This window comes from Acanthochromis polyacanthus, chromosome 5, assembly GCF_021347895.1.
Source record: "Acanthochromis polyacanthus isolate Apoly-LR-REF ecotype Palm Island chromosome 5, KAUST_Apoly_ChrSc, whole genome shotgun sequence".
Classification (NCBI taxonomy): domain Eukaryota; kingdom Metazoa; phylum Chordata; class Actinopteri; family Pomacentridae; genus Acanthochromis; species Acanthochromis polyacanthus.
The window spans coordinates 22,343,353-22,487,531 of NC_067117.1; the positions used below are offsets into that span (position 1 = coordinate 22,343,353).

Sequence of the window (144,179 nt, forward strand, 5' to 3'; positions counted from 1 at the left end):
TAGGTGGAAAGAGCAAAGCTGGCTTGTAATGGATAATATGGTGATTGCAGAGCTCTGATGAGGTGCTCTGCCTTCTATTAAAAGTGCTGCGCTTGGAGCATTTCACTTTCACCCCTGAAATGCTGGAGGGCAATGACTAAAAAAGAGGCACGCACTCTCTCCAACTCATTCAGTGGGCTCCACATGGATAGAGACACATTGAAAGTCAGCTGAGGTGCTACACTCGCATGTCTCCTGCCGTTGTGGATGGGAGGTTGGGATGTAAAGAGGAGGTGGGTTAATAAAGCGTGCTTCATTTGCTGATGAAGTCTTGATGCAGAAGTGGGTAGTCTTGCTTTAAGACATGTGATCTGACTCTCTCCCAGCTCTCTCTCTCTCTCTCTCTCCATTTCCAGCTGGGCTACATTGTAATACACACACACATGCACGCTCACTCACACTCGCTCTGCCTGTCTGACACAGACTCTCTACTTAGAGCGCTGGAGAGAGGACTGAGGCTCACACTATCAGCACAGCTTCTCAATGGGGGGATGCAGCCAAGAGCAGACAGAGCAGTCATTCCACTGGAGCCTTCCGCTGCACGCGTGAGAAGGAGACGACAAGTGAGGAGGGTAAATTAGCTCCCTGTCATCACAGTAAAGGAGTTTCACTGACGGAGAAGAGACACTGAAGGAAGGAGGGGAGATCCGCACAAATGTGGCTGATACAGCAATGACATGGTCAGCTGTCCATCACTTCAAACCTTTGGTCAGTTTGTCACACAGACCCCTGGGTGTTTTTGTTTTTTGGTGACTGTTTGAAGGACTTCAAGAGGACCTGAGCAGCAGCAGCAGCAGGAGGTCCAGAGAAGGGAATATTGAAGAGGTGGAGGGAAAGAAAAACAAAACACAGAACAGCAACAGCACCTTTTTGTGTCTGGTGGTAGTGGAATTTCAGGCGGAAATCCCTGGCTTCCAAGTATGGATGGATTTAAGACAGAGGAGTGAGTCTGCTGGGCGGGCGGGCAGACAGTGATTCTGACTGAACTCCTTTCCTCCTGAACACACCGCTCAGGTAAGACTTTTGAGGAATGCCTCTGTTGTTTTGGAGATAGGATGGGTGAGGCAGGGGCTACTTACAACCATGTGAAAAAAAATACTGCACATTTAAAAGTGTGTCTGAGTTGAGCAAAGACGACATTACATATTGTAAAAACGGCTTCTTCTAAAATAATCCTGCATTTTACAAAATGATATGTTGTCTAAGTTTAAACATGTCTATAAATGGAGCAAGTCTAACAGTGGACATGTTGAAAGTATGCTAAAAGATGCATGCAGCTATGAGACAGGAGTGATTTCCTCCTGTTGTGTAACAATCAGACAGGTACGTTTGTGGGACTCGTGGCTGGAGTTGTTTGACAGCAGAACGACGTGCAGTCTGAGTTGAGCCAAAACGCGTCTTATTTAGTTTAATCAGCGTTGCGCGCAGGTGCATCAGTAGTTCATGCGCCTGCAGGTGTTCCTGCTGTGCTACTATCTCGCACTGGACTCACCAGTTACGCACACACGAGCTGTCGTGTCTCGTAGCGGTTCCAAAAAACTGAATATGTCTTTGTTTCTCTCGTGGGAAAAAAATAAAACAAAGCAAAAAATAATAAAACATAAACAAGATGGATATATAGGAATGAAAATCAGCGCCTGGAGTTGGGCTGGTTTCTTTTCCTCTCAAGTCATGATCGCTTGCTCGCTTTATTTAAAGTCTTCCGTGCGCTCTCGCTTCTGGTTAAAAAGAAAAGGAAAAAAAAGCGCTGCTGGTTACCATTTTCCGTGAGAATGCTCTCTTATTTCCGGGAGAAGCTCCGAGTCTCTGTGCAAAACGCAGTTAACCGTGCAAGCGCAACGGCTCTTTAGGATATATAAATCCAGCGTGGCGAGGGGAGCATCATATGTGGCTATGGGGGGAAAAATAAATTTTAAAAAAAGAAGAAAGAAAACAAACCCATGGGACCAGTTCACATTTCCTTAAAACCCGCGGATTATGTTGGATTTAGCGCAGGGGTGGGGATTTACAAAGTGCTATCAATAATTACGCTTAATTTTCGCCGAATATTGAGCAGCCTCAGTGTCAGTGAGGGTAGAGAACACCCGGGTAACACTTAGGAGTCTAATGGCTTTAATCTCATATGCACATGAAAACACAAAGTGCTTCACTTTGAGCAAGCAAGCAGTGGCTTTGGATGCCCTCTGGGGAAAAAAAAAACTTATTGCATCATAACTGCACTTTTAAAAAAACTAAAACATTTGAAACATTTATGGCATCACAGACTCAGTTTTCAAGCAATACATTTCTGATATTTGAAGTTTATATTGAACAGACTCCTCATTGTATAACGATACTATAGAATCAAACATTTAAGGTGAAATAAATTCACATTAAAGCTTTGGATTCACTCAGAAAGTCACCACCTCAATGTATTTGTGATATGAGGTTTATTATATTTGCCCAACAGCCAGAAAAATCCTCCCTGATTAGGATGTAGGATGCAGTGCTATAAGTCTGAGGCAGGGAGCCACAACACACCCAAGCTACAGTTTGTTTAGAGGAGGTGGAGTGATGCTTTATAAACTTCCCACTGCTTGAATGGAGAGAAGTGCTAATAACACCTGGAAAGGAGGAGAGTGTCATTATTCAATAAGGGCCAAGGCGTGTCTCCATATGCTGGCCCTCACCAGCCATTAGGCAGTCGCTCTGCAAATCTGCAAAAAAAAAAAGTTTGATGATGCTTAGAAATGCAGCCTTTTGTGAAATTTTCGAATATGCGGCGCTGAAATCTCGCTGCTGCTTGTTAATTATGGTAGTTTTCTCAAAAAGAGATGACAGTGCTCATTATAAAATTCTTCCAGTCTGACAAAGAGATTGCTGCAGGTTATTTCCTTTCTTCTGTATTTCATCTCTCTGTTTTTAAAAGACTGCAGCAGGTTTGGACAAGACAGATATTGAGGAGATTAAGTTTGTGTTTGATCATTTTGCTCGAGTCTTTTGTCTAAAGGGATTTTCCTTCCTTTACCCTATGTCCTCTTTTTCTTTTCATTCGCTGTGTTATTGAAGAGTATCCGTCCACTAAATCACAGCAGTAGACATCTTGGTGAAAAATATATATCGCTCACATCAGGGTTGTTTTAGTTTAGTACGTCAAATAAACACAATGTGTGCTGTAAATAACTATGGAGACATGCTGTAATACAACTCTGTCCCCCTGTTGTTTCCCCCCTGCTGTGTGCCGTCCTGCAGACTCGGCCTTACCATGTCCTGGTTGTTGGCCATGTGGATTAGCCTCGGCTTCCTGCTGCTGTGCCAGGCCACACTCTACCAGACCATCCAGCAGCACCATGTGGCCCGGCCCGGTCGCACTGACATCCTCACCCTGGGTACGTGTGCCTCTTTTGTCAGATTTCGGCTTCACAGCTCAGTCTTACAGTGCGACATGTTGTCCTCTCCACAGGGCAGCAGTTGTCAGTTGTGGCTGTTTAGAAGCACTGCTGCAGTACGTCAGAGTGAGTTGTACTGTACTGTAACGTGATGATTCACCGCGCTCACAGTCATACAGGATAAACGAAGGGGAAAGCTGCTAATTGTGCTTGTAATTGCATGTTGCAAACTTGTGACTTGTGCTATTAGTCGAACAAACGTGGTTGTTAAAGTTTGGTTGTCTGGCTGAGCTGCATGGTTCTGTTTAGATCCCTACATGGAAGGCCTGTTAGAACAGTTTCTAACGTTGTGAGTTAGCTAGCAGGGAGATGATTCATACGTGTGGCGAGGAATTCTTGACTACTGCACCCTGAATCTTGCTGGCAGACTGTTACGAATAGGACAAGCTGTAGGCAAAAATCCCTATTACTGTGCTGGTAGCCAGAGGAGCTTTGATCACTGTGGCTTAGATAGAAATGACAATTATGCTTCCCTCTTTTGCGCTGGAAACGTTTGGCAATTAAGCCCAACGCCTTTTGCACCGTAGGGGCAAAAGGGGAGGGTAGACGCAGAGGCGGATCTAATTCTCTTATTATGGAAAAGCTTACCAGAATTGCTTATGGTGTATGTGGGGGTGTTACAGGGAAGGCAAAGGTTTTTTAGAGCAAAGCAAATGCTTTCCTTAAGCTTCTAACAATGAGTGTGACTTCCATGCTGAACCCTTGTTCAGAGTGGGGCTTTCTCCGGATGCCAGGCGGCTGTTAAACATTGATGTTATCTTCTGCTTGGTTCCCTTTGTGTGTGTGTGTTGCATTGCCAAGCAAAAAGACAGTAATTGAAGCACAGCAAGAGGAGAAAAGATCCGGCGTTGAATTCTCTATGCTCGTGTTGAACATTGGTGACTTTAAGCAGCGTGTCAGAGAACTGGCTTACTTTTTGCTGGGAAACAGCTGACACATGAAAATCCCAGCTATGATAGCTAGAAAGTTCTCAAAGTACCCTGGCCCCGTTAATTGGAGCAAGAGGGTAAGGGATGAGCTGAGAATGAATTTTTAAAGGCTGACTTCCAGTTTCCTTTTTTTCCCCCCTTCTTCTTTTTTTGGTTTAACTGGTTGGCAAGTCAAGCTTGGTGCCAAAGATATACAAGGAAGTGCAAGACTCAGTAAGTGTCTTTTTTGAATAATGCAGCGGTCCCAAGGGGGAAGAATGGAAGAAAATAGTTGTTGCCCCCAGCCCAACCCCACCCCCTCCTGTTGTATGTCTAGAAGAGTCATCCGACCAAAAGACGGTGACGGGTGAGAGTTCTGGAGGGCTCCCTGTCAGACAAATCAACTCACACTCTTACTGCACATGAGGCTACAGACATGTACACGCTTGCACATTTACACGCCATTTTCTCACCGAGGCCACTATGGCGTGGCATTTTCATGGGTCCTCCGGGGATACTGGAGAGCGTCAGGTCTGAGAGGATGCAAGCTTACACTGCACAGACGGATGACAAACACTCTCTCTGTTGATTTGATCTGTTCAAGTCTCAGATTTCTCAAGCCGAGCCACTCAATTTTGAATAATGTCACCAGGAGGTAATGAAAAGAGGGATGTTTTACAGCACACACAGCGAGAACGATCGAGTGCTGTGTGGAAAACTTTTAAAGTTAACGAACGGTGATGGAGGGCAACGATAATTGCTGCTGACAATCATAATCTAAAGCTATGTTATGATGTTTTACTGCTCTAATCGGCAGGCTTCGGGGTAATGGTCTATCACAACTGGACACTCGGATAGAAAGAACATATTTCTTTTTCTTTCCTTTTTTTGCTTCTGCTGCTCTGCAACTGTACAATTTACTGTATATCATGTTTTTTTAAGAGGATTAAACTGACATCAATCTTACTCAACCGTGAAGTGGCGTTAACCGATCTAACCAGAACTGCTCTCTCAGAATTGAAATGCTATGATGAATATTTGAATTAGAATTGATTTTATAATTTGAGAAGCTCTCTGGTTTCATTGAGGCCAGAACCCTCAGATATAAATAGATATGGCTATGTAGGACGTGGCAAAAAAAAGAGATGTCTTGCCTCGGAAAAAAAGAAATCCGTTGACTTTCATGCTTTGCTGTTTTCTGTAATCAAATAATCCTTCTGCGTTCCTAAAGAATGATGTGATCAGCTGCATGCCGTACTGTAAATTAAGTTGTAGAATAGATTTGTTAATGAAGCATGTGAAATGCAGAATTTGAAGCATATTTTGTGCTGACAAAATGATTAATAGAAATACTGCTTCATCTCAGATTCACACGTGCCATGCATTCGTTGAATTTGTTAATTCATTTTCTTTCAAATTCATTGATGACAAAATAGTAGGATGATGTAGTAGGACTGTGTCATGCTGTGTGTTGTTTTCTGGACAGTCATGAATGAAGTCAGAGGTGAATTCGAGGGTTGGCATCTTGTAAGAAATCATGCCCTGAAATAATTTTTTGTGCATCTTGGATTGCAGCCCGACAGGTTGTCTGAGAGACCGAGTGGTACAAAGACTAACATCCATCCAGCGTAGACAAAAATACACAAGGAATGGGATGTGTGGGCGTCTGAGGCAGGGAAGTGAAGGTCATGTTATCCTCCAGCCTGTTGAAGCATCTAAAAATGTTTGGGAAATCTGCTTATCTGCCTCCTGCAACAGTAAGCTGACAGTGCATGCTCAAGGAAAGGAAAAAAAGTGACTATAGAGGTGAAGTTTCAAGATTGCATTTATTTTTTATTTTTTGAATGTTTCCATGACAAATCGGCATAGTCACCACTGAGGCGGAGATTGAGTAACGAGTTGCCTGACTGCTTCGTCACCTGCCCAGGAAGCGGCGCCGCACTGTTTCCCATGAGCCTCTGCTTCGCATAGTCTACCCCTGCGTCCTGCTCGTGCGGCTGAAGATTGATGGCGCCCTGATTCTGGGCAGCCAATTCTGGTCTCTCAAGAAATAATCCACTACATTGACAGATGAGCTGAATGTGACATGACACACACAAGCCTGGCTATGCACTCTCCCCACCTGCCAACACAGTGAGCACAAGCGCTCGCTGCCAAGACTGCCGCTGCACAAACCAGGCCACTGTTGACAGCACATAGCACTGGACTCAATCACAAGTAACTGAAAGTATAACCAGTTCACACTGTCAGTGCATCACTGGCAGAAGTTAATTTAGATCTGGTGCCTTTGAATGAAAATTACTGTGTTGAGCATTTTGTCATTAAATTACACTTAGCAGGTACCGTATTTATTTACCCTTGTTCCTCTGAAGCATGCATACAGTTCATAATATATCAATACCCAGAGGGCCAGTCTGAATATAACAACACTTTACCTGCTGCTTTGTTGTATTATGACACTGACAGGGCAGTTTAAGAGAGTCTCAGATCTAACAAAACAGGTGCAGATGTAAAACTAACTCCAGCCTGTTATGCTTTGATTGCAGTCTGTTGCTGACGTTTTGTTCGACCATTTTTTTTTTGTCAGCCCCGATGACAAGACAGCTCAGTGTATATGTGCATTATTACTGAACCGCACTTCACGTATTATTAAACCCCCTTATTATGTAAGTTGCCAGCTGTTCGTCTGAAAGAATATCCTAATCAAAGGCTGAAATGAAATGTGATTGAACTGGGAGTGGCAGTCGCAGACGTGCTGATTTTGCATGAAAACATGTCTGACATGGCAACATGAAAAAGGGTTATGATATAGCTGAAAAGGCTGATAACTAATGCAGTGGTGCTGCTCGTATGCTTTCATCCATTGATTCGAAATGGCTTGTAAAGTCTAATCTCACATGATTGTTGTGCACTTTAATGAGCTCATTGTTCAATGTGCCATGATGCTCCATCGGTGTAGCAAAGTCTTTGAGATGGAAGAAAACATGTAATTACTTTGATTAGCCAAGATGCATCATATGGTCGAATAAGGGCAGCAGTGTGATCATGAGCAAGGATGTATTTGGTAAATTAAGAGATGTGTCTTCAGCTTTACGAATACATCTTGTCAAATTACCAGAGCGCTGAACTTTATGTGTCTATTGAAGCTCCAGTGAGAAGTAAGGATGGAGGGTTCCTTGGAAGAGAAAAATCTGACAGGAAGCAGGGTGTTGAACCTAAACCCCAAATTTGATTTAAGGTGGTTGTCTTTTTTTTTTGGTAAATGAGGATAAGGGAGAAGTCTGAAAGCTATACATAAACACAATATGAATCGATTTTTCTTTCTTTCTTTCTTTCCATTGCCAGCACTTGGATGGTTCAGAAGATTTATGATTTTTCTGGCAGTGTTTGGGAATGCTAAGAAATTATCTTCACTGACTCACGAACCAAATGCACACAGTTTTCGACTCATTTTCATAGTTGTCAAACTCCTCATTACAGTAGCTCAGTGTTCGCAGCCATAACATCGTAGTGAACACGTACTTTCTCTTCACAGCCGTCTTCAAAGTGGTAATCTTCCCGCTTGCTGCTTCTGTGGAGGTGTGAAGAGACTCTATCCATAGTACCAGCAGGAGCGTTTTTCCACGTAGGCTCTCAAAGTGTTTTTGTTTTGCCATTAAATCAGCTTTATTTACATCCTCATTAAACTGTGGGGACTAATTAGTGTGGGAATTGATGGTGAAAGAAAATTCAATTAAATTACAGTCACTTGAATGGATGACGCCTTAATCGTATTTTTGTAAAGTGGATGAAAAGAAATTGTTTGATCTGGTTGGCAGCATTGGCTCATGTGGAAATACAGCAGTGTACAGTATAAAACACATGCACATGTTTACACGCATTCAAATCATTACTGTCCAAGGTTGTGGAATAACCTTCTGTGAGAGTGGAGTGTTTTTATCCATGCTATTTTATTTGAATGAATATTCACTGGAGCATGTATCATGTAAAACCACCTATTTAATAGCTAAATTAAACTACCCGGGGATCGAGAGCCTAAATTATATATGACGCAAATTTAATTAGAAACATTCATTCTGTGAACATGACATCTACAAATCCTGCCTCTTGCCAACGGAGGAGCGGAAATCCTATAATCTACCTCCACATGGGATTATAATTGCTTTGAAAACTGTGGGCTTAGGTAGAGAGCTCATCAGCGCTATGTGATCTCTCACTCTTTATCACACAGCATGCCCTTCAAGGTAATGAAAGCAACCTTTCTAAAACCTAGGCGATAACTGCCTGATCATTCAGGTGCCGAGCAGCGCACTCTCTCCTCACCAGGCCTGTTCCCCCCCAACTCTTCATCCTCTTGCCCCCCCTCCATCCAACCCACCTTCATCTCCTCGTCTCTATCGGCCCCTCAGACGATTTGTCATGGATCAGATGAGACAATTTGTCATGGATTAGTGCACTTAAATGTCTGTGTGATAGTGGAAGCAGTCACTGGAAAAGCTTAGGAATCCTATTACACTGCGTTTTATGGCCGGCAAGAGGGGAGAAAGGACTGGGGGTTGAATTGGCACTTTCTATGGCCCTGTGTACCATTTCTTGACTTTTTTGCCTCCACACATAATCAGATATTCACTTAAAGGTGAGCGCCAGTGATGTGTCTAGACTGGAAAATAATTTTAGTGTCCCTTCTTGAGACACTACTTCTTCAATATGTTGCCATTTACAGTGACTGTGTGTTATGTTGCCTGTCAAGCCTTTATATAACTGCTGTACCTACTCATTATCCACTGATACATCTGTAACCAGCTGTGCTGTCTTTCAAATACCACTTACACCTATAAATAAGCCCATCAACTGTTCACTCTCTCATATTCTGCCGTGCTAAACAGATTCTGATTCTACCATGACAATATTGTTGTCATTAGTATTTATTTACGCAGCGGTCTTTCTCGTCTTAAGCCTTAAACTGCAGGTGCTCTGGTGCATTCTCTCCCTCCTTGAGCCTTGAGTGATTAGATGGTAGATTAGATCCTGTTCTTCTCTCATGTCAGACAACTGCATCAGAGTGTACAGGTGCTATTGAACACAAGTGACGTATTCCTCCAATTATTCTTAATATTGCGACGAGGATTAAAACAGACAAACACGGTGCAAAGTGTGTTCAAGCGGCGACGTGTGTCTTCTGTAGTCCTCGATGTGTACTTTTGCTGTCAGATTGTATTTATTCCAACCACATGCAGCACATCTATTCTATTTATACTAAATGAAAAGTTACTGTATCATACATCATTGCCATCCTTAGTCATACAACATTTTATGCAGCTTCTCTCTCACCTCCAGACTCCCTGAGCCCTTCAGTGGAATCTCTGTGAAGTGAAATAGCTTGCTTATGTTAATGGAGCAAAGAGCCACACTGCCAGGTAATTGTGATGCAAAAGAGCTACTCCGTGGCATCATTTAAAACCACTGCGGGGGACAAATGTTACTCACTCGATATTTTGTTTGCAGAGGACTCACTTTGGCCGAACAACTCATTTACCCAGTGGCAGTCAAATTAGGTTGCCTTAACCATACCACTAAATTACTTTCTGTATGGCACTTTAGTGGGAGATATAAAACATACATTGTTTTGAGTATGGATTTTTAGTCACAGTTAAGGAAATGTGAAGAGACAGCCAGAAGAATGCAAAGAAAACATTTGGATCCTGCTACAGCTTAAAACCTCAACAGCAGCTGGTTATTTCTTTAGGTTTATCTCTGATGTGTTGTAACGGACACAGATGGGGAATAAAAGGAAGAAAAAAAAATTGCAGCTTTTGTCCGTGGTCTGAATTGATCAGTTTTTTTGTTCATTGACATCTTAGCCTCTTAAATATTTATAGGCAAAATCTGTATTTCTGCTTTAAAGCAAACCATGAAAGGGTGTTTTTCTCCGACTCTGCAGTATCCCTCTGTTTAACAGAGCTTTGTACTGTCATTCAGACTATTTTTCCTGGTTTTCCAGATTGCAGCTTTACTGTTTCGGTTCAGTCTGAGGTTTAATATTGTGCTGTTTCAGTGGCGGCAGTCGGCAGGCTACTCACTGTACGCTATTGAGTTCAATTCACTTCAGTTCAATTTTATTTGTACAGCAGAAATTCACAACAAAAGTAATTTTGGGGCACTTATTATGGTAAGATCAAGGCCCTACAATGTATCTGCCCAGCACCTGAAAGCAAAGAAACAGTATTTACTACCAGCTAGTGAACATAGTGGTAGAGCTGACAGCTAAAGAAATAAATATTTCCGTCAGGAATCGAAGGAAACCTAAATGGATATGCAAAGATGATGATAATGAATTTGATAATGATTGCTGGATTTTTTTTCTCTTGTTTTTCACTGTGAAGCACTTTGGTCACCCTTTGGGCTGTTGTAAAGGGCTATAGAAATAAACTTTGATCGATTGGACGTGCATTTTTCCTGTTAACACAATCAGGACTCTAAATAGAAGCTATTACACCAGACCTCTCTCTCTCTCTATATATATATATATACATATACATATATATATAAATTATATACACTCGCAGACTGGTGAAAAAATATTTCACATTTACACCTGCTGTGTGTTAAAACAGGTTTCACACTCCCTAATAACATGAAATTTCAGATGCATGTATTCAATTGGTTGCCAAGGTGACTCAGTTCAGTCCAGTGAATCACTCATTTGGGCACTGACAGGAGACAAAAATGGATTATGGGGTTTGGAATTGTGGAAACAGAAATCCTCTTGCTTGAATATGTCCCTACTTGTCAAACGAATGATTGAAAGTCTGTCTAAATTTTCCACCCGGGGTGCTCCGTCAGCATTAGCTGAGGTCTATTTGTCTTGTCTGATGTGTCTGGATGAATCTATGCAGCTGCTGTGCCGAGGCAGCACCGTATTGTCTTATCACGGCTTTATCTGACAGCAGACGCTCTAATAATGGAAGTTAGGTTGAGATGTCACAGCTAACTGTTTATCACAGCTGCACAGAATACGACACATGAGATGGGCACAACCAAATGCCCGAATAAACTGACAGGGAATCTTATTATAATCTGCTTCGGTCACCATGTTGAGGAGTTTTCTCTCTATTGTGTGTTTTGTATTAAATATGCCAGTCACTAACACTGTACCCAGCGAGAATGGTGACAGTCTGTTGAAAATGTGGGAGGACAATTAGTATCCTCATGCCCTGCAGTGTGTCTTCATTTGCCACAGTATCTCCAGCACATGTCAGGTTCAGTGAACATGGCTCAATGCCCTGGTGCCTGTTGGCCAGAAGAGTGAGAGGATGAAGGATGAGGTGGCACCTGCATGTGTCTCTCTGTAGCCTAATGACCCAGAGGAGCTTCGCCTCTCACACAGTATCTCCTTCCTCTCTTTTATGCTCTTTGTCTTTGTCGTTCTCCGGACATCCCGTTTGTCTGTTAGCTGTGCAGGTCGTCTGCCTTTAGGTTTCATCCCAATTGTATTCTCCTAATGCAGTCGTTTCTTTTGTAGCATTGCCAAAAAGTACAATTTGCAGTCTGTGTTTTCAAGGAAACATAATTTAGAATCTCATGCAGCCAGGCAGGCTATGTAGGATTTTCTCTCCCTCATCTCACATCCCAGAGGTTTAAGTGGTATGAGGTACTGAGCTTTTCCAACATGAAGACCTTTTGACCTCCTTTTTGTAAAATTTGTGTGTGGAGTTTAAATGAGGATTAATCTCTGCTCTAAGAAACTTTTTATACCCTTTCCCCAAAGGCATCAACAAATGTGTGAGGATGCCATCGGTGTGTACGGAATAAGAGCGCTGGTGGAACTGAGCTGATGGAGCTGAATACCTTTCTGCATGCCGTCTTTGATCATAACATCTTTTACCCATCCTTGTGGATTTCAGCCCTCTCGAAGGCATAAACTGCGAGGCACACATGCATGCTAAATAAAGAGTGACGGAACTGTACTGATGCATAACCGCATCCCTCACCTCATCTTTTATCATAATATTTTATTTTTCTCCACGTCCTTGTGGAGATCACATCAAGGCCGGTGAGCTTCAGTACTTTTGTGAAAGACAAACAAAAACATCACTTCTTTTTATGTTGCAGCCACCTTTTTTGCATTTGTAGGATATTCAAGCTAAGTCAGAGTGCAAAGTTCTTTTATCGCTCGCATCCACATAAGAGGAGCACGCTGAGCATCTGTGGCCCAAAGCAAACTGTGCAGGTCACCGTTTCATTGCACAGGGAATGTTGAAGTTATATCATTGTACATTTGGGTTTAATCTTCAGATGCTGTTTAATATTTAAACAGTTTCATGCTGTAAAAAATGATTCCCTTAGACAAAAAAAACTAAATGCGGCTTTAGTTTTTACAAGCCATTTTGTATTTCTCCCCCCATTGATGGCCTACATTCATGTGCTTGACTTGGCGCAAGCGTGTAATGAAAAGTCTACTCGCTGAGCCAATGTGCTCTGCTCTCGTTGGGAACAAGGGTTTTAGTTACACTCTCAGCAGATCCAAAGAAGCACAGTAACAGTGTGATGTTTCGCTGAAGAGAGAAGTCGAACCTCTGGCTCACTTACTGTATATTAGCTTTTAGTATTACATTCCACCTCTTCCCCTGTTTTTGCTGAGTACAAGGCTTGCATAGAGCTGTGCTCACATCTCTAAACAACTCCCCCTCTTCTCCTGGGTGCAATCAAAGCATCAGCCTTTGATTTAACTATGAATAAAATACAGAAATGTTTTGTGATACATTCAGGAGAGTGAGCTGCACTTCTGTCTGGCTTGACGCTACATTTTGCTCTTCTTCTACTTTTTCTCTTTTTTTTTTTGCACAATGCATGTCAGGCAGAGAGCTGGCAGAAAAGGATGAAGTTGGCTCTGTCTCAGTGCTCATATTAGTCACAGTCACCAGTATTATTCAATCACTATCTTAGCTACTTATACCACTCTTCTGCACATTTATCTACTGCCTGGTTGCATCTTGGACATGCTCATATGCTGTTACCATGACATTCCTTCATACATGACGGAGAATCACCTTAACAGAAAACATAGCTTTAGCAGAAGTTGCCGTTTCTCACAGTTTGTTGGGGTGTTGAGAAGCTGTGCTCATGCTGTCAGGGCAGTCACACCACACCGGGTTTCTGTGCAGCAGCATGTTGCTGTAGTGATGTTATTACAATTTTGGATGATTCACATGAGAGGGCAGACATCTTTTTTTTTTCTTTTTCTCTCAGCTCTTCAGCAAATGAGAAATGTCACCCACAGCTGCAGATGGGGCAGGCTTGAGGGGGTACAAATTCAAAGAGCTATGACTATTTGTTCCACTGGTGTAATGTGGTTGGCGGTGGCGGGAAGAGGAATGAATGCTAAGAAGGGTGCTGGTAAAGGAATTTTTAACTAGTAAAAGACAGTAAGGGAGGGGCAGAGCAGCAAAGAAGAGGGAAGCCCCTGAACAGAGCTCATTAGGGGATTGAAAGTTGCTTTCTGCTTTGACATTGTGGCATCCACCCTGCCAACATTTACACAGCTGTAGCTGCTTGTGTACCACCACACTATTACTTGGGTTGAGGTGTGCCAACAGAAAAGGTTTCATTTCCGCTGGAGTGCCCACTGAGGTCCAACAGTGTTATCACATTTTCGACCTTGAACCTGCTGTTCGGTGTTGCTTTAGCCTTTTGATTGCTTGGTGTTTGTGTGATACAGCTTCCGGTTCTACCAAATACTGTGGGACATGCTCCACCTCGTCCACCTTACTTGTAGAAAAATGGCATTGTTATGCACCATTTACTTCGATTTGTGTGTGATTATACAGTGCTGTGTCATTATTTAAACTTGCATATGGTACTGCTGCTTTAAAGGATGAATTTTACAATGGCAAGTCAATCTTGAAGTTAATTGCTGCTCTGGCTCACACAGATGCCTTCAAAAAGATAAAGATATGTGGCGATTCTGTTTATGGCAGCATGATGAGAAGCGTTATTGAAAGATGCACTGATATGAAATTTCAGAGCCAATAAATTAGTTGTTGTAGCCAAAACATAGACAAGAATTAATAATATTAAAATTACAGATGTAAAAATGAGAAGAAATATAAATATGCATGTAATTTAGATTGATGAGTTTATTTTTCTAACTATGTATTAACCAGAGTAATGAGGCTAAGGAGTCGTATTTAGTATAACTGTTTTTATTCTAAGTTTGAACTGGAATTGTTTAATGCTGATGCAGTTTTATGTTTGGTCATGAAATAAAATTAGAAGAGACAACATTTCATATATTTAATTTAATATACAAAATGTTATATTTTAAATCTATGCGACAACATTTGTATTTTGGAATAAAATGCAATACAATGTAAAGCATTATCTGTTGTATTTTCAGTATGAACTGCATTTTATATTTTTTGTTTAAAAAAACTAAATTACAAAACAACTATACAGTATAAACTTTTACATTTTGTAATAAAATACAAGCATGTGTATTTTATATTTCATTAGTAAGAAATGATAAGCTTTAGAATTGACTAATGGTATGTGTTCTGTTGCTTGCCGGATCAAAAAATCTACAGTTTATTTGATAATTGTTTCACCTACTGCTGCCAGAGTAGGTAGAATCCACCAGGAATTACCTTGAGCACCACTTCAGCACTGAATCAATGAGGAGAGATTTTGTGCAGCTGGAGGAGATGAAAGCCCTACAGTTGTGCCTAACAGATGTTATCCAACGGCAGCCCTGGAGAGGAGGGGACCACTTTCTCGCTCTCTAGTCAGAGGTGTGCTGTGCTAATGTTAGTACTATTGGCAATATTGGCAGGTGAATACGAGCTCCTTGTAAGGTCTTACAGGCTCTCGTGAACACACCATCTCATCCTGAGGAGAATTGGAAAAGGGACGAGTACAGATCTCGTAAGTCCCGTCTAGAAGCCACAGCTCCAAGTGCAAGGACGCTCGTAATAGATGTCTTACACATGGGACAGTGGCGATAAAACAGCCTCGTATTCTTTTTCATGAGCAAGAGGGGATTATGTAATGTTAAAGTAGCAATGTAGCTCTGAGAAGGATACAAAACAACGCTAGAGAAATAAATTGCAGGTTCAACATTGATAATAATGTAAAACATATAAGAACCACAAGGTAATGAGTTTTTGTTTGCCAGGCAGAATGCTTGTGCCTGTGCTTTGAGGCTGAATACAAGAGTGACAGCTAAATTCCTGTTTTCTGTAGATGTGTGGATCTTGTTCCAGCCTCTCTGCCAGTTGGAGGAGGCAGCAATGTGTTTGAACAGTGAGAAAATTTGGCCGATCAATCTCATGTCCCTGGCCAATGACTCGACTACCATCGATCATCATTTAGCCGTTACATCTCATTCACAGCAAGATCCTAGTTGCCATCTCGAAACGTTTTCCTGCGGCCATTTGCATGTCTGGCTGGATTCACCTGTTTGTGTCTGTGTGTGTGTGTTTGTGAGACAGAAAGAGTGGGATAAGAGAATGAGCTTATGTGTATGCAAAAGAACAAGATAGGATGTGTCTGGCTGAGCCAGCCAACCAGCTTGCTGTGGTGCTGTTGCTGAATCCCAGCCAGACAGATGGCATCCATTTGATCAGGGAGATGCTGTAATGGTGGGCCAGGAGCAGCTAAGAGAGGCTGTTATTGGGTCTTCATGAGCAGCCCATACTCTCGGCCTAGCAGACTGTGAAGACTTTAACCTTTTAAAAGCTTACTGTCTCTTTCTATATTGTTTCATGGATGTGTTGCCTGAGGTGCCAGATCGTTTTCTCAGAGCTCCAAGTGTGTATTCATCATTGTTTCATATGGACACGCCTGTATGTCTGTCGACACTGAAAGGCTGATTCCAGTGTTCATTTTTATTATTTTTGCACAAAAACCTCTGTTCCACCTAACACTGCATTTAAACTGACATTTGTCCATATAGCTACAGTTTACATTGATTAATCTATTTTACAATTAAATTTTCTGTCAAAAGAAGAATAAAAAGATGCAGATGTTGGGTAACTGCACAAAACAAGCTGGTTTTCAGTATTTCACAGCACTAGCCCACCACACTTCACCGCACACACTTTCAGGGAAACATCTCTATTAATAAACAATATGCTCTTTAAAACATGCACTTTTCTTTGCAGCACCTATAGTTGTTACTTTGTTCTCTGTTATGCTGTGATGAGATGAAAGGCGACATCTTAAGCACAGTGTGTTTAATTCTACTATAAAGCCTGTGCTTGTCTTCCCGTATTTTTTTTTTCTCTCTGTTACTTGTCACAGAGCGGAAGTATTTTCAGGATCCCATTCGGCCCCTTATCTTGTCACACTTGCAAATCCATTTTTAAAAAGGATAGACATTAATAGCAAGAAGCCCCTCTTTTCTTCTCCTCCCCCTTTCTCCCTCCCACCTCTCAGATATGAGATTACACATTTCACCCCGAGCAACAGACAGAAACTAATCCGCGGTCCATGTGAGATATTAGTCGTATGCCCACCGCGTGGCTGACAGCTCAGCGGGGCTAACTTTTGATATTGGCCTTTTAACAGGCCACTGCAAAAATTCCAGCTTTGGTTAGGCGCTAAACCACGCACAGATGTATTCACCCACGCACTTGCTTCTGCACTTTCCCTGCGCTGAAGTCAAGACAAATAAACACCAATGCGCGAACATGTGCTTAAATCCCCTCCTCGCACACACAGACACACAGACCCAAAGCAGATGTTTCAGTCTGATGCCGATGAAAAACTCTACAGAGTGATTTCAAGTAGCAAACGTTAAATAGCAAGATAAGCACTACGCCTATCAGAGTAAGTGTGATAAGTATCCCATTAAGTGCCCTATGGTTTCCACACTCTCCCTGAATCAGTAGATCCTAAGTGGAGAAATTAATATTTGATACCTCTGGCGGAGTGCTACTGACACTTCCTGGGTGATTGCATCAAACTTGCAGGAGGTTTGGCAGTCTCTCACCAACTCTTTTGACTATTCTTTATGCAAGAATCGGCTTTTCTGCAACTTCAAATACATTTATATTCAAAATTCCTTGAGTACCTTTCCCGTTTCATCTTTATTTTGCAGTTTCTTTTCACACCCATGAATGCAAATACAGTATTTACTTATAGAGCATATAGTATTCACACTTGCTGATCTGCAGTTTAAAAGGAGAGGCACTGTGCTAATTGGCTGGTTGCAAAATTAGACAGTCATGAAACCACCACTTGTGGGCCTGCGTTTAATCGAACTTCCATATTCACAGTTTGAAATGTGATTACTTAAAGAAGGGATGTGCCGAGAGGAAATGTTCCCAGTGAACCAGAGAATAAACATATGTGAAAGCTGCTTTAAAACAGACTTCCTTTTAGTTGTTTGAAATTACTAGTTTTCGATTAGTAGGAAACCACATGGACACTACTGGCAGTTTTCCACCAGCAGCTTTTTAAAAAAAATGTATTTACAACCCAATAATTGCAGCTTTACCAAACACATCCTCGGTATTTAAACATGTGCATCTACCGTTCAGTCTTTTTAAAATGAAACGCAGACAGGACTGCACTTTTCAGAGCCAGGAGGGAATTCACTTAGCACTTAGCATTCATCACGCGCGTCTTATTCATTAGCATCTAGCACTTTATAAGTGGATCATAATTCAATTTTAGATCTGAATTTTAGCATCAAGAACGTAGCCTTATTATTAAATTGCCCCCGTATGATCTGGCATAGTCTGAACTAAAATGTCCAGTTGAATATATCAGCTCCTGATTTTTAAACTTGACGTGTGTTTGTTAGCTCAGGGCGTGAACGTTTCTCATGAGACTGTACGTGGATATGTGGTTTAATTATTTTGTTGATTTTCATTTTTTCCCTCACACTTTTCACTCCCTTGCTATGTTAAAGCTCAGAGCAGCACTGATGTATCAAAAGCATGAAAATGTCAAGCTGTTCCTCGTTCCTGATTTTAGATTAAAAGCTGTTCGCTGGATGCACGACATCATATTAACGACACACCTTGAGTTTTGTCGTGCGTGCTTCTTTGAGACCTTGTCATTCAGTAGCATGCTGATAGGATTAAAGTGTGTTTTGTCTCTTTAACAAACAGAATTTTCCCTACACAAGTCTTTTTGCAATGTAGACTCGATGTCACTCAATACGCAGCCAAGTTTCCATTGTGCGTCTGCTGTGAATGCAGCCGTGAGCTTGAGACTGTGGCACTGTATGTGTGTTTGAGTCGGGAGCCAACACTGAGCCAACATTATTCACAGAGCTGCACAAACGGGTGGGGAGTCGGGGCTGTCAGACTGTGTGTTTAGACCGTACATTCACACCAGTTTGCTGGTCTAAATCCAATTCATCAGCCCTTAATGGACTGCACAAATTGTCTCTCTAGGATCTTAACTCAAGGAGTGGATGGACTAAGCAGGAATAGAGTGGAAACATATGGTGCATGGAATGAAAAGGCCAAGACTGCAGCGTTGATCATTAACATGTAAGAACATCAAAGGTTTGTATTCAATTCAAGAATTGTGATTTCTTTATCTCAGAAAAGAAAGCCACTTCAGCCAGTTCTGAAAAATTATTGGCTTGGAAATCAAACATTCTCTCTGCAGAAAGTCTTGAATTCAAATGTGAACAACAAAGTTAAATCTAACAAGTGGCGGCAATCACATTAACAGTGTGATATTTTTCTTCAAGCCTGAGATGCTCGGGAAAGGTGTGTCGGCACTGCCCTCCAAATTTGAACCTGTGCAATTTAACCTTTTAAAAGCTTACTGTCTCTTTCTATATTGTTTCATGGATGTGTTGCCTGAAGTGCCAGATCGTTTTCTCAGAGCTCCAAGTGTGTATTCATCATTGTTTCATATGGGACACGCCTGTATGTCTGTCAACACTGAAAGCCTGATTCCAGTCTTCATTTTTATTATTTTTTGCACTAAAACCTCTGTGCCATCTAAATCAACATTCCATTTAAACTGACATTTGTCCATATAGCTATAGACAATTGTCACACTTTGCATTATAATCACAGCTCCGTAAGCTGCACAGATGTGTTTGTATGTGCATCAGTGGCTGTTGAGCTGAACGCTGCTGCGCATGTAGTCAGTGTACATGCAGCTGCAGCTAAAATTACAGAGGCACGATTCAATAGCAATGAGCGTCTGTCATAGAGCAGTGGCCAGTGGCTTCAGCTGTGAGTGTTGTGGTGGAGATCTGAGAGGCATCCTTTCTCCTAAAATCCATTTGCTCCCTCCATTTCCCTGCATTTCAACATCACAAAGCTCACGGGGCTCAACAGCAGCAACAACAACAACCCCGGTAAATTGTCACTCATTTACTCAGGGGCAGCAACACTTAGTGGGCACTCTGTCAACTCCATCAGGCCTTTGATCCCATTTGTGAATGGTGTGTGTTTATGTATGTGCGTATGGGCATGATACACGGCCACAAATAAATTGTATTTCTCACAAAGACACTGGCATTCTTTTGAAAAGTGCATAACATCAGAGCTTTTAAACTGGAGAATTTACTGTAGACATTTCCTGGCAAGCACACCTTTAACTCTTTTGCCCCCGCAGTGTCTCTTTTTTGTTTCACAGCTTGGTTTGTGTGCTCTCTCCCCAGCTGTCAAATTACCACCCCTTCGCTCCAGCTGATTACTTAGTACAATTTGGGAAGAAGGGTAACACAGGTGGCAGACAGTCTCACTTTGTCTCTTTTGCTTCCCTGTGTGCATTTTAAATGGAAAGGAGAGTGGGAGTGAATGAACCCATCTGCACCAAAATGACTCATCAGTCCTTTTCTAACAATCGGAGACCACAAACAGCCCCTCAGCTACTACTGCTACAATATCACCGTTTATCAGACAACATGCAACAAAATCCAGACTGGAGTTCCTGTCACAAACAAGCACAACACTGTTGTTTTTTTTCTCCAGAAGAAAACATCTCCTCCAGTATTTGAGAATGTTAATCTGGACTCTTAGATATGATCGTAATGTCAGCCTGTTAGTAAAACTAATCCCAATTTTTAATCACTATATTTTTTCCCAGCAACTGTCTTGAGAATCAAATGGGATCGGTGAGCTCTGATCTGAAAGAATGGAATGAGGGACTCCTCTCCTCACCTCTCCTTTTTACTGCACTCTTGCACGCGGCTCTCCTGACCTTACTTCATGCTCCGTTTGGCAGAAACACTTAAAGTCTTCTCCCCATCCATCGGCATACTCACTCTCTCCCCTCTCTCACACCTTCGCTTTCTGCAGTCCTGACATAACCGAGGAGAACGAGTCTTCATGATTTTTAATATCTACCACATCTTGGGACTCCGTGGCCGAGGTGAAGAGTGTTTTGTGTGATCAATGTTTTCAGGCTCTACATCACGTTTTAATCGGAATATCATCTCCCCACTTGGGGTTGCTCAGACAGGTGTGGCTTCTTCTTTCCACCTTCCTTCTATCACCTTCTGGCTTGCACTTTTCCCTTTTGCTTGAAGTGCGAGAATGTTATGCCTGTGAGAGATATCCGCAGGTCAAAAGGTGGAGAAAGGGCACGTGTGAGAGAAAAAAGAGAACTTTGATTAAGAGCTCGGATACGGGATGCAGAATGGAGTGTAAGACCAGGGCAATGTGCATTAACCGAGCATTCGTGAACACGTCCTTTATGGAAATATAAATCATTACAATATAAATTACACCTTTTTTACCCCTGTGGATGTATTTGTCATTCCACTATTTCCCTCCTGGAGACTTTGACACCCGTGAACAAAGGCATATGACTCAAAGTGCTAAAGTACAGACACAAGTGTAATATTTTGGTTTATGTTCACGCAATGCCACAAAATCTTATCTAGATGTGTAGGGCTGTCATTATTAGCTCCTCGCCAACAATTCAGAAGTGCAACAAAAACAAACAAATTTTGCTCCAACTCAAACAACAAAGATATTATAAGGCAGTTTGAGCTGAAACTCCTAGGTACACTCTTTCGTTTCCTTTTTTCTGAAGTAGTTACTGAGATTTTAGCTTTTCCGTAGGTCTACTTTGAGGTAAACACTGTCATTTTGGGGGATCAGAGTAGCAAATTCCATACAGTATAGCCTATCAGAGGCTTTTTTATTTCTCTAGGTCTCTCAGCGCTCCAGTGTGGGTTGGATCAAAAGCGATCATCAGATCAGAAGGATGCCAGAGTCAGGCCTGAACCCACACTGCAAAGGTCACGGATCATTCCATTATTCATCAGGCTCCCATGCTAAACCTAGGGAGTGTCAAGAAAGAAAAGAGAAGGAGAGAGCGAGATTGTGAGATTGACTTAGAAAGGCACCCCTCTTTCTATGCATGTGCTCCCACAGAGACCCCTGCCAAAAGTCCTCCTTCACTACTCCAAAAGCCCCGGCTCTCCTGTGGATAAGGAACAAAGGATGGAGGCAAAATGAATGAAGGAGATGCAGAAAAAGAAGGCAAGAGCACATCCTTCTTGTGTGGTTTGACCCACTGGCTCAAAAACCCCTTCTGGCTTATCCATTCCTCATGTGAGGCCGCCAAAACAGAAAGACGCCCTTCATCTCCCCCAAATATGACACTTAAATAAAAAAACACCTTGATGTCTCCCAGCACCAGTTCACATCAAGACCCTCAACCACTGGTCAAGAGAAGAGAGTTGTCAGAATTAAAGAGAATATTTAATTGATCCATACTCCCCTGCAATGCTCATTCCTTCCCCCATCTCTTGCAGCAGCTTTGCCAGTCATCAGGTCATCTCACCCTTTTTAGTAAAGCATGTATCCGTTTTACACTGCAAAAGAAATAAAAAGGTGGAAAGCTATTTTTCCCCCATCCCCAAAGCCGGAGTTGAGGGGAAAAAAAGAACAAATTCACACTTTCCCTGTGAAATCTATGTACGTCTGGGGCCCTTGTTGTACATTCTGTTCAGCATTCTGTATTGTATTCCCTGCGGAGCATATATGCTGTAGCTGTTCCCGCTTGTTTTATTTTATTTTTTCCCGTGTTGGCATGGGCTCAGCAATGGCCAGCAGAAAAGCTCTCAGTGAACAGTGGCCTGCGCTATCCTCCAGCCTCTCTAGAAAATCCTGACGTCCCTCGCTACCCAAGGGAATGTTTCAGGAAAGGAGTATGAGAGGTGAGATCTATAACTGAACACATTTCACTTTCTCCTCCCCAGACGGCCCTGCTATATCTCCTATCCCATCAACACGGACTCATATACACACCATCTCCACAGAACAATGAGAAATTTCTGTGATCCCCATTGTACAAAAAAAAAAGCTCACTCCCCCACTCAACTTTTTTTTTTTTTTAATAGCAGCATACAGTATCAGCAGAATTACTGCAGCTCGGATTCAACACTGCAGCAGCCTTGCTAGAGTGTGTCAAGCCCAGAGGGGTTTATGGCTTTGATCTAATGTACAATACCCAGCGTGAGGGGGGAAATCATGCATACACGCACATACACCCGTAGACAAATGAGTGCATGGCTCACCCTAAAATGCTCATACAAACACATATACCTCTAGACCCACAAAAGTGAACACACACACACACACACACACACACACTCAGACACACACAAATCCCCTTTGATATAGTTCCAGGCTTTTAGTGGATGATTAGGAGAGGCGACCTAGCTAAGGTCTAGAGTGATAGGAGGAAGCAGGAGGCTGCTGCTCTTTAGTTAGAGGAAACCAATACTCTGTCTGTAGATAGAGGAGTAATTATGCTCAAGGGTTGAGGAGGGAGAGAGGAGTGAGTGTTTTGGAGTAGAAGCCAGTGAGAGGTGGAAGGAGGAGGGTGAGGAAGACTTTGCTGGGGGGTTGATTTCAGATACCTCACCACATCACCCCCCGCAGACAGCAATTAAAAATTCTCCAGCGGGTTCTTGCCTGTGTTTATTGTATATGTGTGAATGCAAGTGTGTGTGAAGCTAAGCATATGTGTGCTTACTTTATGGTGCAGGGTGCGGTTGTTGCACGGTTTCATCCAGTGCTGCATAAATGCAGCCGAGCACATTGCTGCGGTGCGTGCACATGTGTGTGTGAGGGAGCATACGCCTGTTTACTGAATCCATTCCAACACTTGTTGGAGGTCCATGAAATATTAATGTGCCCCTTCTCTTAATGATTCATAAATTGTATTCCGATACTTGCACTCTGCCTCTCCTCTTGGCTTGGTTAAGGAAAAAAAAAAGATTGAACGAGAGACAAGTGTGGAGTGGAGTGTGGAGCATAAGATGAAAATCAAGTTTTCCTCCTTCGTCACACATTTCAGCTTGCAGCATGCAAGTGCTGAGGGATCGTAATGTCAGTAAATAGTATTCATGAACAAATGCCCTCACAGGGAATGTGTTTTTTAGCATTCTCACCAAGACTGAAATGCGCTGTGTGGTTTTGCCAGAAACACTGCTGTAGACTCCCGGTGACACCTTACAAAGCATCGGCTTTAGCAGACGGGAATCAAGAGATTGCATTATTTACTGTAATAAACTCTCTATTATCAGGAGAAAAGTCCAAAGATTTTTTCTTTCTCTCTCTTCTCACGATGTGATATGGCAAAACCTCATTCTAATGTGTGCTAATCTAAGAGAAGCAGATTCACATTATGTTTGTTTTATTTATTTATCACCCGGCATCGATCGGTGCCGCGAAATCACCACTTGGGACTAAATGAAAAGAAAATGAGCTTCTCATTCTATGGCTTCTTTATCTGCTGCTTTCTAAATCCCCCCACAGACACCTTGGCCTCTTTTCATTCAGGAGCACTATATAAGATGGGAACGTTAATATTAGGATGGGGTGAAAATTTACAGCGGGAAGAAATTGGCTGCATTAGATGTTCTATCTCACCACCTTACTCTGCCTTTAACTCTCTCCTTCACATAAGCGCCTCATCTGCAGCACCAGCTGGATGTCTGTTTGCAATAATAAGTGAAGTAATAAAGCAACGAGCTCTATTTATTTGCCTGTCTTAGTGTAACTCACAGAGCTGATTGGCTGTAGTATGGTACCATGTCTGCACACAGTGAGAGCATACATTTGTGCTCTAGATGAGCTTTGTCATAATCTCCCTCATTACACACACACATGTAATGAGGGATAAGCTGCTAAGGCTTTTGTAGCAGGTGGGTTGCCATTGCAGAAGTAGAGGAATCAAACAAACATAAATTCAGCAGAAGAAAATGGATGGATTTGCAAAACTGAGCAGCTCTATGTAGATAAGATGCAAGGATATATGCACTGTATAAAGTCGTACACGTGTATGTTCAGTCACGCTCACAATTCATCAGGAATTATCAGTAAAGCTGGAATTCCATCTTACATTGCTCATGAATAGAGAATATACTGAATATTACATCAATCACTCACACGCTAGACTGCAGCTTGAACTTCTGTGTCCTGAATATACAGAAGATTCTGTAAAATTCAGCACCTGATTGTGATTTCTGAAAAAAGAGAGCAAGAGAACAATCAGCCCATAGATTTACCAAGAATCACCCAATAAGCTAGGGCCAAGTGTCTCCTCGATCACCCCCGCAAACCTTACTGACAGCAGCAAAGGTCAGTTCCTTTGAGAATCTATCGAAACCACCGGCCCTAGATATCTTTGCCAGTGACAGGAGCCTCTTTTTTTTCCTCTGCCTGAACCCACTCTGACCAGTGACTAATGAAGATTGATATAGTATATCATGGGCATAACAACTTCCAGGAGCTAATAAATCCTGCCAGTGGTGTTGTACAGACAGACAGAGACAAAGGGACCAAGAGTTGGACAGAAAGTATTTAAAAAATGGGTGAAAGTAGATGAAAAGAGCTGCCTTCTTCAAGATGCAGATTGTATTTTCATGGAAAAGCATGAAAATACAAGGGTCAGTGGGGAGCATGACTAGAGTTCTGTGTGAGGCGAAATTATAATGGCAGTTGCTTCAGGGCTTGATCAGCAAAATTTCACAAAGAAAAGATTGGAAGGAAGTATTGACATAGGGTGGTTTGTGGATGTAGCACACACACACACACACAGTCGCTATGACGAGCATGTCACCAGTCATCACACTACACATGTCAGTGCAGGCCGGAAGAGCCTCCTCACCCGCACATAAGTGAGGCAAGTTAACAGCACTGCCATGGACGGAAACCAGTAGTAAAGAGAACTATTGGGTGTGTAACATTCAATTACTTTCTTGGTGCATTTAGCACAGCTGAATAAGGAAAGTTAAGATTCTCTCCAGGGCTTTGGACATGCATGAGGCTGGACGCAGTAAGCCATTCCCTGTAGTTGTATAGTATTGGCTTTTTGAATTTATTTCATTTTAATTATTTTAATGAGGCTCAAACAGAATTTGGGAAAGAAAGAGAAGAGATAGCTTGCAGGGACAAAGCTTTGTTTCTTTTTTTATCAGTGGGACAAAAGTGATGGTTGGCCGGCTACCAGAATGATGCAACATGGTGACATTTTTATCAACTGTCCTTATACAAGCCATTCCTGAATACAAAAGGTACAGTTCTATCTAATATTGAGATAAACTCTCACCAAACTTTTCTTTTAAACAAGTCATTCTTTTTTTTTAACTTCCATGCAAAGTTACACGAGATCATGTTCTCTCAAGCGTACAACTGGAGCCATAAACGGCCCACGCATTTTCCATCTTTATCTCTTGTAATCAGCCACAACACTTCAGAGGAAAAACTATCTCCCATCTTTTTTCCGTTGAGTCTGAGGGTATGATGCAGATGTGCGATGGAGGCCCATGGGCTCTTGCCACATCTGGAGCCTGCCACTACCACTCTGTTCCAGCCGGATTGTGCACTGCAGTGATGACCACCACAGGCCACCCCTCGTCCCATGTCGCTGTCGCTGCCATCTCCCTCCAGGTGGGTGCCAATACATCTCTGCCAGCTGATGTGGATCATGTTTATGCATGCGCTGACACCAAGCGTTCACTTCGCTTGCGTGCCGGGGTAGACGAAGGTAGACCACCATAATGCGACTTGTCTGCTTGCACTCTGACTCTGCCTGTCTGCAACACTTCTGTACTGCCAACGCAGGCATTGACTGAGCATTGTCTGAGCATTGTCTGTTTATTCACTCGCCTCGGGGTGTTCCAGCACAAGCTGCTGCATAGACTGTGAACTCCTTCCCTACCACTCCTGTCGCTGCCTCCCACCTCCAACCATGTCTGCATGTCATATTTAAAGTATGCCCTGCACAGCATAACAGCAAGTGCTAGGTTTGCGATTAGGTTGATGTCTCGGGGTAATGCACTTTGATGCTATGTATAGAAACAGTCTCCGAAGACGTCCTTCACCACCAAACACTTAGTCTGGCCTGATGTTTTGCCTCATGTTTAAGGTAGCAGAGAAGAGGAAGGGAGAGGAGAGGAGAGTGAGAATGAGAGGCAAGGAGCAGAGAGGAGTTTAAACCTAATAGTGAGGAATAGTTCCGTGACGTGGCCCTACAGAGAGAGAGAGACAGCCCTCCATCTCACTTATCTCCTGTTTGCTCAATTTCCTCTGTGTACGACAGTGCACCTGAGGTCTGGTTGCAGCCTCCCGAAGCTCCTCGGCAGCAGCCCCTGCGAGATAATAGCCAATCCAACTCTCCCCACTCTCGAATCAGACAGGGCTAAAAGACCTTGTGCTTTGTTTAAGATTTCCAATGAAGAAACCCATGTCCCTGTGGCGACAAGTCATTACAAAACCAGACAGACTTATATCAGACTCCTTTTTGCTCGGCTAATAGCATGAAGAAGAAAAAGAATGTCTTCGGTCTCAGAGGTCATGTCAGCTAAACAGGGCTATTTGGCTATTATGTGCTACAGGATGATAACTCTGTGAATGATTTTTTAAAAAAGAAAAAGTATTCCACTGCGATCACTTTGAAGTCAATAATCCACACCTCAAATCAGAGCATTACTTAGAGCGTGATTGTCGCTAATGGGCGTGGTTTTTGTGAGTGACACAACACTTTAATAACAGCAATAGCACAGCACTCTGTATACAAAGTTGCAGAGCTGCCACTAATGCTTTGATGTCCTCTGCTATTATCCTCCCACTCGACACCATGTCTTCTTTGTGTTTGTTGAAGGAGTCAGATGCAATTATCAGACGCCTCTTGCTGCTGTGTCAATCAGTCTCCCGTCTCCCAGAAACCTAATTCCTCTTTCAACTTAGACGTCATACCTGCCTTTATTAAAACACAACAGATGCCTTTTATGAAAGGTAGTCACGCTTCTCAGTTCGGGCCGCTAAAATTCATGTGACTGCTGAAGACCTCTAAGTTTGCAAAGGGATAAAAAATAGAAGGTAATTGGATATTTTTTCGCTGCATTTATATCCAGAACAGTTGTGAACAACAGAAGTGATTGGCATGAATTCAGAATTAGTTTCCTTTCTTGACACGTTCAGCTGCCACTTTTGCAACACGGATCTTTTTCATTGTGTGATATAAAATGGCAATGATACCCTGTAGGACACTGGGCTGATGCTTTGTGTAGACGGATCAGTTTTTCACAGTGTCCAGGAGTGTCTGGACCTCACTGCAGCAGAGATAGGCCAAACAGAAAGACCAATATAGCATACAGTAACATCCCAAGGGTACACTCTTTCTGGTCAAAGAGGAAAAGAACCGCAGGTGAATCGTTAGGAAATCCAAACCCTTAAAAACCAAGGCACAAATCAATGAGCGGAGCTGCCTGTAAGGAGCACCCAACCAAACAGCCTTTGACTTCCCGATTGCTGCACTATCAACATTTCATGTTGATGTGATGGGATCAGCAGCACGCTGGGAAAACCGCTTGGACTCCGTCCGTCATGGCGAAGACACACGAGCTGTTAAGGCCCCTCAGAGATGAAAGCAAAGGTATTACTGACACGCAGTCGGCCGCATACACGTATGCAAGCTGCACACTGTCACCCGAGCACACATTCACATATGCAGTCACGCTTGTTCACCCATATTATGAGCAGCAGAGCTATCGGAGCTTGTAAGCTGCAAATCCATTTGATATGAGAAATCTGAACAGAACAACAAGATAATCAGCAACACCCTGATACGCAGCTCCTCTTCCACGGCTCGACAGTACTTCCACATTTTCTTCCCTGCTCCTTTGGTCGTTCACTGTAAGCCTCACTCTAAAGGAATCTAATCTTAATATGTAGCATACTAGTGATGGCTTTTAATGTCTCCTGTTTCTGCACTCTAAAATGCCAAATCATTGCTAACCTATTTAACCCGGCACCTCCGGAAGAGGGTGAGAGATTGCAGCAGACTTTTATCCCGGCCAGTAAAAAAAAACACACACACTTGGCAGAAAGAAAATCGGACAGGGTATCTGTGGGGTTTTTTTTCTTCTTCTTTTTCTTCTTCATGGGTCCTCCTCTAACTAATACTCTTAAATGATAGATTAAACAAGAAGGGTCTTGGTGGAAAAACGGGGTGGTGGGAAGATCCGAGACGTGTGAGTGAAATCATAATCAGAGACAGATAATGTGTGTGTTATTGAGAGAGAGAGAGAGAGAGAGTATGAATGTCAACATAATTCATTCAATACAGAAACTGTAAATAATGCAGGTTTAGACACACAAATGTGCCCTAATGTTAACTAAGATGCTTCAGCATATGTGGTCTTTATGTTAATCAGTTACAGCATAAAAGTCATGAACCTACAAGCCAGGTTGGGTATAATGGGAGACAGTTTAAGCTTTTATAGTGCAGTGGATGTGTTTGTTTAAAAGTAAGGCCTCAGTTTCAGAACTGCCTCTGGAGGGCTGCCATTAAGAATCAAGCAAAAGGAGATAGTAACTTCGACACAATCAAATCAGGGATCATAAAGACACAGATGGTGCTAGGCTGCCTGTTTACACTACTAGCCTTAACTGCTGGTACATTAAACACGCCCACACTGATGTACTCACAATCACTCACATTAGCATGACTCAGACAGGAGAACTGGGCAATGTCAAGAGAAAGTCAAGAATGCTTGTTAGCATTAATGGAATGTCTGGCGCCATTGTGAAATGCACATATCGTTTAATTTTTTCTTTTGTCCCTTCCGTTGCTCTCTCTCAGCTTAGTGATGCTGCAGTCGCTCACATTTTACAGCAGGCAGGAGGTGTAAGTTAAGTTTGTCTGTTGAAGAAAGACACTTAACACTGATGCAGACATGCTGAGTTATTTTCTGGTTCATTTACTTGCAAGTGGACTTGCTGCGTCGTCTCGTGTGATGCTGCGTGTCTGTCGGAATGTGGGTGCGCCTCTGCACATATGCATATTCATGTTAAACATTTTTGCATGCTGGTGCACAGCCTTAGTAACTGAAACACATATGTGGAGCTTCTCCCCAACCTCCAGAAACCTGTTCTCATTCAGTCCGTGATACTCTGTCAGTCTGCGCCTCCCAGCTCATTAAACGTGACGCTGTCTTTGCCTCACAAGTACCGTTATCTAAGAGCTGAGCAAACGCACAAATAATGACTCATGCACATGTAATTATACCAGATTATTGTCACATTACCGTCGTTGTATTTGAGCCTCATCCTCCTCGTTATCATTCGAAATATAGGCAAACCCCGATAACTGTCTTCCTGCCTGTACTTGTAGAAGCCACGTGCCTTGACATAATGTTACATACAGTTTGTCATAATTGGTGATGTTTCATAGAGACTTTCTCCTCTCAAGGGCAGCCTGATGAGTACTTATTGAGATACATATCTGGTAAGACACCCAGCCACTGTGCCTGAATGTCACAATGTATTAGTCAGTCTGGTAGTCACACTGACAATCCTCCCACTCAAAAATGCACAAATAACTCTTTTATTACCCACAGAGGATACTATGAATTTTCTGATTCCATTATGCCAAAGATGAGTCCTGTTGGAGACAAGGAAGCTCGAGTGTAATGTGGTTTTTGAATGAGTGGAGCAAATTATAAGAGTGAATTATTATTGGATATCAGGGTAAAACAGAAAATTGCTAAAAGAGAGAAAGGCCGGGGGAAAATGAAGGGTGCAGATTCAAGAGCATGAGGTCTATAAATTTTCTGAACAACTGTTACTGATATTGACAAAATGTTCCCTTGCCTGAGTCACATGAAAGTTAGCGCTGGATCTGAATTTAAACGTTAATCCCTCTGCAACGTGCTTTTGATCCTTTGTGCATTCCACATTAACGTTATAAAATGTCAGCATCTAAACTTTACTTGTACGCTGGGTTAAGTAATGACAATATGTCACCTTTTGTGCTTCTCTGACATTACTTTGCTTGTGTAATCATGGGATCAGTTAAAAATAATACTTTGGCAAACAAACGTGCTATTAATCCCAGCTATGGTTTTGAAAAGGACATCTGTGCCTCAGAGGGCAAACTGCAACTTTTGTGATAGTTAAAAACTAAAATCTACCAGACAGCCAGGCCTTGGAAGTGTAATTAAGCAGCTACCTGGCAACATTCCCTCTGATGCCAAAGTTTTCAAAGCCCACCCTGCTTCAAAGCAAAGGACCCCTGAAGAAAGGAATCAATTAATTCATTATTTATTATTTACCGACTATACACCAGGATAAACACAATCTTTTTTAAGCACCTAATGCAACCTCTAAGCTAGGCTCCTCAGAGAGTAAACAATGGCTGGTTTTAGCCCTCCATTTCTGCATCCAGTCTCTGCTTTTCCTTCCCATTGTGTTTGCTGTTCGCTGCTCTTTAAGCCAGAAATGTTAAAAAACATACGTGCGGCAAAGCAAAGAACATTCTCTGCTGCTTGCAATATTCATAAGAATGTGAGCGGAAGAAGCCAGATGGAAGGCATAAAAAATGGAGGGGAAAAAAAGGTAAACATGTGAGTCTTGGCACCATCGTGACAAATGACAGCTTTCACTCCAAAACACCTATGGGTGAGAGATGATGGACACAGGGTGATGCTAATGTTGTGGGACATAAGAGCCCATCAGCTATTGGGAGCTAAACAGGGCTTTCCCTTCGCCCAACTGAAAAACAAAAAGATCCTTTCAATTATTTTTATGATTTCATAAAGAAGGCATTCTCATTTCAGTGCCACATGCACTGTAGCACATCAAACATTAGTAATGAATATGGTTTAATATTTTTAAGCCTGTCCTAGCAGAAATATTGGAGTTATTGTTGCAAACCTTTCAGTGAGCAAATAATGAGTCTTTTTTAATGTGATTATCAGGATGTCAACATGATGAATGTGTTTTTAGAAATTTTGAAATATTAGATGTTCCATTGGCCATCTGAAGTGAGTTAAGACAATTAGATTTTTGTATTGCACAGTGGAATATAACAAAATGAGGCATATGATGAAAAATAGTAAGAAAAACTCCAAAATTAAACAGCAGCAGAGCACTGAGCCAAACAGTGTCTTTTGAGGTGAAGCAAACTTTGCTTTCTGACTTTGCAATCAGTAAAGTCAAGTGAAGCCTTTTAACTCAATCAACGCTCTCTCAGCACATATTTCCAAGTCTGTTTGAAGATTCAGCTGAATTAAGTCGTATGCAACAAGCGGTGAGTCAGACAGTGTGAAAAACACACACACACACACACAATACTCATTCACCGCCGAGCCCATCACTTTCAGACTAGACGAGGGCACACACGAGGGATTTGCACATATGATTATCTGTGGGGGACTCCTTTCATGTCACACAATAATTTAATGATTCACTGCACGTGTTGAGGAGAGTTATGAACATGCCTTTATAAATGTATGTTCTGAAGCCAGCAGGTTTTTTCGTGATCACTGTCAGCTGTCACTGTAGAGGACCTGCAGCTACCGACACAGAGGAGCAAATCACTCTGTGTGGATGATTCACACGATAGGTCGAGTATTTAGCATTTCATGGAGAGTGCTGTAAATAATGATCATATCAACCTCTTGCATTATATGCATAGCCTGTTCTTTTTAAACACTACTGTGAGGGCGGTGTTGTTATTTAACGCTTTGCAAGAAGTAAAGCTTCATCTGACAGCTCTGCCCTTATAGCCCAACAATTAATTAACTGCAATCTTTTATCTCCTGTCTGATTTCAGCAGCTCTTGAGCAGTAAACATTTACAGAGGAGCATCATCCGCACCAGAAGGGGTCTTCACCTCTTTATTTGCCAAACTGGAGACAGAGCGAGGTCCTGTGACACACAAGGAGAATGGGAGAATGTGAAAATGAGTCCCTATTGTCAGAGGAAGTGTGTTATAATTGTTGCCCTTTGATACCGAGAAGCTTGCAATGCTATGCAGTGCTGCGGATTCTATGCACAAGAGTTGAGGGGTTGCCATGGAGACAGATGTCTGGACTACCTAAGCTATGATTTATTAGAACACCCTCAGGTATGTAGCCTAGATACTTGAGGCTCTCAGAGGAAGCAAACTCCTCCGCTACACAAAACAGTCTGGACAGTCAGGAATGGATTGTGAATCTGTCACATGAATAACAGCAGTTTATAAGTTGGTCTTATGAGATATTTTTGGTATCAAAGAATTGAAATGAAAGTGATATCATGCCAGCACTGAACCAGATGTTCAACCAACTAACCTGGCATAGTTATGTCAATGCTTTAGAGATAGTGGTAGGAGAAAAATCTGTCACAGCTTCTGGATTGTGAGTCAGCTCAGAGGGTGTAACCCAAGTGAACTGGAATCATTACGACCTCTTGGACCCAGCTCTACAGAAATAAAGCTCTGTGCTCCGAGCTGAGGAAAAGGAGGTCAGGGGCCAAATGGTGGCTGGGGAATGGGTCAGTGATTACAGTAAGAGGCCCGGTCACTCATCGATTCTAAAACTCAGCCTCGTGCGGGAGAACGACTGGAGCTCTCACAGACACTCTGTGGCAAAAATGCAGCTGATGCAAGGAAACGGGAAGAGATGGGGGCCAAGGAGAGGCCAGGGACACTGAGGAGTGGAGGCACGCACTATGAAGTCTGTCCAAATGAGAGCAGGAATGGCCGTGTCAGCGAGTGTTGTGTAGAGACAAAACGAAATGTGTGAAGTGAACCTGAACTGAGCACCTCTGGAGAAATGCTGTGTTCTTGGTCTAGTGGTAAAATAAAAAAAATAATAATAAGAAGAATTCACTGTACTCGATTCGCCTCTTGGATTTTTTAATTTATTTTTTTTTGTGCATATAGGTGCATACTCCAAAGATATATGCTGCAACCTGGCATGCAAAATACTTCTGGCAGAACCAAAACTTTAATTACTTTAAAACATGGCCATGATTATCTAGCTTGCAACCATTTCTTCCCAAGAATCACACCCTAATGTAGTCCAGTAATCACAGTGAGAAGGGTTTATTGAAAAGCTAATTGGCTATTAAGTTCAACTTATTGCCTTGGATTTTCCTTGCATGGTTTTGCGGCTGAGGACCAAAGGGCTTGAGAAAAATATGAGGCGATGTTTTCAAACTTCAGAGAGAAGTTGTCAAGCTGTAATGGAAAATGCCAAGTTCTGCAATGATGGTTTCACACAGCCGGAGCAACAGAAAATATTTATAAAGTTCGAATCACTCCATCATGATCTGCCTCTGAGAGAACACTGTAATGGAACAAATGTACAAGTTAAAAAAAAGAGAAAACATTACCATTATCTGCTAAAATGCACTTGAATTGTTTTCCAAATGCATTAGAAAAATTAGCAAAGTGAAACAAGCTCCAGGTTAGGGAGAATTACTTGCATTTAAATTATTTTTTACTTTAATTTTTCATTTTAGTTTGTTCTTTTTGCTAGACAAATGATTAATCCCATTTATTCACACATCAGAAGAGTGCAGTTGCACATACAGGGGGGACAATCTTATCAAAATGTCCACCCACTCCCCCAGTCAGCCCCACTTCTTCTCTGGACTATTATTTTCCTTTCCGAGCCCTCTTCATCCCAGTCCCCATGCAGCCCTCACATTCATTTTACCCCCACTGAGTTAATCAGAGGTGGAGGCTACAGCAGTATGCCTGTAGAGTATACACTATAATCTGTCTAAACACACACTCACACACACACAGCACCAGCACTTGTATAGGTTATAATCAGGCTGCTTGGCTCTCTCCTAGGGTGAGTAGAAGAGAGGGCTGGTCCAGGCAACAAATTGCACTGATGATGGCCTGAGTGGTAATCCTGAGGGGCCTACTTAAGGCTCAGCTCCTGGGACCCTAAACTCCAGTGCTGGACATATTTTGCATCCCCCAGCCACATCCATCATGAAAATGAAAATTGATGTATTACGTGCTTCATGCTCCTCCTCTATTCATTTTACACCCTGAGATATCTGTGGCGTTTGATTCAGTGTCACCTCAGGACAAGGAAACGATTCTTGGAAATGTAGATTACCATGCCTGTCAAATGGTGGTGTTTAAAAACAGCCACTACCAGTGTTTCATGCCAGTGCACACAGAAAGCAACACGAGTTTGAGCCAGAGCCACCCCCAACCGAATGCTCATGGGGACGCTAAATATAGAAACCATTTTCCATATTTCTTTTCATCAACACCAGGGCCGGTGCCCAGCATATCATTTTCTCATCATGCAAATTGGCAGAAACTTGTACCATTTGCGTTGTTCATCTCTTTGGCAGACACAGCCTGCTCAACTGATGGGACAACTTCACAAAGCTAACTGGAGGTTTCTGCTTGTTTATTCGACTACAGGATAATGCGTTGTAGTGGAAACTGAAATATATGAAAGTGAGAGACGAGACAGACGGAAGTTTGAGAGAGTGTTTTGATTTGACGATGCATATTTATGAAGTTAATAGTGCAATGGTATGTGAAAAGTCAAAGAGAATACAACTTGAGTCTAAATTAAAATGGTAATAATACCTCCTGCTGGGTAAAAACTGTCTTTGTGATGAGAATATGAACAAAAGTACAAATGATCCAGCTTGAATGGTTATTATAAAGTCTGCTGGCCCTCGTTGTTTATGGGTGGAGGATGCTTACTTAAGTCATCAGTGTGTAAATAATTCATGCTGCAGTTTCGACAAAAACTCCAAATACTTATACTGTACAGCCAATTCACTTCAGGGAAGGAAGACAATCTTCAGCCAAACTGCCTGAGGTAGTGAAAAGTGTTTGCATAGTCTGGATACTGTGAGGAAATGATAAATATATAATGCAATAAATATAAATAAAGAAGTAGCTTGAGAATAGTGTGATGTTGAAAGAATACAATAAGAGGAGTGTCTGTCTGCTATTGGCAGGACTTGGCAGGGTGAAAGAGGACAGAAGAATGGAGTTAGCTTGCCGATAGAGAGATAGAGGAGTCAGTAGCTTTTTAATGGATCAGATCTGCTTCCACTAACTGCACCTGTGCTGTCGCCATCACTTCTTTTTATACCTCTAAAGAGGGAATATGTAGCCAAGAAATCTGGCTGATGGGGTCTAACATAAATGGAAACCACTACAGAATCTCTGCTTTGTTGTTCAATAATAGCCTTGAGCCAATGTGCTTTGGGCTCTCTTTAAGTAGCATTTTAACTGTAAACCAAAGTGTGTTAAATGCAAAGAGATGAGGCAAAGGTGTAATAAACCATGACTCAGTCAGTTCAGACCTGGGTCATACACTGCTTGGGGACTATGTGACCCAGGTCTGGCTTTGCTCGATTTCTCGCCTTTTTGCTGATTTGCTGATTTTGGCCACAAGGGAAAGAAGTACTTTTTACTTAACCCCTTACAGTCTAATCCTTTTTTCAGTGCTCACCACCAAAACATCCACAGTTTCACTTAGTAACAGCTCCACAACTGTAATGGCACAGTGACCAAAGTAGACTTTTTGGATGAGAAACATTTGAAAAAATCTGAAGGAAACTAAGTCTCTCGTTTTTCTTTATTACAACTGCAAGAGAGTAAAAACATCCCTGTAATAGTGAGTGATTAAACCAGGTTTTTATTGAACTTGTTCTATAAATCCTCAGTTGCAATTCTACCAATTCTGATGTCACAGAAACAGATGACAACAATTCCTACATCCATTTTCATCAAAATTTAGCGATGTCTACCTGAAATTGCTGCACTCTGCAAATTTCTAAAAAAAGGCAATGCATTGTGTTTTAATGAGGATACAGTCCAGGGCGATGAGGGTTAAGTTAAGGTAGCAGTAATACAATACACAAAACCGATGCATGCATTCAGAATTTTACAGTACAGATAGTGCTTAATGGTCTTACAGTGAAAGTACTTGTTCTGTAAGATGGCAGAATTCAATGTTATATTTATCACTCATACGGTACCAGACTTCATTAGCAAATAAGCAGCATCTAATACTTGTTACTGATTCATGTGCAGCTATGGATTCATAACAGTACAGTGAAGTCCATCAACAAAGCCCTTAAAAGACTGTGGCGTTAAAATTCAGTTTGTCCTTTTAAAATATCAGGAAACAACTCATAAAGATGTGTAAAATGGACAAACTCAAGAAATGTACAAGTACTTTCAACCTGTGCTTGACTACAAACACTTAAAGTCCTTACTTACGCTGTAGCACTGGCACCAAGGCTGCTTCATCTTTTTTCATATTTGGGTCTTATCATTAAGCACAGGTTTTCTGTCAAATTAATTATCAGCACTTGAAGGGTCTGACTTATTAGAATTGACTTTCTGTTATTCTTGTGACTGGTGATGTGGTTCAAGAAACAAGAAATTAATTTACAGCTATGTTTTTGATTTGGCTATTCCAGCATGATGCATCCATCCATCCATTATCTTTACACCACTTAATCCTCATTAGGGTCACAGGTGGGCTGGAGTCTATCCCAGCTGACTTAGGGCAAAAGCAGGGGACACCCTGGACAGGTCACCAGTCCAGGGCTACATATACAGAAATCACATTTTCAGATTCAGAACACTTTATTTGTTCCCAGGAGGCAATTAAAAGGCACGTAGAGCAGTCAGTGCAACAATGACATAATACACCTATAGATAATTTACAATCACCAATTAACCTCAGCATATTTTTGGACTGTGGGAGGAAGCTGGAGTACCTGGAGAAAACTCACGCATGCACAGGGAGAACATGCAAACTCCACGCAAACCGGGGATCTTCTAGCTGCAAGGCAAAAGTGCTAACCACCCATTTTGATGAGATTGTCCCCCCCTGTATATTTTCATTGCAGCAAATATAGAACATTATAGAGTTTGTTGCATGTAGCAAGCTTTATCTATCTAAAGATGTCAATGGTACAAAAGAATAAGAACAAAATGTTATTCAGACTCAGGTCTTGGTCTATGTTGCTATTCCCCGTTGCAGAACACACTGTATTTTTTTTTTTTTTTTTTTTTTTTTTACAAATCCCAGGCTCTCAATAAAATGTTAGATCACAATCTTAAGTGAGATTTTTTTTCTCTGCAAGTGCAATTTTTTTTTTTGACATAAGTTGCCACAAACATCCAGACTTTCAGTGCTAGAAATTCCAGCACAGAAAGAAACTGGTGGGAGAAAAAAATGTCTCCCGGCATATTTTGTGAGATGAATGATAAAATGATGCCCACAGGAAACAATATAGTTGCATAGTGCAGCAAAAATTACACTTAAATCCAGCCAAAGTTGTGTTTTTCTTCCTGTGGTGGGTCCTGGGTGCCTGTCTGACACTTAATCCATAGTGATATTCGTGTCTTTGAACATGTTTTCACTTCTGCATGATTCTCGAGATCTCATACCACTTAGAGAATTGTGGGTCGTTGTTGTTTTTTGGTCTATGTAGCCATAAAGGAAAGCAGCTCTTGCCTGTCTGTGTCTTCGCTCTTAATTATTTGTGATCACTCACCTAATTTCTAAAAGCATCTATTCTCAGCACCACCACAACCTGACAAAGACAACAACAGAGATGATGCTCTTATTGCAGGGACGGAGGGGAGAGGGAGGAGTAGGAGTGTATGCATGCGCTCGGTATGTCAAGTCAAATTGTTTTTACATTTCATCTTGTTGGCTCCTTATCTATTCAACTGTTTATCTGCATCTCTGCTGGGGTATGTGCAAGCTCCTGGCGTGTGTCTCTGTGTATGTTTGGATGCCGCAACTGCCAAAGTAAGGAGGCAGGCAGCTTGCTGTGTCAAGGGCTGTAGGGGGAATGTTCAAACTCCAGTCAGCGGGGGATTGTGTGTGAAATACAGATGTTAGAAATGGCTCTACTGTTTGCCTATTGCTACCACTGCTCTTTGGCTTAGAGAAGAACAGTCTTGGGTTTTGACTTGACAAGGGAGAAACAGAATGATAAATTGTCCCACCAGCTTTCATCCACCACTGCCCCACCCTGCTGTAGATGGCATGAAAAAACCAACAGATTACAAAGTAATACACAGACAACTACACAATGAGCAGAGGAGATGGGAGTCCCACTTGTCTCACCAGCTGCCACACCAGAAAACAGGGCATGAATTAGTAAGGCAAAAGAGGCTTACAACCATTTCTTTAGATGTGTGATTTCAAGGGGCTGAACTGAAGAAGGCAGAACGACTGACGGCTAGACACAAAGTGATGCAAATAGTTATGTGCATGCAGATAGAGATCTGCAACTGTCGTAGTGAAATTAAGACATTGGGGTGGTGTAGATTGGAGCTCTGTGTAAAATAATCATATATTCACAGATTTATACTCCTCCTGATAATGATTTTTACAACACTTGTTTTCCACTGCTATTATATATACATACTAATTAGCCAGAAGAGCAAAGAAGTCAACTCTCTGATCTCTGCTGCTGAATGCTGACGATGGGCAGTTTGGCTGCAGCAGTAATTAAGTCCTGTATTTAAGTTGTGCAGCAAAATAACTTGCAGTCCTCTATGAAATTAGATCTCTTTTTTAAAAAAAAAAAAAGCAATACACCTTAGGGTCTCAGAAACATCTTTAGCAGATACTTTGCAGTTTCAACTGTTTTTTTGACTTCTGTCTCGGCTGACACTGCATAAAGAGAAGATAACACAACAGAAATGTTTAGCAGTAAAAATAGCATAGAACAGAAAGCCTCCTGGCTAATTAAAGACTTGGCACATAACGAGAACAAAGTTAGGTGTTAGTGTGAAGGTGGAGATGTCTATGCACTAATTAATCTGCAGAGACCATTGGCATGGTTGTGGCCAGTGTTGCTAATGAGTTCATGCATTATCAGAAGAATGCATATTATCACATGGAAAATGCTCATATAATGTGCCATACTCGAATAAAAAGTAGGAATTCATATACTTCATGCATAAAACAAGGGCATTCCTGAGACCTTTGACCTTAGATATCCACAAATAGAACACAATAGCATACACTGCCTTCCTGTACACTCAAACACACAACAGTCAGCTAACCATCCACTACCCCCAAAGGAAGTAAAAGATCCAAATTCCTCCACCCTGAGCAGCAGGAGCACTCTCGCTGATGTGTAACGTTAATTTCTCATGATGTCAGTCAGGTTTCATCAGCGTTAAACTTTTGCATGCCCACGAGATGACCGTCCTGGACAGACGTGGGAAGACTCCGGAGGGCTATGTGAGAAGATGAGTGTCCCCTCTGCTCTGTTGCAGCCCCACCCCGCTCTGAGCTGCCATGGCAAAGAAAAAAAAAAAAGGTGAAACTTATACATTTTAATATCTTCTGCCTGGATGCTTTCCCCTGACTACATGGTCATGTTTCCCTGAATGCCTCCACTGGCTTTCCAATTACAGCAGAGAACAAAACAGGAGATGGGAACAAAAGTGTGTAATGGAAACACACACTGGCTGGGTGTGTGTGGGTGAACGAGGTGGCGTAGGTGTGTGTCTGTGTGGTTGGTGCTATATCTGTATCTGTATCTACGTGTTATATAAAACAGTGATGTAAATCCTTACATCATGATAGATGATTATGCTCTTCATTTAAATACATGCAAATATTCATATGCTGGTTGTAACGATGTACATTTTGTCCTCAAGCCATGAGCCTTTAGTCTTGAAGTTAATAAGGATTCTATGAGCACAATTCAGCTTTTTCACGCTCTTTTCACTGTGTGCAACGCAGTGAAATGACTGAATATTCAGCAGACATTCAGAGTGTGTGATGAAGCATATGGAGCTGACTGGCATTGTGCAGTTAGAGCACTCTGCTCAATCTCCTCTAGCTTCAATCATAATAGGTTTTATTCGTGTGCACATTAAAGAGTTGGGGAAACATTGACACAGAATTTGACCTCGTCCTGTAGGTAGCTGATAGTTCCCGCAGGAACGCAGGAAGAAATCATTAACCAATAGCGCTGTAGTAGGTGGAACTTAAGATGCTGTCTGCAGGGCTTAGCAGCTTCCTCCTTATTCAGTCTTTGAAGGCAGAACAGCATCTCCATCCATCATGCATCACCTTTCGAAGATAGCATTGCTTCCACAGCCAGCTAGTTTTACATTATGTATTTTGAGCCAAGTGGTCTTATGCAGGCATATTGCCACTAAAGGAACAGCCAGCGCCTCTCTTACTAAAAGGATTTTTTTTTCTCCTTCTGTCTAACTTGTTTGCCTTTTGCATTTCTGTGAAGAGGAGAGGGCTTTTAATCTGCCTAACACATGCTGGTGCTACAGAGAGAAAGACTTTCACTTTTCTGGTTTATCATTTGTTCAACTAATCCAATTGGCCATGGCTAGACAGGAGCAGAAACATGTCTCTTTGAGCTCTGAACTTCAATGATTTTAACTTTTGGTTTGTGTGGGAGAGTGCTCTTTTAGTGAAAGTACTGGCTTATTAAGAGTCTTGAATAATCCCTGAAATCGTTCCAAAATGCACTGTCCCCAACAGTGGGAGGAAGGTAACAAAAAAAGAAAAAAGGCAAAGTTTTAACAGTAAAAGTGAAGCAGTTATTCCACTTTGTTCAAGTGGTAGGTTTTGTGACACCCTCAGTTCACAGCCAAAAACCCATCAATGAGCCATACATCATGGGAAAAACACTCTGTTTGTTTCAGGCTGCTGTCAAAAAAGTCTTCGCAGAGGCACAGAAGAAAAGAGTATCTACTCGCACAGTTTGAATGAATGACTCAGTAGAACGTGGCTCACCTCACAGCATATAAATATTCAGTCAACGTGCACTCCCCATAGGGATCTATGTGGACTATCAATATGATGGATTAGTCTTTGCCTACTGGAGAAAAAAAATAATTACTCAAAGCAATAATTACACCAGCCCCATGCTGAATTGCACTCAGCTGCTTGATAAGATTTCATTGTCAGAGTGCTGAAGTGAATAACATGCAACTCGAAGGACGAGTCGAGAACTTCGCAGGTCATCTCTGTTTTCAGCCCTTAAGAAACAATATGTGGCAGGTTAATGGAGCTTATAAAGTCTTGGTCAACCCACAATTCTGAATTAAATCCACCATAAACATTTGATTTCAGGTCGCTGAAAGGAAACTACCCAGACAAAACGCTACACTTCAGACATTGCCTCTAGTTTCCCAATTGCCCTGTAGAAGTTGATGCTTCCCCTGACTGCCCAGGGCCAAATGTTAGAAGCACAAATCATCCACCCAGTAATTAGAGCTTGATCCTGTACGGCAGCCCTTAATTTGGTCAAAGTTGTCAGCAGGCAGCTTTTGGCTTTCAGATAACTGAGTTAAAAAATGTGAGTAATTTCTAAATGTCCCGCCACATCATCATGGCCCCTGAAAGTGCATACCTGAGGTGAGCTGTTGGACTGTCGTGCATATTAATTGTCACTTTGGTAGTATTTTAATTCAGCACACAAACGCACACCCGGAGTTCTGTTATATTCTGATGTGTTTATTAAACCAATGAAATCAGCAGTAACCAACAAATTCCACAGTTTAATAATGGATAAGAAAGCAATTTGATTAAGACTTTCCAACTGAGTTTCCAGTGCTCTGGACCTCTGTGTCTTCACGTATGCCTGCACACCAAATTCATCGTATGGTGCAGATAAGCCTGTGGCTATAGAGGAGAGACTAGCAGTGCTCAAATAATTAATTCATCATTGAGTGACAGTTAAGCTGTGGGGCAGAAGCTCACCCCGTTGTTGATAAACAGATAGGAGTTGATTTATGTAGAAGTCCAGGGCATGTGCGCTTATCTGTGTGTTCCTCTCTCTGCTTCTTTTTATTTTGGCTGACATGCATGTGTGTGTGTGTGTGTGTGTTTATACATAATGCAGTCACTACAGTTGCTGCCCGTAGCTATGCTTTTATTTATACTCTTAAGGTCTTTGGAGTCTTCCTGAAGTTGTTTTATAGTGAGGAGATCCATCAAACCCGTAGAGGAAAAACAACAGAGGAGCAGAGGTCAATTGAGAGTGTGGAGCACATCAGAGGAAACAATGGTTGTTGAATTATTGAGTTCTTCCTGTCCCATCAGCCATATGTCCCAGGCCTAATGGGGTTCTTCTCTAAAAGGCAGCATGTGAGGGAAGGGAAGGAATTCACTTTCCTTTATTTTCTGAGGTAAAAACAACCTGGGCTTTCCTCTGTGAGACAGGAGCCTCCTGCCTCAGCTTGTTTAAAAAAGCTGCATGGACTTTGCTTGGAATAACTCCTTCAGTGAAAATCAAGTTTGTTTGTTTTTTTATTTGCCTTGTTAACATGTGCATTTAATGTATTTTACAAGCAAGAAGACGTATCATGAGCGAAATATGCAGTTAACAGCATGTTTGCTCATTTTCACCGTGAAACTGCAGTCTTTACAACTTCTTCTGAGTTAGTTTCCGGTTTAAACGTGTATAGATAAATATTATAATTTGAAATTTTGTAGGAAAAATAGTTTTACAGTGTTATTCTGGGATTATGTACATTCAGCAGTTAAATCCAAGTCATGAAGGGATCATTGTCATGGAGATAACTTTGTAACTTTGATGAACAGAGATGAGTTTTGGGGGGTGGGGGGTTAAATCAGCTGCCAAGAACATTCCAGTCTATGTGATATGCAAGTAAGCTGTTTATCCTTAATGTTGCTGCACAGCTATCAAAATTTGTGACCTTGTCTAAACATAAATCCCGCCATTTTCACCTAATCTATCGAGGCGCAATATGCAGTAAAGTGATATAAAAACATATGCACTGCTTTTATAGCCAGAATTCCTAATCAGGTGGCAGTATTTATGGATTGAAGTGTTGGATTGAAATATTGGTCTCACCTAATTGGCAGCTGTGGCTCAGGCTGCTTCGTGCACATATTTGGGTGTGAGTGTTTTAATGGGTGAATGAGAAACATTGTGAAGTGTTTTGAGTACTCCCATAGGTAGAAAAGTGCTGTATAAGTTCAGTGAGGCACATTAAACTAATAGGCACATTTTGGCTGCATTATTTATTCGGTGTAAGAGCGCCTGAACTGGCCTGAAACCCTGACATTACACCACCACGGTGCATGGGGATGATGGTATGAGGGAGAGGGTATTTTCAATACATGATTACACACGCAAAGATGTGTATTGAAAAAACTGCATTGACTGACCGGCTGTCTGACTGGTGCTGTCTGCAGCCGTGGAGGAACCTGTCTGCCAGCTCCTTCGATTAATCCACACTTCCTCGGGCTGCTTAGATTTAACTCTCATCACACCATTGTCAGTCAATATGAATTCAGCACACACATACACATGCACACACGTCTGCACACAGTCATATCAGAACTGTGTCTCGCCACACAGACAGACAGTTGGTTGGAAGCACATGTGCACACACACACACATGCAGTTTTAACACTTTCTCAAAGCATGTGCTGCTCCTGTGGGCTTTATTGGGTGGGCTGACATCCAGCCATGAGTTCAGGAATCTGGTCTGTCAGCTGGCAGTCCAGACTCGGCAGGTGTCTCCTCAGCACAAAAGCGAAGTCAAGGGCCAATAAACAAACACAGCAGGGGAACCCAGGGCCAAATCAATAGTGAGACCATGTATTCTCCCTGCACTGGCTGCGAGAGCTTCTTAATCACATAAAAACTCGCTCACGGCGGTACATTCACTCGCACCTCCGCCTCAGCGACATGGAAGTGACACGCCGTGGGCTGCAAATGTCGTCTCTGCAAACTCATTACGTCAGTCGGTATGCTTGCCCAAAACTACAGCTGTTGTCTCCCAGTGTCTGTTTGGGCGTGATTGCTGTCAGGTCATTCAAATCAGCACATGGAAAAAACAGCTCTTTTCCCCGATGCTTCTTCTCACCACAGATTAGCTGTTTATTTAATTTGCTGAGCCGGTGATATTTTATTGGGCAGCATGCAGTTTTTTTGGAACGGAAAGCAAGTGTTTACGCCTTGCAGTTTGACCACCGCCTTGCAAAATCTGCTTTTTTTTTTCAATGACTGGAAATGAGTGGGATGGCTTCATCCAAATATGCTGGAGACCCAGTTAGATGGATGAAGTTTGACTGAGCTTTGAGTGACTCACAGTGAACTCAAATGCACTCAGGATGTGTGGTTACTCTGCTGATGCTGTAGAAAATAACTCTTTTACCTCTCTGCATGTTAGCTCTGTGTTCCTGTAGAATGGAGAGTGTGGTTAGACCCGCAGCACAATGAGTCAAGAACCTTTGAGGACAATCTGTCAAATCCATCATACAGTAACAATGGCTTTAAATAAAGCATGTGCAGCATTATACAACCTCTCTCATCGCTATTCAGGAATTAGAGGACTGACTTAAGGCTTTACAGCTCAGTATAGCTGGTGGTATAAAATGAGATTCAGCGTACAAAATATGCATGCAGCTTGTAAGGCTGATGATTGATTTCTACTCGATTTCCAGTGGTTCATTTTTTACACAACCTTTAAGACTGATTTGTACCACAGAGCTACCACAACTTGAATTTGTTAAACTGGTTCTAGTAGTCAGGCGATAACAGCATTTCACAATTTGCCTCTTCCTGAGGTTGTTCTTGCACACTGAAAATCCAGTGTCACAGCCTTCATTAATATTTTCACTCACCCACAGTTTTCAAATCTAATTTTTACTGCTACATTTTACGAAAGCTGGAATGCAGTCTCCCTGTCCGTTACTGTTTTCTCTGTTAAGAAGTGAATGCCCGCTTATTGGTACTGCATGCACATACACCCTCAGACTTCAAAGACACATGCTGTCTGCATCAATCAGCAGACCAGGAGATGTGAAACAAGTATAGATGGCTCCCCTATAGAAGCCAGTAAAACACAGCACATGGTTGGTTGTAGCACCAGAAAACCTTAATGCCTGTGATTGGTGTTTCCTTCACCTAACAGCTCGAGCAGTCAGAAGTCAGTCTTAGTCGAGAGCAAACAGCAAACAGTCAAAGCACTCTGAACATGGATACAGAAGCAATGAATCATATTTTCGGAGTATTTTGTTGGGATGTAAACATATTCATAATACATAGCTGTAGCAGCAGTATGTGTTGCCTTAACACATGATACATCCTTAATAACATCATGTTGATGGAATGGACAACAGCTTCACTCAACTCAATTTGCACAATACAATGACCAAGCGCCCACATTAAATCTTTCAAGAGTAATGATTAACTTTGCAAGATGACAAAAAAATATTTAGAAATACTTCATATATGTCTTTCAACTCTGTGTAGGTGAAGTGATACAAGCCACAGCCTGCTTTATTTTGAAAGATCTATGAGGTATAACACTGGAAACTACGGTTGGTCTCCCTGATACAAAACCTGCCACATCTTCACCGCTGCTGGGAACATGATTTAACTTTTTAAAAAGTAACTTGGGCCAAATCTGGATATCCAGCAAAGATACTGGACCTTTTTTGAAGAAAGTTGAACTTCTCTGTTCCAGTGTAAACCAGTGCTGCTGTGCCTCATTTTTTCACCAGACTATTTGAGCACTCATTTTTTCACCAGACTATTTGAGCAGAGCCTTGTGACTCTACTAGATAAATAACACATACAAATAACATCAACCACTTCACTGAAATGGAAATTGTTGAGTTTTAGTTCCTCTCCTGTAGCCCTCTTGACCATCACATATTTATGTTAAAAAAATAATGTTTTTTTAATGGTGAATTTGTCAAATACATTTGCATTCAGTTCTCGCAATACAACAAAAACACATTTGCTGCCAAATGATTGTTATGGTAACCTCTGTTACTGTTGCCAGAATTTATTAATGGATAAACAGATACACATGCACATAGACACACATGCACATACACACACACATATGATCCCTTAATGAAATGTAATTAATATCTCAGATAAGAGTCTAAATTTAGTGTCTTTTCTCTCTTCATTTAAGGAGAGAATGAAGAATAAATTCCTAATGAAATCACTACATGGAGAAGCTGAATCAAATTGCAAGATCCCCAAAGATTTCCACCACTACTGACTAGACAGCTGCCTGCTTATCTGCACTCTCAAATCCTGTCAAAGGTCTTTGATTATACATTAGAGTAAAGTAGATAATAGTGTTAATATATGTTTAATACACTGTACTGCTTGATGCATGTGCTCATCTTGCTCTTAGAACATGTTAATAGTTACAGCGGTGAAAAATATAGATTACTATCCACTTTTCAGCTTATTTGTTTATTCAGCAGACACAGATATCTTTTTAGACAAAAGAGTTGAAATTTCTTAGACTGACAGTTATCTGATAGCATTACTCATTTTGATTAATCAAAGGAATTATGCCACTGCTCAGTATTAGACAGTTGGTAATTTGTAAATTTGATTTAAATCAATATTAGTATGAGACTTCAGTTATTCATAGTAATTAATTCAGATGAGACCAGGCTTGGTTTTACATGATATTTATGATAATCTGCATTTTGATAAATGTTGTTGATGATGATTAATATTAATACTATTATTATTATCATTATAAGTAACAGCTCAGTTTTTAAACTGATATCACTGAATGTGTGACACTTGCAACAACAAAAAAAATAGTCTTCTGACGACACTTCTTATCATTTCAGTCTCTGTATCGGTGTGTGAAACACTCTCACACCCCCACGGTTACATTATCTGTGTCGGTTCCACTCTTTACGATTACAACTACGTGTTAAAAAATTGCTCACAGTGTGCGCGACATCACAAAAGGCCTCAGTTCCTAAATGTAACACTATGCAGAATAGATATTTTATATTTATATACAGTATTTATGGGTGAGAAGACGCTTTGTAGATATGTGCCAAGAATTTCTAAGATGGCCCTTCTTAGAAGAGAGAGGGGGAAAAACACAGGGGAACATCCCATGAGTGGGATCTGCTTTACACATCATTTAACTGAGAAATTGTGTTTCTCTTTTAACATATCTCAGCAGCCATTAGTGAGGATTTTCCCCCACTTGCTGGAAGTTTTGGTATGTCAGCATTACACCCAAATGGCTAACCACCGTTATCACGACTTGAGCTCGAACAATTACAAGGCCCTGTGTTCTTGTGAATATGTGTCACATTAAATTTGCTCTGACAGCAAGGAAGGAGGGAAGTGAGGACAGAAATGCTGTAGGGATTAATGCTGAGCTCGGGAGCCCATTTCTTCAAGGCATTAGCTGCCTGGTGGAGCGCTGAAGGCCTGACAGGGAACTATGACACAGCGTGTTGAGCCATTTGGGAGTGTTACAACTGAATGCACACATTTTCTTGGACCCCAAGTGTGCATGTGAGTGTAAGCTACCACCCAGATCACACACCTCAACACCTCAGAGAGAACAGATAGCTCAGAAGTACTCCTGCGCGATGGCAAGCGTGCCCGCCTTCAGCAGTATTAGCATCTAGCACACATCTTTGGAAGTTTTCACACTGAAAATGTGAAACTAATTATCATAATGCATGTAGTATTAAATTATAATAAACGGGAGAAGACATATTGTCAGCAGGACCCCAGGCCACCAAACACACAGGAAAAAAAGAAGTTGATAAATGATGTAGAAATGCATATATTTACCTACACCTCTCTGTGCTGTATATGAACAAGTTTAGCCTAAAGCTTTGGTCTGTTTGAAAGGGATGAAGCTCTTAAAACAGACCAGAAGATTTCAGATTGGTGTTTTAACGGCGTGACCTTTGAGTGAGTTGAATACATGTAGACAGCAATGTAGATCCTGATGAATAGCTCGGGTCTTTTCCCAGCTGGGAGAGCAGATGCTGAGAGGAGAAACAGAGCATGTTTTTTTCTGTCCTCCTGCACTGTCTTTTTCTCCTCCCTGCTTCTAATCTTATATTAGAGATGTGTGTGTGTGTGTGTGTGTGTGTGTGTGTGTGTGTGGGGGGGGGGGGGGGGGGTGCTAGTAGTTGGTTGGAGATGACACACTATTAACTCTCCTGGCGTTAATCTTAATGCCTCATGCTAGAGGACTATACACAATCCATTTTAATGCAATTAGCTCTTGCCAGGGAGGATGAGTTATTCAACGGGAGCATAATTGCATCCTCAAGTTTTTTACACTGGTTCATTCCAGGGATGTAATTACTTTCATACATGGTTTAACGCAGAGTGCCACTGACACATACAGTATGTACACAGACTGAGGCACTCATGCAGACACATACACAATCATATGGAATTAAGTTGGCATGCAATACATCACACAGTTTTACCTGATTATACAAAGTGGAAAAGTAAAATTGTCCGGCATCAGGTTTCATCAGTGTTGGCATTCACACCGAATTCCCAAACAGCATATCGAGCTGCCCCGGGTCTGGAGATTGATGGGCTGGTTGTGAATGCGTCACCCTGAGGGGGCCAACTGTGTCTTCCTGCTGTCCTAAAAAGTCATCTCGCTGCTGTGTATTAAAATCGGGATGACAAAAGCACCAAACATCACTCTTTGATATTTCAGAGGGAGATAATCGAGGATGCACAATACACACACTGACATTTTTCTTCCTCACTCTGTTTACCTCCTTGCCATTATACTTTTTTTTTTTTTTTTACTTTAAAGACTATGTTGTGTAAAATGTTTGCAAGAGACTTGGAAACTCCATCCTCAGTACTTCCCCCTACTCCACCCAGCTCTTCATCCCAGAAGTTTTCTTGAATGCATGTGTTTTCTTATTTAAATTTTTTGTTTGTGGTCCCTATATGTGACAGATGGACATTTTCAAATGAAATCGCAGCGCAATTAGTTTTGGTCTGAAGTTACTCTTTTAGAGTTGATTTTGCCCTCCCTTAAGGATAATAGACTTTGAAAACATGAGGACGTTGCAAGATGATGACATCTAGCTGAGAGTTACTGCAAGGATGCAGCACACAAAGAGTGGTTTCTCAAAATGTGATAAATTCTCTTGCTGCTCACAGTGAATAGCTCAAACGCTAATTCCCTGTTCCCTCTCCCTCCTATTGTAATATTTTACACAGAAGGCAAAGAAGGAAGGCTTACAGCACTGTCCCTGTGAGGCCAGTGCTTAACCAGTGATGTCTGTGTAAATAAAGGTTCTGTGCAATGGGATGGAGGGGGTAATAAGCCCAATGAGCTGCCGCAAGGGAGATTGTTCCTCTGCTCTAAGTCTATAAATAATGGAGATGAAAGGGAACTTGGGCTAGAAATGTTCTCAAGTGGCCCTGGGCAGCCCACAGGCCCCTGTCAGAGCCAGGGGGAAGCAGAGGCCTTACGTCCACCCACAACTCCCATCCCAAGCCTCCAGTTAAATTTGGCAAGACAGCAATGCTCAGCCATTTACAATGAGTGGGTTGATCAATTGTTACATAACTGTTTCACTTGTACCACTGTATTCTATTGAAGTATTACACAGCTGTGGAAGGGCACCAAAAGCACCATTTTAAGTTGGAAACATTTGTTTGCCATTAGGAGCCAATTTTAAAATGTCAATAGTTAGGCATGATGTAATTAAACCTTGATTTACCACAACGTAGCACCTGAAAAAGCTCATGATCTTGAAGTTACTCAGCCTGGGAATGCTTATTTCTCTGTTTTGAAACAGATGTTTACTCTCAGTCCTCAGTTCTCTGACATGACTGTCAAAGGTTGGGAACTGTGTTCCTATGATGAACCATGTGCCCTTCACTGTTCCCCTCGTGATCATTGGCTTCTCCACATCCAGATGCACTGACCCTCCTCTGTGTAGCAAATTGCTGACAAGCAAGTTCTTTGAGCAAACTCAACATATTTCCCCATGTTGCCCAAGACATTTTTCTTTACTGATTCTCCCCTCCAACCCCTGTAGACCAAACGACCTTGACTGCAGAAAATGGAAGCTCTCTGATATGTCAGTATGTCAGCGGTATACTGTACAGTACTGCAGGAGTTTGGACCAAAGCCTCCAAGCATTTGGGGGCAGTATGACTTATACCTGGACATCTTAAATGTTCAGGTAGCTGGTTTTGTCATCCCACACACAATCAGAACCATTTTAGAGCCAAATGTCTGCAATTTAGTGCAACTTAAATCTGACAGTTAACCACACATATAGAAGTTTGCAAAAGGTTTTATGTTTAAATTTTCATCCATCATGCTGTACCATCAGGGAAACAACTGTTAACTGTCCATTAACCCACACTTAGCGAGAGTCATAATAATCTTCAGTGTCAGGAGTGTGGACCCCACAGGTTCCTCATTTCAAAATCATCAACTCCATCTTAATCTACATGGACAGACAGAAGAAAGTCAGACAGCTGAATTTCAAAAAATAACTCTGTCAAGTTGTTGAAGGTCTTAGAAACAATCTGCCTGTCAAGTATCTTGTAAAACTGTGTGACTGTCCCCAGGAGAATTGTTGCTGTTTCAAAAGCAAAGGACAGTGGTTAAAAAAAAGAATCTGTTTCTGTTTTTTGCATTTCTCTGTAAAGTTAGTTGATAATCCAAACATTCAGGCTGTATGTCTGAAAATATCGTCACTTTGCTTTTAGTGCCTTAAACCTTCACAAAGTTCTGTATATGAGTACACAGTTTAGCCTCAGCAAGCTCACTGTACCTCACTGCCCTAATCCTCCTCCTCTTGAGCTCTGGAAGTCATTATATTGACCTGCTCTTACAGTCACATTTCTCTTCTCACCGTCTCGCTTCCTCACTAACCACCAGAATTAGTCAGACATGGTTTTGCTTTCAAAATGGTTGCTGTGTGTGAACATATGCAGTAAGTATGTGTTTGACCGTGGAAGCATCTTTTCTAGCAACCTATTATTTCTTCGTGGGCCGTTGCATTTCACACTGACAATTGGCACAGAAGCTCAACATGAGGACGGAAATTTACATGACTGGTAGTGTGATTCTACATAATAACGCTCACCGTAACCCAGTTCACTGGAGAAAAAAAAACGATGCCCATCCAGAGCTGGTGTGTCTATTATCGTGCTTTCGCAATGCTCAGGCACGTCTTGTGATGCAGACATCCCGCCAACTCATTTATAAATGATCTGAGAGTATGATACAGCCCTAGGAAAAAAAAAATAGAAAAACGTGTATCTGTCCAAGTGAATTTCACTGACATGGTGCTTTATATAGAGCAGACTGGACTTCAGAGTGGAGAGAGCGAGAGAGTGAATTCCGTTTGGTGTTGAACTCCACTGTTGTACCTTCAGGCTACAGCCGTGGACACACAAGTCCCACTGTGACATCCATTTCATTGACTTGGTGCTGCAATATTTACCATTTTATTCCACCAGACTGTGTAAAATACACCTTTTCCAGCGTTTGTCTCCCGTTTCAGTCCTGTGATGTATAAAACATTTTCTGGGTATGCAGAAAACATATTCTTGGACGTCATCAACATCTCCATACTAATCTTTCATTCTTGTAGCCATGTTAATTTACAACCGTACATGTCTGCATAATGATAATGATGTTAGCACCAGCCATTCTCTAGAGGAACTCTCTGGAAATGGAGCGCTCTACTCATGTTTTGCTCTGAATGTCCCAGGGAGACCTGTAGAGAATGTGACAGTGTTTCATGTAAAACTGCTAACCCATGGCTCCAGCTTTGACAGCTATATTAATAAACAAGCTGATACATGCATTAGCAGATCGACAGGACAAGAATAGAGCAGAATGACAAAATGATGAGAATGGAAGCGGAAAAAAATGGGCAAGTGCCAACTCTGTTGAAAACATCTTGGTTAAGTATCATGCAAGCTTTCAAGAGTGCTGGAAACCAAGTACTTTTTCATTGTCATTACGAAATAAGGACCTTTTTGTAGTCATTTGAAATACTCATACCTATAATACATTTATTTTTGAGTGCATCCATCTCATCAACGCTCTGGCTTGTAATTCTTACAGTACATTTAATATTCCTAAACCTCGCATGAAAGCCTCCTCCCGCTCTCTTGAGAGAACCCCCGGTGAACTCTTTAAACTCGTCAATGTCACAATTAATCCCCAGCATCCTCTCAGTTAAACACACCGTCGTAAAGACACTCTTTAAACAAGGATTTACAGTGTCCCTATTGAAAATGGGCCAATATAATCTATTTTCTGGGTCGTAACAACTGCAGACAGAGACCTGAAGTTTTCCCCCGACTGCTCCACTTAGAGCTGCTGCAGTTTTCATGCCACTGTGAAGCAGCGGTGTAATAATCTTACATCCAGACAGTTCACCAAACATGTTTTATCCTATAACTAAGTGCTTATTTCAACAGAAACTGTGATTTTTCTACACAAATCATATTTACACCTGACCAGCTGAACCAAACCTGTGGCTCATGTTGCATAACAGTCAAGTTTATTGCAATAACATGCTAGATTATTAAGTTTTACTCACTCAGGATGGTGTATGCATATCAGCAGAGAAGATGGCAAGGAAGCAAACATATTTAAACAAGCATTTACAAAGCTTAGCAGAGGTTGCACTTTCATTCCAAATTCACTAGCCTGTCCACATCGTGGTTGCTCTGAGCCTCAATTGAGCTGTCCTCTGTTAACTTTTGAAACGGCGATGAACCCTAGGGTGAAGTCAGGCACATTAACCTTGCCCGTCTTCCTGGTGCATCTGCCGCAGCGCACCTTCCATCAAGGCTGCCCTTCCTCCAGAGGTGTGACAGGTCCTCTGTCACACCTCGGCCTCACAACTCGCCGCTCAAGATGGATGGGTGTGAGCCCCAGTGCCCAGGTGAACTACAGTGGGCCCTCTCTGCCACGGTGCTGCAAGCTGCCAGCCCACCAGCTGACCAATCTAAAGTTGACAGCTACCTGGCCCAGGCACAAAGCTGGATTAGGAGAAAGAGCCTTCTGGTACCAGGAAAACAAGCCTCACCACAATTACTCAGCAGATCCGATTGGGAGTAAAATGGCACCTGTCTACAAAATCTTGCAGTGCAAGCTCTAGAAGCAGGCGAAATAGTAGAAATATATATATACATATATACCGCATTGCCTACCATTGTCCACAGAGAGGACGCTTGATAATGAGCTGCCATGATTGATCCAAGTCTGTCAAGGGAGTCTGGCCAGTAACGCTCCCCAGTCAGCATGGGACCACCATCAGAGGGCAGCAGGGCCCAGACAAGAGCTGCAGAGATGTCCTGCACCACGCTGCTCACTGCATCAGATACCCAGAGCAGGAAGAAATCCTACATACTGTTTTTGTTGTTGCTGTTGTTCGTTTTAAAGTACCTGTTTGTGCTACATTGTCACAAAATTGTAGCTGTAATGTGTTCAGGTACAGCAGTGTTAGTGTCTGTGTTGTGGCAGTGTATTTTACTGTGGAGCTGCGTGCCCCATTTTGCTGAATAACTTATATGATGTGGTAATTGCATGGAGCCACAGATAATAACAGTTGTGCAGATCGTTAGAGGAGCAACACATTTTCCTTTGTTTTCTTTGTCAGCTCTCAGCTGCCGTCCTTTTGTGCCATTTATTTTTTTTCTCCCCCTGTTGTTTTCACACTTTTGTTGTGTTTGTCTCTCTCAGGAGGCTCTGCTCATAGGCACAGTAAGATTGCTTCTAAACGGGCCGCTGGTCTCTCTTGGTAGGAGATAGAGTAGCCATTATTCAGGCCCTGGCCCTTTCCCAACTTGCCTGGTCACCCATCCCCAGCTGAGTGACAATGAAGCTGGGCAGCAGTGGAAGCTTAGGGAGGTGGATATGACAAGGAGCAGGCGGCTGTGTGTGGTGTAGGTGTAGGTGGGAAAAGGAGGAGGAGGGAAGCCACGGAGGCCTGAATCCAGGGACCATAGCTCACCTGTCATCGAGGTGGCAGAGCAGACAGACCGCTTCTGTGCCGAGTTCTTCCTGCTCAAGAACCCAGAAACGCTTAAACACCATGGAACATCCAAAAGCGTTACTGCTCAGTGACTGCTCAGTGCGGGACTACACATCTGAGACGTGGCTTGGCGCAGAAGCTCAGCAGAGTGAAGTGTAGCTAATACAGGAGATGATAAATGAATACTGTAGGTCCACCGCCTATTTCAAAACTCACAACACTGTCATAAAGTCTGGTTTTGTTAGTATTTTGTTATACACACCACAGGTCAAATTTAAATTCTTCACACTGAATATTTGTAATACTAAATATTTTGCTCATCGCAATCACTAGGCTGTTGGTTACAGTTTCTATTCTAAAGCAGAAAGGAACATAATGCTGATGATTCCTTTTCCTTTTGAAAATGGATCATTTTGGCCTTGGATTCATTCAAGTCATCAAAATGACTGATGAAAAGGTTCATGGCTGACGATGTGGGTTTTAACAAAGACGGCAAAATCATAATTCATGTCTGACCGCCATAGCTTTGGTTACAGCTTTTGTGGATAATTTGGGAAACTCTTTGTGAATGTTATTAGAGCTTTTTTCTGTATTGAGCAAATTGAGGATATGTCTAGGATCGGTAGTTGAACTCAGCTTCCAACAATCCAACTGCAAACCAGGCAGTTATTACTGCAAGTGATGTACACCCAGTAGGACTCAGGAAGGAGTCTGTCTTTTGGAGGTAAACACTGACTGGGCTCAATTCACTGGGAGCTGATACTGTATACTGCGTGAGTGCATCCTTGGGTTCACTGAAGAGTTTCTTTGATGCTTCTTCTTTTTCTTTTTTTTTTTGTCTGACACTTTTCTTCTTAAAGGTTAATTGAATCTGTTGACCCCAGAAATACTTTTTTTTCTTTTGAGGAAAAAAACATATTAGTTTCACTTCTAGCAAAGAGCGAAAATAGACAAACTCAAAGCAATATACCAACATTTTCCAGTCATACCAGAGTGGCATTTACTGTTGTCTGAGACTTCAAAAGTTAGCAAACCGAGGTACAAGCTGTTTCTAAATTTATCACACACTCAGGTGTCCTGCTTTTTAATCCCATGCTGCGCACAGACACACAAAAAGATCCTGGACTTTCTGTGTACAACACCACCCACCACTCTGTGTGTGTGTGTGTGTGTGTGTGTGTGTGTGTGTGTGTGTGTGTGTGTGTGTGTGTGTGTGTGTGTGTGTGTGTGTGTGTGTGTGTGTGTGTGTGTGTGTGTGTGTGTGTACAGCACACATTTGTATAGGAACATTGGGTTTCCCTGAATTATGCTCCACTCATCCCAACCATCGATCAGCACCTCTGTGTGACGGCAGGAAATCACATCATATTACTAGCCCTTCGCTAATGTCGTTAGCGGATATTGTTCTGAGGCGTAGTGTGGACTTGCCCGATGTGATTAGTCCCTATGATGAATTTGCCCTGTTGTTTGGAGACCGTTAACTGACTAGAATGATTGACCTGAACCAAGAGCCTTCTGGGCATTTATTGATGTTCCCCGAGTGTTATTCCTTTAATGACTGCACTCTGATCATTGCCAGCTTTATGGCTTGAGGGAAGCCAAGTTGAGTTAGCAAAGTTAGACTAAATGGAGTTTTAGAGGTGGATGGCCACAAAATACAGTTACCGTGTACACATGTGGTTTGGCAGCATTTACAGCAGCTAGGGTGTTTATCCCCTGGATTGCTGTTTTTAGTGAATGTGTGTGATGACTATAAGGGCTTTCAGATAGGTAAATGAGAGCCAAATGCCTGGAGGGTTGAGTTTTTGTACATCTGAGGATGTCAGGGCTCTCCTGGGGTGAGGCCTGGCAGTTTTAGCTAAGACAGAGTGGTCAGGGTACACCGCAAGTCCTCTAGGTTTATTTTCAGCAGCCTCAAGAGGTGCAAGAAAGAGAGGGTTGAGGTCAGAGTGTTGAGAATTACTAAGAGTTTCCGAGGTTTGTCAGAGAAAAAGATGTTTCTACAAGCATCCCTCCTCCTTACCTCTTTCTACTGTATGTCTTAGAGTATACAATTTGTTTTTGTAAGCCTCTGTAGCTCAGCTGTTTGAGTTTTTCACTAGTTTTAGTATACTGTTAATCAGCAGTGAGAGTATTTCATCGTCTGTGTTCTATAAATATTCCAATCCATGTGCCATCTGCAAACATATGGAATGTGTTACGTAAACTCGAATGTAGTCTCAGTTTGCATAGCACTCACAAAAGCAAATCTTTCTTGTAAAAAGAAGCTGGGAACAGTCATAGTTTCAGTTGTCATCCATAATGTGTTTTTTATCTCAGCAATAATATTAGTTGCTGACTACTTGCAAATTTGTTTTAATAGATTTTTTTTTCTCATTTCATCACTATACTCATTTTAAGTGAAATAAAATTTATACAAAGCTGGGAAACTAAGAAGAGAAACTTTTGCAACAGTAATAACTGGGAGCTTTAGTCATTTACACCTAGAGAGTATTTTTCTCCCTTAATACCAGATATGGTGCCTTTGCAGCAAACGTGACTGCTGGTTTCTGCCACAGATAGCACATCACGTGTTTCCCATTCCCCTTTTCTTCTGCTGCTAAAAGCTGTGCTTACTAGCACAGGAGACAAAGAGAAAAAGGAAACACAGAAGAAATGTGTCACAAAGAGACACAGCAGCACACCATCTTGGAAATACCTCTCATGTTGCAAACAGGCTTACAAAAGCAACAAATCCTGTGTCCTGCTCCATTTGTACCTTGATGACAGAGAAAATCTAAACTCTACCTAAACATCAGTAAAACAGTCCATACTTTGTTTCCTTCAGTATTCGGCCATGTTCTTTGGAAACTGTCTTCATTTTCTCTAACAAAGACCAACAATCTTCTTCAAGAGTCAACAAATCCAAAGCTAAATTTATCCTCCCTTACTCAGTAGGTATTCAGTATTTTTCAGTCTTATTCCTACAACCGTGATATAAAATATTCTCTTATTTAACATATTCAGGTTCTTTCCTGACTGTCATACATATTTGTAGGTCAAACAATTCCCGTAAACAGTTTGTGTGGTGGGTAACAGATGTCGTGTATCAAGGTGCTTCAGTCTGTACACTTGTAAATTTGACTCACCCATGGTCAGCTCGCTTTGTGTGTGAGCTCTGCCCACACGCCTGTCGGAGTGTGTCTGCAGCACGAAAGCCTGCCGATCATATCTGTGCGGTTGTGGTGGCCTCCAATCCTCCACCCACCCACACACACACACACACACACACACGCACGCACACGCACACTGACCCTGTTCATGACCACCACACTACATCCCAGATGTGTAGTTACCCACCAGCGGAGGAGCGGTGACTGATCGTGCTGCATGTTGATTTAAAAACAGCCATTCGCCATGTGTCGGCTGCCCACACAGCACAGTGAGCTGCTGCCTACAGGTGTACACATATTTAAAGGATAAGGCTGAAGGTACTCTATATTATTTTTGCTATTGTCAACAAATCCAGTAAGAAACACAAAACTGAGGACACCCTAGTCTGCCTTTTCTAATTCGCCAGCCTGTCTGTGGCTTTTTCCCTTAAGTGTTTTAATTCCTACCAAAAATGCAAATTCAGAAAACAAAACTTAAACAATCAGTCTCAAATATAATTGCATTTTGTAAGGCTCCTAAAACAGCAGGTCAGTTTTGTCATTGTTCTGTGAACTGAAAGTAGAAAGTACAACACTGGGGGCTACTTTTAGTGTTACTACACATTTGACGCCTACTATATATGAGTATCTGTGGCAGGTTGGAGTAAGTATCGACTAAAACCTAAATCTAGTGCAGAGATTCATCACAGTGAAGGAACCCAGTGCAACAGTGGGGTAAACCCAATATTTTTAAACACAAGGGAAGACCTTATATCAGGTTTTGGCTGATGGCATCGTGATCAACTCATTCTGTTGCTGACAAAAGGAAAACTGTAGAATATCACAAGACTTATCCTTTAAGAAGGCATAATTTTGCTAGGATAAGTAAACACAGAGAGAGGGAGAGAGATTATGTGCATGTTTTAGCCATATTATACATCGTAGAAGTCATGTGAGATCAGTGAATAGGCTTAAATGCACACAGCAGTTGAACCACAGTGGCAGCCAGGAGAACTGAATACAAGCCATGAAGCAACTTATTATTTATTACTTGTATTCTGAGTGTTTTAATGTGCATTATTAACCACTGTCCAACTTGATACACAGGCCATTACTGCAAAAGTCATTGAATATGACATTTGTTATGTATTCATGAATACACTTAATAAATGATGAATGTGTGTATGCCTAACGATGTTATTTGATTACGATATATCATAGATACTGTCATTTTAATCCTGTGTTCCCTAAAATATTAATGTTAGAGTTACACGCAGTGTGCTTTAGCATTTTTGTCTGTCGCTTTCAATTGTTGCACAAACAGCAGGGAGATTAGGGTTACTTTAACAATGTAGGGATTGGAGAATCCATGAATACTTAATAAGCGTCTGGTAAAAATGATGTAATAGTGATGTAAGCCACTGAAAGCTATTAGTCAGGATACTTAAATCTGAAGCTTCTCTTTTTCTTTTTTGTTTTAATTCATCTATTTGGTCACATTCTTCTATATCTTCTTGTGCTTCAGTAGCACATACAGAAAGCGTGTCGATTTATGTTTGATTGTCTGTGTTTGTGTCAGGAATCCTTCAGTGCTCTATTCATTGTATGCAGTGGACAAGGACGAGGGTCTTACTGATCATTTTGAACGTCTGTTCACTACTGATGGCAGCCTTTCATCTGCTGGAATAAAACACTGTAGATCCCTTGCACAGTAGCCCTGAGCTCTACCATACGTTTGCACACAAGGATCTGAGCTTTAGTGGAGCTGACAATATCACCTCATGACTCACTGTATGCACAGTGGCAATCCTTTGATCCCCATCACTTTGAGTGTTGGATGTAAGACACGCACACACATATGCAATGGGAGGCATTTGGCCCCCACCACAGGGGACGCTGATGCACTCAATAGAGCCAATTAGAGCAGGAAGCATTTAGTGATTCATGCAACATTTGACACATCCCAGTGGATCCCTCCCTTCCCATCCTTTCTGTCTATCCTCCCCCCTCTCTCTCTCTCTCTGTTCCTTTTCATTCAATCAGTCTCTCTGTGTATGCGTATGTCTCTTACTGGCAGATGAGAATGAGACTTCTCCATCCTGTTCAACTCCGTTAAGCACCTAGTGTGCCTCAGTACACCACAAATCATAATCTGCTCATGTTGAGAGAACTATTCTGCACGGATGGGACTTGACGTCAGAGTCACATTGAGTTTAAAGGATAGCGCGTGTGTCTTAGACGTGGCGATAGTTGAGCTGAATTATTTACATGTCACACCTACCACCCGTCATCTACTGTCCCGACATTACAAGGCAACCAGCGGAAACTTCACATATGTCTCCTCTTCCACCAAACATGTATTGGTATCACACCCTCGTGGCACATGTGACATTTCTTGGCACATGGATGACTGCTTTTCCAATCTTTTCCGCTCCGAACTCCTAATGTGGGATGTGCGTGTACTCTTGAATCAAGAGTACGGAGCAAGGTGGGGTGGTGTGACTTACTGATTCTGTGGTTTTATTCCACCCCGGTCAACCCCACCTCCTCCTGTGCAGACCTCACTGTGGGGCACAGCAGGACTTGTCAACCACCACTGCAGCACATGCTATATTGATAAATTTCGCCCGAATTCAGATGCGACAGGCCAGCATGTCACTGCAGCAAAAACTATTCCCCACGTCTCCCAAGTCAACAAGATGGATCTATTGCTGTGCTGGTTTAGTCAAAACCATTTTTTTTTCTGTTTTTAGAAGCTTTGCTGCAGATTTTTTTTTGTTGCTGGGAGTGATTGACAGAGAGCAGAAACATACAGACGGTAAGAGAAGGTAACACTGAAGCCACTGATTGATTTGATGCGTTCGCCGTCTCTTCTCTCTCTCTTGCTATTACCTTCTTTCCATCTCCCATGCTCTCTAAGGCCATTATTAGCATGCATGAGCCTTCCATTCCTCGGTGCTCTTGCTCTCACCCAGCCAGTTCATATTTAGTGTCCTGAATGAAACATTCATAACTCAGGTATGTGGTCTTAAAACAATGAGTGCTGCTGCTTTGGGAAGACCTGCATCAATCACAGACTTGGAGAAGCCAAGCACAAGATAAAAACAAGCGCCCTTGTCAGAGCAATTTGGGCTCACCTCAGGGGCGGCGTGGGCATCATAGGCACTCGATTCCACCGGGGGATCCATAGAATTGGCATCATTTGCATTTTCAGGGACCACCCATGTCTCAGTGGGATTTTCATTTTTGCCGCTCTGCTGTTTTATCTCTTAAATACACAGTCATCTACTAGCCTGATGTTAGTTCTGCCTGGTTTATTTTCAGACTTCAGCCTCCCTCAGTTGCGTAACCTACCTCTCAGCCCCCGCTATTTTTCTAAACACATTAGTGCTGAATTATGGGTATGCATCATGTAATTATTGAAGAAATGCCCACAGAAAAGGCTCTCCCAAGAGGCTCAACTGTTGTTATTGTTGTTATTATTATCATCATTAGTGCTATCAGCATGTCTGCAGAATAAATATTCTGGCTCTCAATTGTAGGACAATTGCTGATTAATCCAGTACAAACAAGGCCTTGCAAATTGTGCTTCAAAAACAAGCACAAAGAGCTCCTCTGTCTCATACCACATTGGCCCTTCAACTACACTCCCTCATCTTCTCCAATGCTGTTACATCTCTAATTACGCCACTAACGGGAGAAAAAGGAAGCACCCAGGGAAGCTCAGAACACCCAGTGATAAACCTCTGTGGGAAACTAACAAGAACCCCCACCCACGTAGCCATCTCCGTTATCTGCCACGCTTCTCTCCCAGAGTCCAACTATTTGCTTTGATTGTATTAAATAGTGCATTTCAATTTGCAGTCCAGCTGAGACCCTGTCAGACCCCCTACCTCTTTAAATTTCACACCCCTGCAGGTTTTCACGCATGAGTAGGAAGAAGCTACACAGTTTTGGTGCGCAATGTACATAAAAATCCCCTGATGGTTTTGGTAAGTGGTGAACAGTAGCTACAATTCAGTACATGACTTTCTTCCCCTCACCTCCTCCTTGCTGCCTCCTCTGCATTTTTTTTTAAATATCACAGACAGCTGCCACACATTTTAGCATGCAGTCCAGGTGCTGTTTGGTTGTCTAAAGGCTCCTCAGTGCTGGAGAGAAGGCAGAGCCTCAAGGTCTCCTCTGCGATAAAGAAAGGGAGCAGGTGAAAACAGAAAAAACGAAATTAGTAACAGTCTGCTCAGTCACACACACGCATTGACAATCGCCGTGTCCCAGAAGAATACACACATTCTCCACATTGTTGCCTAAAAACACAATTTTGAACAAAGCGAAGCAAAACAGGGAATATATTATACATACTTGAAACTGTCTGGTAAAGTGGCAGCTGGTGTATGTAGCTGAGCTCTTCTTCCAGTGAAAATGTGTTCTGAATGAGAACTGGTGCACAGCTTCAATCAGAACTGAGGGTAAGGACAAAGTGGAAAAAGGGTTGGCAGCTGAAATTCACTCAAATGTGGAAGAAATGGTGTGGATTTTTAAATCTGTTTGTCTACAATAGTCATATGCCATATGTACTACATGCTGGAAAAGTTATTGTTTGCTGCCATCATTTCTACTTTTTAAATGGGCCGTGGAGTGATCACTTCATAATACAAGACATATATCTTGGTAGGTTCACATGGGATTATTCTGGATGTACATCACTCCAATTAAAGAAATAGCCCTATAATGCTTCTGCAAAACAATGCATTTTTGTGAGTTTTATACTTTTAGATGCACTGAAGTCAGAAATTGTGTCAATTCCTTATATAAATTGTGGTTAATGTGTTAGCAGTTGATAGTTTTCCTTTAATATATACAGCAGACACATTTGCATTCATGTTTCAGATCAAGAGTTGCTCATTAGCGGCTAAATATTAGATTTTGTTTAACAAAAAAGTTACTAACTGATCACAATCTTGCATGTCTCATATTTCCTGCATCTCATATAGAGTATAGTGATTTATATTTTGGGTTTATTATTGAGCTTTTTTTTAGGGAGGAGTTACTGGAAAAGTCATCTGTCGGGGCTGAAAACAGTACTAGATTATTTCCTTGAAAGTGTAATTTATACCATCGTATTTTCACACAAGATTTACAAAACATATTAAATGTTAAATGAATCAATGCAATGCGAAAACTTGTGATTTTTTTGTGTGTTGTTTTTTTTAATCCTAGCATAGAAAAAAAATCCTGGCAATGGATGAGTTTGGCTCGCAGCCACTGTAGAGGAGAAATGATTACAGTGACTGTAATTTTAGTATCAGGAGACATGAGAAAATTATGTTACGACTTGAAAATATCTGAACCTACACCAATAAGTCAAAACATTACAACTGATTGATTAACTCATTACACTGCAGTGTTGCTGCTGGGAAACCTTGGGTTGTTGCAATCATGTGGATGCTTCCCCAACAGCAGTAGCCTCATCCAGAAGGATGATGCACCCTGCCACACCTCCAATTGACTAGAGGAACATGACAATGAGTTCAAGGTATTGACCCAGTGGGAGAACAAGCTAGATTTATAAAACCTGTGACCCAAAGGATTTGTGCTTAAAATCCTGGTGCATGTCTTGATGGGTTAATACACCTTTAGTGACACAACACAATATTAGGCAGGTGGTTTTAATATTGTGGCAGACTGCTGTATTCCTCAAGACTGGTAAATAACAAAGGACAGGCTGTACACCCACGTTGTGCTGGCTGTTATTTTCAGTGCCTGTATATACAAAATCTTACTCGGCATCAATGACCGTGGCTATTTTTCTGTTCCTGTGCAGGTTGCATTCGTGATGCAAACGGATGTCACCTTAGAATGAGCGTAGGCGTTCAAGTGTAGGTGTTATTGAGGAGATGGAGAGGAAACAGAGAGTGAGAGAGTGGTGGACAGGGTTCAGTTGTGACAAAAGTGAGTCAGCGAACGGAAATGGGGCTGGTTGCTGCCTTCCTTCCTTCTTTCCACCTCCTCCTCCTCCTCCTCCTACTCTTCCTGCTCGTCCTTTCTTTGTAGCTCTGTGGGGATTTTGTTACTGTGTATATTCTCTCCTGTTTAGCAGGTAGTTTTGCCTGATAAATAATCAGCATTTGAATCGGACAAACAGAGCCGAAGAAACCACATTCAACAGTAAAAAGTTTCCTCATCCTTTTCTTCTTTCCACTCCCAGTTCTTTTATGCTAGTCTTTCTTTGCGTGTAAAAGTTAAGTAGGATAGGTGACAGTGTTTAGTGGTGAGAAAAGAGCATGGGAGGGGGCCATCTTTATGTCTGGCTAAATGGAAATGTTGAGAACTGGCACTCACACACTGTACCTGCTCTCAAAAGAAGAAAGCTGTAAAAGCCGTATCCCTACCGATGCCAGAAACAGGCTCATTTTCTCACTGAGATGAAAAAAAAAGAGAAATGTCTTTCAACCTGCATCCGCTCTTCCATGCTGAGAACAAGGGAACCTTTCACTTGAAGTGGAGTATTCAAGAGAAAGAGAGAGTGAGAGAGAAACAGAGAGGGAGGAAGAGGGAAACTGAGCTAGGCAGCGAGCTTGGTTTAGGAACCATTTCATCACTCATTGTCTTGTGAGACCGTCCCACTGCTCAGGCTCAGCGATGCCAACTGCTCGAAGGAAAGCGTCCTGCCGAGTGCAGTCTATCGGCTGCCACTCTGAGAAGATTGGAAGAAACATAAAATGGGCAATTTTGCATAATGCTAACCTCATTTCTGCTGGAGACATTTTCTAAACTTCTCAAGTCTATATTGAACTCAGACCCTGAAGAAAAAGCTGCCACTTTCAGCTTTTTGGACGTTAATGTTTCTCGCTTTTGTGGCTCTGTGCCTCTGGAATGAGCTGCAGTTAAAAGTGAAACCTGCGTCTTGACAATGTTTCAGTTCCAGTCAACATTTTTGACTTTAATTCAAACAGGGGGCATTTTAATTAATAAAAAGCAGTTTTACCACTGCCGGTGACCTTCTGTAGTGAAAATTTTGTTTTGAATAATGACTGAAACATTGGGTTCCCAACTGGCCCTGATCTTTCTCTTATTTCTTGCTCCAAATTTTTGTTCCCTTTGGTCGCTGTACATTCGTCTGCAGGGAGGAGTAGCATTGGATTTAATCTTTCTGACAAACCAAAGGAAACATTGCGCAAGAGGAAACATTTGTGTGTGTGACTGAATGTGTGTGTGCACTAATTGCCCCTGTGAAAGAGGGATTCCTTCACAGCTAGAGCTCATCCTTGCAACATGACCCCGAAGTCAGAACTAAAAAGGGTCACGAGCACAAGACCTTCATTATGCCACAGCTCCACGCAAATCAGCCACACTGACAATCTCTCGTGTTTCAAAAAAATAAAAACGATTTCTGAAAAGGTTAGAGGGGGGCCCTGACTGCCTGACTGCCTGACTGCCTGTCTGCGAGTCGTCCTTTTTCAAGGTGAGCTCCCTGGCGCCATCATAATTGAAAATTAAGTGTTTGCCGCAGTATAATTAAACGGTGACCTTTGAACCCAAATGAGACCTCAGACGCATATTAAGAGATTAGGAGACTTGGATCCATTCACATACATGCTCACACAAGCAGGTACGCACACTCACTCCTACGCACACACGATGACGAGGTAACAAACAGTGACAGCTTCTTAATTATCACCCTGTATAAGTCGTTAAAGCACAGCCTTCTACATCACCTTTTGATTTCTTCAGCCCATAGTTTCAGGGAATATCTCATTTGCTTTTAATTAATTATCAGATAGCATCATAAAGGTGGCGGTAATGACAAGGAAGAGCGTTAGACAGTTCTTCGGGGGATAATTCAGGGGGGCTTCATTTGCGAACTTTGACTTTTAGGTGAGGAGGAATCAAGAAAGTTGTTACTCTAATAAAGAGGACATCTATTTAAAATGCGCTATTTCTGGTAACATGTGGACAGACAATTTAGTTTAATCCAGTGGTCACACGGGCAAAGTATCCTCACATTACAGCTTAATTGAAAGAGATTAGTCAGGGTAAGACTTGTGGACCATCTTTTGAAAGTGCTCACCAAGTAATATTATTTTCATTTACTGACCACTTGCTACCTAATGTCTCACTTCCAATTATCTCACACTGCAGAAAACTGCGAAATACTATTATTACTTTCACTTTTATGGATTCCTAATGAGTTGTAATTTAAAGTGGAGGGTATTTTGATATGTGGAACGAGGAGAAAAGAGCCGTGAGCCTTTTCCAATTCCAACAAATGGAATTATCAATGGAGTTTGGTCAGTATAAATCTTTTAACAATGTTAATATAAATATGAGTAATGACAATGGATGGAGGCATTTTTTATTCAAACAGAATTATCCCATAGTTTGATACTTCCTATAATTCACTTTAATTCATTTAATTTCCCTTCTATTGCCTTCTATTATTTTTCAAATCCGAGGTTGGGTCAAGGAAAGATTATTTCCATGGACTGTGGTCTGGTAATAGCATCACTTAACTAAGATCAGCACAAACCCGGAACACTCACTTGAATCCTTTTACACAAACTGGGCAGGGATTGTTATGCGTGATGTTTTGAGCTCGGCAGTGGTTTAAATTGATTAGCACGCAGAGTCTCCTACTTTGCCAGAGAGGAGGTCTGCATTTTAAAAAAACACACACACACAATAGCGCTTAATCTTGGCCCTGAAGAAAGGCAGAGCAAAGAAAATCAATAGCATTAGAATGTACTTCTTACTCCCACTGATCTTTGTTCCATTCTAAAATGTAGGGCAAAAAGAGAACAGGAGTCTTGAAAGCCAAATGTCAGCAGGCTGTAAGTATGATGTCCGGAAATGTGGCTTTGTCCGCTTGACTCTTAGTAAAGCACAAGTCCAGGCATTCAACCAAATATCCCAACTGGCTGCTTCAGCCAGAAATTGAGTGCAATCTTATGATATCGACTAGATTTTGGACTTAAGTATTTTTCCTGCGGCTCAACCTTATTCACTGACTGCATGAGAAATATTTCAATGACATATTACACTTCATTTTATATCTCTCGCCTCTGTCCACTGCTGTATATAGCCGCCTGCGCAACAGGGATAAATCACTTCCCAGCTAGCTTATTACATGAAATGAAGGAATTCATCATGGTGACAGTCGGCCGTTGCGAGGCGTTCACTGTGATTTATCTGGGAGAAATTGATTGATTCATTAACACCGAGTGAACAGTGCTTTGCTGTGGGGGCAGTGTGGCGTACCTTGCTGCACGCCACTGTACGTGTTGAAAGAACACATCTCCGGTATGGAGGTCTTAGCTGGGTCGTCCCCTGTAGCGGCACACAGAGGCTTCTCTGTCGCTAACTCAGCTCATTACCTGGCCGGTGTAATCTGTGGCCCCGAGCCTGGAGCCAGCACTCTGTGGCGAAGAATAGAGCGATCCTAATTAGTTCGTCCATGTGCCTTCCAACATAATGGCAAATGTCTTCTAATATGACAAGACGTTCTGATTTAATGGCACTTCTGCTCTGAGATAATGCAAAATAAAGTTCAGAGAACCAAAGAATTTCTCCTGGTTTCACTCATATGACAGTTATAGATGCCTTTTACAGCAGAGTACGTTTTATGTACTGATCGATATTTTGAAGTTTTGCTTGACTGAGTAAAGAAATTCCAATGTGTTCAATTTTCTATGTCCCTCAAGATTTGTGTGTCTTTTCATGAGAAAACCGCGGCATTTCCAAGGCTTCAGTGTTACTAAGGTGCATGACAGGAGTGATGTTTTTGAGGAAAGATTTGACAGATGATTTCATAATAGCTAATGTTAAAGGTTTTTCATTCCTCCCTGTTGGCTTTTTGCCTCTTCTATTATCTGTTATGTCAATGTTGCAGAAAGCTTTTGCCATAAAGCAGAGATAAAAATAACTCTAACTTCTTCATATTTAATTGTATTAGTGCGAAAAATGTAATGGATTACTGGTTTTGATCTGAGGTAGTGATTTTGATTAAAGGGTTTTACAGCAGCCAGATTGTGCATCAATAGTTCTGCGATTGAAAGTCTTTAGTATTCCAGAAGGACTGACCCATATTCGCAGTCCCGTTTATCTCCTAAAGGAAGAAGCAAATAAACACAGTGGAAAAGTTTTGTTAAACTGTGTCCTCGAAGAAAAGTTTTAGTTAAAGTTGTGTCAAGGTCGATGAGAGACCTAGTCTTGATGAAGAGAGGAGAAAAAAAGGATGTGGCTTGTGATGAGTTATACGAGGAGACACAACAGTATGGTGAGCTTGCTGGCTGGCAACCTGTTCCATCTGTCTTTTTATCCAACTGCCTATTCCTCTGCCTCTTTTCATCCTTTTCATCTGCCACTCGAACAAAGCTGCAGCTGAGGGTTATTTTCATCGTCAATTCATTTATTGATTGTTTTTAGGATTGATCAAAAAATCACTTAGTGTTTCATAAACTGAGTGCATAAATTAAAAAAAGACAAATTTATCCTGTTAGCAGATCTAAAACGTGGTTTTTAAATGCTTTTTTGTTTGTTTTTTTTACTCAGAGAAGCAGTATGAAACTCTGAAAACCATCTCCACACTTAAATTGTTCCAGCCAGGAAATGACTGTAGTTTTCAGCCATTTCAGTTGGTCTCCTACTGGTCAGACTGCCATGTAATCTTCTAGAGACATTCTCGGTCACCAGAAGAAGAAATCTGCAGACTCTGTTGATCCTTTGACCTTTCATCTAATACACCATTTGGATGGCATTAATGTATTTTCAGTGAAATATCTCCACAGTGATTTCAAGAACTGCCATTGAGTTTGGTACAGATATTCACCTTCCTGTCAAAATGAATTATGATCACTTTTCACTTTAGTCTATCACCATGAGGCCAATTACTTAATGTGCCCAATACTTCAGTTTATGAGCAATTACCTTTGTGGGATTAGTTTAATACATTTATCTGACTGGGATCCTTAACAAAAACATTATTTGTTGCGCTAATCAGCAATTACACCATACACATGTCGCATTAAGACAGAGAATATGGTGAAAATTATGCTCAGCGTGTGAACATTGTCACTGTTAGCAGGTCAGCATGACACTGTTAGCATTTAGATTGAAGTGCCGCTGTGCCAAAGTGCGGCTGCTAGCGAGAAGGAAAGCACAGAAATTATTGGGCAAATCTGCAACAAATAGGAGCAACGGTAGTATGAACCTGGAATTTCCTTTTATACAGAAGAATTTATCGCCTGGTTCCGTCCTGCTATAGATTCCTCTGTAAGATGTGCTTTAAGATTGCGTGCTGTACATCCAGCGTGGGGGTTAGAAACGAAGAACACACCACAGTCTATGTATCATCCTGTTATTTCTTCTTATCATAACGCTCCAGCTGATGCCAACTGAGGTGTGCAGGCCAGACAGGGCGTGCCAAGTTCCATTTGTGACATCAGCAAAGAAGCGGCACTATTCTTAGAAGGCCACACGCCAATTTTGAAGGTGATTAATTAAATTCCAAAGAGAACAGGCGGGTCTGAAGACATTTGTATTTTGAAAAGAATTGGCAACTGCGTCAGCTGCAGCAACTCTGAGAAGGAAAGATAGCAGGCATTTTAAACACAGCTTTAAACAAGCTGCTATTGTATGGAGCCGAGCAGCTGAATAAATCTGCCTTTTTTAAAAAATGTATAGCAGTTTACTGTTACAAATCCCATCAGTTGAGAAAATGGGTAAATAATAAAGCTCTTCCAGAGTGTCCATGGAGATAAACGGAGAAGTGTCATAGTACAGTAACTATTGGGGATTTACTCGCCTCTTGTTGTGATCAACCATCTGTTGCTGAGCCTTGAGAGCTGCAGTCTAATTTGATTTGTGTGCAAGAAACAGCTGGCAAATATCGTTATTGCATTTTCTTCCATTTAGAGTGGATAGGTGTTGACAGATCAGAGCAATAATGCGAAAATTAATGTACAAATTACCCGATGATGAAATTAATCAAAGACACACTTCTTTGCAACAGTGTCAAGCGAAAGACAACCTGCGCAATTCCATTAGTTTCCATCTAAGAACATTTACTCATGTTGTACTGAATGCCTCTTTTGTATGACAGGCTCGAGCCTTAATTGCGATAATTTCCACAACATCTAAGAGTAATTTTCAAAGTCTGATTCTTGTGTGCGTGGATGTGCACCCATAGCGCACACACATTTTGTCCCCTTTCTTAATGTTCCCCATTATGTCTCTACCCAGCGCATCTTTTTTTAATCTCTTGATGCATTTTTTATTGCAACTGCCGCTGGCCAGACAGCCCAATAAACCTCAATGACTCCGGTCAGTGACCTGGAGTTATGAGAGCCCATGCATGGTGTGATCTCCCCTCTTCCAGCACGTCACAGTTCAGTGCGGTCAGATGCTACACCAATCTGTACAGCGCACTGTGGGAGGCGTCTTTAATGAGAACCTGAGACATGAGAAGGCAGTGAATAAAGTGAAATGGAGACATTCTGAGAAAAGCATTAGAATGAAAGATAGCACTGCATTTCATGTGTGTGTGTGCATGAGAGAGACGGAGAGGAGCTGATGAGTCTCTAACAAGCGGCTTCATCAGAGTGAGGAATGAGCTGCCAAGCGGGATCTTTCTTTTGACCTACCTTGGAGAGCGACGGATGGATGTATAGATGGATGGATGGACAGATGGGGTGGATGGATGGATGGGAAGAGACAGAAGAGAGAGAAATAGGGACAGTTTCTGCTGAAGTGCAGTGCAGAGGCTCCTTTCCTCATTGCCTGTCAAGACAGCGTCTGTCTGCCGGGAGACAATCACTTATCTTCTTGCTCTGATCCCACAGTCACGACTTCAAGCACCACCAGTACACAGGCAATGACCAGGGAAATGATGCAGCAGACATGATGGATAAAGAGGATGCACACTGCTGCTTTTGGCACCACTCCAGCCATATCTCTTCCAATAACTTGTCCAGTCTAGGGATGAAAGGTAGCTACCAGTGTGGAAAAGTAGTTAAGGTAGACCTTTATGTACCTGAAAATTATGTTTAACCTTATTTCTCTCCCTGGATAAAATATTCACTAAATGTCAACACAATTCAGTTTTTCCAATATATTTATTTTTTCTTTGAAGAGAGATTTTCCCTGCTTGCTTTCTTGCTCTCCCTCTCCTTCTTCTTCTTCCCTCACTCTCGCTCTCCATCACAGAGCTCAGTGCATGCATTGCGCTGGCATTAGTATGCACCCTGAGTTCAGTCACAATTTGATGTGCAGCCACATGATTTCACAGTCCACCCTGGTGGCGCAGATCAAATTTACAGGTATGTAGAGGCAAGACTGATGAGGAGACTCAGGTTTTCATTTCATCTCTACTTACAGCTTTCACAGTTACAATACAATATAGTGCCCAAGGTACAAGCACCATATGTGAACATTATGTCTTATTGTTGATACGAGGCACTAAAAATTCAACCATTTGGTGCAATAACTCAGCAAAAGCAAGTTTAGAGGTCAAACAATGCGCAGAGATCTGCTTTGTAACATTTAATTCCGTCTGTTACTGTGTTTGTTATACAAGAAGACCTCTTTTAAGAGTGAATGACCTTGAGAATCCACGTGGGCCCGAGTTCAAAATAAAGTCAGGATTCTAATCTTTGTAATTAATGGATACAAGAGCCGGTGTCTTTCATTACGACTGATATTTAATCTCATAGATGGGCGATAGTTTCTGTGACTGAATCAAAGCATATTTCAATTCATGATTGATTCCTCTCTGCGGAGGATTGCTTCGGAAGATGAAGTAATCACTCTCACTCAGGAAAGAAGAGCGTGAAAGTTAGGGCCTTTTTTTCACTGGCTTCCATCATTCAGCGAGTCAATTGAGTGTCTTCCTAATGTCGTGGCGTTTGATAAGGAGCCACAGGAAGCGGAAAGCATTTGATTGCAATATTATCTCCACACGTAGATAAAACATGTGATTCCTACAAAATCTCTCTCAGTACTTCCAGCATATGAAAGTATTGATTCAATAAGATGTCAAGAGTGGGGGAAAGTTTGTTTTTGTCGTCCTCTCTGTGGGAAGTGGAGATGACGGGCTGTTAATGATAAACTCATCAATCATTTTTGTAATGAGTCTTCTCACTCATGGCTCTGGTACGTGGTTTATTTTCCTCTGTTGTGGCATCAACAATAGGAATAGATGACACTGAGGCTCTTCTCCCCCTTGTATTACCACATCAAGATGGTATCTCCAGCTTAAAAGCTTATCAAGCTGACAGTAATGATATTGAGTGACTGAATTGTGTGTTTTGATGGATATCGCTGTGAGTAATCGGATACCAAATTGTGTTTCAGATCTTATATTGTTCCGGTTTTAGAGTCTGCAAATAACTACACTCCCATTCTCCTCTAATTCTTAACCCCCATCCCGACCCCCACCGATCTCTCATCTCGCTTGTAGTCATTTGTCATCGCAATGATTCTTCCCCACAGGTAGAGAAATAGGTTGAAAACCCATTTTAGGGCGCTGTGACACAAAAATAGATTATCATTGTCCGATGTCTGTTTGGCCTGCAGTTAATTCGCTGTATGTTGTATGCTGTGCTGCATTTTCAATAGTCTCCATTCTGCTCTGTGATGTGACTGAGAGCAAGTCTGTAACATACCTGGAAAGCTTTTATGAGGAGGATAATTAGCTCCTACCATGAAGAAACACCACAGAGAATGGTGAGTATTAACAATGAGAACCCCATTCACCAGATAATTTCCACACAATTACATTTATTCAGCGCTGTAGGAAATGTAAGGAAAGGACTCTCTCTTTATTATGCCTCTTTTGCTGGGATCTTATGGTGCTGAAAAGTAAAAATGTGCTGTGCTGTTTAACAGTGTCAGGACGCAAAGGTTTTTATAGGTGTTACAAATGAGCACACTAAAAGGTAGATGGAAACACTTGCCATGTGGTCAAGATCCAATGATTTTTCTAAATAAGAGTCTATTTGAAGGCCATATTTTCAGAGCAGAAATGTTAATGTAATATCAATGGAAGGTTAATAAATACCATAGCCAGATGCCTATTTTTGCTTAATCTAGTCAAGTTGAGATTCTTACATTGATCATACTATCATCTAAAAATCAATTATTGCCATGAAACAAGAACATTGCCCATAATAACCTAATATAAGCACAGATATCAAAGGTATGGCTGCCCAGACCTTTTAGAATAATGTCTGCTTGTTGACAAACTCACATAAGCTCACAGTTTTAATCATCATGCTGCTAAAACCCGTAGTTAGATGTATATATTGTATATGAAACAGAAATGTAACAGCTGCAGATTTCTAGCCACCAATGACATTGGATGAACTAAATGACAAACTGTTGTGAATTAATCATCAAATGCAACCTATGTCCTTTGTTTCAAATAGGATTCTAGCATATTTTTCATAGAAGACCAATCGTTTAACAAGCAGTTTGGGAAAAAATGTTTGTTGTCTAATCAGCTTAAAGAAAATTTCTTCTGTCGTGATAGATTATAGATTCTGACAGCTTCATGCTCCTGTTTTTTTTTCTTTTTCTTTTTTTTTACAGTCCATAACAGCCTCCTGTCCTTGCTGCCACCAAGAACAAGGTCATGCCTCTAAATGCTAAATTTGACATCGTTATTCTGCATTGTCAAACAGGAGATAAGTGGTTAGCGCATTGATTTTCTTCTTCTTCTTTTACTTAGATTGATTACCACATAGAAGTTTGTCTGTTGGAAGTGATCAGTGCTCTGCCATAAAATTATCATCCCTCGAATGCATAATTTAGAAGCCAATACCAGTTTTAATAAGCTGCATAGTGGAAAACACTTTGTCACGTATAAGTCAGGCCTGAACACACACTGCAGGCACAGAATCGAACATGTGCAAGAGCTGTAAGTGTGTGTTAATAGACGGACACATCTGGGAAATGTGTAGTCATTGAGACAAAGCATAAATGATTGAGGCCAGACTGCTTTGGCGTAAGTGAACATCAACCAGTAGCACAACAACAGAGGGTCACTTTTCACAGTTATCTAGCCTCATTTGCACAACAGCCGGGAGTCATGTGTTTGTAAAGCTCTCATGCTAGTGTATTCGCAAGGCTGTTTGTGTTTGCAAGTGTTTGCGGTCGAATAACTAAATAAATAAAGGCAGCATTAAAACATGCAGACATGCCAGTGAGAGGGTTATGAGTTTATTAACATATATTCCATGTGCAAAATCATGCAAAGCCCTGATTGCTCGGCTTTACAGAAAGTGGGCAGATTATTTGCACAGCAAAGTGTCCTTTCTCTGCATACACTGCTCTGGGAATTTTTGCATGCATCTATAATTCGATGTTAAGTGCCTGCTGATGCATTATGCAGATTAGATAATGCATTGTGTGTAATTCATGGTAGACCTTGCCTGAACCCAGAGCCACATGTCATTTGAGACCCCACACGCAGAAGTCCCAGAATGGCGCGATCGCTGTTGGAGACAGTCACCAGGTTCTCTGCGTCACGCCACCTCCAGTGTGTCATTGTCTCTCACACAATATTCAAAACAGACCTCTGACTAGACACTGTGTGCTGCGCTAAACAATGCTGCATAGAATTTTGTAACTTTGCTTTTAGCGATTTTCAGTTTTTCTTTTCTTTTCCCCGTTTTAGAAAAGGTGAACTGAAACTCACAGTCTGTATTCAGGCCATTTTGCAGGGCTCACAGCGTCCAATTGTTTTCTCCACATAATGTCACTTTTTGAAGGCTGCTCTGTGGTGCTGTTCAAAAAGGCAGTTTTGTGATTTTGAATGGACAATTTAGTTGCTCATTTCACCATCCGACTCTCATTTAGAGCGAGCAGTGACCTGTGTCATATGGACACTGAATAGAGGTCAGGCTCTGCTAACAGTGCTGCAGGGTGCAGTAAAACACAGAGAGATACAGCTGCACCTGCAGGCTTGCTCTCAGAGGTCGCGTTGGCTTGGACTGATGTAAGTTTAGACACGCACAGACACACAGCAGATGAGAGAAATAAAGTGAGGAACAAGAGGTGATAAATAGAAGTTTGCCAAGTTTATCCAATGCATCTCTTTATAGCAGTGTGACGGTGTACAATAAATTCTGTGCAATAGTGTTTCTGGCACTGCTCTACACTATTTCTGGCTTCACCCTCCTGTCACGGGAATAAGATAAGCAGGATGTTAAGTGAAGAGATACAAGTAATCTCTGTCTTTACTGCAAGCTTTTATTTTGATACCATGTTTAAAATGCAGTGACGCCCTTCTCCATACAAAATATAAGTGTCATCTTTATAAAGGAGTATCCAGCAAAGTTATGCTCACACCTGAAAGACCACAGAAGTAGGTTACATCCTGCATATATTTACCATAATCACTCCTCCTTTTTCCATCGATCTGTAGCTTCTGAAAACTTTTAATGTGTTTTCCCCAAAGCTATTTTTTGCTTTTGTTTTTGATTTTTTTATATATATATATCTGTACATGTATGCCTGCCAGCTATTAGCTTTCAGCACTTTTCTGAACAGCGATGTGGTCAGTAAAAGCTTGAATTGACATTTAAACTATAATGGTTGTCAGCCATCCCTGTGGTGCCCCTCCCTTTCACTGGGCTCCGGCTTGGCAGTGGGTCTTCTTGCGGCGGTCCATGACACGGAGAGTTATATATGCCAGGGTATTACAGAGCCCTTCTTAATCCGGTTTGTCACACTGCTCCCTCTGGAGTGGGGTAATTTCATGGTACTGAACTGGTATTGATAGAGCCTTGGTAAATGAGGCACGCAGCAATCGTTAACTTTAATAACCATAAAGATGTGAGCATTGGAGTCATACAGGCCCATGAGAGGAAACCCATACAGGTGATTAAGAATCGACCAGGGCCGTGGCCAGCATGCACCTCTTATTCGTACTAATGGAATTACCTGTTAAAGATGTCAAGACTATTACCACCAATGGTGCAATTGCTGCACCACGCTTTTCGTATTCAGTAAACTGGAGCTTATTTCCATGTCTTCATGCAAAGAGGAATGTCTGGCAACAGTGCTTAAGAGTTTTCTTTTTATACCTGCTTTTTGCTGGTTTTCTCCTCATTTATCAAACACCATCGATACTAGTGGGTGTGAAATGAACCTGTGGTAGAGCGGTATTCTGTATTCTGTCAGAGTGTTGCTCAATTCAAAAGTAAGCCATACTAGCAGAGGGGAAAAAAACAACATTCATTCGTGTGACTCCAGTATAGCTGGGTCAGTGGTTTCTGTCAGTCAGCTTGAGCTCTGGAACATCTTTCCCCCCCTCTCTTTTCTCCTCCCTGCCTCAGGTTTGTGGTAGCTCCAGGCACTACTATAGCTGCTATGTCCACTTGTTTGTCTGTCCCATTATTGTGGGTGATGCTGCCTCAGGAGAAAAGTGAAATCCAGGCCGCAGATGGTTCAGTGAGAAACCAGCCCAGAGCCTTCGCACTGGCCGAGGTCAGAGAAACCATACGGATCACTGCAACGGGACGCTGATGGGCACTTGATAAATGGTGAATCGGCTCCAGTTCTTGATGCGCCGCTGATGCATGGGTCAATAGGTTTTCAGACTGGATAAACAATCGCTAACGATGCCTGAGATTAATTTGTTATTCTTAGAAGAACTGTGTGCCACAGAAGGTCCCAAAGGTGGCACTCGTCCCACCACTTTAAATGTGTTTAGTGGTGAATGTACACGCTGATCTGGTAGCCTGCACCTTAGGCTACCTTTTATTATTCATTGGCAAGAGTCTTTGGCTCTCTGGGAAAGAGTTTCAGACTGAGTAGGAATGACTTCCAGTTTGAAGGAACCATAAAGTCAGTGTTAGGAAGATGATGGAAGAACTGGGCTTTGTTGTGAATGAGAGCAATACTCTGATACTTGAGTTTGATTTTTACTCACTGGTTAGATTTAGGCACCAAAACTATGTGGCTAGGTTCAGCTGAACATCATGCTTTGAATAAAAACTTACAATAACTAATAGACTTGGTTAAGTTTAGGCACACAAATTACTTTGTTGAGAAAATTGCACAGTTTGGGTGAAAATATGAGCCTTTCACAGCATGTTTGAAGCTTTTCTTTCATTTTTATGGTTCAGTTCAATTCAATTCAATTTTATTCATATAGCGCCAATTACAGGTCAGATTGTCTCAAGACGCTTTACAGAACCCATATGCCTGAACCCCCAGAGCAAGCCCTAAGACAACACTGGCAAGAAAAAAACACCCTTTTAACAGGGAAGAAACCTTGACCATAACCCTACTCTTTATGTGGGGGACCCATCTTCCTGCTGGTCGGTGGGTTGAGAGAGACAGAAGAGGAAGAGCGGTAGAGAGGGGGAGGGATGAGCGAAGAGGAGGTTGGGGAACAAGGAACATATAACACACAATTGGATACATGCATGATAAGCTAGATGATTGAAGTAGATGAAGTAGAGGCTAACATTAAAATTGATTCAGAAGTTTACTGTTATGGTGTACAGCTTTGACATTAAATATACAACATGTGTAGCTGGTGGTAAAATTCAAACAGTATGTAGATGAGCATATGAAGTATAATGAGGGCAATGGAGAGTACACTGGTCGAAATGAGCAGCTGGAAGCAGTGGGCCGGACGAAGGTCAGCAGCAGCGTCCCACAGTGGACATGATGGAGACTAGGCCAGTTGGTGGGACAGCAACCACAGATCTGAAGCGTTCAGCTCTTAGACCTGGGACACTCAGAGAATGGACACAGGGAAACAGAGTGAGTGCAATGCAATAACGGTATATATATTAAATATAAAGGTAGATAGAGAGGGGCTTAGTGCATCCAGAGAGGTCCCCCAGCAGCCTAGGCCTATAGCAGCAAACTAAGGGATGTCGAAGAGGAAGTCAGTTCTGCAAATGAAGACTTCAGCTGACCCCTTCATGGTCACCCAGTCGGCCCTAACTATAAGATTTGTCAAAAAGTAAGGTTTTAAGTCTGGTCTTAAAAATAAAGTGGGTGTCTGCCTCCCGAACCCAAACTGGGAGCTGGTTCCACAGGAGAGGCTGCTACCAACTGAAGGCTCTGCTTCCCATTCTACTTTTAGAAATTCTAGAAACAAGCAAGCCTGCAGTCTGACAGCAAAGAGTTCTGCTAGGATAATATGGTACTATCAGGTCTTTAAGTTATGATGGAGATCGGTCGTTAAGAGCTTTATATGTCAGAAGAAGGATTTTGAATTCTATTCTAGATTTGACAAGAAGTCAATGAAGAGAAACCAGTATAAGAGAAATATGGTCTCTCTTGCTATCTCCCGTCAGTACTGTTGCTGTAGCATTTTGGATCAACTGTAGCTGTTTGAGAGAGCTATTGAGACATCCTGATGGTCAGGAATTGCAATAGTCAAGCTTACTAGCTTGATGATTCCTGCTCCGTTTAATGTATAAATTCCTGGCTGAAAAGGGGCGACACTGCAGCAATACAACAAATGTATGTGGATTTGAAATGTATTTGTGATTTGTTGCAAAACAAACGCAATCCAAGCAAACGTAACTGAGAATGCTGCTTAGCTGTATAGAAATATAATTTTTGGGAGTTAGAACTGATTGATACCAGGTTACAAGATGATGCTTCATTCATTCAAATCTTGCTTGAGGTACCCAAATGTTCTAACACTTTGGGTCTATAGAGCATTATATTTCCGTTCTTCTCAGCCGAGCATGTAGGGAATATGCGGTGTCCATGACTTAGATTCCTCAGACTTCCCCACACCCATGAATAAACTGAAATGAAGTAATCATGAAACTTTTCTAGTATTCATGAATCAAATTCAAATCAGTAAAGGTGTCATTGTGTGGGATAATGCTCAGAAAAATATAATCACCATTTTAAGACCACTACTTTTCCAATGACTGTGTGTAAAAATGCTTTTTATTCCATGGCACATCAGATAGTAAACGTAGAAACTGAAGTGACTCAGTAACAATCAAATTATGGTTGCTATTCAGGACTTCACTGTTTCCAAAAATCGCTCTATGTCTGATCAATAAGAGATATTTTTCCATGCATTTACCAATTAGAAACTCAGTTAAAGTACAGTCAATACCCATGTTAAATCCTCTCTTCAGTGACATATTCAGCATAGCTCTAATCTGGAGCACTCAGAAAAATAAAGTACGCATGCAGTGTGTTTTTGTTCTTTTCTTTTTTTTATTCTTGCTGCTACATACTCCATGAGGTGTAATTCAGACAGTATTTGCGTCACAGAAGTGATATAGTTCATCATAAAATATAGCAATGATTTCTAGTCCGACTCCTCCCAGGGATTTCTTTACACACACACTATTCATTTTAACTGTTCTGTTGGAAAAGCAGAGACAGCAAATGAGGGTTGTGTAATTTCTGATAAAATATGTAAACCTTATCCTCTGCCAAAAAGGAAGGACATGAAAAGTTGTTCCCTGGCACTGCCTCTAAGGCATCCATTTGGAATCCACTTGACGGCGCTTTGTAGCGTGTTTAAACATTATCCTAAGTTACCAGGGGGAGTGTTCATTAAGGTCCAACTTGATGTTTAAGTAATGAAAAGCTAAATTCTGATGAGTATCATTAAACATATATGCAGCGGGACAGCTGGCCCACAGTCACTTTGATGCCTTTGCCTCTTGAAACAAATCATTAATATCCTCTTTATTTTTTTCCCTTTCTCCAATCTGAAAAACATAAAACTAATCGGGAGAAACAGTACAGAGCTTTTCAAATTTTAAACATATCTGACAACTTTTAAAATAATGAAATGCATCTGATTGAAAACTGTATCAGAAGTAATAAAAAGGGGTCGTTTTCCATTATGCATGATTTTACAGAAAGAAAAGTTGACAGAGAGAAATCAGCTCAATAAACAATCTGCTGCTTAATAAAAACTTTGTGAAGGTTTGAACTGACTTCTCTGGCGCACGGTACAAAGAAACTTTGTTCACTTGTTAAAAAAAAAGAGGCATTTGACTACTGTGAGAGTCTCAGTTTGTCTTCCAAATGTGCATCATTTTCAGCAGTAATTTGAAATGCAGCTCTCACTCCGAGTGTGAAATTTACATTTTTTGGCTCTGCACATGTCTATATTTATTTAGTGACAATGGGGACCATAATTCCTGCTGCAACCTGCGATGTAAATTGACAATTAGAAGTTGTACACAGTAGATACCTGTCAGCTACACAGAAGCACTGGGAAACAACAATGAGTCCACAGAGAAAGAGGTATTGTTAGGAAAGATGGACTGTGGTTGATGCAATGCCTGCCTGCCTGGCAAAACAAAACAGGCCCTTGAGCAGGTAGAAAAGGCAAGCATGCACTGATTAACTTGTTATGACGAGTCCTTGAGAGGCTTAAGTTTTCCCGACTGTGTCCCTTCCCTCGACCATATGTCATTACTTAATAACTGTAGCAGCGAGAGTGTTAGAGAGAGAGATAAAGGGAGTTAGTGAGAGAGGAGGTGACAGAAATGCTTGCTGATGGTGAGCCAGTGATTACTGCTCTTGGCCACTCTGCATAGATTATAGTTGTTGACGCTCAAGCTGAGCAAAGGTGTAGTGGAAAGAGTTTGTTTTCTCATGGTGTGGTGACATTGTCACAAGCACCTGCGTTTTTCTCCGACAGAAAATTCCCAATGCAGTGAGATCAAAAGGCAATCAGTTTCCAGCATTCTTCGTCACTCAGAGGATGAAAAGAAACTGTCACTTTGATTCCTGTGAGCTTGAAGTCTGTTGCGGATGCAGAATAAACTGCTGTGCTGCTGTGACCTTGAGTATATACAGCAATAATATAGTCATGCATTGCTTCTTGTAGTTCTGGATGCAAGAAGATCTGATTTGTCAATCATGTGCATTTATATATATGTGTTAAAAGTTAGTTGAATGTGCAACTTTGTATTTTTTCTAAATTATTTTTAACTTTGCCCATGTTCCCAAATCTAAGCCGTATGATCTACAGAAAACACTGTAATTTGAGACTTATCTTGCGCTCCCATTCCTTCTCCCCCTATCTGTCTCCACATTTTACAACCTGCCCTCATTAACAGCTCCTAATTGGCCATTGGGCTAAGCTGAAAACAATGAAGCATCGATTTCCTTAAACATAATCACCTCATCCAGTCTTTTAATGGCTGCTGTCACTGTTGGCCACCGAGAGAAAAATGACCAGTCAATGGTCCCATCGATGCCCTTCACCTTCCCTCACCAAAGGCTAGAGTGCACAGCCACCCACTCCATCTTACCGGGTTGGTTTAACCCCTTTAGCTGCCTGACAGGCTCCAAGCACTACATCCATCAAGACCGCAGCCACGTCTCAAGTTGTTGTGATCCCACGCCGCACCAGGCTGCACACACAGTTGAGCGGAAAACATCTATTATAGACATACCATGACATATTATCATACGAATAAATACACACACCAACAAATTTATATGCAGATAATGGATGGTCATTTACCTCATCCTGAGCTCCAAGCTACCTGAATGGGATTATGTCCAGTCCAAGTGGCCATTTATCGTCTAAGTGGCTCTAGTGACTGACCCAGTGGAGTCATCATGAACCCATTTACACTGCTCTCTCCTCCACATACCAGATGGTTTATAGTGATCACACCTAATGTCTAACTGGCTGATGGCTGGACCTCACCCCACTGATGACACCGATATGTGCTGGTGGGTGTGTTCGGCATATTCTTGAAGTCTGATGGTAATAATGATGATAAATGTTAGAATGATCATAAAAACTTAATATGCTATATCTAAATTAATTGTAGTCTAAAATATAACAGAAGCACTGCAGCTGTATTTCACTGAAGCATCAGTTTTTACAAGCTTTATTCTGACAAATTGTTCGTTCTTATCTGGCATGATGATAATTTTGCTTTTTATACCATATTTGTTCACAGAGGAATTATAGTAGCAGAATGCGGACCTTCTTTCAGCGAAGGTGCATCAACTGGCAGACTAAAAACAGGCATGGCATAGTATGGGTGTTAGAGTTAATATAACTTTGAAAGGCATGTAGATTTATGATTGTGCAATTGTCAGTTTAAAATAATTCAGCATTTAGGTTCAGCAAGCATTCTAAGTACAGCCTGACCTTATGGTGAAATAGATGTGAAGGTGATTCTTCTGAACACTTTTCTGTACCAATCCAAATGATACAATATAGACTTTTCTTTAATAATAACTTGAAATAAAGTGTACAATGATAAAGCTGACTTGGATAAATAATTGCAACTGCAAGTCTTCAATGATGTCGAACGGCTTTTACGACAAGATTTAGTTTGGATTTGTATTAGTTCAGAAACTGAAGTTTCATGTAATCCAAGTATCCAGCCTCTGTTGTTTTATCTTCCCCCAAAATTATTGGCTCAATGCTTCATCTTTTCAATGAACTTGCAACATAGAAGTCTATTTGTGTACTCAGAGGCCTCTGCAGCCTCCTTATGAGACTGAAGCTTTGGTACTGCTGACTTGCTAAGCTGCACTGTTTCTGTATGTTCACAGCTATCCTTGACTCTGTACTCTGTTCGGGGGATTGTTTATCCCTCCTTGTTGCTGGCCAGAATTTTTGAGAACTTCCTCAAAGAACAGAGACTTGTTCACTAAAATAAACTTTACAGGCTTTTGTGATAACTGTTCCATTTTTTACTTATTTGACATGATTTAATGAAATAGGGCAACATAGAATTTTAATAAAACATATATTTGCATATTTACTTCAATTCCACTGAAGAACTAAATCCAAAAGTCACAGATCTGGACAAGTCACATCATATTCAGACTAGAGATAGGAATATAATAGGGTTTGCTTTTTGTTGTCCCTTGTCAGATGTTTACTGGTTGGAGGTCTGTAGTGCTAATCTCCAGATGAGACTTTGAGGCTTGCTGAGGGGATTCAGTGTTCAGTATTCTGTGACGCAATATAAAGTCCTCACTTATTTCGTGATCTGTTTTGACTTGAAAGTAAGTCTGCAGGTCAGGAAGCTGTCAGTAAAATATTCAACAAGCCAACACATCGTGGGGTTTCGGGTTTTAGCACACTCAAGGGATTTTTCTCCTCACTTTTATAGTCTGCCTCCTCCTGCCCACAAATATCTAACAACAAGGGCTGAGAGAGTGACATTAATACTGCACGACAGCACGGTCCAGCAGGACTGCAAATGTTTGCCTTTTAATCCAGAACTTGTCGGCCTTTGGTCTGGCCAAGGCAGACATTGATGGGAATGGGAGAAGAAAACTGTTGCCAAACTTGTCTAGGCTGCTGGGAGCTCAGTTCCGTAATTCATGACCCGGGCCATTTCAAACATTTGCACAACCAACTCAGCCAGAGAAACACACACAGGTTGTTGTCATGCCAGTGGAAGCAAATGCATCTTCTCACCAGAGCAGGATGTGCTCTTTAAAACGTGGTACAGCCAAGTAAAATAATGCACAGACAAGATGAAATGTGGCATTTGGTTGTCTTCCCTTCTTTTTGCACTCTATCCATTGTGTATATTGGAGAGAATAAGTTGAACTCTCCTTTCCTCTCCTCTCCCCTGTCCTGGGATGAGCTCCAGTTTAATTGTTGGATGCTGGTGTCTGTTGCAGTGGCTGTCAAGGAAAGATAAAGAGTTTTTCCTGGGGCATAAGAAAAGGGGAGAGCAGTGATGGAGGGCCTCTCTCCTCCAGCTCCGCTGGCTGCATTAGCCCCACGCTTTATAATTGTGTGAAGGGGGCACTTCCAGTGGCTCCCTCATTACTCACTGGCATGGCCAGTCCCTGGCAGCCAGACACACCTTGTCCTCTAGCTCTCTCTCCCTGCCTGTCTCACTCATTTCAGGATGTCCCTCAGCTCTATCACCCCCTCACCCTCCCCTGGGCAATCCTCCCTATTGTTATTTTGACCCATTGCCGCCATCGGCTTCTCTTTTCACTGAATTTTTTTGACATCCTCCTTTGTCACACAGGGACCTATTGTACAGCTTTTGCTCTGACTGATGTCACCTATGCTTTGGAGTTAATGCTTTAGTGTAGTATAGCCAAACATTGTATTGGCAGAGCCCAGTGTGTCAGCTATCAAAGCCCTCATGGCTGCCAGGTCATCATTGGAGGAGCCGAGAAAAAAGAATCATCCCTTTTAATCATACAGACAACGTATAACGAAGACTTAAGGATGCAAAAACGGGCACATTAGGTCATACTGAGTGTGTGATGTTCTCCATGATAGGCATCATGGGCTGATTGGTATGGAGCGAGGACAGTCAGCACTGAGTGTGAGGCAATTAGATGATATAATTGAGATGCCTCAAGGGCCAATTTGTTACACATACTTACAGTGTAAGTGCCCAGTGATTCTACTGCAGCTTGCTTCACATGACATGATGTGCAGCAGTCGGGGTTCCCAAAGCTCATCTTTCATTCACAGTATTGTTGCTCTGTTACATTTTTCGTAAAAAACGCATCCAGCAGGTTAATGAAAATTTACAGGACCAAATGCTTCAAGGGTTGCTTCGGTGAATTTTGCGTAACTTGTTTCTCTCATTTACTGACCTGTGTCCGTTTCTGTCTCTGCAGAGGGCGGCACGTGTGAGGTGATAGCCGCCCACCGATGCTGTAACAAGAATCGTATTGAGGAGCGCTCTCAGACGGTCAAGTGCTCCTGTTTACCCGGGAAAGTGGCCGGGACGACACGCAACAAACCCTCCTGTGTGGATGGTGAGTACATCTAATGTGTTTTAGCATGGCACTGGTGCTGACTGTTTAGTATCGAATTCTTCTGTGAGAGAAAATTGCCTGTCTTTTTGACACCTAGTCTAAGCTTGGAATTATGTGCAAATTACATCAAGTGGTAACATGCACTGCCTTTGCACAAAGTAATGTGTTCTGCATTTAGAGAGGAGTGAGCTAATGACATGGAGGTTGTAGTTGCCATGTGCAGACATAGCTGAGAGAAAATTTGAATTCAAGATGCTGGCATATGACATAAAAATGGAAAATTAAAAATAACTTAACATAATCCAAGGTTTGCAAAATTAACCAGTGTTTACAATTTTTTAAGCAAATGATTTGCTTCCATCAATGTTTAGTAATTACACATTCACTTATTTTTTTTAAAAAAGGAGAGAACGAATGGCATCTATATCAAATAATTTTTAAAATAGCATAGTCAAACTAAGATATTCCAAAACTTTGTCAATATAACTGTTTTAAAATATTGAAATAATTAAAATGGGAATTTTTTTTTTTTTTTTTTTTTTTTAGATTTTTTGCAGGATCTCCTTAGCTATAAAATGAAAATAAAGAATAAAAGCTGAGAGGCTTTTTCTCATCACTGCCCTCAAATACTTTTACATTATTTATTTCCAGTTTCCACTCACACCACATCAGAGAGAAATACTGTACTTTCTGCTCCATTACAAAAATATATTATCCCCTTGTTACTTATTTTTACAGACATGCTGTGAATATATAAAATGATACATTGCTATAGATTAAACCACTTCAAATGTATACATGTGAAAGCTTTATACCAGTGCTTAGATATCTGAAAGGAAAGACTGAATTATTTAAAAAATTCTTCACAGGCTTTAATGAACACGTCAGATCAAATCTTACAACAAGTCTTCCTACTATCACTGTGATGTTTCTTACAACAAAGATACATTCAACCATTGAAAACCCAGTGGTGCTTTGCTGCTGGGCATCATGGGAGATAGAGGATGAACCATTTGGGTTGCTGAACACCTGAACAGGGAGCACGTTGCAGTTCACATCGCCCAAGGCATCTGAGGCTGATGGAAATGAATAACTAATAAACACAAGTCAGGGAAGCTCCAGGCTAGTGCACCTGAATTACCTCAGCTGAGAAAAACAATCAGAGGGGGGAAAGGGGGAGAGAAAAAAGGCTGACAGGAAGTCACAAGTCTACTGAGACAGAGCTGTGATGCTCCCTCACACCACAGAGCTCATTTATTGCTCCTCAATCTCGATCTTTTCACCTCCACCTCAAACCAAGATCAAAATCGCCTTTGACTGCCTACAGAAATGCCACCAAAGTATCTTCATTAGGAGCCATGTTACGTGAGGGGCCAGACAGGCCTGTTCAGTGCGCGTCACAAGGTTGGTTAGCCACAGCTGACACTCAAGAAGATCCTAGAATATGAATTAGAGCCACTACTCTGCAGCACCGAACAGACAAGAGACTTGTCACACAGATTGTCCCCTTTTTCATGGACACGACTTAGGCTTTGTGAAATACCTGCAAACCTTTACATCAGACTGATACATTTTCTTGCTCATAACTTGAAATTTCACCACCAACCTTCAGATGAAAAATGTCAGCTGAAAGACAAAAGGTGAATATAGCTGGATGTCTTTTTTTTAAACAAAGAAATATGGAAATCTAGAGATGTTGTAAGAAGAAGTCGGACAAAGATATAAAAATCAAAAACATTGCAGACTGCAGCATGGAGGTGGAGAAGCAAGGGCTTGTGTGAACACTTCATCCATCTATGCTCCAAGTTCCCGCAGTGAGAGAATCCATGTTGTTAGTGTATTGATTAACATGCACTCATCGAAGTGGTGGTGATAAAAATGGAAATGACAAGCCACTGTGCACCACCGCTACAATATTGAGCACCACTGCTCCTTCTGAACTATGGTGATCTGACCCCTTAATAATTTTACTGCCCTTAGTTGAGCCGCTTACCTCCTTACTTGGGTCATTTTCACCTGCTTGAAAGTGAATCAGGCTGTTTGTTATTTATTTAACACCCACCATGGGATAGAGGCTGAAGGGCATACGTAATAATTATGTGATTATTCATAAGAGCTCATTTGTAGTCAGAAGTGTCAGGTGTTCAAACGCACACCATTTAATTAAGGGATCTTTTCTGTAAGTGCAAGAATAAATGGACACAGGAGGGAAAAGGGCCATTTTGTTCAAGGGTTTTTGGGTTGTCTAGAAAAAAAGCAACATCTGAAAGTTACATGTTTGTCAACTGACCCCCACGGGCTGCCATAGCACGATGTGAGGGATTATAGACTTGTGGAGTCAGTGGTCTGTACCCTTAGCAGTGCACGAGCCTGGCCCAGATGGAGCTTTCTCCCCAGGTCCCCGCGTTATTAATGTTCCGTCCAGATGAGGAACGTTGCCGCAGCCCGGCTCATCTCGCCACTCCCTGAGGGACACCTGATGCCATACACAGGTTATGTACCCAGAATGAAAAAATGCACTGTCCAAAATGCCCCATGGGTGTTCCACTGGGATGAGATCTGGTGTATGGTGTGAGCGTGTATTTGATTCCCACCAGGACAGAAACGTTTCATGCCAGGATAAAAGTGATCCCTCAAAACAACTTTGTATTGATTTACAGTGACCTTTTCCTCTAAGGTCCCCCTTGTGTCACCAAAACAGCTCTGAAACATCGAGGCCTGGACCCCACAAGAGCACTCAAAGTGTCTTTTGATGTCAGGAACCAAGATGTTTCAAGCAACTTTGCAAGTTGCAAGATATGGCCTTAATGGAACAAGACTTGTTCTTCATGCATATGCAACAGATGCTCAATATATATTTAATACAAATCTGGGGAAATTTGAGGACCAATAAACACTTTTGAATTATTTTTCGTTTACCTCAAAATATTCTTCAGCAATGTTCACAGTGTGGCAAGCAGTATTATCCAGTTGAAAGAGGTCACTGTGATCAAGGAATATTGTTGCCAAGATGAGGTCCACTTGATCTGCAACAATATTTATCTTGTCAAAATAACAAGGATATAAATGCCAGGAAACAAGGCCTTCCAGCAGAGCATTTCCCAGAGCATCACACTGCCTCCACTGGTTTGCATAGTGTATCCTTTTACCATCTCTCCCTCAGGTAAACAACGCACATACCTAGCCATCCACATAATGTGAAAGAACTTGTGATTCACGAGGCCGGGCCACCTTCTTCCATTGCTCTAGGGTCCGGTTCTTACGCATACATGCCAAATGCCGGTGTTTTTGGCTATGACAGCTATGATATCCTTTCTATCACCTTACCAGCCTTCACTCCCCATACGCATCAGTAAACCCTGGGTGTTCATGACTCTGTAGCTAGATGTGCTTCCTTGAACCACTTTACTAGCTATGAACTACTTCATACCAGGAACACACTCCAAGAGCTGCTGTTTTGGAGATGCCCTGAGCCAGTTGTCTAGTCATCACAATGTGCTCCTTGTCAAAGTCACTCACATCCTCTCGCTCGACCCTTCCCACTTTCAACACAACAACTTCAAGCACTGATTCTTCACTCACTGCCAAGTACAGTATATCCCACACCTAGACATGTGCCGTTTTTACAAGATAATCAATGTTATTCACTGTGTCTGTTGGTGGTTTTAATGTTGTGGCTACCAGTGTATGTATGAAATAGCTGGTGTTCTACTATAACAAATCAAAGTGGATTTTTGGAGGTCATTTGGTTTGGACACACACACAGAGCCGGGAGGAATGAACACTCCTTTATCTTTAGCCAAATTTGCAAACACAGGCAGTCTCCCTGATATGCTGTATTATTGGTCATTAACATCAAACTCCAACATCAAAGCGCACAGTAAAGATCACTCCCATTGTCAAGTGTTTACTGACTTGTGAAGACCACATGAGGTTTTTTCATTTTTTTTAGTTGCTAGTGGTAACTGTTTGGGCTGTTATTAGTACGTGGGGATGTGATGACAGCTTGCGTTGTGAGGCATCATGCTCAGTGGGGGTCTGCTGTCAGATTATCCTCATAGTGGGAATTGATTATTAGCTTTGACAAGGAGAATTATGTCCCAGTTATGTCAGGGCCAACGAGGCTCCAAGTGAAGAACATCCCTTTTAACAAGTCAAACGCTCATATCTCTCTAGCCTCGGCGGACCAATCACATGCACTCAGATTAGGCGCTCATCACTGCACCGCTGCCTTTATCCCAGTGTATGAGCCATGTAAGCCCTTGGCCACAGCATGGACACACACACACGTACATATGCACTAATTTACTCAACACATGCATGCAGATGCCTTAATACACACACATGCTACAACTTTGTGTTGTCATGTAGCGGCTGTAGCAATAAACTCCTTCAACAAAAGACACGCAGATGCCCGCTTACTGCTGAGCAGCGATGGGGAATGAACCCTTCTGTTTGGCTGCAGGCGCGTATAGCAGAGCATGACAGGTTGTCATGGTACATTTGAGATACATCCACGGGGGGATATGCAGCGTATTCAAGGGGAGGTGCAAGGAGTGCTCCAGTTCTTCCACATACCTTACTGGTCAGAAGTTATGAATGCAGTCAGGATATCATGAACATGTACAGTTTGATACAGTCTTCAAAGCATTATCTGAAAACTACAAATCAGATTTTGTGAATAAGAACATATCAAATCAGTAAAAGTTTACTCACTATTGTACTTGCCTGCTTTAATTGGAAGTACAAACTGATGACACCTAAGAACAGTTAAGTGAACGCCACATCCTTCTTTTTGCTGAATCCCCCACAGTTCACTTCCACAGTCTGTCTGGTACTGTGTGTGGTTAGCAAGATGCAAACCTGCTGCAGATTCTGCCTGAGGAGATGGACAGAAGGAGAGAATTATACTGTGCAGCAGAAAACAATAGCTCTTTTCTCTAACTGATGAACACACACACGGGCAGACATAAGGCGAGACAAACACTGAAATCCTCCTGGGTCAAAGAAAAACTTACTGTGGCTTTGGAGAAGTTGAAGATGATGACTGTGAAGTAGGTTTTCTATTCCATCTTCATCACATTCCACTGAGCTCTCACGGCATTGATGATGTGGTTTGAGTGTAACCTTTAACCGAGACAAGATCTGACCCTCAGTGAAAGTTCAAAGGTGTCTTCAGTTTTGTTTCTCCTATTACTCCCTCTCTCTCCAGTTTTAAGCAAAATCACATCTCCTTTTTGCTATCATTACGGGAGTAACAAGTCAGCAGTTAGCTGAGAGAGAAATAATGAAACATGCAGCAGATCTACTATGTCTGCATTGTGGGAACAACAGCCACTTTTGTACCCACATAAAGAAAAGGCAATAGCCACACAAAAAAAGAGAAAAAGAGTTGTTCCTCTATGAGCAGGCATGCACATATACACTAACGAACTCCACAAACCCAAATTTACATTTGACATGAAAACACAGACACATTAACAAAAGAAATCATAAAATCAAGTCAAACATTTAGATAGTGTAGTTTGTATTGTAATAATATTAACAGTGAATACCACAATATCAGTATTTCTGCCTTATTCCTGATCCATTTTTGCTCACATTTATATGTATAACTGTGTATTCACCTTACACCTGACTGAATCTGAGGTCACACACAGTAACTCTATTGTGATATTTTTGTGAATTAATTTGAATTCATAAACCACACTGAAAATAACCAAATGAAAACACAAGAACTCTCTGGCACGTCTGCAGGTGCCAGGGTGTCCATTACAAATTCTGAATTTCCGGGTGAAATAAAAGCTGTGTGATTAGAAAGCCAAACAATATTTTCTGAATAGCTAATCAAACCCTGACTCTCTCTTTTCTGAAAAGGGGCAAAGATTAATGCAGAATAATGACTCTCTGAAGCTGACCTCGGTTCAGGGGTCCAAGTCTCAATCCTCCTGTAATTATACACTTGCTTCATTTGCTCCATGCTCCTGTGACCCTTCCAATACTTTACCACTGTTGCGCAGTGCTTGCACTCGCACCTCCATCTCATTAAGTTGGAAACAGTTTTCTTTTTAAATCAACCATTTCACCGTAACTCTTGCAGTAAAGTGAGAGGGAGATCACTTGATAGACTGTTTGCTTACTTGCATGTTTATAGGAATGGATGACTGCTTGGAGTTAGTTTTTTCAATAGCTGCACATTTTATTTTACACTTGCAGAGAAAGGATGTAAAATGATCAGTTAAAGTAGAAAAAAAACTGTACAAATTCCAGAAAGAGTCAGTATAAGAAAAAAGAGAAGCTTGTTGTTTACTGTTAGGTTGCATTGATTCTGCAGCCCACACTGTAAATTTAAGCCAACAAAACGGCGTGAGAATGTAAATCCTGATTGCTTTCTGCTCTGGATCTTGACTGAAGGTGATTTAAGTGACTCATCAGCGGACACAACAGCTGACATCATTGGAAAGCTATCGTTTTACTGTGATTAATTTAAAGTCCGCCAAGCCCTGCGCGGCCTCTCCAAGTTAAAAAACATTAACTATTCATTGAGCCCGCAGAAACGTATTCACATTTTGACACAGACAGAAATCAATTCTCTTCCTCATTCATCAAGGTGTTCAAACATTCTGCTACCTGGCAGGGACGTGTCAGCGAGTTCAATCCATCACAGAAGCCGCTCACCACTGATCTGACAGATGCACTTGTATAAAGGTCCATCGCTTCATGTTTTTCAATCAATTCAAGTTCCACTCTCAGTTGTTTGTCCATCAAAGCTAAAGACTCCAGCCTGCTACATGCATGGCTAACATTCTGATTCAAACATGCTTCCAGTCCTTGTTTGCTGATTATTCCAAGCCCATCTGTCATATCTGACAGTCTGCAGCAGCTATTTGATGGTAACATGCACAGATTTTGTTAATTGGTGTTGGTGCTTTAAATCACACTGAAGGCCTGCATCTTGCAAACAGATGGGTCAGAAAATTAATAGTTGGCCTGAAGGGGGACTTAGGACAGTGGGCCAGTGTAAGCCCCCCTCCCCCTTCACGTCCAGCAGACACAGAGGAGGAGTAAAGTTTGCTGATGTTGGAACAAAGGTTGCATCCTCTATGCTGACGATTGCACAGGGAGTAGTTAAGTAAAATGACTGTTGGAGGTCAGTGGTCACCAGAGAGTGATGCATGGATCCTGGCCCAGAAATGGCTCTTCTCCAGTGGTCAAGGTCAAAGCCAGATGTCCTGGCCCGGGTACAGCCACAGACATGAAGTGTCTGTGTTCCCATTACGCACGACTCTGTCTGGTTTTTCTCCTTGTGGCCGCCAGAAAGGACACGTCATTCACAGTGTGCTGTCAGATTATCTTAAATGAACCTGATGTCTTCTGTGTAGAATGGAAAAAAAGATTTTAGACATAGATCAAATTTGAGCATGAATATTTAATGAGATAATAATAAGATGCGTTTCATACTCACTGCTCATTAAAGTTTTACTCTTAGTACAAGATGTGTAGCTGTCAAGATATTAATTAGAGTTGTGATGAAGGGCCTTTTTAAAAGATAGTGGATTTTCCACATCAGCTGGTCTGTGCCATGGTGCAACTACTGAAACATATTTTTTTACACACCCCTGCAGCTCTGGTATACAATTTCTGAATGCCGACATTTCTGGCTTACACATTGCAATTATTTCTGGTAACCCATCTGCATAATATGCAGATAATAAGAAGTTAACACTCTCTCTGGCTGGATCTTTCATTGTTAAGCTAAGGAATTTTGAAGGCTACTTAAATACAACCACATGAATCCAACATTCAAAACTTTTATAAAACACCGTAGAATTTGTATAAAAGACAAATGTAGCAACCGTGTTGTCACCCATAGGTTTGTGGATTATCTTTGAGAAGCCTCGAGTTAAGTATTTGGCCATCAGGTCTTTAAAAACATAACAAGTGAGCTGTGGATCTGACACTATGTAAAGTATTACAGCAGTGACCTGTAAATCACATGGTAGCCAGCTCTGAAACATTAGCTTGCTTTACCATCTATCTTACTCTAAACAAGACTATAATTTAGAAATCAAACATCATGCCCTGTTAAAGATACTGAATACTAACAATTGAGATCATAAACTCACTGGGGAAATAATTCCAGAGGTAATAATTTAAGAGACAGTTTAGGTTACTTATCATCATATATACACTCTGACGTCTTTTAGGAACCAGAGGAGTCGCCCTCTGCTGGCTGGGTGTCAGGCTCTTCCACACTGGCTGTTTTCAGACCAGGAGACTACATCCACCTTTTGCATACACTTATAGTACATTACTTACACATAGTTTGTAATTGTGTTAATACTCCAGACTTGAGAGATGAGCCAGGTAGAGTCTCATGTGAGTTTAGCTCCACGACTAGCGATGACTGGCGTACGTATCGTGTCCTACCTGCAGTCGGTCACAACCACAGCAGGTGGAATCTGGATCCTCACACAGGTGACAGCACGCCACATTTAGAGGACCTGGCTGTAAATAATGACCAGTATGTTTTTATGTAGCATTTTTTTGATATCTCATAAAGTAATATTTACTAATGTTATGTTTTGTAAAGCCTGTAAATATCCAACTAACCATTTAGTAATACCTTATGAACACACCTTATAAAGAGCTACTATCCAGCCGTCGTCATCGCTGTGCACTCAAAGCTTCAGGTTTCTACTTCATACTCATCACATTCAGCAGATGAAAACAAGTTTAAAAGCTCTGCCCAAACATCATTCTGCATAGCGAGTGTTAAACTGGACATTTACTGTGCGGAATGATGTTTGTGAATGGAGGGGGGCTTCAAGTGCAACAATATAGATCTGATGTCCTCACTCAATATCCACACTCGGGGTGTGATGTGAATCCTCAATAAGTTTTCTGTAAAATGAATAAGTCAATGAGGACACTTACTCCACAGGTTTGAAATACAGCAGAGAGCTTGAATGAAAAGCCTCAAATTTCAGGATAAAAATGAAACGCTTGGGAGAAGCTCTGAAATACCACACAATGAAACAAACAAACATATACAAACAAACAGAAGGTGGAAAGAGAGGGCAAAAAATGAAATAAACAAATGTATGTGCGTAGAAACACACAGCCCTGAGGTGATTCAGTGTATCGTTGGTTCAAATGAGTATTTTTTTTCATCCAACAGCACACTGTTATTAGCACTAACCACTGAGCAACCATGGTGCCCTCTTGAGCTATTGCTTTATATAAAAGACAGAGACATTAGAGCACTTCTAGCAGTGGTAAAAATGCACTTCAACACATTTTATCTGCCAAAACAAACCGCAGAATGATTTTTATCAGTCAAAACAAACAGAATCCAATAATCAAGATCGAGAACTGGACCAGTGAAGAACCAGCTGGTATTCGAGCTCATCCCTAATTATAAACACTCTGTGTAATATTAGTCATCAAAGAAACAAAAAATGAAGAATAAATAATTCTGTTCATAACTTCCCAGGCCCCGTTAATACAGCCTTTATTTAGACTTTGCGGGTATTAATGGTGTTTGCTTCATGTGCACATATTTCAGAGCAGAAAGACTAGGGTGAGTTCAGCAGAGTAAATATCATTCAACTTTCATGCCTAGTGTCTCTCGTATGAGGCAGCATTTTAATCTTCTGCCTCATTTTTGCTTTCTTTTCTCTCTTTTCTTTCCATTCTTTCTGGTTCCATTTGAAGGAAATGATTTTTGTTTTGCAGGTACTACTTTTCCATTTTTCAATTTCAAGTGATTTCAGCATTCACATTGTTGGATATAAATCCTACTTAGCTGGTGGTATAATGGAAAACAACTTCTTGGTTCCCCGTCTCACTTTCTATAGTCAGAGGAAGGAGCTAAACAGAATGGCAGCAGCACAGCACATCATCACTCAGTAGAGCTGATTAAACACATCTCCTCAAGCCTAGTCATAATTTTCCGCTTAACAAGGACTTCATGCATAGTTATGCTGTTGCACCTAAGACACAGCTCAGTGTAAACATGATTAAAGAAGAGAAATGCATATTTAGGCCATGGATGAGGACACAGGGAGAGAAAGCAGGATAGACAGTGGAAGATGGACCAACATGTAATTAGGGGATAAGGAAAACAGCCATGGGGGAGGCCAAAGGGCAGGTTCACAGCTGGTTAGTGGAAGCTCTCAGTCTGGCGTTCAGCATCCTTGGGGCCCATGGAGAGGAAAGTAAAGGAGGATGTATCGAAACACAGCAACTCCACTGAACAGCAGCGGGGTTTAGCGGTGGTCCAGTCTTCCTCTAGTGTGTGTGTGTGTGTGTGTGTGTACTTGTTTCTGCTATACCGGTGGGGACTTTGACCTGACTATTTGCTATAAAGGTGGGGACTTGTCTTACGGTGGGGACCTAAAATGAGGTCCCCACGGGTGGCAACACCGTTTTCTTGGCCATATTGTTGTTAATAAAAAATGTAAAAGTGCAAAAACGTTTGTTTAGGGTTAGGCATTGATTTGGTGATGGTTAAGGTTAGGGTTAGGGTAAGGGTTAGGAGTTAGATATGAATGGGAGTCAATGGTAAGTCCCCACCGGTATAGAAAAACAAACATGTATGTGTGTGTGTGTGTGTGTGTGTGTGTGTGTGTGTGTGTGTGTGTGTGTGTGTGTGTGTGTGTGTGTGTGTGTGTGTGTGTGTGTGTGTGTGTGTGTGTTTCCACACCAAGCCGAAGCACATTGTGTGCTGTGAGAGACTGCACTTTAACAGTTTTCTTCCATCAGTAAGAGCCGACATCTTGCCCATGTTCACAACTGATTGGTGGTTGGTCGGTAACCTTGGCAACACATGCTGGAGGGTAAAAATATTTTTTCCAAACGGTTCAGAAAAGGTGATTCAGAAAATGAAAGAATATTAGTTTAACTCATTGTGTTCACGCGGTAATTTGACCTTCACCTCCTTTTTATATCTGTATGATAAAAAGGAAGATGCTCTTTGCAGATTTTATCAACAAATATAAGAGGATGTACTACACGCTGAAGAAAAACTCTCTGTAGCTGGGGGAAGAGATGACTTATGATCTGAAAGACTGCTTTGAACTTTGTGCGTTTGCTGTCAGAAAGCTCAAATGGAGGAGAGTGAAAACAAAAACTTTTCCAAACATCATGGTTAATAAATGAATCAGAACTTGACCTTGAAGGAATGGCTTAGATTCCTGCTGTAAAGAGGTTCTTACTCCAAGGCATCTGGATTTAAAAAATAACAACAACTAAAAAATACTATAAAATTGCTTGTTTTAAAAAAAACATTTTACAAAAAGTATTTGTTTTCTAATAATTCAAAACAAATACAGTTACAAGTATTAAAAATATAATTAAAAAATATCATAGTGTCTATAACTGTATGAATAGAAAAGCTCAGGGAAGCACATGTGATTAACTATATTTATAGTTTCTGATTGTTTGGAATGCGTTGCTTAACTTTTAGGAACCAGATACCATTAACATGTTTTAATTTAATGTGTCAGTGCTACAATTTGGATAAAGCCAGCTAAAGAGTTTGGAACAAGAGCTATTTATGTAACTACCAACAAAAAGCGTAAAAACTGTATACATAAAATGTTATTTTAGTTTTAAACATGAAGAGAATAATCTGGCGAATCTGAATGATGGTGATTAAAATAGAAAACATGGATGAAAGTCAGCTATGCAGCAAAAGAACAGTGCTATTTTTTTTTTTATTTCGTTTGGCATTTTTTGGCAATTGGCCATAGTATAAATGAAATGATACCTGATGATTGAGGGGCAATGATCCACACAACATGAAATGGTGAGTGATTTGCCTCTGTAAAATACATATGGACTGTGGTAAATAAATTACAAAAACACATAGGGAAAACAAAGTATATTTAATTAATTACTTTCTGGATGATGCAGGGAATATTTCTAAAGGGCCGACTCGCATATCATCAAAGGTGTTTTCTGCTATTCTTTAACGTCTCTTGAGCAGATTTTTTTACTTTTTTTTCTCTAAGAACACACATACATGCACATGCAGACGCACACTCAGAGACATGAATAATGAGAGGAAGAGGGAGGGAGAGGGAGATCTTGATGAGAAGATGAGAACATATTTGTTTTTGTCAAATAGCTGGAGGAAGAATTTAGTCGATGTTAATGAGAGGCAATTAGTTTTGATTAAAATTGAGATTGCTCCCCTACATGCAGTGTAGCTATATCAAAACAAAATAATGATTAATTTCTATTGGTATAAGACATTATTGTCAACAGCAAAAGTACCCATGCAGTAAGGCTACAGTTGCTCTGAGGGCTGAAGAGGAGGAAAAACATTCATTTAGAGACATGGCTGGGTGTTCCTCTGGAGATGTTCATATTATAATGTGTGGGTGCTTGTCTATGTGCGCTCATATACAAGTGTGCCTGAATATATGTGCACAGAATATGTTTGTGTGGGAGGTTTCTGCATGTGCCATTCTGCCTACGTTCTACACCCTACTGTTTATGTTTTTGCACTGTATGTCATTATTATTTATTTTACATCTTCGTTTCATTTAATTAAGCCCATTAGCATTGCTTTTTGTTCCATTTTTATCTGCTGAATTTGATGGTTTTCAGTGCAGTCTTCACCTTCCACTTGGCATTTGAGGTGTGTGCACACATATATAGCTGTGTGTTTTACACTAATCTGCTTTGTTATGAATCTGTGCTCACCTTCCTGCAGCGTCCATTGTTATTGGGAAATGGTGGTGTGAGATGGAACCATGTCTGGAGGGAGAAGAGTGCAAGACTCTGCCTGACAACTCTGGATGGATGTGCTCCTCCGGGAACAAAATCAAGACCACAAGGGTGAGACTCCGCACACACTTGAGCGCAAATGCATTTATCTGCATGCACACATCTGCAGCCACAATACATAAATGCACTTGTACATATACAACACGTGCATATGCTTGTTGTGTATGCACTGCTTGCGCACCTTTTAACTCAGACATGCTCACACTTGCACATCCACATGTGCAACGGTTTATTCCCAATATACCAAACAGACTTCATGCTACATTTTAACCATTTTTTCTTTGACTTGAAGTAAGTTAATCGCTACAAATACCAAAGGAGGAATTCTCCTGCTGTCGTTGAATAATGAAGCATACACACTGTCAGACCTCTATGTAAAAAGGATGTGCACAAACCACACTGTACAGAGATTAATCAGAAGCCATGTGTGCCCTCTGTATTAACAAATTCTGTTTGGTGTAAGCGAAACTACGTAAGGTTCCATCGTAGTAAAGAAAAAAATAAGACCGGCAGTAAACAAACAGGTGGGCTCTGCCTCAGGCCACACTCCTCTCAGATATAAAGTTAACGGCCACTCTGTTTCTCCACTGCCTTTCGGCTCTGTAAACCGATTCCGAATGCAGCATGCAAAAATAATGAAGGGAGTTAAGTTCTGGAAGCCTGCAGTCCAGCACTGTGTGACAGGTTGATCACCTGATTTGTATTCACTTAATTGACCCCCTCCTTTGCTTCTAGTGCTTGGTGACGATGACTTTGAATAGAAGCAGAGACTAATGTGATGGCAGGGAAACAAGGAGCTGTCAGTGAAGGTTAGACCGCATGGGGCTTCCCAAGGTTGTTCTGTAGATTTATATGCCAGCAGACAGACATAAAGCTTTCACTGGGGCCCTCACAGCCACCACAGGCTTAAAAAATTTCCCAAAGAAGTTGATGGAACGGGGTCTTGCAAAGCCCGTCAAGGTAAGATGCAGTGTTTGGTTCACTCTAAAGAATGCATCTCTAATTCTCAATTCAGTCCTTTGCACAATTTGAAACAACTTGAAGTGATGATTGTCTTATGCATCTTCAGATATTTTTTTTCTCTTAAGATCAAGATTGTTAATTTCTGCACACAAATAGAGAAAAAGCAATACGGTAAAATGACTTTGGTCTAATATCGAAACCAACAGGGCCAAAAGGTCTGGCCTGAAGCTGCTTTTCTACCCAATACACACGTGTCCTTTTTTCTTGACCCTCTCTTTGCAGAACACCCAGCCATACTCCCCTTTTTAGCTTCCGGAAGCAAAATGCAGAGGATGCGTCAACAGAAATTGAGCTGCATTCTTGCTTCTGTAAAGGTTAGTCTTTTTCTTAAGCTGTTCTTTCTTTTTGTTTTTCCGCCTCTCTCTCACACACATCATTGTATGCGCTTGAGTGTCGGGCAGTAGGAGTGGGACCGACTCATGTTCAATGACTTCCCATTAACCCAAATACTCTGTGCGAAATAATCAAGTGTGTGTTTACATGCTGTGCATGATTAGGCAGGCGTGACACAAATACTGATCGCACCGCCACCCACTGTAAATATTTATCACATCGCACAGGCAGCGCACGCATAAATAATCAGTAAGTTGCTGCAGTTTTTCACAGAAATGGTGGCTCATGTATCACTGAAATGTGTAGGGTGAACATGTGATAGCTGCACATTCACAGACTACTGCAGGAACACACACAGAGCCGGGTCCCCCTCAGCAGAACCCTGCAGTCTATGATCAGTGTGTAATGGCAAGATGAGTCCCTCTGCCTTTCATTGCCTCCTTTGTTCCATGTCCTGTTTTTGCTATCGGCCACTGTGTGGGTTTGATTACAGTGCCCTGCACCAGTCTGCCAATCCCATTAGGCACTAATCTGTGACATGCTACTTGCTCCTGCCTGTGTGTGCTCGTAGGTGTGTATGCACGCACATGTTTGATGTGTTTGATATGTCTGTGTTTGTATGGATACACTCATGTGTGGACAAGTGCGACTGCTGGGCAGACCTCTTCCCTACTCGTTGTGTGGCTTCTTATCAGAGGCCACTTGATATCCTGATCCCCCCTCTGAGGGTCTTGTTGAAGCAGCTATCAGCACACAGCATAGCCCACAGGCTACATGAAAGGCCTTTTATCCTGCACTCTGCTCTCTTTTTTAATCAACATTCCTCATTCACCTGCCTCTCAGGCCAAATTGCCTCATTTGTATTTGTTCTGTCACAAGCCAGAAAACCCACAACACAGTACGTACTTTAAAAAAGAAAAAGGTCAGCCATTTTATTTCAGCTGCAGGTTTTTATTTTGCTCTGAAAAGTGTCGGTGAAATGTAATGAGGCAGGCATGCATACAGTACATGAGCAGCCGCATACAGACTTCATCAGCATCGTTGACAAAAATTGGCATGAAAAAGTAAGAAGCCAAGCAAAGCCAGTTCCTGACACCCGTGTTTCTTCTTTTCTTTCTTTATGTCTTTCAGAGGGGGAGCCCTTCATTGCCTGTTCTGTATCAGCAGACAAGGCAGGCCCTTTTGTTTGTGGAAGTCACAGTGAGAGCGAGGCTGGGGAGCACCTTCCAAAATACTCGCCCACCATATATCTGCATTACCCGCTCCACTGGCTAAATAGATCAATCCATTTCTGCTCCCTCCAAACAATTATACACCTTAGGAGAGACAGGCGGAATGAGAGACTGTAATAAAAACATCTCTGCTCTTACTCATTGCTCTCCCCTTTTGACGATAGTGAAACAAATATGTTCATTTGATAACTTCCCTGTTAGTGCATTGAGTGAATGTTAATATGGTGACAGTATGAAGGCAGGGATGTGATACATACCTAAAAAAAACTCTTGTCAGGTATTCCATGAATATTAATGGCTTTTTAGCAATTTCACACTGCAACATAACCACTTATTCGTGTACAGTAGTTGTTTTAGGTGTATAAGATCACAGGAACGCCACTACTGAGTGTGTAATTCCTCAAATTAGTGAGTGCAAAGAATTCAATTTAAGTGAATCAGCCCTTTCGCACCACCGTCTTTCACACTCTACGTGTTTCCTCTCCAGTTAGTCTGACATGATTTACTTGCTGTTCAGAGAGCCACATGTCCCTTATTAAAAGGGGCACAGGGCACTTTTTCAAGCAAAATAACACACTGTGACAGGATGTAGCCCATCTGTGAGACAGTCTGAGAACAAAAGTGACCTGCCAGCAGATCTATCACCATCTAATTTGTCAAATCGAGAGACCACACTCTGCAGTTGCTCAAAATGAACTCCAAACGGCCGCCATGCCACATACAACTGAGCTTCACCTGGAATGATCTGTCTGCATCTGTACCAACAACACCTCTCCTTCTCCGTCAGCCCTGTATAATGTCATCATGGTGACAAACTGAACAATTTCCGCAAATGATAAACAGTGTAATACCTAAGATAAATATTAAAGGTCTTTCTATAAAGGTATGAGACTGTAGGCTGAAAGATGCCGTCCAGACTGCCTGAAGTGCCCAAATTGTCATCCTTATGACATATTTATACAGGTTTAGGGCGAAGGAGTTCATTCCAAGTGCTACTGATTAATTTATACTCCTCTTCTTTTCTTTTTCCATTGTCAATGTCACATTAAATGGATCTTGATGTATTTTGTTGTTTGGAGTCTTCTGTTTTTAGAGGGTGCTCTTTACTGCTGTTTGAAGAGGTTTCTCAGCAGGCATGATTGATTTGTTCAGCACTAAACAAGAAAGGGGGAAAGGCTAGGCTATGTTTGCACTAAATTCTTTTGCTAAGGCAATTGTCCTTGGGTCTTTTTGCTAACTGAAGTCTGAGTAAATTGCAATTTAATGCGGCCAACAAATTAGAATGCAGACAGCTAAGTTTCCAGGCCGACAGGAAATCCTTGAGCCATCCGCTGCTACCTGCTACACTGTTCATTTGAAGAGGACAAAAAAGAACAGGGGACAGTTTTTGTCACACTCACATACATGTGGGTTGAAATGACAACATTTGCATACAACCCCTCTATTCCCGCTAACAAACCTCTGTTGGACTGCGTCCGAGATAAAGCGTGATCCTCAATGTCCAACCTGTTACAGCTCTTGTTCTGGCAGAGGTAATTTTGATATGTCGCCAGACAGTGGAGATGATACAGATGCAAATGCTGGACAGATGAGCCCAGAGGATTACTATGTTTAGGGATCACAGAAGAAAAGAACAAATCTTCCCAGAGAAAGATGCTGTGACAAACCTAGAAGAAAAAGGTTAACTCTGAGCAGCTATTTAAAGCCTGCAGAACAACAGCTGCAGCTTCTTAAACTACTATGATGTAGTGAGTAATGTGAGTGCATCCACACTGCTTTTCCTTCACAAGCCTCTGTCAGAGAATTTACATAGTATCTGCTTAAAATACATTTTATGTGCATTCACACCTTGCAGTGACATGCACTTCCCCATATCCAAATAAGTTAATAATACAAATTGTATGTTATTACCTTGTGTAAATAGTATTATAGAGGACAGATGTTTTACAATAGTAAAAATGGTACATTTCCAGAATCCAGCCCTGGACTCCAGTTTGCACTAACGTCTGTCCTTGATGTACGTTCACTGGTCAGGCCACTAATATTCATATAGTACAATTAAAGCAGTAGCGCCTGCACTAAAGAGCTTTCCAGTCGAAAAATAAGATTGACATTGCAAATTAGCCTAGAAAGTTTAAATATTGAAGTTAAGACCTGACAATGCAATTTATGATGTGAATTTTCCTGAGTAATTTTAATATGAAGGATTAAAACTTTGCAAAACTTTATGAAATACTCATAAAGTAGGACTATAATAATTATTGAAGCAAAGACTCTACAGCATTATTATTTTTTTAATTATGGAGATTAAGCTGACTAACCCTATAGAACTAAAGTTACGACCCTTAAAAAATATACATATAAATCCAACATCATGTTCACACATTTGCAGAGAAACCAAGAGTGTTTGAAATCCTTAAGCATGTTGCTGAGATACTGAAGATCTTGTTAACTAACAAACAGGCAAAGAGCACTGAAGACATACTCGCTTTGATGAAAAGGAAGAAGACAGCTGCAAATGACATTTGATTCTTGTGAGCTCTTTAAATAAGCTGATTTTCATTAAAAATGGTGAACTCTTGTCAACTGACTGCAGAGAAATGGGTTTATGACTTTAAAATTAAATAAATGATTTATATAAATGTATTACTTTTGCAGTGCAGCAATTTTTTTCTGTCAAAACAAATACTGTATGTTACATTTTCAGACCCACTCAATGTTAAAGGTAGATTATTGGAAGCATTATCTCAAAAATCATTAGAAGCATAATCTCAAAATAACACAGTACGAATACAGGTGCACAACACTCTACCAGCAGGCAAAATGATTAAATCAAAAATCTTTTGGCGTGTTTACGAACATGTCCAACATACCGGGCCTCTGAGACTTTGTGTTAGAGCTTACAGAGTCCCGTGCAGTACCGTCTGCAATCAAGTCTGCACACCTGGCTACCACCTGCCAAGCCTGCTGCAAATGCCATGACTGTATTTCTTTGTTGAGCAGGATTATGGGATTTCTAATTGGCCCCACAGTGTGCGAGGAAGTTCAGATTTCGTAAAAATCTTAGAGCAGTATAATATCTGGAAAATGTGATGAAACACTTACATGCTTTTGTTGCTTGCACAGTTAAAAGAGGGTGATGAACTTGACGGCTTTAACTGCTGCAGACATCATAGACATAGTTTTTTATTGAGTTTCAGGTTGTGCAGGATGCTGAAAAGCAGGACATTCAATAGCTGTCTCGGCGCTGTACAATGCACTATTGAAATGTGTCCATGTCTGCAACTGATGCTGAATAAGAGTCCCTGAACCAGAGTCACGGAGAGACAGCTCAGACTCCACAGCGGGGGCCCTGATTCCATTTAGTAAAGCCAAGTCATTTTATCAGGTTGGAGGAAAATCCTCAGCTGTGATTGGCTGGCTTAGTGTGAAGGTCTAAGTGAAGGTGGTTGACCAGGCTTGCGAAGAGAACTGCTAAAACAGTCTGAGATCAAATCAGAAATATGCCAGAGTGTCAATTTATGAAGCAGACATACACAGCATGGAAACACACCAGATTTTTTTGTACAGAGTTTTACTGATATATCCTGGAACACCTATAAATGCCAAACACCTCCATGTTCGGTGAGGTTTCCACACATATAAGCTGTCTGTTTTTAGTAGCAGCATGAACCAGGAGGTGAGACGAGGCTGTACAAAGCCTCCGCAGTTCAAAAGACTCCCCTTGTTTTTTGAAACACACGAACGAAGCAATTCCTCGGGGTCTAATCCTCGCACACTTGTATGCTTTTGTTCTGTCTAAGTGTATGTGTGTTTTCTCTCCTCTCCTCTTCCTCCTCTGTGTTGCAGATTCATCCGAGGACCTAACAGAGAGCTCCCATTGCAGGGCTGAGCGCCAGGCTCTTCCCCTCATGTACCCTTTCTCTTCCCACCGAATGGACTAAAACTATTACATCCACGGCTACTGACTGGATTACCTGGGACCACAGAAAGGATATCCACCCAGATAAAACAGCTTTGCTTGCGTGGTGCTGAGGATTTGAAACCAGACTAATCCCCTGTTTGATCAATGAGCCCCATGTTGGTGACTCTCCTTTTCCGCACAGCTGTGGCCAGTTTCCGACTACTCTCTTTCTGTTTCCCTCACACCGTCTCCCCCCTCAAAAACTGAAACAGCTTAGCAGGGGTTATTTAGGGGTTGTTAAAACATTATTTGAAGACATTCTCCAAGCCTGCCTGAAGGTGAAGCGATTGAGGAGCTTATATAGACCTGAACATGGGACCCACAGAACTGAGGGCACAACAGAGGGAAATTACCTTGATATCCTTCTATTTCTGTGTGGGAGGTGTTTGTATTTGACTCTCTACCTGAGCCAAATGGCTTTGCTGTGACTACACAGAGGAGATTTAGCCGGAAAAGCACTGGATTTCCAGTAACTGCAACCAATAGCAGCCTATAACAATATGATGAAGAACCTTTGAGAGGCTCTAGGTTTTGCCCTCATGGCCTCTGCTTCATCCTCCATGATGGACGTTTTGACTTTTCTTGGTGGGCATGCCCAATGTAAATTTATGAGCACTTCTTTTCTTTGTAAGATACTTTGTGTATATACACACATATATAAATACATTACATATAAGATGACAGATCCAAGAAGCTGAAAAATATATTTAAGACTCTATTAGGAGCCCCATGGTGGAATACTGATCAGTCCTTGAGCATAATCGGGAGGCTGTTGTCCCAATGCGGTGTGTATAGGACTGCTTTGCAGTGTGTGCTTGCATTGGAAAAAGACAACTAAAGTCATTCAAATGAGTTCTGGTCACTTTTGTCATTCAGCAATGTTGTTGGTTAAGCCAGAAAAATGCTTGTAGTTTCTGTAAACATGAGGAAAAACACTGTATAGAACTGCCTCACAAAAGAAAGCAGCACTAACTCCAACCCTCGCCCTTTCCACTCAGATATGGTAGGGACTCAGAAGAGCAACAGAAAACCTCAGAATCAGACAGTTAGTGTCACTTTCTGCTGTGGAGAGTGGTCATGGGCAAGGATGTTTGTCATGTAGGTCTCCCTCTCACACGCCAGAGAAAGAGGATTTATTCAAAATGACAGTGAGAAAGTATTAGTCAAAATGGAGAAACATAGTTATCCCCAGTAGATATAAGTACATTACAGGACAGCCTTATGAGAAATAAAAATGGTTTTCTATACTGATATGCTGTCTCCCATTCCTCCATATGGTGACTGATATTTTGAAAAATGTTCCTCTTTTGACTATTTGATATGTTGTAATATGTGGGTGGAAGATCTTGTCAGAGTTTCATTTATATCATATGTTAACATTGTGAATGGAGTTTTTGCTTGAGTAAACAAGCAATCAACAATGGCACAAGACGCATATGAAAATGACTTACGGGCACACAAACAAACGCACTCACACACACGCAGTCACCACAAACGAATCTGTGATGCTTCATTTATACAATTCCCTTGGTGGCAGAGTGGATTTATCAGAACAGAACATTCAATTCATTCATGCAATTAGAATATAGATTTCCAATATCGGGCCAGGCGAAATTCCAGATGATTTTCAATATCAACCTCCTCTCTTGGCTGATATTAGATTCGTCTCTTGTCCCAGTGGACGCACAAGTGTACATTCATCATTTAGGAATTTGGCTAGTTTCGTGGAGCCTGGTGCCTCGCTGAGCAGTCACAGAAGGTATGAAAAAGACAGACACATCAATCTCCCTGTGGTGTTGCCAGAATCATGAAGGAATATGGAAAGGGAGAGGGAGCAAGAGGATTGGTTGTTTCCGTCTTTGTTTTCTCACATCTAATGGGATTCACTGTCCTGCAGTCTTATTGAGCTTGTGCTAAACAAAGTGAGTCAGTGAGGGGGGTTGGTGTATGGAAGTGTCTCTGGGTGCTTTTTTTCCTTTGCTGTAAATGAATATGTGAGTGCATGTGTGCATTTTTCTGTTTAACCAGGCCTCAGTGTGTATTTTTAGAAAGGGTACTGTGAGACAGACATCCCGCCACGACATACTGTGAAGATTATCCTCAAATTCACTGCTCGTGTAGGAAATCAAGAGATTTCCCCCTCCTCGCTTTTGCAAGTTCTAAGTGGATTTTTGCTTAAAAGGTGCTTGGGGATCAGAAAAGGAAGAGGTGCTTTTTCTTATTCTCTTTTATGCACTGCTTAGCTCTATCCAGAAATGATGGAGCCATGCTGTGGAGGGAGGTCCTGCTCCATTTTAGACCAGCAGAAAGGAACACAGCATGAATAGATAACAGGAGCCAGGTCCTCCTCCCTCTCTGCGGTACGAGGCAATCTCAAAAGAGAGACATCCATCAAGTCCTGCCGACCTCCCACTGAGACGGGGAGACAGCCATGTCCACATCACGCTGGACGGCTAATCAACGCCTGACAGCAAGGACAACGTTTTTCATACAGCCAAGACGTGTGCGCAAGATGCTGGACAGTGTTGTTTATAAAAGTTGCATTAGTAACTTCCAAGGGTATATCAAGTGGCACACAAATTTTGCCGTGCATTGAAGTTCAATGTTTGGTTGCTGCTGGGAGCCTTAAAAAAGGAGCCTCCACTCCTCTCTGACAGCATCTCTGTCTTTGCACTTTATCACATTCATAATCTTTAATCATTTTGAATAGCAACCTGTAATTTGTGGAAAGGGCACACTCCTTACCTGTGGGGGCTTTGCAGGCTATAATTATAGTCATTATGGGCATGAGTCACTGTGAATAACAGCTTTACAATGAACATCCACTGGAGCTGGACAGCTAAGAGCGTTCCAAAATCATTCATGACACTAAAACTTGGCCTCGATGATAGCCATTCTGTGACTTCAGGCATTATTACCAGAGGCCCATTTTCTATGAAAAGTAATGATACAGTATCAGACAGTATTATGTTGGACTTGAATTAATCCTTTTAATCATTAGACATAAGAAATGGGAACCGTGTCAGCACTGTCATAACTAACAAGTTAATGAGGAAGATCTTATTTTTCAGCAGACCTTGCTGTGATGGTGAAACTCCGAGGTGTTACAGAGCAGCCTGCAGTTACAACTGTGCAACATGAACCAACTAAACAAAGCTGAAACAGAAAACATCACGCTGTAGAGTGAAACACACCAGTGCTCTGCTGCATTGTCTGTTACAAATGAGCACATGCTCTGAAGGCTACGCAATCCATCACCGTCCTAGTCCCATGCCACTGTGCCGTACCCGCCAACCACCAATACACTTGTCAGCCAAATGACTTGCCACCCTGTGATTGTCAGCAGGTGCCATAATGATAATTTATTTCTCTGCTGCTTTACAGTTTTATTCACTTCTTGTCCTCTCAGGTTGCAACCCAAAACACAGCTACTTGAAATCCATCTTCTTATACCTGAATGGCTGAGTGTCGAACACGACATGCCCGCTGCCACCGGGGGTACCGATGTCGTCACAGTGCGGCCTTCCCGTGAGATTTCATACTTCACACTTTCCTATTAAACAGAGAGCATTTTTCATAGCAGTGACTCCACATGGCCGGACAGCTGTCAACACACGGCTTCTCAATTGTTAGTCACTTGGGAGTGAATGACCAAGAGCTGGATTTGGAAAAGACTGACAAGGTAATGCAGTGTTCCACATGTGAGAGTAGACCAGAATACTATGTGTATTAATAAAGTCACACAGACTTATCCTGGCTTCCACTTTTGCATTTCACTGCACAGAAGTGGAAAATAATGCAGAGGAATGTATAAGAAAATGTCCTGACCTTTTAATGAAGCAGTCAGGATGCGGGGGCCTCTGGTCACCACAGTCTGCTGTTGTCAGACTGGAAGCATCATCCAACAGGATGAGGACACACTACACTGCTGGAAGGCTTAAAATAACTCACCTGTGAAATTTTCTGTTTCATATGTTTTTGCACAGACTGACCAAAATGCAGAAACATCAGTGCAATGCAATTCAGCTTATTAAAAAACACAATTGTGTCCTTGTGTTGCCTTGCATTACATCATATCAAGCATTCTGTTTTGTTCTTTCTTGTTAGAGTGTATTTTTTAAATTACCGTATTTTTTTCTATTCATCAATAAGTACGACTTCATTTTTTTTTTTTAAATTGTAAAATGTGCCCTTGTTCAATCTTGAAACACTAGAAAATGATATATTTCGGCAATTACTTAGTTTTAATTAGCTTTATTAGGTACATCTGGAATACCTTTTCAGCCAGTAACATTTCAGAAACTCACTGCCTTTAGGCATGCAATCATGGCTGAGAGAAACTGTTAAAGTTCATACTGAACATCTGAATTGGGAAAGAAATGTGTTTTAACTGACTTTGAATGCAGCACAAGCAGGTTTGAGTGTTTCAGAAGCAGTTGATCTCCTGGGATTTTTACACACAATCATTACTACGTAGAGTTTAAAGACAGTGATAAGTGAAAGAAGAAACATCCTGTGAGCAGGCGATAAAGCTTCGCTGATGGTAGAAGTAAAAGAAGACCAGCTGGCCTGGTTCAAGCTGACAGAAATGCAACTGTAGCGTTGAGACAGTTCCTCGAAAAACTTGATTACTAAAAATCAACAGTGCAAATTCTTTGCAATTAAGCTTCGATTAATCCATATAACTATAAAGAGCTCAGTGTTTTGCACTGATGATTATTACAGCCGCAGAACGTGCTCATGCTGTGAATACGTGACGTGAACAAGACTTAAATTGATGGCACAGACTGCAAAACAGAGAGAGAGGAGGCAGGCCAGGGAAAATGACAGAAAATTTCTAAAGTTTAGGATCATTTCAAGCTGGAAAAAATATATAACGGAAAAACTGCGTATAGACACCTAGACAAAAACAATAGCACATGGCAATGCTTCACCATATCAGCACAAAACATTCAGTCTATGTATGGAGTGCACAGGGGCAACTAGATTCAAGATACCATTAAAATGTAACATAAATTAATATGACTACTAGCTGTGATGAAGAAAAGAACATAAATGAATTATGACTGGTCAAATAAGAGCGCTAATGAAGACTTAAATAAAATGCAGCTGTCAGTTTGTGAAAGCCTGAGTTTCATTTATGTAATTATCATTAAAATCATAGTAACACAGAAAAGTAACATTTACCCCTCATGAGAAATGCATTTTTTGAAGAGGTGTGTTTCTCATGACTAGATTTCATCAAGTGTTGGTTTTTTTAAAAGCATTCAGATGAAAAACATGATGGAATTGTATTTCTGGTCTCTTGTTCCATCCTTCTTGCCCACTCATTTGTGCCTCCTACAAAGCCTTCCAAGAAGACAGCAAATGCTAATGTAGTTAAGCTGAAAGTTCTAGTTGTAAAAGTTAAGTGACATAACTTAAGTGTGCAACAACTGTATTATTATTATTATTATTATTATTGATGCTTTAGTGTTAGCTTGTAAATAGTAAGTGTGAGTAATGTTTAATTATTTGTTTTATGCATTTCAGAGTCTAATAAGCCACTTAAATGCACTAAATGTGTTTAGTTTTGACAATTACATAAGTGTGATATATAATTTAACCAACAAAACTTTAGATTTACTGAAAAAAAGAAAGTCATTATTTCTTCACTATGTAGGGTGATATCAGCTAAAATGGGCCACTTTTTGGTAAATCACTTGAAGCACTAACAAAAAAAACAATGTATTCTATTAAAATGTGGTTTTATGGTTAGTAATGGTTGTTTTCTTTTAATTTTGCATTGAAATTATCTAGTAAATAGGATTGTTTAGTTCCTATAGGTCTTGATACGTCAGCTGTGCCAATTTTTTTACACAAGCAAAGTTCAGGTAAAATGGGATGCTTATCAGGTAAGTTGAGCCAGTCCAACTGCAAAGGGCTAGTCATCAATTTTTATTGTAAAAAAAAATGTCAATATGGAAACATACCATGTAAGAACAATTTAATAATATCAGGACAATTCATTACATTGTAAATGATTAACTGATCTGCTCATGGCAAATGTATTGAATCCACATGGCACTGTGAACTTGGGTATAAACCATATAAATAATGATTTAAAAAAAACAACTGCAACCTACTAGGCATACAAATGGGTTGAATGCAAACACTGAACCTCAATAATATCTAAATAGTCAAAATTTTAAAATGTGTGTGTGTGCTTGGGTAGGTACATATGTCATGGCCTAGGCTACTTAAACCACAAATTTAAATACAGTCCTGACAGGTGAAGCCGTCATCATCATCATAGATGCCGTTCTCTTCGCCACAGCTCTCATGGCACCAGATTGAACACTCTAGACACTTGATCAATTCCTCTGTTGCCTTTGGGTCGTCAGGGTCACCGTAGCGAGCCTTGCAGAAATTACACGGCTCGTCGTCATGTTGTGTTTTCCTGTTGACCTTTTTGTCCTTTTGTTTTTTTGATGACTTTGGTTTGGTTTTATTTTTTCTGGCAATGTAGCTTTTCACATAAATGCCTACTCCATTCCCTTCAAATGTGTACATGTGTGTATGTGTGACTGACAAAAAGGGTGGCCCATTTTAGCTGAAACCAGGGGGCCCAACTTACCTGAATAGGTTCAGCTAAATTGGGCCACTAACAAAAACGTCAATCTTTGGAAAAAAATGTCCAAATACCAAACTTTAAGCATTATGTATTTCTGATAGGTTTCATCAAGACAGATATTATACATCAAAAATTTTATATATACACGTTTCTTTAATTGACTTATCATCCTTATAATTTTTATCAGAAATTCTTATGCCAGTCCACTCACCACGCAGTTTTCCAGTGCAGTGTGGATTTGAATCTTATCTCTGCCCACAAAAACAACCACAGACCAATAAAATCTGTTGTTTCATGTTAAGTACAGTTGTGGCTAACATTTGAGACCATTTGCTGTCACTGGCTCTAAAAATCAGAGGGGCTAGGACATCCAAAGCTTAAATGGCCCATTTTACCTGATGGCCCACTTTACCTGATATCACCCTATTTACACTTGTTCTTTAATAAAAATCATGATTTTTATCCAATTAGTCAGTCACTAGAATAATCAATAGAATACTCAGTCACTATTATAACTCCAACTTCCTTGAATTTCTCTACAGTCTACAGATCTTAATCCCATAGAGCACTTTATGGATATTGGAAATCGGACGATTTGCATCATTGAGGTGCTGCCTAAAAATCTGATCCAAATCCGATGCTATCATGTCAAAATACACCAAAATCTTTACAGAAGGTTTCTAGCCCATTAAGGATCCACACTATGAAGAATTAAACAGTTCTAAAGACAAACCTGCGCCTAACCCAATACTAGCAGGATGTGTTTAACAATGTGGTCAGTGAGTGTATAATGCCTATAATAAGTAGGATCAGATTGTACCTTGGCAGAGGTCAAATACAATTTCATGATGTTTGTCCAAGCTTGTATGGAGAGTTCACAACAGTAGCCTGGCCTTCAGGCTGCCTGCCAGAGACAAAGCACTGTGCCGTCAGTCCAAACCTGCCCACACACACAGTATGCTGCAGTGAACTTATCTAAAGTTTGGATGATGGAAAGGAAAACTAGAGCACTTGTCTTGCCTACACACTGCCTGAAAAGTTTTGCCATGCCATCGGGTTCATGCAATTTCTATTTCTCTCTCACTCTCCGTTGAGTTACCTGCGTTCCTTAATCGATTGATTTCATTCTGTGAATGTGAGTACATTTCTAATAAATAGCACGATGGAAAGATACCAAGCTGTAAATTATGAGAGGTTTCACTGGTCTGCAGCAACAATTCAGGACTATTTTATGAGAGTCTGAGAACTCATGTGGCTTCCACATGACTTACAAATCACGTGGCCTCAGATCTCACAAACCCAAAGTAGTTTCAGTCACTCATCAACACTCATAGCATGTACGATAGGTAGACATCCTCACTACTGAAATACCAGGTCCATTTTCCCTTCAGGCACAACATCAGAGCCCTTATTCTTGATTCTTGAGAATCTTCATACAGGATTTGTCCATGAAAGAGGAATTTTCGCCGCCCAAAGAGAGTCAGCGCCAAATGAAAATCACCGGCCAAAAGGAGAAGAATTGAGAAAAAAAATATCATTTCAAATTCTCACTGAATGTGTTTGATAGCAGTTTCATTGAACAACTGGTGAACAAGCACAATATAAACTTAAATGTGGTGTTTTTGAATTCCAGCTGTTAACTTCCCACTCATCCTGTATATTTTACAGATGAGCCGGAGAAGCTGTTGTTTTGACAGGGCTTGAATGCTCCACCGTGAAACTAGCACTAACGAGATCTCAGTTTTACTGTCCAGATCAGGCTGTTCAGCTCTTTGGGCTATTTAGCCACGTTAGCCGCTTCCTCCTCCAGCGTTTCCATGTAACTAACAGAACAGTGGGTGGTGGCATGCAACCTTAACATTGGTTTGTAGTCCACCAGTCAAGCCAACAGGACATGAATTTCTGTCAAACAAGTAAGCACAGGCTCATTGCCTTTCTCTGTCTGTCGACCAATCATGCTTACTGCTGTGCATAGTCACCCCCCAGTGGCCTGTTCTAAGCCGGGAAAAGCTCTGTTCATACACTGCTTATCCTTTTTGGGATTTCAGGAGCCGGAGCTAAGATGCTGAGAGCAGGGCAGGGCGCTCAAGAATTATAAAAACAAAAAGACTTCTAAAAGCAGTCTAGAATTTAGACATCACCTAACCTGAATGTCTGTGTACTACAGGAGGAAACAGAAACCCCACACAGAAACTGGGAGGACAGCCAAACTCTACCTCTAAATGGACCCAGTTTAAACTCAGGCCCCTATTGTTATGGGATGGCACCAATGAGCCACCAACCCTCTGCCATTTCGGCTGGGTTGGGCCACAAAATCGTGTGAAGAAGATAACAAAACAAATATTCCAACTGTGTCACAGTGGTGCACCATGGATGTCAACTAAATTCATGTTTAGGCTTTGTGCAGTGGCCATGATAAAGCAAATGACAAACAGGCTTTAGATTCATGAATAACGAATAACTTTCAGAACTGTCTTCCATTTGGAAAAAATGTAAAACTACCCATTGAGCTCTTATAATTCTATTAAGGGACAATTTAATGAATTTAACCTAATCTTTTTCACATAAAAACTGCCAAGATTAATATCAGTTCATTTATTACCTGGCTCAGTCTCCTCTACATTACACCACGCCTCAAGGACTTCTCAGAAAAGTCTCGAAAAAGCTTTCATTCTGTTGAATTTCTGACTGAGTCACTGTCCTTTATCATTAAAACGTGCCATGAAATCATCTCCACAACAAATTTATCACGGGGACACAGCAATCCCATGGGAAAAAATTAATAGAATGCAAAAAGCATAACAACAGAAACACCGTTTTAAATCAAAATATGGTGAAATTTGGCAAACTGAAGTGAAAACAGTGCAATATGTTGTTGTTTTTCTCACCCGTGTCAGATACAACTCACAAGGGCAGAGAGCAGAGTCTTGGCAGAGTCTTTAGTCTGGGTTAATGGCAAAGGTGATTGTCTAATGGGTGCAGGATGGAACCGCTTATCCCAATTCCACTCTTGGCCAATGAGCTGCCTCTTTCTCTGGTATGCAAATGAGAGGCACAAGGGCAAGCAGGGATTGTGAAGGACACAGTCTTTGGACCAGGAGGCGACGGAGCTACCCTGGAGGGCCGAGCATGCCTCATTGAAATTCAACACAATCATTTCCCTCAGGCAGGTGAAATCCAGGTGCCATGCTTGCACTCTGTACTGTATCAAGAACATGAGCAGACACCCCTTGAAGAGACAATCGTGCGTGTGACCTGAAGCCATTTTGCAAATTTTGTCGAGGCTAGCAAACCAGAATTTTAGTGTGAATCACCATAATGTGCTATCCTGCCCCTAAAAGCATACAACCTACAGCAGCCTGAGCCTACGTTGTTTAGCAAATCATTATAACCTAGCAACAAGCATACAAACACACAAGGCACACAAAAGGGCAGAACACATTCCTTTATCTAAGTAGCCAGTATAGCACAGCCTGCTACTAGATTGGAATGTTAACATGAGGATGGTACAGAAATCAATTTAGATGTTATTCCCACGACGGTGCCTGGGTATGACTGTCCAGGGTATTTTCTATTTTGTATTACCTTCCCCACCATGTTTTTCCCCCAAGCTATCATCCCAAATAGAATGGTGTCTGCGTCTCAAGGCGATGGCCATTGATCCACATTGGAAGTGAGATGCTGCAGCCTGAGCCATCAGCGCAGTGCATTTTATTTGTCACACTGCATTGATGAGTGCAACCAGATAGACTATACAAAACGTTGTGCTGTAACATGTGGCTGACTCAGTGGCACAATACCTTCCTGAAAATAATCTATGCTACTAAAACATGGTTCAGCAGATCAGTACATAACCTGCCCTTTATAAAAAGATTGATTAGTCTACATCTATGCTTGATATTACGCAATATGCTCTCATATCTGTGTGTTTAATATCAAATAGACTTTGGAGGATTGTTGCTGCTCTGTGCTGTATAAGTCTTTATGGGCTTTGACGTACAACATGACAACTGCAAAAAAAATCAGGCTGAAAAATTAAAAATGGACATGATACGTAAGAATCAACCCTAAACATCCAGGGTGCTTTACAGCAGGTGCCCTCTTCTCTCGTTGTCCCTCATGGATCGATTAAGGAGCAATAGTCTGGATATATGCAGTCTGCGAGGACCTCTCATTATTATGTCATATGTTTTCATTTTCTAAGTGAACTGTTATCACATTCACAGCCACAAACATGCAGCCTCATAGGAAGTACAGCCAGCACTTTGCTTCTTTTACACCACACCTGCCATCAACAACTTCCTCAAATGTACTCTAGTCGTTTAAAGCTATCATTAGAGGTTGAAAACTGAAGCTTTGTAGCTTACGTATTTTCTGCAATCACCATTTCTGTGAGCTGTCACAGTTAACTCTCCACTCTACCCTGGCTTCCATGGCAGAGGGAAGATACAATACAAATAGTCCTGTGTATATAAAATACCTGTTAGTGACACGAAGCTGTAACAGTGCAAACTGGCAAATTCAATAAACAGTGAAATAGTGGAGGGTTATTATGTTCCATACATATGTTCATCAAGGCATTCAGGTCAGCTTCATTCTTGTTAAGTGATGTTGTTTGACCAATCATCTGTAAAATATATGACATTAAACACAATTACAACAAAAAATATTTAAAAAAATTTGTAATTTAATTAAAAGTGAATGTAATAAAACAGATAATTTAACAATGATAACGTCAAGCAGAAAAACTGAGACTTTGTGCGGTAGCCAAAGACTTACATATTTATCATGTATTCCAGTGTTATACGTTTGCATAATCTACCTTACCCACTGTATGTGCGTGTGCCAAAAACACAATGTTGTGTGGTGCTCATCTTTTCACTATAACTGACCACCAATATATTGAGCTGTACCCTCAAATTACAAATTTAATCTCCAGATTGTCCGTCAGAATGTGCATAGTATCAATATAAAATGTTCAGAAGCAACAAATGAGTTTCAGTGAAGCTATACACAGCTATATGTGTTTTACATGATGCAGTTTTCAGTATAGTGAAGCCGTAATGAAGAAGGTTGTGATGGAAAGAGAATGTGATTCCCCAGCACAGTCCACCAGCGGCCGGTTCAGGGATGTCCCCTGCCACTGCTCTCATTTCATGTAACACTGGCGTGCATTTTCCTGAAGTGCTCGGAGCAAAACTATTTAAAGTCGTTCCCCATATGAACAACTTAGTAAATGAATGCCTGGACTGTGTCATCGATTAAACAGCACAGTCCTTCGCCTATGATTCATAGGCAGAGTGTGTGCACTCAGCCACATAATCTCTCTTTTTCATTTCAGCACCTCCAGAATTGCCTTCTAAACACAAATAATGACAGTGGCAGCAAAGCTCTGCGAGCCTATCCATGAGCTCATGTGAAATGTGTTGATCATTTAGCTGATTCATAATTTTTCTCTACCCGAAAGCACAGCTCTGTGCTGCGGCAGGCACATATTTGTTTTACTGCATGCTAAATAGTACTATACTAGTATTTCCCAGATTACATCTGAAAGAAATGATGCCCTTTAAAAACATATTTTGTCACAGTGTGGAGCCACTAATGTAACACAATTTGCAAGCCCAAAATACATCATCTTTGCCTTTTTCACGTCCAGCCAGGTATCCTGTTGCTCAAAAAATGGTACCGTCTGCTATGAAGAGAACATTCTGCTGTTATTAAAACAATTTATTCAATTCAATATAGCAAAAATGAACGTCACAGTGATCAGTAATTACAGTTAATACAACCTCAAACTTTACAAGATGACGTAATGCTGATTCTGACATGGTGTCTAACACGGTGTGTAAGTCTCAGGCTTACCCCTGACTGCATAGCATATGAAAGAAGGGAAAAGCTTCCACCTGAACCAACCCCCATCTTTATTACATTAATCACACATGCCTATATTAAATGAAATCTATTTAAATACCCCTGGTTGCACAAATTATTTGTGTAGCCAGGTTGAAAGAGTTGGGAGTCAAAGGCGGCATAATTAGATGGGACGATTCTGAAACCTAATACAAGATGTAATTAAGGAAATTAATAAGGTGTCAGCCCCCTTTCACTGGGTGCTCTGCCTGATGATTAATCACAGCCTGGGCTAATTTGATTTGTGACAAGGAAAGGGATGACTTGGTAAGTCAGTTAGGAGAGCCCAACTCGACAGCATATGACATTAATAAAACATGAATAGTGGGGGCTCAGAGAGGAACAAAAATCCACTTGTGATCCACATGAAGCAATCAGATTAAAGAAGACTTTGGATAGATAGCCTTGTGACAAAGTCACTGACAGGGGAGTGAGTAGAATTTAATCGAAGCCTCTGATGTTACATTATTGTTATCACTGAATAATTGGACTTAACACCTTCATAGAAAGCAGCAGGTTTTGACCAAAATATTCTCTTTTGGAAGTGGAGGTAAGGTACATTCCAGACATAATGGGAACTTTTTTTTAAGAAGCTAGGAACACTGTGTGACAGATCCAAGCTGTAAAAGAATAAAAGGTGAGGACAGAGCATTAATCACTGAGCCACTGAAATGGAGGACAGGTAGTTCAGCTCTCCTTCTGAGACACACAGCCTCACTGTGGCTCAAAAGTTCACAAATCATAGGACATCCACAAGCATAGAGTTTAAGGGCCAAGTTTTGGTAACTCAGATCTTAAGACGTGCTGTACAGCCTCATCGGAAATCAAATGTGTTCAAAGTCATTCCAAGTGAAAACGAATCATCATGGTGAGAGGGATGGAGAACAGAAACTGTACCATTTTAAAAAGAGATAAATGTACAGATTTTCAGATGATCTCTACATTTACACGCTGACAGTGCTGCACTGGTTTGTACATACTTGTGTCGTGAGGTCGGTGTGAATGTCAGGTCACCAGTGCTGCAATGTTAGAACAATGGCTAACAGAGACACCACTTTCCGAAGTCAGAAAGGCAATCCAATCATCCAGCCATTTAGTTTGGATACACTATAAATCGTTTTTAAAAAGAAGAGTTTGGCCTGTCTATTGCCATGCTGCTATGATAATATGATACAGTTCACCTCTTGCTCTCTCAATGTGATGCTGGAGGTGAGCAAACAGAATGAAATTCATTTCTCAAGCCTAATCTAATTGATCTATGCTATATTTGGAGGGACAGGTAGGGGGAGGGAATGTGTATTTATTATTTGTTATTGCGTATATCACTGCAGAAAGTAGAAATAATAACAGGAACATCTGTATAATACAACTGCATGAAATTTGATCTTAAAAACAATATTGTTATTTTTTTATTTTAAAGGCTCAACCCCACCCGTTATTGAATAACCAATGTCCCTATCACAATAGAGGTGTTGAAGTGTTAAGTGTCACTGTAATGCTTGAGGTTGTAGTGGTGTTTTGTATTGCAGTATTGCATTTTGTTGTACACATGCCACAGTTACTGTGTCTGCTGCTGCATATGCTCAAAGAAATGAATGCAAGGTCATTTACATTTACAAGCAATGAATTATAGCATGCGCACCATATGCATTTAACTGCTTACAGGCACACACAAACACAAGCTGTAGATGTAACCTCCAGAGTGCTGCCATAGTCTACTTCTATGTTTAATCTCGGAGGTGTGTAGGCTTGACAGGGTCGTGGCCTGACCTGGGGGTGCAGAAATCACCCTCTGAAGTGCAACCAGCCACAGCATAAGAAACAGTTAACAGCCCTTAGAACCAAGTCCCAGTAGACTGCAATGGCTTAGGGAGTTTGTCGTACATACTTAAGTGCTGTAATTGAGTGCAGATGCTACTGATTAACATGTCATAAACAGGAAGCATTATGCACATCAACGCCAATTTCTCAGCCCTTTTGTATATAGGAAATCATGTGCGTGCTGAGACAGAGTGTTGTTTCTGTTGTTGCATATTCATAGGTATTTATAGGATAAGGACAAAGCCTTCAGTAATCCAGAAACTGTATAGTAATGATGGTGAGTATACAAATATATACGTATGTATGTGTGTGTATGTGTGTTTGAATATATATATATAATACTGTTCCATCATCTTCACATAAATTGTTGCTGATATTAATAAATCCAGTGCCTTTATTGCAGCTGAACATGCATGTTAAGCAATGCATACACTGGATAATATAATTCTTGTTTAGCCTGAATACATTTATCCTTATTTTAAGGAGTTGAAGGATTACTTTTATGCTTTTTATTCATGCTGTTGTGTTATAATTCTTATCACTTGTAAAACATTTTACACATTGATTTGAAAATACTGTGGCACCATGATGCCATGAAACACTGTGTTACAGAAGAAAGCACTATGCATCTGTGTAGATTCTCAGTCATGCAGGTCATAGTAATCCTAAGAACCTCAGCAAAAAGCAACTGTATCTGTTTTTTATATTCCTAAAGACATTTCACCTCTTGTCCAAAAGCCTTTTACTAAAGCACAAAGAGATGAATTTCATACATCGGTTTATGATCTCGTATCCACTCGGTTGTAAATCTGTGTCTTCAAGTGTCTTTGCATACTTCAGTGGTTAAGCTGACAGGGAAATGTTATCGTGAGCATGAATGTTTTGCCTTCACAAAGCCAGATTTTATCTTGTGGGTTCAATCTCCCCTGCAAGGTTTAAGTCTTGGGCACTCAAAAACAGATTCTGAAACTGCTCATGTTATTTCCCTGCTTATTCAAAAATGGTCTTTGATGGACACTTTAGACGTAATTTGACGATACCAGAACAGAGATACAGGGATTTTCCAGTTTGAACATCGGATGCAAGAATTCATCCACACAGATGTAGGAAGGGTTCATAGTGATGTCTGTGTGAAAGTGGAAAGTGCCATTTAGCTGTTAGACAAATCATTTGAAATTGTATTCATCTCAAGGTAATTTATCAGTGGCCTTGTAGAGTGTGGGTGTGTTTTGACAGGCTGGGAATGATGACAGAACTATGAAAGATAAGGGTGAGGTTTTGGAAAACATTATGAACATGGTTAACTGTATTAACTAGACATGAGTCTGTACACATATTCTACACAAGAAATGGATGAAGCTGGAGGTGGAATAGGCCAAGCTGTCAGAAATACAGCATGCACAAGGTGAGTAGGTGTAAATAGCAGTCAGGCTATCTAGCTGAGTTGTGTCGTGGCCTGCCAGTTGTAATAGAGGTGTGAATGTCCTGCTGACAGCAAGCACCTACCTAGCCTGTCTTTCTCAAGCGGGGACTATTTACTTTAGTTAGAGGCAGATCTACAGCATCAGTCAAGCATAGTCATAGCTCTAACATTTACCCAGAGCAAACGGAGAGATATGTCTTATGAATGAAAGTCAATATACCTGTCTGTTAGACAGACGGACTGGCAGACACACAGTCCGATCAAGTCATGATTCAGTCCACTGCCTCAAACAGCTTCCTGCAGCGATGCACAAGATGTGCCGGCAGACACTAAAAGGTCGACATAAGTAATGACGTCTACTCGTTTTAGTGCCGCGAAGAGCTCTGATGCTTCAAATAAGGTTGTGTGGTTTGAATAATGGCCCTTCATGATTTGATGGGCCATAATTCAAAAGGAAATCACCAGTTTGAACCCGTCTGACGGTAAGCATCTTTCGTACTGCTATATCTCTACATTCAGCGACTGTCTGCAGTCACTGCGCACAGGACTGAATGTGACAATGCCTCTTCTGTCTATTTTTTTCTTTCTCCCAGATGTCAGGCACTGGGGCTGCTGCTTGGTAGTGCATGCAGATGTTGTCATTGACTCTTTGGTCGCTGCTGCTTGCTGAGGCTCTTCACCAACACAGTGCTCTTGCAGAAGCAGCTGCAGGTGTTGCCCTCGCTGATGTGTACAGAAGTCCTCATCTTCTGCCAGATTGTGCATCATTACAGTGTTATTCAGGATAATGCCTTCTTGCTCTTTAAATGTTCAGATCTGCTACACTGTCATCTTATATCTCTTTTGCTATTTTGTTCTGCTCTTCACTCAGTGCACATTTTTTGAAGTGTAACTATGTCCCCAATTTAGCTCTCATACATAAGTGTTTTCAAAATCATTTTGACTTGTTTTTCTTCCATCAGTAAGGGGATTGCGATTTTGTTTCCATGTCCAATGCCCACCTGTGAAAGCCTTTGAGTCAGTAACTGTGATTGAAATGAACTTGACGATGTAAGTGTCCTTGATTGAAATATTCAGTATTCACACTCTGCTGTGGAGACTTGAAAAAATCCACCACTACTCCGAGGTTACCCACAAGAGAATTCTGCTGAGACAGACATCCATCCAAAATAGAGTTATCGCTTCCTATTTAAAAAGTATTATCAAGAATCCCATCAGACCCCCCAAAACAACAAAGCCACTGTGATCTGTTATTCTGACTCTATACAACATGCATGTTTATTCTCTTGAATGGTAGCAAGCCCTTCTAATGTAGCTCAGATAACAGTCTGATCGATTTCACACAAACTGATTCAATTAAAATGGTCCAAACTATAATCCAATTAAATGACGTGAAGCAGGAGCTTGTTGCAATTTCACTTGAATGATAGTGTGTCATTCTCATCCAAGAAAACTTAGCAAAACTGATTACTGTCAGATGAACATATGGCAAATCAGATAATAATAGCATAATCTGAAATACACAGATGAACGACGAATTAAAAGGAAAAGAAAAGGAAAAATCTACATACATTTTTGTAGTATGGTATTGATTCACCACATGCAGCATCATCTTTACATCTTTACTTGGACTCTCTAAATCTCTCCTCAATTCAACTGAAGAAAAATATCATCATTTTTCAAAAGGTATTCCCACATTTGCTGTTTTGATGATGGTGATGGATCCCAAAATCTCCCACAGGTGTTCAGTTGGGTTGAAATCTGATGAGTGTGAATGTTAAAGCATATGATTCCTATAATGTTCATACTCATCAGCCCATTCAGTGACTCTTCATGACATAGGCATGAAGGCATTGTCATCCTGAAAGAGACCACTCCCATCAGGATAGAAATATTGCATCATATAAAGGTGATCACTCAAAGCAATTTCCAGCTGATCTGCAGTGAAATGTTCCTCTAAGTGGTCAAGTGGACCTCTGCCCATTCTAACTCCATCTGGTGAATTCAGTGTATTCGGGTTCATGAAGATATCCCCTTGGCTGAATGCTGAAGTCAATATATTCATCGTCGCTGTCGTAGTCAGACATGTTGTTGTTAACTTTACGAGCAGTAAACAAAGTGAAACCTGTGCGGCTGCCAGCTGGAGGCAGCGCGGAGTGATATGAAGGGAGAGAAAATAGTGCCAAGTGTTTACGAGGTCTGAGTTTTTCGTGGACAGCGGTTTTGTAATGCAAATATCACTCTTTTGAACACATATTGGTTTGAGAAGCAGCAAATTTGCCGGACTACCTTCGTCTGGACCAAAACTGGACAGGATCTCTGCTCACTGGATGCTGTCGGCAGTAAGTCTGTGTGAATGAACAACACTGCTGATGGGGATGCCATACAGATTCATGTCAAAAATCCCGAACTATCCCTTTAAGGTCAATCAATTTTTTTTATACCAGGTTGCAGACATCTTTATTTCTGCTGCAAAGTTTGACATTTTAACATTGAGATTTATGGAGACTGACTCGGTTTTTGAGCAAGCTTCAAGTGGCCATTCAAATAAATGCAGTTTTTGGCTCTTCTATTTGTATTAGCTTCTTTTTTCATCTCAGAGCTTTTCGCTTGGTCAGAAACAGCATAGTCACAAGGAGAATACTGGTCAGATCAATGATCAGATCGGAATTTCTGCACTACATGCTGGAATGAATATAAACAGGATGCAACCACTGCAAATGAGTCAATCTTTGTAAAGCACACTGAAAACTATTGGTGTCAATCAAGCAGTACAAGTGTAACTTTAACAACAATAATTCATCCTCATATTCAGAGCTGTTTTCTGTCAAACTGTCAAGGAACCCTTTGAGTATCTTGTATTGTACCTTTCAATCACTATCTGTAAACTATTGCATGTTAGAATAATGCCTTTTTCAGCCTTGTTCCTTCTTCTTACAACAGCTTATTATTGTTCTCAATAAAGCTGAGATGAAAGAGCACTATGTTTGGCATTACTTTAAAGATCTTCACTGTCTATATATATTTGTGTGTGTGTTTGTGTGGTCCGTGTATATTTTGGCAATTGGATTTTGCATTCTGAAATGGGTGTTGAAAAACAAAAAAACAGTGGTTATTTGATTAAAATACACAAATTAAAATTGAAATACAGTGAACCCTCGTTTATCACGGGGTTACGTTCCAAAAAGAACCCGCGATAGGTGAAATCCGTGAAGTAGTCAGCTTTATTTTTTACAGTTATTATACAATACTGCACTTGGGGGAGCGCTGCAGCTGCAGCCAGGTGGACGCCGCAGCAGTACTCTTGCCTCAGAGAGCGGGCCGGCTGAATCAATCGGAGCAGTAGGGGGGGGGGAGGCTCGCGCCTGTGCTCTTCTCCTGGGGAGCGCAGCTGCGGTGGCCAGAGACGGCTGGGGACCACGTCCACTGTCCGGTTGACGGCGGGGGAAAAGAAGGCTGCTCCGTCGGCTCCGTCTTTCAGGGTGTCTCACTACATGGAGACCAAGGAGAGAAATGATCCAGCGCTCCACAGCAGGCAGCGCTGGCCTGTATGGCAGGGGAGACGAGGCGCGGAGACTGTTCAGTTGCTCAGTCCCTTAGCCAATCAGGATGCAGAACACAATGCGCTGTTTAAAAAAAGCATAAAAAACTGCCCTAAAAAAATCCGTGAAACAGTGAAGCCGTGAAAGGTGAACCGCGTTATAGCGAGGGTTCACTGTACATAGATTGTATGTAATTTTTTTTGTCAGTTTTCATGTTCAAAATAAGAGATTAAGTTGTTAATCTTAAAATAAATCAATATTGAATTTTTTATAGAGAGTTAAAGTTTTGGGAAGCCAGGGGGCGGGGCTACTTGATTGACAGTCCGGTCTTGAATGGTTGACAGCAGAGCCCTAGAGATAGTAAGAGTTGCGACACTCCCATAGGGTGCCGTTGTACGCTTTCTTCCGGTCTACTTCCGGGTTGTGGAGGCTTGTTTAGTTCCAAGCACCTCTTCGACAGTGATAGCCACCGTTCATTTGCACTGCAGGTCGTTGAGTATATGTGGAGGTAAGTTGATGAAATGCCTACCTCTTTTGAATTGTCAACTGCCTATATTTTATCAGAGGCTCTTTATGATGCATATGCTGAGCTTTATTTGTATTTGCGCAGCGTAATTATATATATTTTTTATCTTGGTAGACGACCGAAGTTCTGCTACTTTTTTTTTAAATTCGACTCTGCTGTTAGCTGTGAAGTTATCTCCAGGGATATATTGACGGATTAATTGTTGATGAGTCGCTACCTCTTTTTAATTTTAACGTCTTTATATTATATCAGAAGCCCTTTGTGGTGCATACATTTATCTGTATTTGTGAATATTGGCAGATGACCGACTTTCAGGCATGTGCTTGTTAGCTCTTCTTTGAAAGCAACATTATAATACGCTACCCGGTGTGCAAAGTGTTGAATCTGCTCTCTCCATATTTTACTTCATCTACTTTTTAGTGTCCAGGACACACATGAAGAGGATGTCTCCCCACACACAAGTCATTTGATTATTTTTTTATTATTTCAAAAATAATTGTAAAAAATAACATGTTGTTTCTCCCATTGTCAATAAAACATACTATTTCATTCATCAAAGCATAATGAGTTGTTATTCTTGAATATATATTTTGTGTATGTCTTAAAATGGTTATAGTGAGTGAACTCCTGCCTCATCAGAAGTGGCTGGACACTATCTGCTGAATGGACTGTTGTTACTCTGCTTTTCAATAACTCCCAGACTACGGGTAAGTGAATCAGAGAAATATAGACATTGTTTGGAAATACAATAATCCAGCTGGGCAAAAATTAACATCTTCAATCATCTTACATTTCTGTGTAAAAGTCGATTTTCCATGCTAACACGAATGTGAAACATTCCCTCCAAAACCCCAAAAGTGTCTTTAATATGTCACCTTACGGCTCAAAATGTAAAACTGACATTTTCATACATACTCCAATGAATTAATAATCAAACAAGTACTTGGAGGTGTGATTTTATTCCTTTTTTACCGTGAAATATAATCGCCGCTCTCAGTCCCATAGAAGGAAATGCCAGCGCTGCCTGTTTGGAACTACTCAGGCTTACATGAACCACGTGACCTCCCCGCTGCGAGAGCATGAGTGTCGCAACTCTTACTATCTCTAGGGCTCTGGTGCAACCTATTGCCTTGTCACAGGCAGTGGGACATCTGAAAATCAAAATAAACTCGAACACCAATAATCAAAACATGCAATAAAACTAAAAACACCAACAATTCAAACCCGCCACAACATGCACAAAACAACAAATATAAAAATAAGTATTTATACAAAAAACCAGTCCCAGCTGCCCTGTGACATATACATATACATAAGATATTTTAGGATTTTTTGGAAGATTTTTAGAAAATATTTACAAGAATTTTCTTGCCAAATTTGAGGGATTTTTTTTTTATTTAGAAGGAATTTTCTTCCTGAAGGTTTTGCAAATTTACAGAAATTTGGGGAATTTTTTTCTGAATTATTGAATTTTTTTCAGACAAGGAAACAATATTTTTGGTGCCTGTAAATAAGGACAAAAGGAGGGTTAAAACATCTCAAATTAGGAGGTTACATGAGAGCGAAAACCTATTTCTGAATAAAAAAAACTGCTTTTTTAGCATTTCTGGGTTTTTAAAGACATCTAAGCTTGACAATCCAATCCTTAAAATAAGTTTTCCGAGCTATTTTTAGGATGTCGATATTCTAAATATCATCTCTTATTTCAAGAAAACTTACCAAGCCATTTTTAACTTGTTCTATTGGCAGATTTTTTCAATTATTTCAAGGCAAAAGTTCCTTGAAATAAGTTTTTGTTTTCTTTGTTTTGAGAGGGGCATTTTTTCCAGTGCATCATCTTGTTCTAATGCAATGTTCTGCCGTAAACCTTGACATTCATGTGGATGTTTGACATGTACCACCACCTAAACACTGCAGGACAAACAACCCCCTTGTCCCCATGGCAACAGCAGTCCTTGATGCCAGCTGCCACCCTCAGAAGGACAAACTAAAAATGCTCAGGAGTGGTCCGAGGAACACGACAGAGCTGTTCTCCTGGGTTCCACACTCCCCACATCCAGATCTGATAGAGCATCTGTGGGATGTTCCAGGATCAGCCTGGTCTAGGTAGAACCCACCCTGCAACCCACAGGATCCACAGGACATCCCCAGACGTGCTGATGAACCACTGGGTCAGAGGAGTTTCAGCAGCATAAAGGGACCAACAAAGTATTAGTTAGGCGGTCATTATGTTCTATCATTCTATCATGATAATTATGCTGATTGTAAGATCAGTAAATGTTACCATCGATTATAACGTCCACATTGATCAGGAAAAAACAAACTATCAGTTCATTCAGAAACTGTGGGGTTAAACCTAAAAACACAGACCTCAACTGCAGTTTGTTTCAAAGCAGAACACCAGCCAGTTTTCACTAAAGAAGCTTTCAGAGCAACAATTTAATGACAGTTTAGTTCTCATTAAGATCAGAGTCAGGTAAAATAATGTATACACACATCAGGAAAAGAAAAACTTTTATAAATGTTTCATTTGTATCAGTACTTCTATACATATAGATACCTTTTTCTAAGTTTGATCAAATCACGATAACTGTGACCTGTTGTATGATGTTTTCCCAACAGATGGCATTACCCTCATGAATGGAGCATCAACAAGTGACATCTGCAACAGAACAGAAATGTCTGGAAGCCAGTGGCCTCCACTTTGAGCGCCTCTTGTAATTATAGAGGCAAAAGATAACTTATTCATCTGGTGATGTCTGAATAAATTCGGTATTGAAATATTTATGCAAGTTTTTCTTTTCCTGATGTTTGTAAACATTATTTTGGCTGACTCTGTATGATGGGTTTCTGACAGGTCACCAGGTAACATCTTTTTATAATAATGACAAACATACCTGCATTCTACAGGAGTGATTTTTCCTCATGTGCAGGTAAAGATGTGTGAGGAGCTTAGAGATCACAGGAGCAGGAGTCATCCTCACTGATTCAGCTTCCACCTAGAAACAGAAAGACCACAAACAAACACACTGATAGACTGTCAAACGTTCAACCTCACAGCCTCAAAATATCTGTTTAGGAAGTGTTGTTTCTAAATTCTGCTGAAAGCACTGGCAGACATTCTTTTACAAGGTTGTGTAAAAAGTAGCCTGTCCTCTGAGCTACTGACAAATCTTCAGCTCAACAAAAACTCAAGCCTCAGTCAGAGATAACAGGTATTGCAAATTATAAACAACTTTCTTTGTTAACTCAGACTTTCTGCTTCAACCTCACATAAAAAGGGGAGTTTAACTCCTCAGGTGACTGAAAATGAGTGGCTTGTGCAGTTTTAGATCCAAAAGTAGAATGTTTCAACTCATGTTTTACTACAAATACATGCAATAATAAATAAATACAATGGCTGGTTGTTAGTTTATTTACTATTAATGTCACTTTATATTCTGGATTTAACTTGAGCAATGGAAGAGAGAATGAATTTAATGAATTTCTGAAGATTCAGAGAAGTAATGTCGCGCAAAGTTAAGCGCAGTTTAATTAAAATCAGCTGAATGTTAAACTTCAGTGCAGCTGAACAGGTTTCAGTTAACCTTAAAGTAAAATATTTTTTTAAAAAGCTAAAATACACAGCAGAGAGATACAGGTTGAGAAGTTCACTCTAATAATGACGGACAACTGCTGCAGCAACTAACACAGGCGTTCAGCGGTAAGTTAGCCACCTGTGTTAATTAGCCCGCTATCTAACTTAGCTGCATAGCTAGCTAACGTGTTTGGATCAACTGCTCAAACACGATAAAACACAACTCTTCATAAGTCCGCTGACTTACCGTAAAATAGAACAACGCTTCTGGTAAGAAGTATATATCTTCTTATCGTGTTTTACACCAAAAACAAGGTCAACAGCGGCCAGAGATGCTACCAGCCGTTCCAATCATAGATATATACACGAGACTAGATAGGCTAGCGCGCTGTCTTCTATATGTATCTATAATCTGACCAATCACTGCGTCGCCCTCTGAGAATCTTGTTGTCATTTGACTCCACACTTGCTGATGACCACTTCCGGTTTTAGAAGATGAAAAAACTGAGTTTTTTTTCGTTTCTGTCTCTTATTGCTTTTATTTTTTGTTATTCTAAATATAAAATGAAAATCAAAGCATTTTTAAAATGTCATATATCCCTTTTTGATCATGAAAAGGAAAAACGCCTTGTATTTCAATTTTATTTTTTGCATTTTAAAACGAAAATCAAATAACCACTCTTTTTTTGTTTTTCAATACCCGTTCCAGAATTGAAAATCCAATTGCCGCGTGTGTGTGTGTGTGTGTGTGTGTGTGTGTGTGTGTGTGTGTGTGTGTGTGTGTGTGTGTGTGTGTGTGTGTGTGTGTGTGTGTGTGTGTGTGTGTGTGTGTGAGTGTAGAGAGAGAGAAAAGAAGCTGGAAGACACATCAGTGATCAGTGATATAAGTGGTCAATGTCATGTCTGAACATTTCAACCTTGAAGCTGCAGAGTACAGATGACATTCTCAGATACACAGATTCAGACTTTTAAGCAATTTTAAGGTAGGAAGAGATTATTTTCAAGAAAAACAATGTACATATGTACATCGGACACACAGAGAATTGTTTTTTGGGGTTAAATCAATGTCAGGAGAGTGACTTTAAATGAATAATTAGTAACATTTGTGTCTTGTTAACACATTTTTACTTGACTGAACATTTTTCTATTCTATATTGCATGAAACTAGGTTGTACCAGTCCTTGTGGGTTTACAACACAATATGTATTCATAGAAGCAAGGACAAAAGTACTGTGTAAACATTTTCATTATTACTAGATCTTTTAACACCTGAACTACATTAATAGCCTCACATAGAGGCCCACAGAAATAACCTGTTTGTCCTATACTCAAATGATGTAAACAAACATGTCTGTGCAGCTGACCTCTTCTGTGGTGAGATAACAAATTAGCTATTGCTGTTTATACTGTTGATATCACATAATGTAGCCTACACAATAAGATAAACTACAAAGAAAACATGAAAAGCTCCCATCATAATTCCAACATACACACTAAAACTCTATAATCTCTGTCATTTACACATATATTTTTTTCTTTTATCTTCTTAAAAAAAGCTTTATTCTTTCTCTTAGACATTGATGCTTTTTACTCTTAAATGTTCAAAACTGCACCAGAATTTGTGATCACAAGCAAACTTGACAAGTTTTTTAAGTAAAGCCTTGAACTCTCTCAAGGACTCTACATTTCCTGCCGTTTACATCACATAGACACGCCACCCAACCCACTGGAGGTTTACCCAAGGACAGTTGTTCACATGTTGACATCTGTCAAGGCAGCTGAGAACAGGGCAGACAGTCGGATCTCATGGGCTTTTCCTGCACTTATTCTGCTGTGGCTGTCACCATTTCACACAAGCAAAGGTGTGCAAGAGTAATAATGAGGATAGTTTACAACTTTCCCTGTGGACATCTTATGCCATAACACTGCTTAATGAGCAGTTATCGTTCCATTGATCATAAGGCAGGCTTTTCAGTGTGATACCTGCCAAATATACGACAATCAATTAAAAAGAACCCTCCCCTTGTGGGTTTATATTACCCACATGATGGTTACTGCATTGTGGAATAGAATGCATGAAGATGTGGCAAAAGTTACAAAAGTAGTAGTGGTAACTGTTCTGACTCTTATTTTTGGTTTGTATATAAAACATCTACTGTTGTATATAAAAACATCTACTGTTCTGACTTTTATTTTTGGTTTGCGTATAAAAACATCTACAGTGCATGTAATACTGTAGCTCTTTGCATATGAAATGAATGCAAAATGAACTATTGGGCCATAAGTAAGTATCAATTAAGTAATGGCTACTCACTATAAGACACCTTCTGTATATTCCTGTTTTGGTAGATAGTACTGTTGTGCAAAGCTATTACTATTTGTAGTTACCTATTTAAAATTTTACCTTATTAAGCACAAATGTTGACAGAAAAAATATGTATTTTAATAATATATTTGAGCTAAATGCAAGCACATAATATAAGCAGGACCACTGAAATCTGAGTAATGAATGCTCCTTCTACCACAGACTTCCTCTTTTGGGCTGCTGCTCACTCTCCTGCAATTTGCTTGCTCTCATTTTGCTAATCAGAGCAGTCTCACCAAAACCCCACACAGAACTGCTGCATAAACATCTGGGGTCCATGTTTTTGAGCTAAAAGAGCAGCATCTAAGATCACTCATCTGCAGTCAAGGATGACCTTGTCTCCCACCCATAGCCTTGAATGACGTGTCTGGAATCTGATTTCACCACTAAGGTCCCTCTGAGGTCTATTGATGAACACTTCTGGGGTTGGTAGGGACGTCGCTGACATATTTTCCAGGTTGGATGAGTGTGTTTGGCTCAGGTGAGTTGTGTTTGGAGACCTGTTTGTTGCAGTTGTGTGTTAGATGACGGCGGTGGGTAAACCTGATAAATTCCATTCGTTATGCAAAATTGTTTTGCTATAGTTCAGTGCAAAATTGAATCGCTACAATACGCACAGAGCTGATCACTCTGGCAAACTGAAGGTAAGAGAGCACTGTCTCTTTTGGATTCATCCAAAATTCAATCCACACCTTTTATGCAAAATACAAACTAATCTTACGTAAGTATGCCAGTCCTCACTTGTATGAAAAGCTTGAATTTATTACCATTCCTTGCTGACAGGCCTACATTTCAGACTCTTTCAAACTCTTGAGAATACATTCTCATATTAACGACAGGCACCATCGTTCTTCGTGTTCTGCTTTTTCCTGCTCTGTCATCTCTCATTACAGAATGGCTGATTGTATCAACTCAGTAATAAGCTATTAGCTGATGATTGTGTTCTCAACGCTCCTTTTGTTACAGTAAGTGTATTAATTACTGCACATGTAATTATCAGCCCATTGTTCCTCTGTAATTAGTCTGTCACTAATGAATTTTAAGAACTTTGCCCCATCCGAACCTAATTGATTCCTCTAACTCCCGCTAACCTCTTTAGCTGAAAACTCTGAAATTGCCACAGCCACAAACACTCTCTGTGCTCCATCTGTTCTGTGACTACAGCCTCCATTTTGTTATGAGCTTGGCTCTCGCATTCAGTGACCCAGAAATTTTGCCAGGCAGCAACAGTCTGACAGGAAGTTTTGTTAAAGCGGGCCTTGCAGCTCACTGTCATCACCTAAGAGGTTAATGAAGCATGTTTATACTCACTGGAAACACACATAAGCAGCATCTTGTGGAACAACTGGTGTTATGAAGTATTCGTTAAAAGTAGCTGTCACTGGTTGTCACTCACCTGCAGTGTGATTTTCCCATTTGGATTCTGTGACTTCACACATGGAGGTGAGCTGTGATGTCAACTTTACAGTCTGCTACATGCTCTACATCTTTAACTGGTGGTTTGCTTGTCTCTATGAGGACTCTGGCTTCTGTGGAGTCTCTCTGGATGAGCATAGTTCTTGTTAATGAGTCTGGCTACGGCCAGTTAGGGAAATGAAGCAGATGCTTAATTTTCTCTTTCTCCTCTCCTCAGTGGATTGGCTGACTTTGGGATATTACACCCAAATTAAAGCTGTAAGTGACAGCTTTTTTTCTCTCTTTAGCACAGTGTCAAGTGTAAATCAAAGCCTCTTCAAAATCCACTCTCATCTAGAAACACCCTTCTGCACAAACACAAAAACCAACAGTTGTTTTGACCTTTGGTTGGAGGTGGGATTTATTCTGGAGTCGCTTTTTGCACATTCCTACTACCGAGCTAACCTATGTGTATACTGAGTGTGCAGCACCAGCAGTCCTAAAGGGCCACAGCTCAGATATCCTTGTCATGTAACACCTAAAGACAGTCAAAGGTCAGGTGGTGAAGGAACAGAAGGGCCACAGATGGAGCAGCACCGAGTGGCCCTGCTCTGCCCCAGCGCTGTCATATCAGCCCACATCTAGCCCCAACCTTCTCACCCCCTGGGGGGGCCAGGGTCAGTGTATTCACACACACACAAGGACACACAGGACTGTGCACTCCTGGCAACACACGTGTAAATGCACACAATGCTGCACACACACACACACACACACACATGCTAAATGGTTTAATGAGGGGAAACGTGTATTTGAGTCAGATTCCAAGGAGTGTGGCTGGAGGTCTGCTGAGTTCGTCCACGGTGACCCTCAGGCAAGATGGCGAGTATGGAGTGAGAGCAGGTGGTTAGGGGTCTTAGTCGCGTAGCATCTCCCTCTTTCATGATGTCAAGCCCCTGGCCTTCTGCCAGTGTTAAATGCATAGTCCATTTCCACAGCTGTCTGCAGGACATTTCTAAGAGAATAATTATATGTACAATTTAAAGAGCATTTGCCTGAACTGGACGAGTACAGTCTGTCACGCCCCCTCCCGCTCCTGTGCTCTGGCTCGTCAAATTACGAGCGGCTGTGAAGAAGCCCAGCTGCTGGTGATCAACAATCAGCGGCAGATAAAAGCCTGGCTCTCCTCACACCTCTACTCTGTCTGCCCCTGGATTCCCTCGCCTGCCCCGTCTTCCTCCCCTCACCCCAGAACCCACATCTGCTGATCTTCCCTCCTCCGCTCCACACTTCCCTTGGTCTGCTCCGGATTCTGCCTGTTCCGCCGCCCCAGTCAAGTCCCTGCTATTGGCTTCATCAGCTCTGTCTCTGCTCTGTCTTCCGATCCCCCTGGACATTACGTGAGTCACCTTTCCCCGTTTAGAGTTTAGTTTAAGTTTGGCTCCCACCGCGACCGTGCGCCGTCGCTTTAAGTTTCAGTTTAGGCCCCGGCCTGTTCTGTTCATTCCCCGTGCCATTATTCTTGGTTCTGTAAAATATATTAAACCTCATTATTAATTCACCCATCTGCCTGTTGCCTGCTGCTTGGGTTCTTAACCGCCTGGTTTGTGACACACTCCTACACAATAAAACCATTTTAGCATTAACAAACAGCTGTGCAACACATTCGCTGTATTATTTAAAAAAAAGATTAATCACTAAGATATAATTCCAGCAAAATTAGTCAGCTGTCACAGCTGTGGGGAGTCCAAGCTTCTCTGTGGACACAGGTCTGTGGCTGTGTCCGAAATCGCATACTAACGTACTACATACTCAATGAATATATGCTGTATACTACGTACTATAAGTATGATTAGAATGCCAACCGTTCACACTGTAGTATACTACTACGTTTCCCATAATGCATTTCAAACCTCCGACGACAAAAACCGGAAGTATGGCTATCAAATATCTCGGCTGAATGCCGGCTTCAGGTCGATTTTACGCTAACAAACAGTCGCATAATTAATGTGGCAATTTCAAGCCGGCACTCCTTATGCAGTTATTAGCCAGATTATGCGAATCGTTTCAATTGTAGCTGCAGGCTACTGGAGGTAGCTGCTACTTGTTCTGTATGCAAAGCGAACTGCTGCAACTAGCTGCTAGCATTCAGTAGCACGTTGTGAGGCGTCTGACAAATTTAAAACGTTGGTCAGAAAACGCCTATTTCTCAAATCTGTGGGGTGATTAGGATGACTACTTAACCACATAAAATAAAATAAAAATCGCCCCGGTCCGGCCACATATCCCGCGGAGGCTTCCATTTTGGTTGGTAGCTCACAAAGCATTATGGGGCGGTTGAGTATGACTAGTGTGGTTACCGCGCATACTTAAAAATTTTCCGGAAATAGTATACATCCAGGTGTTTCTCACGTACTCAATCTTTTCATACTATCTAATGTGAATGCACGACGTACTTATTTTGACGTCACACTTAGTATGAGTAGTACGTTAGTATGCCATTTCGGACACAGCTTATGTCAAGTCAAGTCAAGTCAAGTCACATTTATTTATATAGCACATTTCATACGACAAGCGCAGACTCAATGTGCTTAAGAACAAATAATTAAATAACAATAGAGGGTAGCAATAAAACAAACAGTTTTACAAGGTATTAAGATATAATATTAAAAGAAAAATAAAAACAATAATAACAACATTAATTCCATAATAAAATGCTATCACCCAGCCAATCATTTTGAACCTAGTCAAAGGCTTGTGCAAAAAGATACGTTTTTAGTCTGCTTTTAAAAGAAGACACTGTTGTAGCAGACCTTAGTTCTTGAGGTAGAGAATTCCAGAGAGTGGGACCGTAGTGACTGAAAGCACCATGAGCAGATTTTGAGTTAATTCTTGGTATGATAAGAAGACTTTTACTGGATGATCTAAGGGATCTGTCCGGTATGTATTCAGTGAGCATGTCAACAACGTAGGAAGGAGCTAAACCATTCATAGATTTATAAACAATAAGAAGTATTTTAAAATCGATTCTTTGTTTCACTGGAAGCCAGTGAAGAGAGGATAGAACAGGAGTGATGTGTTCATACCTCTTAGTTTTGGTTAAAATTCTGGCCGCAGCATTCTGAATAAGCTGAAGTTTATGTAGTACTTGCTTGTCCACAAGGTCCAGGATGTAAATGAATGATACATTACTGATGGCTGACTAACTGACATGGAGCTCACCCCATGCCCTCTTTTTTGTCTGCACTACATACATCAAGTACATTTATCATTAGCAGAGGGCTTAAGCTGTAAACAGGCCACATCATTACCAAGTCTAATTACATCTGAGTCCAAGGTCTCAGTGCAGACAGACACAGAACCTCACACACAAGGACACGCTAACAAACACAAAGCTGTCCAGTGCAAGAAATAGGGAGTGACATGGCAGTAAAAACAGCCTTGACTACACTAAAACAATGGCTAAAACAGTCTGCAGAGTAATGGTGTTGTTGCAAATATAATCTTTTACTTAGAGTACCAATGTTAATCTTGCAGTGAGCTAGCGGACATCTGATTTTCTGACATCATTTGGAGTCCACTGTGGCAACTGGGAGCTAATAGTTGTATCAGGCTTGAGAGTGGAGTGCAGTAATATGAAGTCAGTATAACTGCTGAACACCTCAGCGTGATGCTCACACATCCCAGTGGCAGCGCTGACTCTCCTGGCAGCAGCTATGATCTGCAGTTCAAGCAGGTGACGCCAACAGAACTGGCGGTGGGTTTTGACAGGACAGCACTGTATTACACCTCGGACTTGATCAGAGCGGAAGGTCTCGATAATGATCTGATGCACAATGATCAGGAGCTCCATGCCCTGATTAGCACTGACAGCCTGATGACAAGATTGCTGTGACAGCAAAAGCTGTTGAGAGACGTGTGAGAGAAAGTGAGGAGGGAGAGTGTGTAGATGCACAGCAAGAGTGATGAGGAAGGGAGCCGTTGAAAATGTCTGTAGCAAGTTGTGAGGATATGTCCCATAAAGTCTTACACAGAAGCATCTCATTCAATTAAAAAAAAGTGAAAGGAAGGGGTGATTGGAGGGAAGCTTATGTGGTGAATACAAACATCTATTATAGGGGAAAACATAATCAATGTGGCCTTTCATAGAGCCAGCAAGCAAACAGTGAGACATTCCCTGGTGTTTGATAATGTCACCAAAATTATTTTCCCCCTCCATCTCCTTCATTTTTTTCAATCCCTCTCCTCCTTTCCCCATCTCATACACCCTCGCTACGACAATATGTCATGCAATGGATATAATTGCAATAATGCAATTTGGTTTGGAGGCGGATTGAGAGAATAATTGGACTCAACCCCAACGAAGTGACAGGCTAATGATTTAGCATGGCCACTGGCTATTGTGAGAAGCGAGCGCTTTCAACGCTACTGAGCTAATTTCCTCTGATGATGGTCTTAGCGCGTTGTCTTTGTGTCGGCACAGAGGAGCGCATGGCCATGAGGCGGACAGCTAGATGATGTAACCCACCCACCCAATGCCAAACAAACACATGTCTCTTGTCTGGGAGAAGCCACCCACTGTTCTCAGTTACTTCATGCAAGAAAGGGCCTCATTTGAAGTAAAGATAAAGCAAATCCCGGAGCAAGGCAAAGTCCAAAAAAAGGCAATGTTTCTATTCACTTGCCGCAGACACATGAGCTCTGTTGGAAACCAAAGACAGTTGCCAAGAGCAGGGAAAGCATTACCATAGCCATCGTAGCTAATTGTAAGAAGTTACAGTGAGGCAAGACCAGGCCTTTAAATTATGGCAGCAATCGCAGTCTATGGCTGTGTCTTTGAAGTAGAAATTATTCTGATGTCGTACTGTACAATATTCAAGTGCAATGTTTGTGATGTATTCTGATAAAAACAGCCAGTATACAGTCAAAGCACCTGATGGTACAGCTGTGTGACTTTGTTCAAAGAGGAATTTGCATTTGAATGGAGCGAGTGCCCATCACTTGAACAACAATAACAAGGCAGAAGCGCTTTTACCAGTGACCAGTGTTGTGAAAATGCCACATCTTGATACCTATTCTGTTTGATGAGACAAGAATAAGACTTCAAGACATTTTCTCCTACTTCTGCAAAGTACAGACTGAGTGAAACAACCACAGATAAGCTTGTTTCTCAGTCTGCGGACATGATGGGAATGTGAATTGTGCAAAGTCAAAAGAGGCTGTGAAACAGTGCGAGCTGTGTGTCTGCGTTTGTGTGCTTGTGTGTGTAGCTGTGCATTTGTGTCGAGCACATGCCAATGTGTGTATGTGTGTGTGTGTGTATGTGTGTGTGTGTGTGGGGGGGGGGGGGGGGGGGTTGCTGGAAGACTAAGAGCAGGGCTTGAAACCAAGCTGGTGAATTTATTTATATCAGCTCATTTTATGAGCCCTGCAGCCGACGAGATGAAAGGGTTACCGCAGCATGTAGTGCATGCATGTATGTTTTGGTACGCATAAGAGCGAATTATTAATGTCTTTCGTCCAGGTAAAATGGGGAAATCTCACACACTTATATGAGTTTTTTCTGGCATTTTGTGCTAGAGGCAGACAGAATGAAATATTCTGCAATGGCAATGTTGCTCTCTCTACCCTTCTACTGACACTATCACTTTTGCTCCTCTCTCATCTCTCTATCCTCTTCCTGGTTGTGTTGTTTCCCCGTTCTTTTTCTTTTGTAATTTATCCTTCATCTCTCTTATTCCATCATTTCTTTCTTTTCTTTCTTTGTTTCTCTGTCTTGCTCCCTGCAGCCATCTGCTCTTTTGTTTCTTTCTGGCGATGCTGTTGTCAGGCTTTGCCATGATGGCTCACCCACCATTTCCTATAGAAAAGCTGTGCAAAAAAAGAAAGAGACAGACAGTAAAAACTATACCTGGCAAGCATATAATCACCGGGGCTGGGTGAGGTGAGGGCTAAGGGAAAGAGAGAAGCGTTTATGAAGGATGGCACCAGGAAAGCCTTTCACGTTCTCCCCTGTTCACTCCCTCTCAGCCACAATCAATGCTCCAAAATCCTCCAAAGCCAGATCCTCTTACATCCTATCAATTATTCAACCTGCCTCTTTTGTACAACCACTCCTGTTTACAAGGACTGCCTGGCCAATTGTAAATGTTTGCGTGCCCGCTGAGCCCCCATCACCTCCCAACCACACACGTTGATTACACAGTGATTTAGTTCTATTCTGCCATCCAGCAGCACTTCCACGCCGCTCACATCGACTCTGACGGGACATCTGTCAGGCTGGCATGCAGGCAGCCATAGAGGCAGAATAAACCCTGAGCTTCGAGGGTGAACAGGGTAGAGCAGCGATGAGAGATGCCAGTAGCCGCCTGTGGAGCTTGTCGTCTGGGCTGAGGTCTGACTGAGGGCACAGCATCTGGCTGCCAGTCCCAACAGATGTGCAGCAACGCTCAAGGGGCTCTGAAAATATGTGTCTGAATAACAGGCTGCTCTACAGTAGCACTATACTGGGGTAGCTGGTGGACATAAAGCAGCATTTCTCAAGTTCAGATATTTGTTTGTGATGACGGTCCATCCAGTCGACTCGCAGCTCCTACGGCTCCTATATGTCAATGATTTTCAAATGGAACAATTTTTTTCATCAGTCTTTCTGGAAAAGTTTCTCTGCTAAATGGGTATTTGCTTCTAACTTTGGAGACCCGTTGTTTTCAAAGTGCACACCGCATTAAAAAAAAAAAAACGCAATCGTTGGAATCAATGATTATTTCAATTGATAATATGCAATCCAATTAAGTCCAATTCAACAAACAAGTGTTTTTAATGCCAATGGTTTAGGTTAAATTTTATTTTAATCTTTTGGCCAATTCAGGATTTTAATTTCATCCTATTTAGCTTCCAACTTCTCTTGTTTATGTTATTTGTTTTTAAAACTTAAATGCACTAATTGCACTAATGTTAATTGCACTAATTTGGACTTTCATTATTTTATTTGTATCTCAGTTTATTTGTGTGACTACATGTTTTATTTTCTAACTCAATGCACTCTGAGTTTCAATAAAGGTTGGATAAAAAATGAAAAATTTGACTTTTCTCAAAAGAACAGTTTGGCTTGCAGCATCTTAATTTTTAGGAACTTCAAATTTAAGTCACAAACTTGTCCAACTTAAGAATTTTCTTTACCAAAAAGTGAAATAAACAGTAGTTGAGTTGAAGCAGACAGTCTGACATCAGATGCACATTGCTAAAGGAGTGGTAAAACCTAATTTTAATAGAATACTGAGTTAAAGGGACAAGCGAATAAATCCAGAAAAGTAAGCTGCCCTCACCAAAGCAGAAAGAGTTTCATTTTCTACTTTCCTTTATTGCAACTACAGCTCAAATGCGCATTTTTCAGTAATTTATTTTTTTAGCCACATTTCCCAGCCTTGTATTAAAGTAATGCAGACTCTGAGGCAAATTTGCAGTTAATAAAATCACTGAAATCCTTACAGACTTCTGGATGTTTTGGCTCCTGGAGGTCTGGAGTGGCTCAGTTTGCTTTAATCCCGTCACGGCCGGTCTGTTACAGCTACTCACTAGACCAGCCTCAGCATGTTTGTTAAAGGCCGCTGAAAACACAAATATTACATTAGCATTTTCATGACATGACTTTTTGTTTGTTCATTTTGTAAATCCGCTATTCCTGTCCAAGCAAATTAAATGAAACCCACGACATCACGTTGAGAAAGCTATTCCAAAAATTGATTTTTAGAAATAAGTTAGTTTTTTTTTTATTTATATTGTTTATATTATTATGATTATTATTTCTTTGATTTCATTACTGTTGCTGTTATTTTGAATTAGGTTTTCTTTCTGCAGGAACACCTCACTCACTCCATCCGATCCCCAACCATGATGCTTCTGCTCAGGTTAGTGCATAGACAGCACAACATCAGCTTTACTTTCACTCCGAAAGCGAGTTGTAGCAGTTGAAAACAATAGCTGCAAGAAAAACATCAGCAAAGTGTTGGCTTAAGCATAGTGTAAAAATGGCAAGGTGCTCGACTATCCATTGCAGCAGAAAATACCAATTTAGCTTCAAATTTGGATGAAAACCCAGAGCAGCATGTTTCAGCGTTGCATAAAGATGAATAAAAAAATGTCTGTTAGTTACAAAAGCAAGTGGAACTGAGGCTAGTGAGCAGATGGTCCAGGCGTTTGACTTTGTATCATAATACGAGTACCAGAGCATGGTAGAACTTGTGAGGTCTGCATGTAATGATTTTAAAGTTGTAAAAATCAGCAGAGGACCACAGAACCAGCGGAACTAATGGATTTTGTGGGTTTGATCCTCCCTTGTTCTGTCTCATCACTCTCTCCATACCTCACCTGCCAGGGAAATTTATGAGGACGCTGTTTCTCCACCCAACGTACACGACAGGAGACATTTCTCAGGAAAACAAACCATTAATTTGGCAAATAAGGAAGGAGTAGCACATTTGGATAATTAATTATGAATAATGCAAGCGTTTTCTGCTTTTGTTGTCATTGGTGTAAACAGAGTTATGCTTACTAGTAGGGTTTTCCTCTACAGAGCACAAATGGGGGCTGCTTATCTGACAGTTAATTTCATATTTACGTGTCATCTTAATGTGGAATAAATGTGGAGTTCGCTACATGGTTGACAGTCATACAAAGTGACAGTCAAGTAAATGCTGTTTCTACAAATTAGAAACGGGCTTTAAATAGCATTGTTGCCCATATTCCCTTGCAAAGTGCCACAGGCCACGCACCACACTATGGTCACAGTTATTTATTCTCCCGAGACAGCAAACAATGCTTTTTCCCGCCCTGCAAGCACAGCAACTCATCGTATTGTCACGCGCACGTGTGTGTAATCTTAGAGTGTCAGTAAGCAAAATTAAATCTGTCACTTGTGTCGCATGTACGCGCCTCATATCACATTATACAATGGGGATATTGTGTATCAGAATGTATATTGCTGGAGCAGCTGCGTGCATTATCGGTGATATTGTGCATTCAGCCACTCAAATTTTTTTTGCTTGTTATAGCATAAAGTCAGGCAAAATCAATTTAGTCACAGATATGAATTGCTTCCTTTGACTGCAGTTATTCACACCCTCCTTATGCAAACAGCACACACACACCAGCAGTAGCATACACTCATGCATAAAGAGTATATAGGTGTTCAGTGCAGGAGGCACAATGCTAGTGTCCACTTAATATGTTAATATATATGTAGCTCCCGAAGCCTCCCAAACACACCGGCAAGTTCACACCACTGGGCCCCTCTTTATCTGTGCGGCTCACATTGGCAACGACACATGCATTGCCAAGACTGCCAGGCTACGGCCATGCTAATGTGGCCCGTTCGCCTAACAAAGGCTCAGGTCAATGGAGCCTCCAGTGGCTAATTGCTTCAGAGAGATAAGTGAGTTTGACGACGCAGCAAGCGGCGGCTCAGCAAGAGGAAGCAGTGAGGGAGAAGATGTTAATGAATCCCTCGTTCACTCCACCGTCAATATCTGTCTGTCGCAGGCCTGCCGCAAAATGAATATTAAAGACAGCTTTGATTGTTTGTCTTTTTTTTCTTTTTTTTGCTTGGTTTCATTGAATTTTAATGGGTTGTGTAAGGGTGTTTTTGTCACATACTCTATGCTGGGTAAGAGACTGTAGCTAATGCAATTAATCCCCACACCATCACCTGACGGCTAACCAGCTGTGGTGGCCAATGAGAGCGTGTTACACCATTCTACACCCTAATACTAAATGAAGGGCACTTACTGCGTTGTGCTCTCCAGTGAACTAAGTGACGATAAAAGGCCCAAATACAATTAGATGTGGTATAAATGATATACTTTCAAGAGCTTTTTGACAACACATCTGAGCACATTTCAGTAATTATATGTCCGTTTTTCGGACCCACAATAATTTCATCTCTTGAAGGAAACATTTTGGCTTGAGTTGATTATTTCCCTCTGAAGTGACAGTGACAAGACCAGCGACTGCCATCCGGCACCGACAATACCGATCAGATGTTCTTCATCAGCTAATCTGCCTCTGACTTACATTAAATCAACGTCACTTCCAGACAGCAGGAATTGGAGCCTGTTTCCGCTACAATGGCAAACCTCTCTTTTACAAGAGCTGACTCAAGTTGTCACACATCTCTCTGCCTCTGACAGACTCACTTCATCTGAAGATTACCATTCTCACTGAACATGAATCCTGAACCCATATTTCCTGGATATGGCTGGAGGCTAATACAAATTGGACTTGACAAAAGATGATGCATAAGCCAAGACAACAGTGTTTCATCCCCTTTATTTCTCCCTCTCTAGGTACTGATTGTGTGAATTGCCAACGAGTGTGATGATGGACTATTGGAGGCGTTTGGTTTGACGATGCAAGTGTCCTCTTGGGAGCCACCCAGGCTTAGTGCATAAACAAAAGCATACTTAAAATACTCCTCACACACTCCCCCTCTCTCAAACGCTATAGCTATACCTCTTTATCTCTGTTTTTTCTTCTAGGTAGCTCATCGTTCTTCAGTTCTCCGCTCTCACTCAAACTGCCTATTCTCTCATTAGTGTGAAATTCCGCAGTCATTTCCTCCACGCTGCTTGTTTGCGTCTGTGGATGCTGCCCTCTGGGTTACACCAGTCGCTAACCCGTGGAGATGAAAGCATCCAGTGTTGATGGGGCGTTTGAGGTTAGACCCCCACTGACACACTACAGACACATCTCCTCCCAGTTAAAAATAAGATTATTTTTCACACTGGATAATGTGGTCTGTAAGCGCAGTTCACACAATAAATAGGTCTCTTTGACTATGTTTGAAGCTTAGTTGATAACAAGGGTGTTGTAAGCAGAGTTAGTTTTTGTTGTTTTTTCACAAAGGATGGACAACGTATGCACCCTTGGATAGGCACTGATGTCTGCTAAATTTGCATGCTATGTAACATCTCATTAAGGGGGAATATGGTAATTTAAATTCCTCCAAGATACCTTGAGGCCTCTTTGCAAGTTCAGTCGATTTCCTTCTTATAAATTGGCAAAGGCAGAGGAGCGTGTGTCTGCTCTGCTGCAGGGCTGGCTAGCCTGCACAGTGGTATTAAATGTATGTGCTGCACACTCTGCACACTTTCTTCTTGAATACTGGTGACTGGAGACCAAGTGCGAATCTTCCCTACCTTTCTAAAAATGGTTGAAACTGAGGGTGGAGCTGCAGCGTCAAACCCCAGCCACCAGGGAGCAGCGCAGCGCAAATAGTCCTCAAATATTGATTCTGCTGCAGAGAGCCATGTAGGACAGAGGGAGCAAGGCGCCAGGCTCATCTACAGAACATGAAATCTCTGGGGTTGAGGGAAAGGAGGGGAGGAGAAGGAAATAGATCCTTCATATCGGTTGATGTTGCATACTTCTAGAGATATTTTGCCCTGTGTTTGCTGTAATTAAAGGCTTGTCTGCTCTGCTGACTCCTGTTTTTCCACATCAGTGTATGTATGTGGGTGTGAAAGAGTGGGAAGCTGGTGAAAGTTTGAAAAGGTGAGCTTATGTGACTGTAGGGTGTGTGTGGTTTTTTTTTTTCTTGAGCGTGAATGCGGCTGCAGAATGTCATAGTATTTCCACTCTAAATGGACTATTGTTCCTGTGACGCTGCTCATGGAAAGAGCGCAGTGTGGTGTGACTGGCCTAACTGCAGTGCTGCACCGTAAGCCTAAAAATATTCCATGTCAGTGGTCCCGAGAGAAGCCCAGTGCTATCCAGGCCTCTCAGTAATGAGAGAGTGAAGCCGCCTGCCACTGGTAGCCCTGCTGTCCCCAAGCTCCCTCTGGCTCAGAGCTCAGCGTTGGAGCCGCAGAGTTAGTGGCTGAGCTCCCACAGATTTATCATAGCTCACAAGGCAGCATGTCTGAAAGCAGAGGCTCTCATTCACAGAGGAGCAGCCCCAGCAGGCTAACCCCTGGGCACACTGACCCGACACATTCACATATCACAGAGGCAGACTGATAGAGTTTGAGAAAGACTTGCATTTGAATGCGTGTACGTAAGAGAGAAAAAAAATCGATTTGGAAAGCATGAAAGCCAAAAAGCTGCACACTAGTTCAAACAGCTGAGAAATTAAGATACAATGTGTGGGACAGATTGCACGAAAACTACTTTAACTGTGCCATCTTTAGGATGATAAGCAGTATGGCAGAAAAAAAGAGGCAGAGGCACAAGAGAGGCACAGGAAGATTCAAAGGAAAGGGGAGTGTGAGAGGGAGACTGAACAGAAATAATGGAGAGACGTATGATTTTGGTTCGGGGCGTTATGCTATTGTGTTCAGTGCAGTAATGATTGCGGCATGTAGAGAAAAAAACATGTTTGCAAAGGGTTGAACTGCCATTATCTGTGGCAATTATTTCAGTATATCTCACTGAAGCAGCAATGTGGAGGGGAATTCTGGAGACAATCAATAGGCAATGTGCAAATAGAAAAACATACATCTCCTGAAAAGAAACCTTTTCATTTGTTTGTTTTCCATTTTCAGTGCTTTTAAAGATTAGGAACGTGGAAATTTGGGAATGAAAGTAGAAGAGATTTTCCAATGAAGTGAAAGAACAACATAAAGACAACTTCATCCTCCTTGTTTGAACATTTATGGGCCTCCTTTTAACAGTTAACATAAGAGATGTCACAGACTGAGTATAATAGATCAAAGATATATAACTTTGAAGGCTGAGCTTGGAAATGTCTCTGGGCTAAAAAAAAAAAAAAGAAGAAGAGAGAGAGACAAATGATGAATCACACTTTGCTAGTTCATATTGTTCCAAGCTGTATGTAAGCGAAGCTCGATAGTCTGAGTCATTTTTAATCAATAACTACTCAAATTTACTGGATTGTGATATACATATTTATCTACTTCAAGTGTCAGACATTTTACAAAATGCTCACCTTCAATTTCATGTGACATCCACAGCAAAACATGGGCGATATCTAGAAAAACAAAACATTCCCCAATGGTTTCGACTAGTGCAAATATCTTACATGAATTTTTAATATGTTGTTATGATCCTACTGCAATTCCTAATTAGAACTGCAAAATGACTCCCGCAAAACAGTCTTCATGGTAGTGACTTGACCCACAAGAGCTATTTGATGCTAATTTGCTATTTGCTAGTTATGAGCTGCTGCTTCACTCCTCCCAAATCATCTCCACCGTTTCCACTATAGCTTCTACACTTCGACAACAGGCCTGGATTGTGTCCAGCGACACTCTCAGCACAGCTTTCAGTTCACACCTCACACTCATCCACAAATGCTTTGTTGAAATATATACTTTGAAATGCTTAATTGGCGTTTGGATTCAACCATTTTAAATCAATCCACACTGT

At 41.2% G+C, this 144,179-nt stretch overlaps 2 protein-coding genes across 5 annotated transcripts in view; one reads left to right on the plus strand and one right to left on the minus strand.

The window, feature by feature from the left end:
* Positions 1-373: 373 nt before the first annotated feature.
* LOC110953988 (chemokine-like protein TAFA-1) lies at positions 374-104,878 on the plus strand. 4 transcript variants are annotated; one of them, XR_007941958.1, is made up of 6 exons: positions 383-1,053; positions 3,271-3,407; positions 84,137-84,277; positions 97,002-97,126; positions 98,321-98,412; positions 99,563-100,727. XR_007941958.1 is itself a non-coding variant. In XM_022198247.2 (5 exons), exons 2-5 carry the CDS (start codon positions 3,284-3,286, stop codon positions 103,528-103,530), a joined length of 408 nt encoding a protein of 135 aa, XP_022053939.1. In that variant the 5' UTR covers positions 381-1,053; positions 3,271-3,283; the 3' UTR covers positions 103,531-104,878. The 4 variants fall into 4 exon arrangements, 1 of the variants encoding a protein (XP_022053939.1); XR_007941957.1 differs by lacking the exon at positions 99,563-100,727 and adding an exon at positions 103,513-104,878 and having other exon boundaries at positions 385-1,053; XR_007941956.1 differs by having other exon boundaries at positions 374-1,053; positions 97,002-98,412.
* Positions 104,879-143,425: 38,547 nt separating this feature from the next.
* Positions 143,426-144,179, minus strand: part of tafa4b (TAFA chemokine like family member 4b) — a 26,556-nt gene continuing 25,802 nt past the window's right edge. The window contains exon 5 of the mRNA XM_022198248.2: positions 143,426-144,179. This exon is cut by the window's right edge and continues 294 nt beyond it. The gene's annotated coding sequence lies outside the window, so the exon portion shown is untranslated.

Bases quoted from the DNA above. Each gene is read 5' to 3' on its own strand.
- LOC110953988 (XM_022198247.2), top strand. From the start codon at position 3,284: ATGTCCTGGTTGTTGGCCATGTGGATTAGCCTCGGCTTCCTGCTGCTG. The intron at 3,408-84,136 runs GTACGTGTGCCT...CTGTCTCTGCAG, and splicing joins CACTGACATCCTCACCCTGG to AGGGCGGCACGTGTGAGGTG. The intron at 84,278-97,001 runs GTGAGTACATCT...ACCTTCCTGCAG, and splicing joins CAAACCCTCCTGTGTGGATG to CGTCCATTGTTATTGGGAAA.